The sequence below is a fragment of the Thalia democratica genome, unplaced genomic scaffold (genome assembly GCF_965202585.1).
Source record: "Thalia democratica unplaced genomic scaffold, ktThaDemo2.hap1.1 HAP1_SCAFFOLD_64, whole genome shotgun sequence".
Taxonomy (NCBI): Eukaryota; Metazoa; Chordata; class Thaliacea; order Salpida; family Salpidae; genus Thalia; species Thalia democratica.
The window spans coordinates 1-116,373 of NW_028139250.1; the positions used below are offsets into that span (position 1 = coordinate 1).

General features: G+C 26.4%; 3 protein-coding genes across 5 annotated transcripts; 1 reads left to right on the forward strand and 2 right to left on the reverse strand.

The window, feature by feature from the left end:
• The first annotated feature begins 18,953 nt into the window (after positions 1–18,953).
• LOC145845457 (eEF1A lysine and N-terminal methyltransferase-like) lies at positions 18,954–64,560 on the forward strand. Of its 2 annotated transcripts, XM_082952720.1 has the most exons (13): positions 18,954–19,114; positions 25,488–25,597; positions 26,041–26,142; positions 31,119–31,304; positions 37,443–37,583; positions 38,330–38,441; positions 41,841–41,963; positions 42,448–42,617; positions 43,686–43,899; positions 47,343–47,466; positions 57,707–57,933; positions 63,465–63,563; positions 64,069–64,560. In XM_082952720.1, the coding sequence occupies exons 1-13, from the start codon at positions 18,970–18,972 to the stop codon at positions 64,323–64,325; spliced, it is 2,010 nt and encodes a 669-aa protein (XP_082808846.1). In that variant the 5' UTR covers positions 18,954–18,969; the 3' UTR covers positions 64,326–64,560. The 2 variants fall into 2 exon arrangements, with proteins under 2 accessions (XP_082808846.1, XP_082808847.1); XM_082952721.1 differs by lacking the exons at positions 47,343–47,466; positions 57,707–57,933.
• A 7,938-nt stretch (positions 64,561–72,498) lies between these two features.
• On the reverse strand, positions 72,499–87,938 carry LOC145845455 (cilia- and flagella-associated protein 157-like). Its single transcript, XM_082952719.1, has 8 exons — positions 87,811–87,938; positions 86,656–86,777; positions 80,941–81,103; positions 80,778–80,882; positions 77,966–78,111; positions 74,797–74,923; positions 74,276–74,419; positions 72,499–72,923 (listed from the first exon to the last, which is right to left on the reverse strand). Exons 1-8 carry the CDS (start codon positions 87,877–87,879, stop codon positions 72,636–72,638), a joined length of 1,164 nt encoding a protein of 387 aa, XP_082808845.1. The 5' UTR covers positions 87,880–87,938; the 3' UTR covers positions 72,499–72,635.
• Positions 87,939–104,577: 16,639 nt separating this feature from the next.
• On the reverse strand, positions 104,578–115,774 carry LOC145845458 (rab-like protein 3). Of its 2 annotated transcripts, none has more exons than XM_082952722.1 (6): positions 115,681–115,774; positions 113,399–114,083; positions 112,141–112,311; positions 107,633–107,789; positions 107,410–107,481; positions 104,578–105,086 (listed from the first exon to the last, which is right to left on the reverse strand). In XM_082952722.1, the coding sequence occupies exons 2-6, from the start codon at positions 113,416–113,418 to the stop codon at positions 104,943–104,945; spliced, it is 564 nt and encodes a 187-aa protein (XP_082808848.1). In that variant the 5' UTR covers positions 113,419–114,083; positions 115,681–115,774; the 3' UTR covers positions 104,578–104,942. The 2 variants fall into 2 exon arrangements, with proteins under 2 accessions (XP_082808848.1, XP_082808849.1); XM_082952723.1 differs by having other exon boundaries at positions 113,399–113,532; positions 115,681–115,725.
• Between the last annotated feature and the right edge of the window lie 599 nt (positions 115,775–116,373).

A 116,373-nucleotide genomic window follows, 5' to 3' on the forward strand; every position in this document is an offset into this window, starting at 1 on the left:
TCTTAAACAGCCTATTATAACGTCAATAGTATTTTTTATATGTTTAAAATATTATTCCAAAGTTAAAAAATTATTAGATAAACTGTTAAAAACTTAGAAGAATACCATTTAAATAAAAAAAAATTAGTAGTTTTTGATAAACAATGTTTATAACAAGTATTTCCTCTTCAACAAGCAGTTTTGACGTCAATAGTAGTTTTTATATGTTTAAAGTTATATATCAAATTTAAGAAGTTTATTAGATTAACTGTACGAAATATTAGAAGAATAATGTAACAAAAAATCAAAATAGTTTTGATGTTTCAGATAAACAATGTTTATTACAAGTATTTCGTCTTAAACAGCCGATTTTGACGTCAATAGTAGTTGTTATACTCTAAAACTTGTATTTCAAAATGAAAAGGTTTATTAAATTATTTGTACGAAGTACAACAAGACTATCATCACGAAAAATCGTAATAATTTAAGTAGCGTACGATAAAAAATACGCCATGCAAATTCTGATGAAATTCCGGATACCAGGCACCAAATAAATTATAATAACCATTACGATAATAGGCTTTACAGAGTTCCTGTTGGAAAGAAAGGTATTTGCCCGAAAATATTTGTAACAACAACATGATGTACAACCCAAGTCAAAAAGACATAAGGGGATGTAAAAGTGAAATAATTTTTGTATTGTAGTTTAAAAGTTCTTCTACTATTGTTTCTAAAAATTTAAATTAAAATTATTAATTTTAAATTAAAATTACAGCGTGTTAAAAGTAATGAAATGAAAGTTTCTAAAGTTAAAGAAATCTTAAAAGAAAAAAAACTAGCTTGTTGAGGTAGCTCATGAGTGCATTTTTTTTGAAAAGTTAGAAAAAGACGCAACTAAAACTTATGAAGTTTTGTTTGACAAGCTTGGTTTGTCTACATGTTACAAAGACAATAAATAATAAAATTGCCCAGTTGAAATTTCGAATGTTTAAAATATAAATTACCAAGGTAAGTTTTTAATTTTTTATATATATGTTCAAAAAAAAATTGTTTTACTAACAGTTTACATTCATTTATTGTTCATTAGGCAGTTGATGAGCCACCTGCTAAAAAAATGTTGTATGCTTTAAAGAGCAGTCTAAAGAAGACGGACAATAAAATAATAAAATAGATGATAAAAACTTATTAAGTAATAAGGTTAAAATTTGCTATTTTATATAAAACTTTCTTGTTTTGAAAGTACTAAGTTTTAAATACTTTTTTTGACTCGTAATTAATTTCAAGGCTAAGCACAACTTGTCTGGGGAAGTTAGTATTAATGTTAAAGAAAATGATTCTATAAAAAGATCAAAAACTGCTGAAAATATACATAATGATCAGGTAAAATTACTTTTCTTAGGAAATTTTTTTTTTTTTTTTAATACTCAATTTTGTTTATAAGCCTGAGAACAACTTGTCTTGAAAAATTAATGTTGATGCTAAAAAAGTTATTTTATAAAAAAGCAAAATCTTTTGAAAATATGTTCAGTGATCAGGTATAATTACTTTTATTAAGATCCAACTTTGAAATTTTTAGTCATTAATCATAAATTTGTTTCAAAAACTCTTTGGTTTTTAAGCCTGAGAACAACTTGTCCGGAAAAATTTATGTTGATGTTAAAGAAAATGAATTTACTTGAAAAGCAAAAACTGTAAAATTTTGTTTAATAAACAAGTAGAATTACTTTTCTTAAGGAACAATTTTGAAATTTTTAATGTTTATTCATAAAATTATTTTAAAAACTAAATTTTATTTTTTATTCTAAGAACAAATTGTCCAGAAAAATTCATTATGAAGAAAATTATTTTATTGAAAATGCAAAAGCTGTTGAAAATGTATTTGGTAAAGAGGTAGAATATAATATTTTTTTAAAGTATAGTTTAGTATAAAAATTTTTACATGGACACCCTAGTTATGGCTATAACAAAGAAAAAAAAAATCTGAAAAATTTAAAAATTCGGAAGAATTGAAGACAGAAATTATTTTTTGTTTATTTTTTTATGTAAAACTTTTATTCAGTATAGGAATTAGTGATAATTTAATTCAACTCTATTGTTTTACAGGAATCATAGTAACTGAACTTACTTTTTTTAGGTAAGAAACTAGCATAAGTAGTAGATCAAAAAGATTTGGAATATATACATAATGTTCAAAGGAAAACTTTAGTTTAATGTAAGGTTTAGTGTAACCCGTAAAGAATAAGCTTAAATCTATTTAAGTGTACATCTGTATCAATACTACAGTCGGGACACACATGCTTAACTGTAATCAAAGCAGACAATATATACACCTATTTGCGCACGACTGTATATTATAACTCTTTTTTATTTTAATGTTATAAGAAAAGTTTTTGCGTACATTTTGCTTACAATTTTCTAAGTAAATATACTATTCAGAATTATCGTTTTACCTTGTTTCTTTTTTCGTTGTTTTATTTGTTGAAGATAAATTATATTACAGATCGTAATAGGTTGTAAAAGCATGTTGTGTACGACTCGATAACCGAAAGGTTTTTCTTTCACAAGGTCTTTAGACCAAATTTGTTGAGCATTTCATACCGTTTGATAAACAATAATATAAAGCATAAGCTTTAGAATTTTTTTTAAGTCTGATAGTATTAAAATAAAAAAAACTAACAACATTCTTAAAAAACCCACTCTTTAGTTTACTTTAAAAAAAACATTTATTTGTATTAAACACTTAGCATTAATTATACTTTAACTTCTCCTTTTTTTTGTTTAAATACAGGTTCTACCTATATCTCATACTTGTTTTAGAAACTAAAGATTATTCTTTAAGCGTAACTACTACATTATATGACTAACTTAATTTTAGTAAATCATAATTACCAATCTAATGTAGTTAATAAATGCTATAAAACACAAATTATTGCATAAATTGTTATAGAGAAATCTAATTTTTCATAGCTAAAACAAAAATAAGTTATAAGGCTTATTATGCTGTTTTTGTATTAACGCTTTATATTATTTACGGAAAAACATTTCAATACCATTTAAAAATTAATTATAAAGAAATACCTAAAAATTAACAATAACTTTTCTTTAAATACTTTTAACTAATTATTTTAATAAACTATTTAAAAAACCCTTCTGTTCGTTTAGGAAAGGCCTCCCGCATTCAACTAGCAATTTTACTAAAGAACGAATTATAAACGAAAACCTTTTTAGTACTATAAACATATTACTTTTAGTTAGCTGAAAAATTAGTCTTCTTATTCTTTGTACGGGTATGACTTTTTGGACTCAATCGTCAAATTTATAAAATAAAACTTGTTTTTTTGTGCATTTAAAAAAATAAATATCTCAACATATTTTGTTCGATTTTCATCCCTTTGCCACAACCACTTATGTGGTCCTTCCGGTCTGCCCAAAGCCTTTCTACCGTTTTAGCATGAACCCAACGGTTAAAAGGATTGAAAAAACTGATACTATGATTAACAGTATAACGGCAATAATCCATTAACGCCCCGTTGGCGTCGACAAGATTACTAAACATTGTTGTAGGTGGGCTAGCAGTAGCTAATTATAATTGATCCTTTTGTTATGTATTTTTTAATTGAGACACACAAGACCTTCGGCCCGTGTGTCTCTCAATACCACCGAGTTCCCACATGTGCTCTCTAGATACGTCCCTTCCAACGTAGTATTTAGCCTTAGAGGTAAGGTGGGTTTCGTCTATTTCAACGTTCACACCTACCCCTCCAATAATTTGTTGGTCTTAGATGGCGTTTTTACAAACCTTAAATTAAGGAATCAAGTTTAATTTATTAGTGTTAGTATTGCAAAACATTGTAGCAGGGACGTAAGCTAGCTCAAAAAAGTTACGAATCTGCAAAAAAAAATCAAGAACAACGTGTGATGACGTCATAGCGGGAATATCATAGTTTTAACTACCTTTAATTTTATATGAAAATGTGCAGTTTGTTTAAAAATTTAAAAATAAATTGAATGTTGAAGTAGAATGAATAACTGAATACAAGGCAATTTGTACTGCTCTTGACCCCCTATAATTCTTTATGTGTTGCAACTTTTATGAACTTATAAAACCTTTCATTTACAGTAAAAATATTAATTAAGAATTTAATCTTAATAGTATTACTAGTAGGCCTAAAATATATAACTTTGAAAACAGTTTCCCCAATTCAGAAAACATTTGCAAAAATTGTTGCTTTTATTAATAAAAATCATAAACTTTAGGAGTTGAATAAAAAACTAAAGAGATATAAGATAAAAAAGTTCACAACATTAGATAAAATTTAGATGTACAATTACTTTATTGTTGTCAACAATAATTCATAAAGAAATGAAGAGTACACGTCTTTGTAAATGTTTCTAGCTTTGGTAGCATAAAGATTTAAGCTGTTAAAAGAATGAAACATTTTCTTACTAAAAAAAAAATTGTTAAAAAAAAGCTTTAAAAAAGAATCAAACTTTTTTTTTACAAAACAAACTTGTTAAATAAAATAACTTAGTTAAATAATCACAAACTTTGAACTTTAAACATCATTTTTTTTCAGATACAATGTAAAACATATAAATAAATTCAAACATAAAGATTTTTAACCATAATAAATAATCTTTTTTTTTTTATAATTGTTATGAATTAATAGTACAACTATACACTTGTTTAAATAAATAGTATTAACTTAACCTTTTTAATCTTAGATTGAAATACTTATATAAAACTCATTTTAAAACCTTTACTTTGAGTGTTTGGCAACAGTGTACAATTTAATTCCTTCAACTTTTCTAAAAATTGCAATAAAAAATTTAACTGAGGTAAGCATTTATAAAATCTTTGAAACAATTTTTAATTAAAAAATAACGTTCTAAAATACAATAAAAAACTATAATTTGTTTATATAAATCTTGAAAAAATAAAAACTTTAACTAACCTAAGCATTTATAAAATCTTTAAAACAAGTTTTAATTTAAAGAATAAAGTTCTAAAATAAAAAATAAAACAATAATTTGTTTATATTATTCTTGAAAAAATGTTATATTATTGAGTTTTTTAGTTTGTCTTCTTGTTGAAACCTATTTGTTTTATTGTGTTATTTTTTCTGATTTAATAGATACTAACCTTCTTGATAAAACTTCAGGAAATGATATTGTCATCAATGTTTAAAAAGTTTTTCATTTCTGTATATTTGTCAACCACAGAAATTTAATCTTAAAAACTTCAACCCAGAGAGTCAATTTGATTTAAGACAAAACTTATTTCTTCATGTTTACTTTGAAGTTCATCTACTTTAAAACTCATCTAAGTTCTATTTGACTAACCACAAACATCAAACATTTCAATAGTACAAGATCCTTTCTCATACTTACTTTTTTTATTCTCTCGCATCATTTAAACCAAATCTACAGCTTTTAAATGGATTATTTTACAATAATTTGCTATTTAATAACAGAAAGCTACACCAAGCTATTTGTATACAATTTAGATGTATTCATTTTGTTCAATATTGACGACACTCAAAGTGCTAAAGAGTACAGTTAATGTAAAAATTATCTCTCAGGAGTGCATAACTAAGTATAAACGATTACTGAAAGGTAATGAAACTAGGCCTTAAAAGCTGAATAATCGAAACAAAAGCGAGTTTTTTTGCACAAATGTTTACGCTTCTGTAGATTTTCAGAAACGTACCAAACTACGTGCCTGCATTGTAGTATTAAAGAAAAATTGACAAAACAAATCAAAAACTACTCAGACAAGAAACTGTTTCAAAAATTTTTTTTAAACTTTAATAATGTAAGAAAAATGTATACAAAACTGTGTATTTTTAATAACATTTTCAGCAAATAAAACAAACGAAAAAATAAACAAAGTAAAACGAAAATACTGAGTAATATATCTGCAATAAAAATATAGAATATATACTATAGTTAATTAATTTTAAAAGTTACTTAAGTTGTTTATTTATTTATTAAAATCAAAAAGGTCTGTCGTTTAAACTTAAAACAATATTTTATATAATTTAAGTTTGATAAACTTTCATTGCTTTAAAATGGAAAGTAAATTAGAAGTGCAATTAGTTTCAGATTAGGTAAAATTCCCTGATTATATTGTTTAAATAATTTTGGTTTTGATATCCAATTTTACAAACTTATATTCAAATTGTTTTGTTACCAGGGCCTAAATCTAAAGTAAAAATTTACAACAATATAGTATCATACGATTAACCTTTTGGTTATTGATTTATACACCACGGATACCTAAAATAATGTATAACTATAATTATTATAACTGTTCAAAATATAGTTTTAATTATTTGCTAACAAAAGATCCTAGTAAAGTAACTTCACTGGAATATAAATAAAAACAAATTATACAGTAATCTTCCTTTATTCTACCAACATATGTTTCTGTGTGTCAACGAATCAACACACTTCAACTGGGTTCTGTAAAAAATAATTACTGTAATGAGAGAATAGAAGCATAGAATAAAGTAGGTGTATACATGTTTTCATTAAAATAAGATATATTCTACAGGTAATAGTTATTAATAGGTGAAATACTTAATATGAAATCCGACTGTTATAAAACTATATGATATTTATAATTATTAAGTCTAAAATAAATAAGTAAGCTAAATTACACAACAAAACATAATATAAACAAACAACTTACGTTAATAGGAAAGATAACTAAATCAAAATTTACTGTTGTTAACTAACGAAAAAAATACATTCGTTACAACTAATAATTACGTCACAATGTAAATGAGGTTATTTAAACTATTTAATTTGTATTGTAAGAACATTAATTTTGTTTTTATGTAATCTATTTTGAACAAAAATAAAACATTAACCATTAGTTAGTAAATCAATAAAATTTAATAAAACTTAACGACGCTGAAGGCAATAAAAGTCACAGAAACTCGGTGTAACATGTATATTATATATTGAATGTTAGTAATGATTGAATCAAAGTTATATAGAATTAGGAAGCAGATTTAGTTCAAATGTAAAAATCAAAAAGTGAAAAAATTAAAAAATTAAACTTTGAGGAAAAAAAATAAACTTTAAGGAAAAACAAAACACAAAAAATAAAATTATTACTAGGCTTACAATGTACTGACCGATAATTAAATTACAGCGACATACATAAAATCATAATGACCTGAATTAAATATATATTGTATTTTATAATTATTAAAATAATTAATTGGTAAAGTAGGAGTCGGCTGTTTAATTTAAATATCCCATACAGATATTTTATATATTTAATAAGTAAATTGTGTTATATGTGAAAGTTAAAATGTAAAACAACAAGGTAGTCATATGCTAAGCTAAGTATAAACCTGCAGTAAAAAACCTACTAGCTCTCTTGGGCGTAGTAGGTAAAAAAGCACGGTTTATCTGTTATTTTTAGTAGTTTTTTACTGCAGGTTTAGTAGTAGGTTTTTACTGCAGGTTTATACTTAGCAACTTTGATAATAAATGTAAATTTTAGCAGGGCGTAGCCTTGCTAATATAAAAAAATGAATAAAATGTCAAAAAGTACCTCGCAAAAAGATGAACTTACTAAGTAAAATACGCGCCCTTAAAACCGACCATAACCAAAAATTGTAGTAGTGTAGCAGTATTGCATGCTTCACTGAATTATATAAAAGAAGAGATTGCAAAAAAAAAAAAACTTTCAATGCTTAAATATGATAACTCAAAATAAGTTGCTTTTGGTAAAATTGTGAGCCAAAGCCACCTGTTAACTCTTTTTAAGCTTAGTATTATTTAATCAACTATTATGTTTTTGTATTCTTTATAGTGTGTGTTTACTTTGTATATAATAAATTGTGTAATAAATTGTAAAACTCCAGGGTTCGTGCGCGTCAGGCTAAGTCAGGCTAAATCAGGCTAAATCAGTTTTTTTGAAAAAAGTTGAAAAACGTCAGGCTAAATCAGTTTTTGTGTTTAAAAATTTGAGAATCTCAGTTTTTGTCAGTTCAAATGCATGAAATTTTTTTAATTAAGATCAAATTGAGATGTGAATTAATTTCTAAATAAAGATTTAGTTATTAAAGACAAAATCAGTCAGTATTTGTAAAAATAAGTGCATAAAACCTTTTGTTGAATCTCTAAAATAATTTTAAGAATCTTCATTATTTTGTTTATAGTAGATTATATACGTCATAATTATAAAAATTCATAAAAAAGTACAGTTTAAACATTACAGTTTAGTTCAACAACTTAGCTGTTTGTCTGAATTTGTTTACATGAGCTTTGTTTTTCAGAGCTTAGTTGGAACTGTTTTAATTTCTCATATAAAGGCTTTATACCAAATACTTTTTAGATTAATACTCTTAGCAGTTTGTTAAGTCACATTTCTGTTTTAATAAAAGCTTCTGGTCCAGTCATATAACTTATAATTGACGAATTCAAGTACTAATTGACACGAACCCTGTATATGGGTTATAAGTGGTGGATGTAACTAAGCCCCAAAATTTAATAAAGGTATGAATTCATTGAAGCAGAAATTATAATGACCAGTTAAAAATATTCAAGTTGCTGGGTAAGCGATTGATAGATGTTGAAAAATAATTCATTTAAATTTTTATTTTCTTTAAAAGTAGTTTTGTAAATACTTTTATTGCGTTAATTTGCTAATTAAGACCCCCGATACCCAAAATGCCTTCTGAAGGTGATTTTTTCTACTTTGAAAAAATGTCAGGCTAAATAGGTCTCTGTCAGGCTAAATGAAAAGGAATTTCGCGCACGAACCCTGAAACTCATTGAACAGTACTTAGGTAAATATCACAAAGAGATACTATTTTGAATTCATTAACAAGGTTGGACTTTTATAGTAATACTTAGTTTATATAATAAGTCCTCAGGTCCTCTATCTCCACAGTAGATAGATTTTTAGTAGAAAAGTGTTTTTTTAGCAATTTTAGATTGCACCTCCCATAAGAAACCTATTGTTGCCTCTGACTTTGACCAGCTATTTCTCTTAAATTATTTTAAATTTTTTAAATCTCAGGTTTCTCACTTTTCCTGGAAACCTGGAATTTGAGAAATTTTGAAAAAAAAAAATGGAAAAACCTGGAAATTTTAATAATTTTGACACATTAAGTATTAAAATTTAAATCTGACACAAAAAATCTATCATATAGATAAAAATATATTGTCATTGTCAAACATTTTTTATTACAAAATACTTTTAAACTAGTTAAATAGTATTTTTTCAATGTTTCTATACCATTTCATTCTATACCATACTATTACAATGTATTCTATACCATACACAGTTTCTTACCTTAAACTTAACTTAAAACTAAAATAGACCAAAAAATGTCTACTTATAAAAACCTGGATGAAATTTGAAAAACCTAGAAAACTTTTTGATAAATTAAGTGGCAACCCTGAAATCTGTAAAAAGCATCTTGTATCTTGGTTAAAATTCTATAAAACAAGAAAAAAATGTGAAAAAAGTGATTCATTCCCCTATGCCCTTAACTCATCATTAATTTGATTCACAGCTAGTTCAGTTGTACTATTTTCATAAACCCATAATGTTTCTCATGCAGCACATCATTCAACAACAACAAATTTTTTAACCTCTCACACAAAAGTTGAAAAAATAAGTTATCAAATAAAAGAGAAACTGTTTAATAGTTATTATTGTCATTTATTACTAGGTTTATAAATTAGGATTACAAAAGCATATCAACTCAAGAAACACACCATACTCAACACATTTATTACACAAGTTAAAAAGATAAGGAGAAATTTATTTCCCACTAAGTTTACAAAACAACTACTAGGGATATCAGAGTGCACTTTTATTTGGTTTCACAGTTTTAATATATTTCTGAACTTAGCTCTCTAAAATTTCATAAAAACAAAATCGTTTTTTACTGAACCACAACTATACTCACCATTTTTTACACTAATAACATACTTTCTCTTTTAAAAAATTATCAGCAATATTTACAAAAATTTTGTTCATTAGATTGCCAACCTTTTTTTGAACCATCCACAAATTTATCTTTTTCACTGAGCACATCTTAATTCTACATTTTGAGGTAGATTTAGTGAAGACAATACTATTCACATTTTTCCATAATTGCTTTCTTTTTTCTAAGTTTTTTTAACTAATTGTTTAAATAAAGTTTCTTTGAGCAAACTTATAATATATTTTTATACTTTTTATAAGAAACAAAAAAACTTTTATTTTTGGTGCTTAATGGCAAATTTAAACAAGATTTTAAGTTAGTAATACCTTTGTATATCTATGGTTTAGCTTTTAGTTTTTCTTATTGTTTGCTTAAACTTTTTATAGGAACATGAAGAAATACTGTTTTAGTAAAAATATCTCAAGTACATCCCATCATTTTCACAATTTTCTTTGCAATTTCATACTTAAATTATTAAGGCTATTGTCAACAAAGTTGAGATGCCACACGACCATCAACAACAGTATCCGAGACAACCTACAACCAGTTTCTTCTTGATTAACACTTGTCAAGCAGGCATAGTTGTAAAAGAACTGCTGTTGAGATCTTACAAAGCAAAATATTCTGAAAAATCCCTATAAGTCCCTAGAAAAAGTTGGATAATATGTGAAAATCCCTAGAATCATGTTTTTTTGCTTAGTGATTGAAGTTTTTGTCCAGATAACCAAAATTCCAGATAAGTACAAAAAATCAATTTTTTCATATAATAGTATGAATTTGAACAATGCTTGCTAAAAATGACCTAGAATGTTCATTGTAAATTAAAAGGTGTAATTCAGAGGCATTTTCTAAGAGTACTTGACCAGTTATTTGACTGCCCTTCTCACGTTATTGACAAAACCAGATATAAAGGGTGCTGTCCAGCTTTTCAAACCAGCCTTCTCTACTTTTATTTGTTTTGGTGGCTTTAATTAATCCAAGCTGCTCCTTTTCTGCTTTAAACTTTTAAAATTTTTCTTCATTTTTTAAAATGTACAAAGTTGACCAGCCTATACTGAACTGCTTGATTATAGAATTTGGCACATTGGTTTTTACCATTTTACAAATTTCTGATTTGTTTTTAATGGTTAGTGCAACTCGTTTTCTTTTTTAGAACTCTTGTCTATTTCTAAACCTAGTATGTTAAGTGTGTTAAACTTTTATAACTTTAAAAAAATATATATAGTCATGCATCTTATCTTAAACAAAAAGTGTTTGAATTAACAATTTTTGTACTATTGTTTGAATTAAAAATCAAACATAATATAAGGGTTATGCACTCATTTTCTAAAAAATCATAATTTAATTACCTATAAAAAAAAACTTTGAAAGTTTGAAAAAAAAATTAAAGGTTATGCTTTAAATAACATTGCTTTAAAAATAAATAAACTGACTTACTTTACATGCAAAGGTTTTTGATAACTAAATTAGTTTTGAACAAAGACAAAATGTAGTCTTTTTTAGTCTAGTTTTATTACGACATAATAATGAACAAAGTTGAAAAACTTAAATATCACTTGAAATTTTCTAACAGCATGAAAGCTGAAATTTTTGTATCACACAAAAATGTTAGTGTTCAATATTTAAATTTTTTTGAATTTTCTTCCTACAGAAACTGTCCAGATAAGTGAATAAGCACTGTATTACAATCAAAATATTTTTTGGTTTTATAAATTTTATTATATTTTAGAGTTACATACACTTTTTTTCAGAATGCAAAACATGAAGTACATTTTATAAATATTTTAGTATCACTTTTTGTATGATTTCATGAGTGTAAAAGTATTAAGGATAACAAAATAGATTTTTTTTTGTTATATTCTCTGATTTGATCAGATAAATAATTTATTTAATATATTTCTACATTTTTACATAAAAATTGTTTAGTGACATAACATGCTTGTTTCACCTATAAAAAATTACACTATTTAGTGTACTTATATATTATATTAAGGGCATAGGGGGGTAGGTCTGACATTTTTTTTACTAAAAATAACATTGGATCTTATATGAAAGCTTAAAGTACAAACTACAAGCCAGTTTTTATAGAATAAAAACATATTATTTAACTTTTGAGATGTTGTAGATGTTATAATAGTTTCCAAAACAAATGAATGAATTGCTAATTTTTCACGGTCAATTTTCTCAGAAATTAAAAAAATCACTAAAAATCTATCTTCACCTTCATTTTTTGAGCTAGAGACCTCAAACTTTCGGGAAATATTCCTTTTATAATTTAAAAGACTTTGAATGTTGTAATTTTAAACATATTAAAAATAAAAGTTTTAGATAAAAAAAAAAAAAAAGTAGATTTTTTAATAATAATTTTATTTTTTAAAATTAAAAAAATTCCTGCATTCAATCTTTTATAAATTTAATATTACACTTTCTGTAAAATTTGAAGAAGATTGCTTAAAAAATGAAGGAGAAGATAGATTTTTAGTGAATTGTTCTTTTTTGCGTTTTTAGCGCCTTCCATTAGGAACCTATTGAGGTCACCGACTTTGATCGCTCATATCTCAAATTTTTTTTTGAATTTTTTCAAGCGGTTAAAAATGTCTGATAGCTCAGATAAAACACTATAAAATAAGATCAACTTGTAAAAATCAAGGTGGACCCCCCTATGCCCTTATTATTCAGAATTAAAAAACTCAAGTGTTTATTGGACAATAATAACTGAAGTGTTTTTTTTTTTTTATTACTTAATAAAATAAGTTAGACCTTCTAAAAACTATTTGAATGCCTCTTATATCTTAACTATTATAATAATTTCAGGGTTGCCACAAGGTCAGGAAAAATCAGTAAAAACTAAAAACAATGACAAAAGTCAGGAAAAGTTAAGAAAAAATGGGGGTTTTTGAAAAAAAGTCAGAAAATTTGACAAAATTAATAAATAAGTCAGATTTTGTCAGTTTAAATTTACAAAACATCTTGTTTTCCAAAGCCTTCAAATGGTAAATAGTTGATAAAAAAACCTTTAAATTCAGAAAAGTTGCAAAATTTTCCAAGAAATTTACAAAATTATTGAATTTCCTATGCATTCATCTGGTATAAATTAATAACAAATCCTTAATAAAACTTCAAGTTTTTTTTATTTACATAATAAACAAGTACCTTACTTGAACTAGCAGTTTTTGTAAGCTTTTTAGTATTGATGATCTGTAGCAAGGATACTTCCATAGTGAAACTGATATATAAACAAAAGTTTATCTAGCGTAATTTTAGAATCAAAGTGTTTTTTGTTTAAGTAATTAATTGAGTGATTTATAAATAAGCAGTTAGTGTAGTATTTTATGTAACAAGTTGATGTGTATACTTTACCTCTTTATAATTTTTCAAAATTGTTTAAATTTGTAAAATAAGTTTTAAGAAAGGTGTATGCCATGATTAAGTTTACTTATTTGTATTTTTATAGAATAACTTAAGTTTTTAAAATAAATAAGAGTAGATTTATTTGTTGCAAATTTTATACTACATGATAAGAGGAAATATTTTGTACAACAGATATATAGTTTACAGGGTTGCCACTTGGTCAGGAAATCAGGAAAAGTCAGGAAAATTTTTTTTAAATGACAAAAGTCAGGAAAAAATGGGAGGTTTTGATAAAAAGTCAGTAAATTTGATAAAATTAAAAAAAAGTCAAATTTTGTCAGTTTTAATTTACAAAATTCCTTGTTTTCCAAAGCCTTCAAATGGTAAAAATTAATTAAAAGTCCTTAAAGTCAGAAAAAAATTCAAAAATTTTCCTAAAAATTTACAAAAAAAATGAATTTTATTTCCAATGCCTTCACCAGGTATAAAATAGTAAAATATCGTTTATAAAACTGCATAAATTTTCTATTAACATATTGAACAAGTACCCTACTTGAACAAGCAGATTTTGTAAGCTTTTTATTATTGATGATCTGTAGCAAGGACACTTCCATATTGAAACTGTGATATATACACAAAAGTTTATCTTGCATAATTTTAGAATCAAAGTGTTTTTTGTTTTAGTAAATGATTGAGTTTTTTATAACTAAGCAGTTAGTTTAGTATTTTATGTAACAAGTTAATGTGTATACTTTAACTCTTTATAATTTTTTCAAAGTTGTTTAAATTTATAAATTAAGTTATGAGAGAGGTATCTGCCAAGATTAAGTTTACTTATTGTTTTTACTTTTTGTAGAGTAACCTAAATTTTTAAAGTAAATAACAGTATATTTATTTGTTACAAATTTTATACTAAATGATAAGAGGAAATATTTTTACATCAGATATTTAGTTTACTTTTTTATGTCTTTTCTTTACAGTTACTTAAGTATATTCTTTCTTAATTGATTTTTGATTTAAGAACTCTATATTAAATAGAGTGGGTAGTGTTTTATTTAACTAAGTGAACAGTTTATAATAGTAATACATGTTTTAGATAAATATTTTTTTATTATTAGATATTTTTACCTTCTAGGTTGTATTACAACTTTTATGCTCATTCTTACTAAAGTTAAATTTTCTAGTTAGATAAATAGCTTATTACTGGTAGAGAGTAAATTTAGTTTTGGTATTAAGTAATTAGATTAGATTAATTTGAACAGAAAACTAATACTTTATGTATTGGGTGTTCAAACTCAAACTAATCATTGTTATTTTTCTTTTCAGATTGTCTTTTTTAAGGTTTGAATTGTTAAAGTTACTTATATTTCGTTTCGTGATGCTAAAAAGTTGTGTCTTTTTTCAGACTAGCTGTGTTTATAAAGTAATTATACAAGTAATTTGCTAATAGAGCTGTATATTGCAAATACATCAATCATACACAGATGGTTCAAGTGATGTAATGGAAGTTTGATGATTTAATTCAGGAAATTTTATTTTTGTAAGCTATATTAAAATTTAAAATTTTAATGTGATGAAGGTATTCTGCCTCTTTTGTCTCTAAATACCAGACAGAATTGAAAATTTGACTTAACAAAAATAAAAAAATGGTATAGCCTTAAAATCAGTCTCAGTCTTATACACACACTTATAAGAGATCTTTCTGTTTATCTTCTTAGTTTTAGTTTTATTTTAAATTTTTAACTAATAGTATCTAATTTATGATATTAAATTTCTCTATTTGCTAGTAAAATATTTTGTTTTCTACAGAATTGAAAATGTTTGTTTTTTAATAAGGGAAATATCTCTTCGAAGTGTGTGTATAAGACTGAGACTGATTTTTTTTGATGGTTCTAACCATTTTTTTATTTTTGTGTATTAATATTACAGGGTTGCCACACACTCAGGGAACTCAGGGAATTTTCAAACTGTAGAAAATCTCAGGGAAACTCAGGGAATTTTGGCATTTTTCTTTTAACTCAGGGAAACTCAGGAGAGTTTTGATTTTTTCTCTAAATTTCAGGGAAGTTTTTGAAAATCTCAGGGAAATTTTTTTCTAGATCTAGAATGAGGTTTAGTTAATCCAGTTTCAATATTTTGTTCAAAAGTAGTAATTTTTATTATTTAAGTGGTTATTTAGAACTTTTTTAGCCTTGCGGCTAGTTCTTCAATATTCTTAGTATTAACATTGTAGTTTTTTAAGTTTTAAATTTATATTTACTCAAGTAAAATCAAACAGTTTAGAATTTTAGTTTTGTTAGTAATCAGAATTAACTAAGTTCTGAATTATTAAAATTTGTAAAATCTTCTAAATAAGTAAGTAATAAGGAAGTAATATCAACTAATATGGGAGAGATGACAATAAGGTCCCGAAGAATGATCAAAGATCATCTATATGCAAACAGTCTAGAACCAAGCACAGTTGAACTAAGTTCTGAATTGTTATAATTAATAAAATCTTCTAGGGCCCAATATTTGGCATATCTTGAGCAACAGCGCTTTGCTAAAAATGTTCCAAATAAAGGTGATGCTTTGAGCAAGTTAGGAGAACAAAAAAGTAAACTTACAAAGCAACTCAAATGTTTGAATGAAGACTATGATAAATATACTGCAGATGCCAACAAACAGTCTGATTTAGAAGCAATGAAAGAATTATTAGCAAGAGGAATAGCTGCTAAGGACAACGCAAATAAACTTGAAAATAAAATTAAAACTATTGATTTAGAAATTGCATACTTAAAAAAACAGTATTAAGATTTTTTTATTAGGTAATGTGAAATTGTTTTAAAATCAAAATTATGTTTTCAGTTATTAAAATAGATTGTGTATGAACATCTAAAAGACATAAAAAAAAATTTAATTTTAGATTATTTTGTATCAGTTGTTAGGTATTAAGTTGTACTTTGATATGAGATATTTCTTTAGCTATTTCTTTAAACTTTCTTTTTGCAGGTTTTTTTACAATAATGTTAAGCTTTTAAGTTTTATTTACTGCATCCAGAACAGTTGCTAGGAAAGACATACAAGTCATAATGAAGTTATTATGTATGCATTTAAGTGAGTTCTTCATGTGAACTTATTATTATAGTATAATTAAATTTTGTCAATTAAAATGTCAAACAAAATAAACTTTATTCTTTTATGTAGAAAGTTAACTAACAAGTTTACACAAAGTTGTGCAAAAATTTAGTTTTTAATTTTTAATTGGTTTAAACCTTTTAAGATTGAGTTTTTGAAAACAGTTTTTTTCATAAATTTAATGCAGAAGCATACACATACAACCTTCCTTTTATTTTTAAAGAAGAAAAATGAGAATGAGGTGTTAATAATTTGTGTTAGAAGAGACAATTTTTTTTTTAAGATTTGAAAAATACTCAGGGAAATTTAAGGTTACTCAGGGAAATTTTTGGTCACTCAGGAAGATTTTTTGGCTCAAAGAGTGGCAACCCTGATATTAGATTCAATACTTTATATAGTTTCAAGTGTTAGAATATATATTTTAGAATAAGTTTAAATTAAGAGTTTGATTTAAAAAAGTCAGGAAAATTTTTATAAAAAATCATGAAAAGTCTAGAGATTTTTCTTAGCTTGATTTGTGGCAACCCTGTAATTTACTAGAATACTACTTTTGCATGTAATTTAATACTGTCCATAGCATAAAATTTTCATTATATGCTACAAGTAGGGTTTCTCACTTCCCTATAAATTTCTATAAATTTGCAATATTCTGAAAAATTCCTATAAATCCCTAATAAAAACTGAAAAATATGTGAAAATCTCTAGAAAGTATGTTTTTTTTTGCTTGTTGATTGAAATTTGAAAGCCAAAACAGCTAGATAGCGTGGTGAAAAACACATAATAAATAATTATTTTTTTTAATGCAAAATCATTGCAATCTAAGAGCAAAACTATGGCTCATTTGCGCCACACAGAGGATCAAAATTTTCTAACTTATATTAAATACAATTTATTTAAAGTTTTCTAATTTTACTTAAATTAGAGTTCAAAAATCCTCAAACTTTTGTAAATGACTGTTCTTATAAATGGTTAATGACATATTTTACTACATGTACCTTTTAAATATGTTTGTAGTGTTTAAAATTCCTTGTTTTTTTTTTGATAATTGACCTATAAATTTGATATTATTTATTGATTTCCCATTAATTTTTTTTTGAAACACTAAAGCTCCCTTTATAACCTATATAAAATAGACATAAAGACTTTCATACATCAAACTCTATCCTATAATAAGTGTAAACTTAATAACTTTGATGATAAAAAAAAATTAATATTAACATATTAATTTATGTAAAATTTAAGTTAAAGAAGTTATGAATAGTAGCTTTATAGAGTTGTTATCCTACACTATCTATCAAGCAATTTTTTTAAAATTATTTCCCTATTGTTTTTCTTTAAATTTTATGGGTTTTGCTATATATTTTTTTGAAATTTAGTTGTAACCCTGTAAATGACAGGTAGATAAACTACAACTTAGATTGTATTTACCTGCATCATGCTTTTATTAAGTTGAGGTAAATAAGAACCATGAAGTAGTAGCAAGTTTAACCTTTTTCGTACTAAATTTTTAAAACTTGTATTTTTCATAATTAATATTATAATCAACAATAATGCTATTTTTATGTGAAAGCAGAGTTGCCAAAAAACTTTGAATCCTGGAAAAACCTGGAACATGACAACTGGCAAAAAAAAACACCTGGAATTTTAAACAAAAGTAACTAAAATACTTGGAAAAACTTTGAATTTTAAACTAATTCTACACATTAAGTGATGAAGTTTTTAGAAGATGCGTAATATTTGTTATTTAAACAAAAACACTTTTGTAACATATAGTTGTTTCAAATTTAAAAACTCATTCAAAGTAGCTTTGCAGTATCTTATTAATGTTATTATACTATTAGTAGTTTTAAACTTTGAATTTAACTTTTTACTAAAAATTAATCAAAAAAATTGTTTTTTAAAATAGGAAAAAAATGAAAACCTTTAGCAACCTTGTATTAGTAAAATGCTGCTTACTTATTTTTTTTTAAATCTGTCCTATATATACTATGAATTTTATGTAATTTTAATATAAATATTGTGGTACACATTTTTTTTTACAGTTAATTTTGTGCATCCTTTACAAAAGGCTGTGGACCTTTTATGTGTATAAATAAGGATTGCTACACACTCAGGACACTTAAGATATTTTGAAGCCTTTGAAAGTCTCAGGATATTATAAAGTTGTTTTTTAAACTCAGGCTGAATCAGGACATTTTTGTTTGTTATAGAAAACTCAAGATAGTTTTAAGATTTTAAAAAATCTCAGGACAGATTTAGTTGGTTTTATTGCAATATTTCTGCTTTTACATAACCAATTTTGTTCAAGAACTTGATTTTTAGTAAATTTCTAAATACTTAATTAACTTATCTTAGCCTTGCAGCTAGCTCTTCACTACTCTTAGAAATAATATTGTGTTTGTGCCAGAAGCTAAAAATTATAAAAAAGCTCAGGATAGTTTAAGATCACTCAGGATAGTTTTTTTGACTCAAAGAGTGGTAACCATGATAAATAAGTATAAATTTAGTAAAAATGATAATGTTATTTATTTTACTACAGCAATAAAAAACAAAACCTATCGAAATGGATTTATTACCTAATGTAACAAAAGATTTTAGCTCCAAAGATTACTGGAATAAATTTTTTACTAAAAGGACAGCTGCTTTTGAGTGGTATGGAGACTATTTGGAACTATGCAGTGTTTTGCATCGCTACATTAACTTCAAAGGTTTTTTTAAAGTAATATTTTTATATTTAGGTCTTTTGAAACTTTTTTATTATTAGAAAGACTAAAAAACTTTTTTTTTGTAAATATTGTTCAAAATAACACTTTTGAGTCCAGTTTTCTCAACATCTTTATCAAAAAGTATTAAAATTCCAAGCAATCTTCACTATTCTCTTCCACTAGCTTTGACCTGATTTCCTGGCTATCTTATACTGATTGTAACTGTTTAAGGGCAAATGAGGTGTCCAACTTTACAGATAAATTTTTATTAAGGGCATAGGGAGTCCTGCATTTTTTTACAATATTAACATTAGCCTTTATTTAAAGCTTCAAGTGTATACTACAAGATACTTTTTATCAAAAAATAAAATCAATCAGCTTTTGAGATATAAGAAATTTTGTAAAAAAATGCTAATACATCCATATGGAATCAAAAAATTTCAAGGCCAGTATTCTTGAAATTTTAAAAATCTATCTCCTTCATTTTTAAAGCAATGTAATTCAAATTTTTAGGAAAGGAATTTTTCAGTATTATAAACAGCTTGCAGGAAGAGGAATTTGAAAAATAACCCATAGAAATCAAAATATTAATTTGCTATTTTATAATCATATTTGCATACTTAATTTAGGTCGTTCTTCCTCAATTAATATTGATTTCATGCTGTAGAGTTTGCTTTGTTTACATTGTTCAAATCTTATTTTTGAACTGAGTCAGAGTTTTGACAGCGTTTGCAATAAAAAGATGGTCAAATATTGTGCTGTTTTTATCTGTTCCGCAGTGGTCTGTAATTTGTTGGAAGACTTGTGATATTTCTCCAATATAGGAGATGCTCTGATCTGCAGAGCATTTGTATTCATAAATAATATTTGCGTGAAATACTCAACTTCTTCTGGGGTTATAAATTTATTGTTAACACTTGACATTACTAAAAGAAAAACAAATGAAGAGTACATTATTTTTAAAATGTTATTAAGTTTTTGAAAAGTAAGGTAATTTGTTTTAAAACTAAAATGTTTTAATTGGGGACAATTATGTACAAAGGGTCAATTTTGCACAAGTAACAATTTCCAGAAGAATAAATTAATGATAGAAAACAAAATGAATAAATAACAATAACCAACTAAGGATAAGGGGTAACAGTGTTATAAAAAAAACTATTAAGAAAAAAACAAACTTACAAAGGGTAAGGACTAGGGGTAACATTGATAGAAAAAAAATAAAAATTTAAATCTGTGTGAAGTAAGTGACCCTTAGTTCAAAAGTGACACTTCATGCAAAAGTGTCCCTTTGTGAATTTTTGACACCTACAGGTTTCAATTTTTTTATTTTTATGAGTAAATTGTGCTTTTTTGGCTATTTAAGGGTACACATTACATGGTTATTAAATTCATAAAAATCAATCAATAAACTATAGTGGACATGTAACATTTTTGATATTTTCTTTATTTAAATCTAAGATTTAAAGTCAAAGTAGCCAAAAAACCTAGACTTTGACAATTTAACCTAAAAAAACCTAAATAAATCTAAGTTTTAAATAAGTATTGTGTGTAAAATAATGAAATTTTAATTAGCACAAAAATTTGTCATATAGATTATAGATTATTTATTGTTATTATTGGCTTTTTTCAATAAAAAAAACTTATTTAAGGTAGCTTTACAATATAATATTTTGATGTATTTATACTAGTTTAGACAGTAGTTTACCTTAAACATGATTTTATACTGAAGTTAGACCCAAAAACTTGTACTTTCAAAATTTTGGAAGAAATTTCTGAAAAAAAATGTGGTAATCCTGTATATAGTGTATTTAGAGCTTCAAACCAAAAAAAAATTCGTCTAAATTATGCCAGTTGGCATGAAGCAATTTGAAGTGCTTTTACTAAATATTTAAAAATGTTTGAAATACTTTTGTGTGTAAGTAGTTTTTAAACTCGTATTTTCTTTGACGGTTGTCTAACAATTTTTAAGGATACCAAAGTTTTATCCGTTTTTAATAGTTAAATTAAAACTTTTTCAAAACTTTTTGTATTAAGTTAGATTAGTAGTTTTATCATTAAAAATTTTCTTTTAGCACAAAACGAATAGAAATATTTTTTTTATTTATTTGTTGCATTTTTATTGTGAGCCCAGTAAATATTTGAAGATGGTATGTTGTGGACAAGAAAAAATATATATCAGGGTGCCCACTAAACCGGGAATCCTGGAAAAACTTGAATTTGAGAAATAAACAAAAAAAAAAAAACTTTAATTTTAACAATTTTCTATACCAATAAAATTTTGATTCGAAACAAAAAATATATCATAAAGATATATTTTTTTCATTATGAAAATTGTTTTATTAAAAAACACATTTAAATTAGCTTTACAGTATTTTTCAATGTTTTTAACCTATTTAATAGTTTTCTATCTAAACTTAATTTTAAACTGGAAATAGACAAGGGTTGCCAAAAAATATCCTGGAAAAACCTGGAATTTGAGAAATTAAAAAGAAAAAAACTTGGAATTTTGAACAAAAATCATCAAAAACCTGGAACTTTAAACAATTTTTACACTTTAAGTTGTAAAGTTTTGACATGACACAAAATATTTATCATGTACATAGCAAATCTTTGTCATCATCAAAAATTTTTTTTTTTCAAACACACTTGAAGTAGCCTACAGTATCTTTTCAATTTTTTAATACTACTTAGCACATTTTTTAACCTTAAATTTAGCATAAATGTAAAAATAGACCAAGAAGGATTACTTTTAAAAACCTGGAAGAAATTTGTAAAACCTGGAGAAATTTCTCAAAGTTCTGTGGCCACCCTAATATATGAAAGTTTAAGGTTTAAATGAAAAAGAATTATGCAAATATTAAAATCTGAGTTTTCTATATCTCATTAATTGTTTTATAAGACATATTCTTCAAAAACGCCTTTAAGTGTAGTAATACTATATACCAAAAGTCAGTGTCTCTCAATTTACATTGAGCTAAAAATATACCTTATAAAAACTAAACATTATTTTGTAGTACAAAAACCCTAAGTCACGCTCTTAGTTTAATTATTAAATTAATAATAATTCCCAACCAGGGGTGCTCGCACTCCTTGGGGGTGCGAGGCAGCATTCCAAAGAAGATTTTCACTCTCTGATAAAGTTTATAAAGTTAAAAAGTACATTTTGTTATAAAAAGAAGTTGGCCCTAATTTTCTGAATATTAATTTTATTACCACGTCATATAGCAAGAGCGCTTTTCTAGAAGTAAATTCATTTTACTAATTTCATTTAATAGCTGTTAGTTTAGAATTAACGTTTCAGCAAAGCTTTCTTAGAGTTTTACACCTGTGAATTTTAATCTTCCATTCTTTAAATATTTTAATTTCTTAACTGGCCATTAATTGTTTAAAGCAGTTTATGAGCTAGCATCTATTTTAATTGAAATAGTTAAATAAAAATTAGTATCTTCAGCAGGTTTTTTATTAGCTGTTAAGAACAGGTTCTGTTAAGTCTATTACATTTATAATGTTATCTTTTATTAAGCTTAGTTGTGCAGGAAGTGGTGCTTAATTACTGTATGTTATACCATTTAAGATAACTTGTTTTTAGCTTTAATGAAACCAATTTTATAGATCAGCAAAAGTATTCAATGTATTAACTTTATTTCTATTCATTCCTTTTTTGAACTTAAACTGTTTACCTTTTTCAATCTACTTTTTTCTATTTATGTTGTGAGCCAGGGGCGTGTCTAGACTTTTTTCAAAGGAGGTTCACAATTTTTTTGTTCTTAATTTCCCGCTTAAGTACGCATTTCTTAGGTATGCACTGCCAGTTAAGTACGCAATGTTTGGCCGAAAAAATGATTTTTTCTGCTTAGAAATAAAAAAAAACATACAAATATTATATATTTTTATTTATTATACTGTATTAAATTTAGATAAATTAAAACTAAAAGAGCCGGAAAAATTTATATTTATAATCAAATTTTTTTTTTCATGCAATTTAATCTATAAAAATTGAAATTTCACTCAAAAAATGGGTAATTACCTCGGATGATGTTGCACCAATATCAAGCTGAAATTATATTAAATTCAATGTTGTTTTCTACCATAATTATAGGCTTTAAAAATATATTTTATAAATACATAAATAAAACTTATGTATCATACACCAATAAAACTTATATATTTAATTGCTTTTTTTTGAAAAATAAAGCAAATGACACAATAACTTATATACATTCCTATACTGTAAAATAAAATCAATTAAGTGTTTTAGTTTATAACAAATGAATTTAATTCTAATTATGTATTTATATAGCTTGTTTAAAACAAAGAATAATTTTAGATCAATCATATAAGGCTTAAGATATTGATTTTAAGCCTAAAATTATGGTTCAAAAAGATATATATAAAATTTAATTTCAGCTTGATATTGGTGCGACATCCTCCTAAGTAGTTAACAAAAAATGTCTAGTCTTTTACAAAAAAATTAAAATATCTTTAAATTTTAATTAAATGTTTGCCTGATGGTGCAGGAATTCTAATAATGATTTTGAAATCTCTCTGAGTTAGAAATTTCAAAAAATCCAGAACCAACTTTGTTGCCAACAGACGTACAAAAATAAAATAACTTAGATAAAAAAATATCAAAATACCATTAAATGATAAAATAATAAATTTCTAGGTGGTGTAGTGGTCTAAAGATAGTTTTGAAAACTATCTAAACTGAACTTTTTAAGGTTTAAACCCAGTTGGTTGACACATAAACAAAGAGTATAAATTTTAAAATACAAAAGCTTCACACAAGATAATTATATACAACCAACTTGGTAAAATAAAACTTTAGTGATTATATTTGACATTTTTTAAGTAAAATTGAACTTACTAGTTCAAAAACAATACTGTATCAAAAGTTATTTACACTAAGTAACAATTTATAGTGGGAACTAAGAGCATCTTAGTAAAAAGTTTTCTAGAAAAAATTGCTATTTTAAAACTTTTACCTATTATGATGTCACGATTGAAATTTTATTTAAAATCTATTTCAGCTGGGCAAAAACGAGCATTTTTTGTTAAGGAAACTTTTTAATCTTTCAGTATTATAAATTCAACATTTAATATTCAAAGTTTATCAAATAACCAAAACAAAGTTAATAATCAACGCTTTTAGTGATATTATAAGAATCTTTTTTCAGGGGGTTCACAGGAAACAGGAAACCAGTCAAAACACGCCCCTGTTGTAAGCATACAAACTTTTTTTGTATTTGCTTTTACACATATCTTTTGACAATTTAAGACTAAATATCTTTTTAACTTTTTAAAATCTTAACTCAAACCTTTATTATTTTGAAACCTCCTAGCTGCTAATAGTTTTGAAAATAAAACATTTCATAAGCTTAACTTAGAACAGCTGATTTTTATTTCTTAAGTACATATACTCATAACAAAATGTATAAAAAGTTTAGTTTTAAGTTTAAGCCTAATATTTATTAGTTTTCTAGTGCTTTTTCCTCACTTCTAATATTTTTTCAAATCTTAAAAAAATAAATGACAAAGTCATAGGCTGAAGCATTGTTTTTGTATAAATTTTTTGTTAATTTGATTTTTAATTGATTTTTTTTATAAAGATGGATTTGTTTTTTTCGTTTAATTGAAAAGTAATTAATTTTTTTAGTTAGTTTAAAATGAGCAGGTAGAATTACAAGTGATGAGCTCCAAACTCACTTGCTTGACTTTCAGAAAACGTTTATCGTTGCAGAGGGAAGAGTGAGTTCTGATGTTTTCTACCTTATAAAAAATAGATAAAACTTGTTCGAATATAGTTTATTATGTTTTTAAATTTCTAAGTATTTTATTTTAGTTAACATAGAACACTATCATAAAAATTAAAATGCAAATTATTGATTAATGAAATCAATGATTTTATAATCAAATTATTAATAAATAACTATAGCATATACTGTTAGGGGTGTGATATCAAATTAAGAGACTTTAGGGGTGCGGAGCATTAAAAAGGTTGGGTGGATTAGTTGGGAACCACTATTTATTAAACTTTAATAGTAGTTGGTTATTATTGCTAAGTTTATCAATTTTTAGTTTAAAACAGTGTTTTATTATTGATTACTACAACTATTTTAAATAATTGTAAATTGCGGAAGACTTTTCACACATTGCAGCTTGTGAGCAACTTTTTGGTCTTTTACGTATAAAAGGCTGCTAGCTCTTGCTATAGGCGATAAATTAAATATTAAATTCTAATATGAAAAAGTTTCAAAAAGTATAACAAGCATGAAAAAAAGGAGCTATAATTGAATGAATACTTTAAAATGTTTATTAAGTTCATTTTTAAAAGTTTTTTGACTAAATTAATTTGAAAAATCTTATATTGCTTTAGACCAAGTGCTAATGTCTGGATGTGGCAACTCACAACTTAGTGAGCAACTTTACGACGCTGGTTTTAAAAACATCACTAACATTGACATAAGTGAAAAAGTTATTAACCAGGTTATTTTACTTTAAATAAAAAGTTATAAAAATGAATTTTTAATAGAATTTATTGATTTAAAATTTTTAGCAACTAACTATGCATATATTTTAGCATTAAGGTATTCATAATTGTACTTGAAGTTTGCTTATTTTGATACTAATTTTAAAAGAATGCCTGTCCATAGTGTTAAAAATGATGTATATATATTTTATTAGCTTGTTAGAATAAGAAACAAGAAAGGCGTTATTTAAAGTTGTTATTTTAATATTAAAATTATTTTTATTGTTGTTAAATTTGTTACAAATTTTAACTTGGATTTCTTTTAATGCAAGTTAAGATTTAAAAAATAATTTTGGACAGAAAAAATCCTGGAAATAATTAGGTTTGCAAATAATTTTTTTTTATTACATAAAATTATAGAAAATGAGTTAAAAAAAAATTATATTTTTGTTCTCTACAGATGAGAATTTCTAATACGAATCGACCTGAAATGAATTGGATGGTAATGGATGTTAATAATATGAGAATGGAAGACAATATGTTTAATGTTGTGTTAGATAAGGTAACAAAAAAAACTTTATTTTAATTAAGCCATTTATATTAGTTCAATATATTAAAATTAAATAAATTTAGTTTTATATAAAGAATTTAGTTTGTTTACATCAGCATTTACTATCAGCACACAGTGACTTTGGAAAAAAAAATCAATTTTGTAATTCTTCTTTAGAATTACTGATCGGAAGTTCTTTTGAAAACTTGAAAATTAAAATTCCATCTATAACTGAAACCATGCTAGCTGGTGCAAAGTTTAAAGAATTTATTGCTATATATTCAATAACACTAAAATAAGAAAACCAACGCTAAAAGAAAAGACAAACAAAAAAAAACCTTAATTTTACAATTATTTTGTTTATTTTTTATTGTTTTAAAAATTTTTATAATAAATTTATTATACATATAGTAAACAAAAAAGTTTTTTTTATATGTAATGCTCTTTAATAATGTTATTTATTGTTGAATAAGAATTTGAGTTTAACATTTATACAAAAAATAATAATATATGACATAACAATTTATCAATCTATTAGCCAAACTTAAAAACCATTGGACATTAGAAACCATGTTTTTTACAAGTTGATCTTATTTTATAGAGTTATTTCTAACAGGGTTGCCACTTTACCTGGAATCCTGGAAAAACCTGGAATTTGATAATTTAGGCAAAAATAACCAGGAATTAAAGAAATTTTGAAAAAAACCTGGAATTCTGAACAAAAAACCTGAAATTTTTAAGAATTTTTAAATGTTCAGTAATAAAATTTTGGTTTGACTCAAGAAATTTATGATATAGATGAAAAATTTGTTATCACCAACAATTTTTTTATTAAAAAACACATTTTAAGTAGCTTTACAGTATCTTTTCAATCTTTTTATACTGTTTAACACTGTTTCTTACCTTAAATTTAACTTTAAACTGATATAAACCCAAAAAATTTGTACTTTTAAAAACCTGGAAGAAATTTAAAAAACCTGGAAAAAATTTTGAAAAAACGAGTGGCAACCCTGTTCTAAGCTTGAAGATGCTTTTTATCGTTTTAAAAAGTTTGAATTATTTTTTGAGATATAACTAGTCAAAGTCGGGCCGCGTAATAAGTTTCCTATGGAAAGGAAAAACTAAAACAGCGAAAAAAGACTATTTTATTTAAAATCTATCTTCCCTACATTTTACAAGCAATCTTCTTCAAACTTTCACAGTCTAATTTTTATACAATAACAAAAAAATGTTACTTAAGAATTAAAAAAAATTGTAAAAATCTTAAAAAAAAACACTTTTTTTTTTTAGATTTTGTAATAAAATTTAAATTTTTCTACATTATTAAAATTCTAAGGTAATGTTTTTTTTCTTTTAATATAAGGAACATTTCCTGAAAATTTGAAGAAGGTTGCTTGAAAAATGAAGGAGGAGATAGATTTTTAGTGAATTTTTAAATTTTCGAGAAAATTGACCCGAAAAATTTGCGGTCCATACGTTTGTATCGGAAACTTTGTATTAAAGTTACAATATCTCAAAAGTTAAATGATATTTTTGAATTCTATAAAAAACAGACTTGTAGTTTGTATTTAAAGCTTTCTTATAAAAGCCAAAGTTAATTTTAATAAAAAAAATGTCGGAACCCCTCCTATGGCCTTCAAATAGAAACTTTTTTGATTTTTTTGAAGCGTAATAGTTTTTTATTTACAATGTTAACAAATACTTATCAGAGTATACTTCAAAATTCTGTTTACAGTACAAAGATCTCTATATTTTTAGAAATATAATCAGTTTTTTGAAATAAGTGTCCTATAAAAATATATGAAAGAGAAATTTGTCGTGACTAATTTTAAAGTATTTAAAAAAGTTAAGTAGAAATCTACCTCCTACATTTTTAAAGCAATTAATTTTAAGTTTTAAAAAGAACTGCAAATAAATTTTGGTAGCGGGTTTTTGAAGAGGAAATTAAAAAACAATTATCCCTTACAGAATAAATATTAATTGTTTTGCTCATTAAAAAAATAAGTTGAAATTGAAAATTTTTCCACCAGGTGTTTGTTATTTGTTAGAATGGAAAAAAAATAAATAAAAACGATTGCCCAAAAACTGGAGGAAAAGATAGATTTTTATTGAGATAGTCTTTTTTTTCTTTTTAATTGTTGCATTTTATAAAAAACTTGTTGAACACTCTAACTTTGATCACTTATAACTAGTGATGTACCGGACCCGGATCCGGACTTTTTTTTCAAGTTAGAATCCGGCCGGAACCGGATCCGGACTTTATTTTCAAATTAGAATCCGGCCGGATCCGGATATCAGACAAAAAATGGCAATATCTGGCCGGACCCGGATAGTGAGTCCGGTACATCACTAGTATAAATTAGCCTGAGTCAGAATGAGGTTTTTAAAAACTGAAAAAAAAAACTTTAATCTAATAATAAGTAGAACAGCTAGCAACAAGGTTTACAAATTTAGGTGTTATTTACAATTAAAAATCTGAAATTAAGTTCTTGAACAAAATACACTAGAAAATTACCAAATATTGAAAACTGGATCAGCTCAAACTCATTCAAAATTTAAAAGAAAACTAGCCTGAATCAGTCCAAAATTTTCTAAAATTCCCAAAAACTTTCAAACTAGCAGGATTTCCACTGTTTAAGTCAATAAAACTAGCTAGAGTGAGTATAAACAAGCCTGAGTCAGAATGAGGTTTTTGAAAAATGAAAAAAAATACTTTAATCTAATAATCTATAGAACAGCTAGAAAAGGTTGACAATTTGGTAGTAAAGTTGTGGACTGATTGTGGTACACTTAACTTATAGTACTACCCATCATAATTAAATCCTACCTTATTTAATTAATATCTAGCAAATACTAAATTCTAACTGAGACTACTTTCTATAATCAGATACGATAGTTTTGAGTGATGAATCTTTTATATAAAACACAACAAGAAATACTAGCATATACAAAATTATTAATTACTTTGGTAACACTTTAAAAATTGGAAGCTATTTAAATCTATATCAAAAGACTTAAAACAAAAAACTAAAAATTAGTAAAACTTTTAGTAAAGAAGAAACTGTAAATTTTTTAATAAACTATTAAACTATAAGCCTGGCTTAAGTATTTAAACAATTAAACACCAGTTGAAATATTCACTTTTAAAACAAAACACTACTTACAATAAGCATTCACAAAAAAGTTCAAGATATTTTGTTGCTTCAAGCTGCACACCAAACTAACTAACTGCTTACATATAAACTGCCTGTCATGTTCTGATGTTTTGTTGCATCAGTATTTAGTTTAAAACATTTCGTCATATGATTCTCATTGGCTCGTACATTCAACCGTATTAACTCTAAATATTCTCTGAGCTCAACTTTAAATATTAATTAATGCAAGTATTCATTCTAAACTTTTCAATTTTACAACATATGTAAAGAGTTGCATTTCTGAAATGTTTATTTCATAGTTTAAATGTAAACAAGTGTAAATTAGTCACGTGTACAAAATGAGCCAATCACGGTAGGTGTTTAATTTCAACTGATTTCAACAGTATGCTAATTTTTACTAACTAGATCCGGGTCCGGCCGGATCTCTGTTAGGATCCGGCCGGACCCGGATTCGGATATCAGACAAAAATGGCAATATCCGGCCGGACCCGGATAGTGAGTCCGGTACATCATTACTTATAACTTTTTCTCAATTTTAGTTTTGAAAACAGGGTAGTTAAATAATTGGTAGCTCTGTAGGATATGGGTGTTGTTACCGTAATACCTACTTTATAAAATTATAACTTTAATAATTGGTAAATTGTGTTTTAGTCTACTTAATATAAGTCAGATAAGAAAGTTTCAACAGTGTAAAATTATATAAAGAACCACAAAACACTGTGATAAAAACGCTACTTCAGAAGTATAATTTACTTTTATAAACGTATAAAATAAAATAAAAACTAAAGAACAATTTAAGTTTAAGTGAACAACACTTTTTAAACTTTAACTAATATAAACTTAAAATGTTTAAAGAACTCTAAAAAAACTAAATATTGTTTATTAAATAATACTTCTTATACATTAACCACAAAAATACACTAATAAATTTGCATACAGTTTTTCTAAATAATAAAGGTCTAAGTTTCAGTCTCTAGGTCTTATACAACAACTCTATATAATAATAATAATGATAACATTGCCTGAGATACTTGCGTTCTAGTTGACTTATTTTGTGACACTCAGCATTCAAATACTCAACATTGAAACAATCGAAGACCATATGAAATATGCATTATAGCTTTATTCAGGGATGCCACAAAACCTGGAATTCTGGAAAAACCTGAATTTTATACAAAAATCACTAAAAATAGTCCTGGAATTTAAACAATTTCGATAATTTAAGTATTAAAATTTAGATTGGAAACGAAAAATATATCATATGGTTAAAATTTTTTTGTCATCATCAAATTTTTTTTATTAAAAAATTTTTTTAAGAAGCTTTACAGTATCTTTTGAATATTGTTATATTATTTACCACAAATTTCTACTTTAATCATAAGTTTAAACTATGAATAGACCAAAAAGCGTGGACTTTCAAAACCTAAAAGAACTTCACAAAGCCTGGAAGAATTTTCTCAAAAATCAGTGGCCACCCTGTTAATTACAAGTGCAAAAAATAAGATTAAAAAAAAAAGTAAATACGCCCCTATGTACTTATACAATTTCTTATCATTTAATTCCGTAAATTACTCTCTTGATTTTAGCAATAAAATCAATCAATAATCTAATAAATCATAATCAAAAGACAGAACTTTTAAATTAAATATTTCAACTGAATGTAGTAGTTTTTTTAAGAATTTTTTAAAACATTTTTACCATATAGAACAAGTCCTAAACTTACAAACAGGGTACTAAAAATTGAATTAAAATGATTAGAAATTAAATGTATTTAAAAGTGACGATATTATTTTGTAATATTTTTACTTAATTTGCATTTATTGATGTAATTAGGGAACGTTGGATGCAATGATGAGTTCAGAAGAAAGTGATAAAACTGTTGAAAAGGCATTTAAAGAAATAACCAGAGTCTTGAAAGTAGGAGGAAGATATCTGGTGCTTTCACTTGCACAAGATAATGTTTTACAGCTAATGCTTGACTTTTTTTCATCTCACAACTGGTTGATTAGAATTCATAAGGTTTGTTTTTGTCTCACAAAATGTATAGCCTTAGTTATGAATTAAATAAAATAAAAAATATTTTATGGTATATACTCTAAGCTTTCAAACTATAGCTAGTGTATTACTTTCAAAAAAAGTACCTCATTTGTTACGAAAAATCACAGAATTAGTAATGATTACTATTTACCATTTTTATTTTGCCATAGAGGGCTTTTTTTTAAACACTTTAAGAAGTATTATAAACCAGTGAGCCTATAAAAGCTCTAGATACTGTGGTACTAATACACATAAGAGGGGGATATCAAAAATTATAAGTAAAGTAATGCATTTTTTACTAGTTAAAAAAGAGAGTAATTTATATTTTATCTTGTATTAAAGTTTTTAATTAAATAGAGGTAGGGAGTACAGCATTTTTTGTTGTCATATTGTAAAATTGACATTTAAACATTTTATTCAGATGTATTTAGGCGCCATTAAGAAGAACTTCAAAACAAAAAAAAAGTTACAAAAAATCTTGCACCCCAAAATCACTTTTTTTTTTTGGTTTTTCGAATTAAATAGTAATAAAAACACTTATGTTATTATACATGTCCTAGACTTATAATTTTTATCATAAATGAAATTTTGTATTTAAAGACAATTCAACTACTTTTGATGTGTTATAAAGTCATAATCACACAAAATATGCATATTTGTCTGTAAAATAGTGCTTTTGAAAATATTAAAAAGCATAGCTGGTGTTTAATCTTATTAAAGTATTTAATTGTAAAATGAAACTTTGTAGGTATACTTACTTTAAAGGTAAGTTAGGATATGTGGTATATGTATTAGCAGGATATCTGATGTCCTAATTTATTTATCTATGAAGGTTTTAAAAAAACCTTAAACAATTATTCAATCTGCATTACAACAAAGTAACGAAATATTAAAAAGTTATGATTTATTAAAGGCAAGTTAATGTTGTATGGCATTACACAATGATAGCAAAATAAAGAACGTTGCAAAATAAAACTAACATTGTACTGGATCATTTAGTATTAACACTTATTATTATTGCAAAATGACTTATACTTACAAAAAATTTTAGTATAAAAAAACTGTCACATGATTGATAAAATCTAATGGACTACCTGTTTGAAATAATTAGGTAAACATAATACTTTAAAGACTTTAAAAACTATCATTTAACTTTCTGTAAAAGACATCTGTCCTACTAAAAAAATATTTAGATATGGTTTCTCAGTGAAAAAGATCTTTCATTAGAAACTTTCCATTCTCCTTCAATTTTACAATATTATATATAGAATATATGAATAGAATCTATATGCAAGTTCAGCAAATCACGTTTAGGTGGGTGTTTCCACTTCAAATTATTTCCATCTCGAACTCTCATATGGTGGTCCATCTTGTAAGTCCCTTCATCATTTTACCTACCTTCACAAGTAGCAATATACCAGGTGTCTAATGATCCTTCACTAATTAATGTGGCATCTATAATGCCCTACCAAAACATCTTTATTGTTTTCTTTCTGTATATAGGGGGAAGAAGCCCCTACAGTTAATGCTGCATCAGCGTTTGTTGGTAATGAACACAGAGACTAAGAGCCTTCATCATCTTCTGCAACAAGAGCATATAAATTTAGGAGTTTTTCCTCGTGGGTATTATTATTTACTATGAAAAGTTCTGGATTACCCATTTTAGATCAGAATAAGCTTGCTAAAAGCTGATAGGAATATGAAGTAAATTTAGTTATATATAATGGTTTTTAAATTTCTAGCTAAAAATAGTTACGTCATAAAGAAGTAAGTATAAAAATCTGTTTAAAAGGTTAAAATTAGAGTTAAGTTTTACTTTACTAATTTGAAAATATTTTTAAGACAAAACTTAAGATATTTAGTGATTAAAGATAAAATCAGTCAGTAAATGTAAAAATAAATGCTTGAAACCTTTTGTTGAATCTCTAAAAAAAATTTAAGAATCTTCATTATATTGTTTTGAGTAGATTATATACGTCATGATTATGAATATTCATAAAAGTTTAAACATAACAGTTTAGTTCAACTACTTAGCTTTTTGTTTGAGTTTGTTTACATCAGCTATGTTTTCAGAGCTTAGTTGTTGAAGTGTTTTAATTTCTAATTTAAAGGCTTTATACCAAAAACTTTTTAAATTAAAACTATTAGCAGTTTATTTTTATATTTTACTGTTTGTTTAAAGTTATTAGAGATATTCACAACATTAGAACTTAGCTTTTAGATATAAGTACCAAGTTTTGTGGGAGTACAAATTTTAAGTAAAACTCATTTTTCTTTACAAGAACAAATATTAAAGTTTTTTTTATTTAAATGTAAGCTTTTTAAATCTGATATGATATCAGCAATCACTGAATTTATTTAGAGTTAAGGATTTATAATTATGTATCAATTTTAAGTATTAGTCAAAATACTATAATAAACATTTTTTACTTATTTTAATACTAATGTTAGCGTTTCATTTTAAATTTAACAAACTACGACAATGCACGTCGTTATATTATAAATCTTCTGTTTATATTGTTTATACTTATTGCTTAATTAAATTGAACAATTGTGTTTAGTAATATTAAATTTTTACACTAGTAATAGATTAGATATAACAATTTTTTAAATTTATCGCTGAATTTTTTTGTTAAGGGCATAGGGAGTCAATCACCTTTTTCTCAATTTAGTCTTATTTTATCGAGTTGTAACTAAGCTTTGAGTTGCTTTTTGCAGATTTTTATAGCTCAAAATATTTTTGAGATAAAGCTGGTTGAAGTTAGTAACTCTATAAAAGTACTAATCAAACACCCAATACCTTAATTGACTTTTAAAGGGGATTTTCCTTACTTTGAAAAAATGTCAGGCTAAATTAGTCTCAGTCAGGCTAAATGAAAAAAAATTTGCGCACGAACCCTGATTATTAAGTGTCTTGAAATTTTTTGAGATATTAAATCTATTACCATTTGATACTTCTGACAATTTTACTAACAAGTGAATATATTTAAAACAAAATATAACACACTATAAGAGACTTGACGAAAACTTTCTGAACATTGTAATAGCATTTAATACTGAAACAAAAAACTTTAAAACTTTGCTAACACTTAAATATTTAAACATTTTTTATCATGTAAATCTTAAAGAATTATTTCAATTTCTATTAAAATTTCAAAGGCCTAACCACAACTATTTAAAATTGTAGTAGCATTTATTAAGTAAAAAATAAGCTTGTATACATATGAAATTTTAAATTAAGCTAATAGACATCATTTTTAACTTTTTTATTAAGTACAATAAACCATAAATAAGTTTCTAATAAATATTTCTATTTATATTTACTGTGAAAACCTTTAGAATTTGTTTTGATTGCTTCTACATTTTTTGCTTTAGTTAGATAATAAAAACTTATCCCAGTATTATGATGACGTCATTAAAAATAAAAATTGAACAATTTTGCAAAAATAAACTGCTTCAACTAGGACATCCATAAAATTACCTACCGAAAATCATTATATTTAACTAATTTTACACCGTATTCTTAGAAACATGTCGAACAATTACCCTATTTGAACAAAAGTTGTTGTATGTAATCTTTATAGTATTGATTACCTGTGGCAAGGACACATATAGTGAAACTTTGGTATATACACAAAAGTTTATTTTATATCTGGACACTTAGAGATTATTAGCAAAGAGGTAAGCAGTGAGAAAATAGTATACAGTAACCTCTCGCATCTTTACGCACTCTCGTTTAGTTACGCATTTTAGAATTTTAAAAAATTCAAGATATAAAGTTTTAATTTTTTTTAATGTTGCACAAACTAGGTTTATTGTATATTTTCAAAATACTTTTCAAAAATTTGAAGTGAATAACTTGAAAAACACAAGGGATGATTTTTGACTAAATAAATATTTATGCAATTTTAGTTTGTGCCTTCCATAAAAAGCCTATTGTACTCTATAGCTTTGACCCTTATAGCATAGGTGTCTTAACACCCCTTCTTTTATACCTTTAAATAAATAAATTCAATTCATCAAATTCTTATGGCATGAAATTTTATTCCTACTCAAAAAATTTATTAATATAACTTAAGTACAATGCAAGACAATTTTATCCTAATGTGAGCAAACTTCAAATTAAAAAAGTTGTAGTAACATAAACAATTTTTATTAAATTTTTTTTTTATATTTTATATATTTTTGTACAAAAGAAGAAGTCCATTACAGCACCAAATGCACAATTTTGTAAAAGGCTATAGAAACAAATTTTGATACAGACACCACACTATTTCTTAATTGTAAACAATTGACTAATTATAAATTGAATTCGCTAAGTAGTAGAATATAAATGTTAAGTATCAAATAAGTCACATGTAAATAAAGATAAAGATGAAATCTACTTATTATTAAAGTTAATAAAAACTTTCTACATAACTATTATTTTATATAATTTTTTATTTTTTCATGCATACATGTATAGTTTTATCTTTTGTTTTCATATTTATAAATAAAGTAATTAAATTTTTAAAAGTGGAAAAGTCCACAGCCTGCATTTAACTAGAAGCAATATCAAAAAACAGCCATTATAGTAAGTATATTTGATACCTCTCGTATCTTAACGCATTTTTTCAGTGGACACAATGTGCGTAAATAAGCGAGAGGTGCAAAATCTTAATAATTAAGTTTATATTGATTGTATATTCGTTCAAGTAACTTATTATTACAGTTATCTTTCGCTGAAGTACACAGTCTGAACACAGCAGCTACTCAATAGAAAGTTTCTAGCTAAGAGTTACTAGTTTTCATAAAATAGAAACCAGAAAGAAAGTTTTTATTTTGGTTCAACAATGTGTACTGAATCAGAAATGCTTACTAAAACTTGTACTAAAACTTTCCGTACTTGTCAAAATATGTGTACTAAAAATACGTACTTATTAAAAAATGCGTACTCATAATGCGTTTTTAACTGGAAGTGCGTACTTGAAATGCATAGCTAAAATAAGGGTAAAAGTCAGGCTAAATTGGTCAAAATCTTGTAAATTGGTCAAAATAAAACCGTGAATATGTTAGTACTTGTCAGTACAAATTAAAGTTCTTGAATTAAAGAAAAACTTCTTTAGTATGTATCATAACGTTCATACCAAAAACATAATTTTCCATGTACGCATTCAAGGATTTCTTGCAATGAGAATATTTATCAGTGAGAGTGAAAAATCATAAAGTGAGTGAATCAGTGTTGCTGTTATTAGAATTGTTTGAAAACTAAAGAACATATGAGTTAGCACTCTGAAAGTAAAATGTTAAATATTGCTGTAGCACTTGAAAAACTTAAGTTCAAAAATATAAATACTTTATGGTGGTTATGAATATTATCTTAGTAAGAGGATATTTTAAAATTGAAAAAATAAAAATAAACGAAAAAGTTCTACTTTAAAAAAGCTACGCAGTTAGAACTCTTTTAGTAGGTTACGTCGTTTTATTAGGTTATAAGCCAACCAACAAAGGTTAGAAACAATGTCAATCTAAAGTTGTTAAATTTTGCGTACAAACCTTGTTTAGACCGATTTTAAAAATATTTTCTTATTTTAGATATAGAAGAGTTTGCTTCACATAAATATATTTTTTACAAGTAACTATTTTTAGTTTGACATTAGTAACTAGAATTGAACATTCTAGAAGTAAATTTGAGTTAAAAAGCTAAAAATAGTGTAATTTATTAACTTATCTACATTAAAGAGCATTTTAAATCTAAAACTTTATGTGAATTATTAAAAAAATAATTTTTAAGTAAGTTCTTATAGTTATAATTTATACTAAAGTCACAATAAATTATTGATTTAAAATGTTACAGCTTATTGCAAGTTTCTCACATCATTGAAAAAGAACTAGTGATATCTAATGCTTACATCTTGTAAATTCATCACTATACATTTATGAATTTGTAAAAAGAAAACTATGAAAACATATGTATTATTTCTTATTATACAACGTTTTCGGTGAAAAATCTGTGATTTTTTTTAGGGGAAGTACAGGCTTCAGCATACCCTCTTTAGCCGCTTTATACACAAAAAGCTAAATGTTTTCCGAAGTTTATTTCTGTTTATAAATCTCTTATAAATATTTTTTGATTAATAGGTTAGCTTAGACGAATGTAATTCGGCTGGTGAGTGGAGGATGCCATTATATCTTTTTGTGTTTACTAAAGTTAGTCAAAAGTTCAAACTAATAGAAATATGCTTTGATGACGACGAAAAGCCAAAAAGATTAAAAGACGAAGTAAGACTTGTTTTATTTTTAGTATAACACTTAAAATTAAAACTAACCATCGTTGACAAGATTATAAAGAGAGATACTATTATGTTTAACAACTTAACGTTTAAGCTACCTACCTTAATTGAACAAAAGTGAAGTAATAATACTCTTTATAACAAAAATTCGTCAAAATATATTTCTATTGAAAATTGATGTCTAGAAAAAAAGTAGATATTTTCAGCTACATATTCTGGAAGCCTTATGCATTAAACTTTAAGGCCCAGTTTATGTAAGCAGAAAAATTTCGTATTTCAAAGTAGAGTTTTGAAATCCTAGTAGTAGGTAATTTTAAAGTAATTAGTTCCTTAAATTAAAAAAAATATTGTTTTATTTTTAATTCTTAGTTTTTATCGCTGGATTGTTCTAGTTTGATCTAGTCTAACAAGTTTAATTAGTACAGCAAAGTTCTTAAAAGTTAGCATTTGTTACTTTTTACACTTGATTATTACGTCATTTTATATTTTTAAACTTCATCGTTATAACTGCATAATAATTTTATTTCAGTTTCAATTCAGTCTAATTAAGTGAGATACTATTTTTGACAAAACTTACTTGAAAGTACTCAAATAAACTTAATAAAAAATGAAATGTGTTTTGTTATATTTTTTGAAAAAAAAAGTATATATAACATAAAAATTTTTTGATATGCATAAGTAGTATATAAATTATAAAAGCTGCAAGCTTTGAGAATAAAAAACTACTTAATTCAGGCAGAAGCAAAAAAGGTAATAAAAGAACAGCAGTATTATGCAATGATTCGAAATAATCTTGCTAGTAAAGGACTAGCTAAAGATTTGCCTCAAATAGAACTGTTTTCTTCTGGTTAGTTGAAACTTTATTTATATATGTTTATTTTGTATAGTACTGAGTAATTTAAAAAGTCCTTTTGATCATTTGAAAAAAAAAACAGTTAAGAGCATGGGGTCACTGCGGTTTTTTTTACATCTTGATCTCATTATAGAGATTTTAGGTAACAATCACTTTATCAGATGTTAAAAATTCAAAAAGTTTTTGAGATTTAAGCTTACAAAGTCAATAAGTCCAATTTTTTTATGAAAGCTGCAACTTAAAAGGACGAAAAAAGACTTTTTAATAAAAACCTATCTTCTTCAACTTTTAAGCAATCTACGCCTAAGACCTTTTTTGCCATTCATCAAGCGGTCCGGAATATCTAGTGCAAGTTTCAAATTTTAGGATTATTATTCATGCACACTAAATCAGATTTCGTGCGCATTAAAATAATTTCCGTGCACACTTTGACGATCACTGCACTAGGGTGCATCTGTTGCCCCGACCCCTGAGTTTCCACATGATTTTTTTGGTTTTCTGTGCTTTTTTATCATTTTCTCGTTATTTTTAGGGTTTTATTTTGAGAAAATCAAGAAGTACCTCCGTGAGACTTTCTTCAAGTTATTTTAAAACGCGAAGAAGGTGTTTTTGTGATGATTGCTACATGTACAAAAATTTGCAGCTAAAAGCTTGAAAGTTTAATTTTCAAGTTCCTATACAATTTACTATTGTTGTTGTATGGGTTGTTTTAGAAAAATTTAAAGTGCGCCACGGTGGTATAATCTAGGAAGCTAATACTTTTTGTGTTTTTTTTTATGTGATTCTCCACGCTGAAAAAAATTATCACTATGTTACTCAAATATTTTCATTTTATAGGGGCAACAGATGCACCCTAAAGTACACATTAAAAATCTGTACAAATAAATACATATCATAACTACATATTACTACATATTTTATACTCAAGACTTATTAGTAAATGTATGAACTTTCAACAAATATGTTTTGTATATATGGTGGAAGTTTTTGTTTTATGGAGTTTTTTAGTAATGTGTAAGCTATAGTGGCTCTAAAAATGTTTTATTAAGCTTAATAAATTAATAAAGTAATTAAAGTCAAAATGTTATAGGTACGCAATGTCGGTTCGGTAAGCATTTTTGCGCTGTGTTTAAAGTGCGTACCTTATTGGAATGTTACTGTATTTGTATAAATCCTATATCCTTATGTCATAATTTTAAGTGTTTTAAAACAGTTTACCTACTAAATATTTTTTAATTCATTTAACATTTATCAATTGAAAAAGAAATTCTGTAGTTTTGAAAAAGTTCGTGTAGTAAAAAAAAAGAAGAAAATAAGTAACCTGAATACATACATACTTAGTTACAAATGGTACATAAAAGTTTATTTAGTTTGTATTAATCTTCCAGATGTATTTTGGTAGTTCTGTTTCATTTTCCGTATATATTTTGAAGTCACTGTAATGGTTGAACTTTTTTTGAATGTGCTGCCTGTTGATCCCAAATAGTTTTTTTTTCGTTTGCTGACTTGATTGTTGCTTTATATATGAAATTTTCGACCAAGCATTTGTTATTAAGGTTGAATTTATTTGGCGGGTAGCTGTCTAATTTGCACGAGGGATTAGCACGAAGATACTTTTGCACGAGCAGAACATTTTGCACGGGTTAAATTTTTTTATAATTTCTGTGCTAATTTAAATTTTTTTATGTAGTTTTTTTTTACTATCACTGTTACCTCTAACCCTCGGTCGGTAAGTTATTACTGTTTTATTTATTTATTTTGAAATATTATTTTATTTTTTTCTATTACTGTAATTTCTATTATTAGCTTTTTTTTTAATTATAATTTTCATTAGTTATTTTATTTTTATTATTACTATCACTGTTACCCCTAACCCTTACCCTCAGTCAGTAACTTATTTTTATATTATTTATTGTTTTTTTTAAGTTTTTTTTTTGTTTATTTTACGCTCGTGCAAAAATGTAACTCGTGCAAAATTGACCCTTGGTGCAAAATCGTCTACGTGCAATTTTGTGCCCACGTGCAAATTTGTCTTCGTGCAATTTAGACCTGTTCCCTTATTTGGCAGCTGGAAGGTGTTGTGTTTTTAATCGTTTATATTTTTTTAAGTATTTTTAGTTGTGTATTTTTATAATTTTTTTAACTTTTTTATGCAACTAATAATATTTTGAAATCGCTCCTATTTATTATTTTGTTTAGTTTGTGTTCATTAAAATGTACACTTTACTTGAAATATTTGTCTAGTAGTTGTAAAAAAGCTTTTTAGATGTTAGTTTTTACTGCTTAGCAGTAGAACGGATTGAAGTAATTAGTTTTATTGATCATGCTTATTTCTTTTTTGTCTGTCTTGATCATTTACGTATTAAAGTTTGTGTTTAAAGTTATTACACAAACTAAAAAAAGTATAGATCAATTTTTGGTTACATGTTAATGGGTCGGCTGAATTAGTAAGGTTTTTGAAGTTGTTTCACTCAAAATATGCCAATGAAATAAAGTGATAATATAGCAGTGCATTATTAACATATAAACCCCTAACCCACCATATCAAAACAAATAAAATAAAAAGCTTTATAATTAAAAATTTAAAGAAACTGAAGAAAAATTTTAGCCAATCAGAAGCGCCTAGAAATTGCAGCTGATAGATTATTAATTCAAAATATTTAAGAAACCGTAACTCAAAAGTTAAATATTTTAAGAAATAAAATTGTATCAGAGAAGTTTAAATTAATAAATATTATGATGGTAAAAAATTGTTATAATAATAACTCAAACTGCTTTAAATAGGCATTTTTTCAAACTTTGTAATTTATTTATTTTGACTATATCTCAAACAAAATTTTAAAATAGGAAAATTAAAATTTTCTATAAGGTTCAACTAAAAAGATTATATTGATACAAAATATTAAAAAAGATAATACAACGTTACTCAGAGTTACTCGAGTTTTGAATATTGAAAGTTGAAAAATAATTTCAAATATTTAAAGTTTAATTGTCTGATTTTGAAATGTCTTTCGCCCGCCATTATTAATTGTTTTATATTTGGCATACATAAATAAAATACTTGTAGTGTTTTTTAAAACGTTTTATCTAAAACATTTCTTTCAAAAGTAAACAAAATGAAGATCTAGTATAAAAAAAAAACAATAACGTTTAAATATTCCGTACCATGTTTCACCATTAATAAGGTTTTTCAAAGCAAGTGTATGTATGTGAAATAGTTAATTAGGTTATATATGTAAAGAAATAAAACAAATTAGTTTAGCACTGTTGAATGCTTTAGCTATTAGTCTTCTTATTCATCAATGAAAAAATAATTCCTAAACAAGAAAAAAGGATTTATTAAAAGTTTAAGTAAATTATTTAAGTAATGATACCTATTGCATGAACTTAAAGATGATGTGGTGAATGCAAGGTACAGGATTCAGGTGATTGATTGCAAAAAACAAAAAAAATCTTTTGGAATCTTCATTGTTCCACAAGGACAAGAGCACACATGGATAATGGGATCTAAAGCAGGTAAAATTATTATGCACTTATTTTTATTGTATATCCTTATGTAACGCATATATATGATTATATTCGATGTTTAGTATAAGTCATGATTAAACAATTTACTAAATAAAAGATTTATTGTTATTAATAACTAAATTTTGTTATTTCTAATTGTCAGTTTAAAATTAAACGTAAAACAAAAAAGTATTATTTTAAAATGTTTTTAAAACCCATTTAAACCTTAGTTACCTAAAATAGCACTTTGTGTATGTTTATTATATTTTATAAACTATTTTTATTTACTTAAAATGTTATAATTTATAGCATACAAAAACTCTTACGTTTAAAACAGTTGATAGTTATACTTAATTTGAATTTATGTATTTTAATTTTGTTTTGCATTTAAAAAAGTATTCTAAAAATGTTGTATGTAATTTTTGATAAGTTTATGATTATTATCGTAATTTGTGTCACAAAACTAGTTATTATATTATACTGTATACTATAGGTCGGCAATGTCTTGCCGAGAGTGCAGGTTTCGGCAGATTGGCCGTGGTTTATCTCGACAGGAATCACACGTATGAAAATGAAGATAAAAGAGGTATGGATTTGATACAAGCCGAACTTTCATCGAAAATAATGCAGCTTGCACCTCAAAACCTACCAAAGCATTATAAGGTATATATATGTATGTATATATATGTTAAACCAAATTTTCCTAATAAATTATTTAAAAGCCCTTCAAGTGGGCTCAGTACAAAGTGATTTAGTTTAAGTAATCACCTTATTCTCTATATATATGTAAACACTCAAAAAAGCTCTAGAATAGGCCTACACTTAGAGCTTTTTTGAGACTCCGTAGATCTGTTCTTAAATTTATTTGAGAGCAGTGAAACGCCGTTAGTCGGAATAAAGTTTGAACACAAAAACATGTGTGGTATATATTCCGATAAGCTTAGTTTATCAGGATCTCTAGGATTTAACGCTAATGTTACATCTTATATATATAAAAGTATTTGTATGAAATTTTTATAATGTTTACCTTTTTTTTTTTTCATAAGTAAAAGTTTCATAAAGCATTATTGACTTAAAATATTAAAAAAACTTTTAATCGCATACCAATCTGCCCAATATATCTAAATTTAAATACCTATTAATATAGTAAAATTTAATAATATAAATTTTATATTCCTAATTTAATAAAAAATACAAGTTGATTTTTAACTAGTTAGGTTTAATAAAAATACGTTATGCATTTATTTTAGAAAAACTGTCAAAAAAAAGTTAGAACTGTTTATATTAGTAAGCTAGTAATTAAAAGCTTAAAAACTTATAATGTAAACACCTCAAGGATTGTACTTGTCAGATTAAGTCATGCTGAATCAGTTTTTCAGGCAATATTGGTAAAATATCATGTTTTGTCAGCTCAAATGATTGAATGTTTGTGAATTTCTAAAATGAATATGGGAATTAATTTCTTTTTAGTTTTGATTAAAATTGTAATTACTTTGTAAATAAATTTTTGTTTTTGTAGTTTTTATAATTTATAATTTTGCTAAAACTTTTGACAAAAGTCAGAATTTATCTGTACAAACGATTAAAATAGTTTGCATTATTTATAAATCTTTAAATAAGGGTTTATACCAAATAAACACATACAATATAAATTATTTAATACTTGATTTACATAATACTTGATTTACATCTAAAACATGATTGAAGTTGTTTAATTTTTTAACCAAACAGACGCCGTTTGTATCTTCAGGGGGGACACTCGGCCAGAGATATGTAAGAGCTGAATTTGAAATTAATCAAAAAAGTATTGCAGTTGAAGATTACAAGGCTGTAGCTTCTAACTCAAGTACTTACTGGTGCCGAAGAATTGTTTACCAAGAAAGTTTTATTTCTTTACCTGCCTCTGTGATAACAGAAATTGGTTTAAAATCTTCTAATTTAAACAGTTAGTTATTTATTACATATATTTGTGCTTTATTTTTTTAATTTATGAGTAATATTTCAAAGTATATACTATCAGCTTTAAACATTCATGGCTGCTTGCTAAGTTAAGGGAAAAGAGGTGTAAATATTGTGTTTTACAATTTGATCATATTTTTTAGATTCTTTTCTTAGCTACAGGGCTCGTGCGCGTCAGGCTAAATCAGTTTTTTTGAAAAAATTAGAAAAACGTCGGGCTAAATTTTTTATTTATTTAAAAATTTTAGAAACTCAGTTTTTCTCAGTTCAAATGCTTAAAATTTTTGATTAAAAAAATTCAGAAATCTTTTCAAGATCAAATTGAGATGTGAATATACTTCAAAATAAAGATTTAGTTATTAAAGACAAAATCAGTCAGTATTTGTAAAAGTAAATGCTTAAAACCTTTTGTTGAATCTCTATAAAAAAATTAAGAATCTTCCTTATTTTGTTTTGAGTAGGTTGTATACGTCATAATTATGAAAATTCATTAAAAAATACAGTTTAGTTCAACAACTTAGCTGTTTGTTTAAATTTGTTAACATCAGCTATGTTTTTCAGAGCTTAGTTGTTTGAACTGTTTTTATTTCTAATTCTCTTAACGGTTTATCATATATTTTACTGTTTGTTTAAAGTTATTAGGGAATTGACAACACTAAAACTTAGCTTTAAGATATAAGTACCAAGTTTTGTGGGAGTACAAATTTTAGGAACAATTTATTTTTCTTTACAAGAACAAAATAATAAAGTTTTTTTTTTTTTAATTTAAGTGTAAGCTTTTTAAATTTGATATGACATCAACAATCGCTGTATTTATTTCGAGTTTAGGAGTTATAATTATGTATCAATTTTAAGTATTAGTCAAAATACTATAATAAACATTTTTTCTTATTTTAATACTCGTGTAAGCGTTTCATTTCAAGTGTTAATAAAACACGACAATGTGCACGTCGTTTTATTATAAATTTTCTGGTTATAATGTTTTTACTTTAAGCTTAATAAAATTGAAGAATTGTGTTTAGTAATATATATTAAATTTTTGTACTAGTAATAAATAAGATATAGCACTTATTTTAAAACTTATCACTGTGTTTGTTATGTTAAGGGCATAGGGGAGGGAGGGTCAATCACCTTTTTCACAACTTAGTCTTATTTTATTGAGTTGTAACCAAGCTATGAGTTGCTTTTTGCAGATTTTTAAAGCTCAAAATGTTTTTGAGATAAAGCTAGTTGAAGTCGGAGACTACAATAGTACTAATCAAGTACCCCCAAATACCTAAAATGACTTCTAAAGGGGATTTTCCTTACTTTGGAAAATGTCAGGCTAAATGAAAAAAAATCGCGCATGAACCCTGTAGCTATCATATACTTATAAGCGCCCAAATAAGTTCAAGTTGATATAAAAAGGTCAAAGTCGGTAAGTTCTATAGGTTCCTTATAACTTTGAAGACTTATAAGACGAAAAAATAACTATTTAACTACAATATATTTTCTCCTTTTTTTTCTAAGTAATATTTTTTATATTCTTACCGTTACTCTATTACTAATATTTGAAAATCTTTCCGATAAAACATTTTTAATAGTTTTGAAAAACAAATTGAAATGACAATATTTATGTTCTTTTATAAAAAACTTTAATTTTAGTGTTAAAAAATCTACCAACAGAATTCAAAACGAAATGTATTTAATAAACTAATTTTTCTATTATGAACCATCAAATGAAAACAATTATTTAGAATATAAAACCAAAAATATTTAAATTTTATTAGGTAGAGGGTTGCAAAAAAAAAAAACTATAGTCCTAGAAAACCTGAAATTTCACAAAATTTTTACATGTTAAGTAATAAAATTTTGATTAGATACGAAAAATCTATGATATAGAAAAAATAATTTTTATTTTATTGTTATCATTAATTAAAAAATACATTTAAAATAGTTACGACTTATTTAGTATGTTTTCGATGATGTTATACTTCTAAAGGCAGTTGTTTACCTTGAATTAAGTTTTATACTAAAAATGAACCAAAACACTTGTCATTTGAAATAACCTTGAAGAAATTTAGAAAACCTGGTAAGTTAAAAAAAAAAACTTTTGGCAAACCTGTAGCAAATAGTTTTAGATACAGATCCTAATGAAGAAAGTTCGATGGATTGTATAACAATGATAAGGAGAATTTGCACAATACGTTCCTTTATCAAACTAACATATTTTTCTCTGTATAAATCAAGAAATTTTTCTCTGTATAAATCATTAAATACGTTAATTTTTTGGAGTCTTAAGAACTCCCTGATACTTTATTAACTTGTTAAGCAAAAAGAAACATGTTAACTGAAAAGAAAAGTGCTGTGCAAAATGTCGTTATTATAAATTAGAACATATAAAGTTGCTGATGTATTTGTATTAGACAGTTCAAATTCTGACAATTTAAATAAAAATACTTTTGACTTATTTTTTTTTAATATATTTTAATAAACTCTTTTATAATTTTTTATTGTTGTAATCCTACATACTATTTTTATTTTATTAATAATTTAAATAATTTTTGAGATATGATTAAAGAGTTTAAAAACTTACTAAACTTTTTTTTTCGTAAATAACTTTTTGAAGTATGATATTACCACCATAGTCTAATTAATAAGACTTACATGAGAGTTTTTTTTCAAGTTTCAATATTATTACCATGATAGGTTAATAAAATTTTTATAAGAATTTGAACCAGAATTCAGAAACAAATGCAGGTTGTGATCGAATTAAAAGCAGGGTTGCCACTTTACCTAGAAACCTGGAAAAAACTGGAACTTGACAATTTAGGCAAAATACCTGGAATTTGAGAAATTTTGAAAAAAATCTGAAAAAACCTGGAATTTTAAACAATAAATAAAATTAAGTAGAAAATTTTCGATATGGCACAAAGATTTTTTCATATAGATAACTTTTTTTTGGTCATCATCAATTTTTTTTGTATTCCATAACACAAATAAAGTAGCTTTACAGTATCTTTTCAATGTTTTTATACTATTTAACACAGTTTTTAACCTTAAACTTAATACTAAAAATACACCCAAATGTGTACTTATAAAAACCTGGATGAAATTTTGAAAATACGAGTTGCAACTCTGTAAAAGGCTTAATTAGCAATACAATATGTTTAAAGTTTGTTAAAGCTACGAAAATCTTTTTTTACTTAAGATTAATTTTATACTTGTCACTTAAAAACTTATATTTTAGTTATCATTGAACAATGTAGAAATCTTTCAAAAACCGTCGGGCCACCCTTACTAATTAAAAGTCGTATTTAAAAGACTTGATAAAGTATTTTTGAATTGAAAATTTATATTTGTTCGACTTTAAAATTATCACACTGAATTATACTAATGATTTAAGTTAAGTTTTTATGTCGAAGTCCTCGTACTTAAACTTTTTTTTAGGTAAAATAAAACAAAACCACAAGAAATCATCACAAAGTTGTATAGCTAATGTAAAAGAAGTAAATCCGAGTAAAATTAACTACCAACCAAACCAAATTGTATTAGGTTTACTTGCAAGAAAGAAGTTAGTTTTACTTTAACCAACTTTGTTTGTTTAAACTTTAAAGTACAAAAAGAACTTATTATCAGAATAAACGTACCAAATTATTACTATTTGTCTACTTTTAAATGAGTAACTTGAAAGTATTATTAATCATGCAATGCGTTTTAAAACAGTATTTCTTTTTTTGAAATCAAAAGTATATTATGTTATATATTTCAAGGTTAGCAACTATTTGTGACAAAAAGCTAATCTGAGTCACCAAATCTAGCCTGGTTTATATTCTGTTGGTCTTAATCAGCTTGAGTTTATGATTAAATTGAAAATATAACTTATATAAGTCTAAAACTGGAAAAAAATAGTACGAAGAAGATTTAATATTGTAGAAAGCTAGCTTGAATTTTAGGAAAAATATCACAACTAGCCTGAGTTATGCTGAGTAGCCTGAGTGTGTGGCAACCCTGGTAGTTATTCAATACGTCTTTCAAATATATGTTTTATAACCATACCTTATTAACTGGTGTCACATGTGCTCTATGCAGGGTTGCCACTCGGTCAGGAAAAGTCAGGAAATCAGGAAAAGTCAGGAAAAATTGAAAAAAATGACAAAAGTCAGGAAAAGTCAGGAAAAAATGGGGGGTTTTGAAAAAAAGTCAGGGAAAGTCAGGAAATTTGGTAAAATTTAAAAAAAAAAGTCAGATTTTGTCAGTTTAAATTTACAAAATTCATTGTTTCCCAAAGCCTTCAAATGGTAAAAATTAATTAAAAGTCCTTAAAAGTCAGAAAAAGATTCCAAATTTTCCTAGAAATTTACAAAAGTATTTAATTTTATTTCCAATGGTTGACCTGGTATAAATTAGTAAAATATCTTTATTATAAAACTGCAAAAATTTTCTATTAACATATTGAACAAGTACCCTACTTGAACAAGCAGACTTTGTAAGCTTTTTAGTATTGATGATCTGTAGCAAGGACACTTCCATAGTGAAACTGATATATACACAAACGTTTATCTAGCATAATTTTAGAATCAAAGTGTTTTTTGTTTAAATAGTTGAGTTCTTTATAACAAAGCAGTTAGTTTAGTGTTTTATGTAACAAGTTAATGTGTATACTTTACCTCTTTATAATTTTTTCAAAGTTGTTTCAATTTATAAATTAAGTTATAAGAGAGGTAATGCCAAGATTAAATTTACTTATTGTTTGTATTTTTTGTAGAGCAACTTAAGTTTTTAAAGTAAATAAGAGTATATTTATTTGTTACAAATTTTTTACTAAATGATAAGAGGAAATATACTATACAACAGATATATAGTTTACTTTTTATGTCTTTTTTTTACAGTTACTTAAGTATATTATTTTTTAATTGATTTTAAATTTAAAGATTTATATTAAATAGTTTGGGTAGTATTTTATTAAATTAAGTGAACAATTTATAAAGTAAAACTGATTTAGAAAAGTCAGGAAAATATTGGTAAAAAGTCAGGAAATTTTTCTCAGCTTGATCAGTGGCAACCATGTCTATGTATTCTTAAAGGTCTAGGATATTTTAGTACTTACTCATTTTTAAACAACATAAACTAAATTTGGTTTAATTAAAGTTACTTTACTTAAAAGAGTACAGTATGTGAATTGTGGCTCAAGATATTTTTAGCCATTGAGTTATTAAAATTATAAATAGCTACATACGTTGCTTTTATAAAGGATTAAAATAAAAGTAATTCATGCAGGGTTGTCAAAAAAACTGGAATCATGGAAACATCTGGAATTCGTCAATTTAGGCTAAAAAACTGGAAAACCTGGATTTTGGGAAATTTAAAAAAAACCTGAAATTTTGAACAAAAATCACTTAAAACCTGAAACTTAAACAAATTTTACCTGTTAAGTAGTAAAATTTAATTTGACGCGAGAAATCTACCATGTAGATTTTTTTTTGTCTTCATCTCGAGTTTTTTATTAAAAAACACATTTAAAATAGCTTTATAGTATCTTTTCAATGTTGTTATACTACTTAGAACAGTTTTTAATCTTAAACTAGAAGTATATCCAAATACGTCTACTTTAAAAAACCTGGAAAAAATTCAGATAACCTGGAAGAAATTTCTTAAAAAATTTTGGCAACCTTGCTCATTATAAAATCTTATTTTTTTAAATGGTTCAAATTTTGCAGACATGTTTTAAACTTACAGTCATGAACCCATTTAGTTTTATTGTTCTAACTAATGTATTAATATTTAACAATCGTCTGAACTTTATCTTAAAATAGCACCTATACTTGCATATTCAAATTGTAGACCATTACCTAAAGGGGAACATGTCAGAATAGTAAGGCGTGACTTTAGCACGGTGCGTTACTTTTGCACAGTGGGTCACTTTAGCACAATGCGTCACTTTTGCATAACGTCTATTTAGCACGGTGGGTAACTTTAGCTTTGAGTCATTTTTGCATGGTGTATTACTTGCACGGAGCATCATTTTTGCATCGAGGGTCACTTTTGCACGGCGTCAGTTTATCATCGAGCGTCATTTTTGCACAATTTCTTTCTCTTCTATTTTTGCTCGAAGCGTTTTTTTTAACAGTTTACTTTTGAACTAAGCGTTATAAAATTTAAAACAAATAAAAAAAAAGTTTTAGGTAAAGCTTAAAATTTCTACAAATTTCGTGTATTAACATTTATATTTTATCAATTGAAAGTTTCATAATTCCTCTTTTTGAAGAGCTTTAGCTTGTGCAAAAAAAGGCTTTGTGCAAAATTGACCCGACGTGCAAAAGTGATCCACTGTGCTAAAGTGACGCACCGTGATAAAATGACGCAGTATTAAAAGTAACCCTCCGTGCAAAATTGATCCACGGTGCACAATTGACGCATCGTGCTGAATTGACCACCTGTGCTAAAATGTCGATGTGCCATTATGACACCCATCCTACCTAAAGCACTCTAACACAAACAATTCCTTTTAAAAACAGTTTAATTTTTGCAGGTATGTTCTTAAATGTATAGTTATAAACAGGGTTGCCACTCGGTCAGGAAATCAGGAAAAGTCAGGAGAAATTTAAAAAAATGACAAAAGTCAGGAAAAATCAGTTAAAAAAGGGGGGTTTTGAAAAAAAGTCAGGAAATTTTATAAAATTAAAAAAAAATCAGATTTTGTCAGTTTTAATTTACAAAATTCCTTGTTTTCCAAAGCCTTCAAATGGTAAAAATTGATTAAAAGTCCTTTAAAGTCAGAAAAAAAATCCAAAATTTTCCTAGAAATTTGCAAAAATATTTGTAAAAATATTTATTTCCAATGCCTTCACCTGGTATAAATTAGTAAAATATCCTTTATAAAACTGCAAAAATTTTCTATTAACATATTGAACAAGTACCCTACTTGAACGAGCAGATTTTGTAAGCTTTTTAGTATTGATGATCTGTAGCAAGGACACTTCCATAGTAAAACTGTGATATATACACAAAAGTTTTAAAAGTTCCTTATATGTCATTTGTTTATCTAGATACATTTATGCTAGGAAATGCTAAAAAATTGTGTCTTTTTTCAGACAAGCTGTGTTTATAAGGTGATAATACAAGTATTTTGCTGATAGAGCTGTTTATTACAAACATGAATCATACACAGATGGTTTAAGTGATGTACTGGAATTTTGATAGAATTCAGCAAAAAACTGTTGATTTTTACCCTGTATTAAAATAAGATTGAAAGCTTTATATAGTTTCAAGTGTTAGATTATTTATTTTAGAAGAAGTTTAATTTAAGAGTATGATTTAGAAAAGTCAGGAAAATTTTGGTAAAAAGTCAGGAAATGTCAGGAAATTTTTCTCAGCTTGATCAGTGGCAACCATGTATAAAAGTATTTGTTTTATATGGCGATAAAAACATATATTTAAAATTGCACAGTTTTCTGAATTTTACCTTTAATAGTACCTATATTTAATTTTTTAAAGTACTTGCCATTACACTAGTATTGGCACTATAACACAAACAATTGTTTATAAAAACAGTCAAGTTTTGCAGACATGTTGTTAAATGTACAGTTAAGAACCTGTTTGTTTTTTACTGTTCTAACGAATGTATTAAATTTTTCATGAGCATCTGTACTTTTACCTTAAAAATCACCTTTTGTCTAGTCTGATTTTGTCCAGTGAAAAACAACTATCCCATAACATGTATAAATAATTCAAACTGATTTTGTTTAGTATTTACTGTGAATATTAGTTTTATAACTTTGACTGCTTGTTTAGTTTTAATCTAATTTTTGTGCGTATTAACCAATAGATTGGTAATATTAATTATTTTATATTTAAGAAAATATCTTTCTATACTTGACCAAATATTATTCAAAGTTAATCAAATTCAAAATATATTTCGAAGAAATTATTTATTTCATTTAATTATTAGCTAAAAAAAGTGATAAGAAAAAAAATCGGAGTGTAATTTTGCTTCAACCATTAACATTTTTTTAAATTGTACGGATCCTAATTTTTGAATCCGGTTGATCACTAGATTATAGTAACTAGTAGTTATTTCGGCTATCTACAGCAAAGCGAAGATATTTTTACGCCACCATTTAATACCTACTAGACTGCACTGCACATCCATTAACAACAGCTCATATGAAAATGTTGTTGGTGATTGTGCGGTATAATCTAGTGCGTATTGAATAATGGGGTAAAATACCTCAGTTTTGCTGAAAATAGCCAAAATAACTACTAGTTAACTGATCAAAACCAGAGTAAAATATAATCTCACATTTAAACTGACAATGTCTTAGACGTTTAGTTGTGAACGATTTAAAGAACATTTTTTCCTGTACCCACAACAAACAATTCACTAGTAATGTTTGATTCATACAACGGTTCATTGTAACCAAAGTTGCCATGGGTCAGGCTAAGTTATTTTTTTAGAAAAATCGGAAAAAGTCAGGCATGTTAGTTTTTTGGGGTCAAAATGACCAAAAGTCAGTTTTTTTAGGTGAAGATTCATGAAAGTCAGTATTTTTCAGTTCTAATTTACAAAATTCCTTAATTTTCAAAGCCTTAAAATCATTAAAAAATTAACAAAAAATTCTTTCAAGTCAGACTAAAATTGCAAAATTTCTTAGAAAATTACTTACAATTACATTAAATTCCAAAGCCTTCATATGGTAAAGTTCAATAAAAAAGTCCTTTATAAAGTCAGACTAAAATTGCAAAATTTTCCTGAAAATATGTTGAACTATTACCCTATTTGTACAAGTAGTTGCTGTATGTAATCTTTTTAGTGCTGATTATTTGTGGCAAGGACACTTCCATATTAAAACTTTGATATATGCATAAACTTCTATATTGCAAAATTTTAGAATCAGACTGTTTTTTGTTTTAATAAGTTATTAAGACCTTTAAAATTAAGCACTTAGTTTAGTATTTTATGTAACAAGTTTATGTGTATTGTTTACTTCTCTATATAACTTTTTCAAAATTATTTAGAATTTAGAAATAAGTTAAAGCAGATTATGTTATTTAGTTTTGTGTTTTTTGAAGTACACATTCTGAACACAGCAGCTACTCAACAGAAAGTTTGTAGCTAAGAATTACTAGTCTAAATAAAAAAAAACGTGACAGAAAGTTTTTATTTGGGTTCAAAATCTGTACTGAGAATAATAAGAGCGTACTAAAATGCGTACTTATCAAAATATGTGTACTCATAATGCGTATTTAAATGGAAGTAGGTACTTTAAAGCGTACCTAAGAGAAAGGTAAAAGTCAGGCTAAATCAGTCAAAATTTTGTAAAGTCAGACTAAATTTTAAATTTTTGCGTGGCAACCCTTTGTGACAATGTATGCCTGGTGAGTCTTTAATAAGGACTAAAATAGGTTGCCGATTGTTACAAAAGCTGTTGTTTATGGATGTACGGTGCTGTCAATTGCTTATAGTATATAGCAGTTAGTTTTCATTTAGACTTTATACAAAACTAAATGTATCGTAAATAAAAAGAACTAGTAAATTATTTAGTTAACTAAATAAATCTAAAAGTATTATAAAATTCTTTCTACAATTAACCAAAGAAAAGTTTCTGCAACTTTTCTATAAAAAAAGGTTTTTAGCCAAATTTTTAATAGTTGGTTTCAATTTGGGTAGATGTCAGAAAAGCACAGCGTCACTTTAGCACGGGGTGACACTTTAGCACGGGATGACACTTTAGCACGGTGTGACACTTAAGCACGGGGTGACACTTTAGCACGGAGTGACACTTTAGCACGGGGTGACACTTTAGCACGGCGTCACTTTAGCACGGAGTGTCACTTTAGCACGGGATGACACTTTTGCACGGATATCACTTTAGCAAACACTTTTGAAACAATCGGTTTAAAATAATCAAATAAAAATTTTACTGATCAAACTTCAAATTCTGCTATTTATTAAAATTTAAAAGAATAGAAAACCTAAACAGACAGGGAAAATTGTAAAACAGTTTTATTCACTTTTGTTGCAGTCTATATATAAATCTTACACATTTACTTATTTATTTAACGTATTTACTAATATACTAGTATTTATTAATATTTATACTTTACCCACTGAAGTTAAATTAAGCTATAATCTTATTAAATAACGTTATAAAAACCTTAAGCTCGTATACGTTGCTAGGTTTAAACAAGTAGTTCTACGTTTAAAATATGATAGTAAATATTTAAATACGTTAGTTAAAATATCTTACTAAAATGATTTTATAGAATTTTTAAAATTACTTTTATATTGTTATTATTAAGTTGAGGTTTGCCATAGAGTAACTAGTGTAATTTTATATTAAATACGAAGTTTTAGTTAAAGCTTTAACTTGAAACATATTAAAAGCTTGTAGTATTATGTTGCATAGTTTATTTTTATATTTTTCAACATAACATATAAGCATAAACATATGTGTAATTCCATGCTAAAATGACGCCGTGCAAAAGTGTCACTTCGTGCTAAAGTGAAGCCGTGCTAAAGTGTCACCCCGTGCTTAAGTGACGCAGTGCTAAAATGTCACCCCGTGCTAAAGTGTCATCCCGTGCTAAAGTGACTCCGTGCTAAATTGTCAACCGTGCTAAAATGTCACCCGTGCTAAAGTGTCACCCCGTGCTAAAGTGTCACCCGTGCTTTTCTGACCCGTTCCCTTTAATTTAACATTTTATTAAAAAACTAGTTGCCACTACTCACAGAAAAACTTAAAAATTTAAATTCAAAAGAACAAGAGTCTTTTTTTAAGTTTTTGTAACTTAAGAAGTTAGCATTTTTAGAGAGTGTTACATACACGGTATAAATTAGCTTATCTAAGGTACTTAGATCGTTTCTTAAACTTATGTTTAATTTATTTTAATGAAGTGCTTGTCATAGTGAATTTGTTGTAGTTTTTAATTTTTTGTTAAATTTTTTGGTTATAAAAAATATATAACAGTAATTACCACAGATGTTCTTGTGCTAAAACTTTATTTCAACTAACGGCGTTTCACTGCTCTCAAATAAATTTAAGAACAGATCTACGGAGTCTATAAAATGTTAACACACATTAGAAAAATAGCAGAAAAAAGCATGTATAATTATGTATAGTATTTATCTAGGTAGTAACTATAAATGGACTTTATGGTTTAAAAACAAAGTTTGGGATAAAAGCATAAAATTATAAAATTGTCCACAAAAAAAACAAATTTAATAAAAGTAGGCACTAACCTCAAAAAGCTCTAAGAATAGGCAAGTTTTAAAAATGAAAATTAAATTGAGTTGTGCAGAAATGTTACGTCATAATAATTTTAACAAATTGTTCAATAATTTATACAGCTTAAAAACATGAAGTATTAAACTTGCAAGTATATGTGAGTTTTGTGAAATAAATTAGTACATAAATAGACAGAGTTATTTAAAGTAGAATCGTCGGTTATGGGGACAGATATTCGATAAATCTTGCCGCTTATTCAGAAGTAGGTCTTTATCTTCTGCTGCAATTACTGCTCTTTCTGTATTACAAGTTGGGCAAATTCAACTTACTCCGTTGGATGCATGTTTGATCTTTGAAACAATACTCCACTCCATGTTTGGCCTTTTACCGTACCTGTGAAAAAAGCTCCAGACATAATCCGATAAACGCGTGCTTTGTTTTTTATTTATATTTTTAAAAGTATGTTTATGATTAGCATATCTATCCTTGAAACTACCTGCTGTACTTCCGATATAAATTTTATCTGGGCCCTTACTTTCAACTTTAACTTTATAAATTACATTTTTAATTAAACAATTACCTTTTAATGGGCAGTTATCTTTGTTTAGTTTACGGCAATTACATGTTTTAGGCATATTACTTAACTTATTACTATTAGGGTTAGTTGGTTTTGAATATTTATTTATAGTTTTATTGTTATGCATTTTACTTATACTTTTAGCGCTATTATCACTTACTTGTTCTAAGTTTTCTTTTATCATTTTAGAAATACTTCTAGTTATACGTTGATTATTATAATCTACACTATTGTTAGTACTATTGATATGGATATTTTCATTATCATTAATATTAAAGTTATCATTATAGCTTATATCTTTGATGTTAAAGTTTTAATATGTTTTACATTATTGTTACCATAATTAAAATTTTTACTATTAGGATTATCATTATTATTAATGTTATTAAAATTATTATTATTACTGTTATTATTAATTTGATTAGTATAATTAGAAATATTGTTCATATCTACGTTATTACTAACTTTATTACTAGAGTTATTATTTGTGTTAGCTTTAATATGTCTATTTTTAAAATTTGAAATTACTGTTTTGTTGTGCGATTGTATTAAAGTTTTAACATTACTCATGCAACTATAAGAAATTTTAACTGTCTTTCTATTAAAAATTTTGTTATAAAAGTGGCTATCGGGGAAGTGTTTATCGACTAGCTTTAAAAATTCTTTACCTAAGTTTATATTAACTGAAGAGCAATATGGAGGATTATACCACATTATATGTCGGTTACGCGGTTTTTTGCGTTTTTTATCTACATCTAATTTTTCATACTTTAATTTACATTTAAAACCTCGATTTTTTAATTCATTTTCGTACGGTGCTTTTATTTCGTTAAATATCTTTTCATTCGAAGAGAGAGTACTTAGACGTTTTTGTGTCATTACCGGGAGGCATTTTTTTACATGATAAGGGTGGTCAGAATTAATATTGATAAAGTTTAATAAAGAATTCAGTTTACGGTACGGACGGTAAGTATTATTAGATAAATTTAAAGTAACATCTAAAAAATTCGTTATTTGCGCTCCTATTTCTAAAGTTATTTTAAAACCGATATCAGACATCAATCTAAACGTTGACTTTTTAATTTTTTCGTAAACAAGAGGTTTTGAAAGATCAATAACACCGAGTCCATCATCTCTATACAACCCACAATTATCAAAAATACTTTTGAGTTTATCTAGGATGTATAAGCCTACAAGATCGCATACCTCCGCTCCATGAAAACTACCCATTGGTATATCAAAAAAACTATCGGTATCATTTTTCTTCCATACATCATCACCCGAAAAAAGCAAAGAGTCGCACGAATGGAATATAATGTCTGTATCTGATTTATTAAAATCAGAAAATTGGGATGCATAATCTAGTGCGTTAATTAAGTGCGCTTTTGTAATAGACGGATAAAATTCGACGATATCAAAGCTAATAAAACGCTTACTACTTTTATTGTTAATATTATTAAACCATTGTAATAGTTCACCAGTGTTTTTCCATTGGATTAGACTAGTGGCTGTTCTTACGTCTTTAATTATACTAGTTAAAATTTGTTTAGATATTTTACCAATATGCGTTTTACTTTTACTTATTAGTCTGCACTTGACTGTTGCAGGAAAATTATCTTTATGATCCTTTACTGTTATATATGCTTGCGATCTTTCTAACTTAGGTATACGTTTACCAGTAATATTATTTTCATTTAAAAGTTCTTGTGCACGGGAGTCTATCGTATCAGCCGGATTATTGGTACATTTTTTATAGTTTTTTGTGATATTATCTAAAAGTAACTTATCATAATTTTTTGGACTGATTTTATACAAATTATTAGTTTTGTCTGCAAAAATAACAAGTTTATTAGACTTTTTTATAGAATTAATCTTGTTACGTAAATTATATTGAAAGTTATTAGTTTTACCGGGTTTAAGTTCAATTTTATTAATTAAATCAATTAATTCAGATTCAAATAATAGTAATTAAAAACATTTATTTCTTTTAAATGCGTTTTTTAATGCAGGTCTGCACTCAAAACAAATATGAAGGTTTGCTATCTTGATTTAGAAAGTGGTTTAGGGTTGGTGAACAGTGTAGTTAATTTTTTTCAAAATACACACAGCACAATTTTAGAAAACGATGAAAGTTTTTCGAAAATTGCTTGTAAGTGGTTTGGCATTAATGATAAGAGCAAGTTTATTGACATTGTTTCATCTAGTTCCAACAAGTTTCTTGCTCAAAACAATACTGGTTTGTTATTTTTAATTTAATAAACTTTATGTAGAAAACTAGTCAAAGATTCAAAAAGTTATCGTTTTATACCAACACATAGTTTATGTAATTTAAGGTTTGTATAAAAGTATATTATTGTATATACGTATATAGTTTGTAGCAGGGTTTCTTAAATTGGGCGATATCGTCCATTTAGGCAGATGTTGGCTATATGCAGGCAATAGCTAGTAAAACAGCAAAATAAAATTGGCTGTTAATTAGTAAAGGAGCGGTTGTTATTTAAATTTTTGCCAAGTGGGCGATTATGAGAATGAGTTGTAGAAACCCTAAATAAGAGTACATCATGTAATCTAATAGTTAAAAATGTTGTTATGTTGGTATTTATACGATTACTTGTGTTGACTTTAAAAAGTACTATAAATGTATCTAGAAAACTATTCTCAACGGTATAGCGTGCTAATAGCCTATTTTTAATAGTGGCAAACATAATACCAGTTTATTTAAACTTTGAGTTTTTATGATTGCTTATGCTTAAAATCTAAAAAGTTAACTGATGGTTAAACCAATTTTGAGAAATTGATTAACTTATTTTTTAATTTATTTTAATGGATTTTAGTATCTAATTAATTTGACAAATGAAAATGCTCCTCTTAAATTTCATTAAATTTTAAAGTATTTAATATAATAAATAGTCACTTATTTGTAGTTTTTTAAGTTTTGTTTGTTTGTTTAGAATTTAGATGGAAGATTAGTTTTTGAACTGAAAATTTGTACTCTAAAAAATTATGTAATTAAGTCACAGTGTTTGTTTTTTTTATAACTTTTGTATTAATGTTTATCAAAGTGCAATTCATTTCGAACCTAAAACATCTGATGATTATTTATTATTATTATTACTATTATTAATTTTATTGTTTTTATGAAACATATTTCCTGTTCTTTTTATGTTCGAGTTTTTGCAATGAATTATTAAATAGCCCTTTAAGTGGGCTCTATTTTAGGTGATTTAGTGGGAGCGTGTCAGAATAGCACAGCTTCACTTTGGCACAGTGCGTTTATTTAGCACGGTGGGTCACTTTAGCACGGTGCGTCACTCTTGCACAGCGTAAGTTTATCCAGCGTCATTTTTGCATTATTTATTTCTTTTTTATTTTTAATTGAAGCGTGCTAATTTTTATTGACTGAGCGTTAGACAAACTAAACCTTTTTAAACCTTCATTTGAAAATTTTATAATACCTATTTAATTATAAACATTTAGCACTGTGATATATAAAACACGTGTTTAAAAACTAAATTAAAAGTAAAAACGCATTAGACTCGTAAAAAATTTAAACTTAATTTACAACTTTATTTTGTAAGTGTTTTAATAATTTTTAAATCAGGGTTCGTGCGCGTCAGGCTAAGTCAGGCTAAATCAGTTTTTATGAAAAAAGCTGAAAAACGTCAGGCTAAATTAGTTTTTTATTTAAAAGTTTGAGAATATCAGTTTTTCTAAGTTCAAATGCTTGAACATTTTTGATTAAAAAAATTGAGAAATCTTTTTAAGATCAAATTGAGGTGTGAATTTATTTCCAAATACAGATTTAGTAATTAAAGCAAAATCAGTCAGTATTTGTAAAAATAAATGCTTAAAACCGTTTGTTGAATATCTAAAAAAAAAATAAAAATCTTTATTATTTTGTTTTGAGTAGATTATACACATCATAGTTATGAAAATTCATTAAAAAAATACAGTTTAAACATTACAGTTAAGTTCAACAACTTAGCTGTTTGTTTGAATTTTAATACTCGTGTAAGCGTTTCATTTTTAATTTTAATAAAACACGTCAATGCACGTCGTTTTAATATAAATCTTCTGGTTATAATGTTTTTACTTAAATTAAATTCTTAAATGTTCTTAATTAAATTGAACAATTGTGTTTAGTAATATATATTAATTTTTTACACTAGTAAAACATTAGATATAAACTTATTTTAAAACTTTTTACTGAATTTGTTATGTTAAGGACATAGGGGCGTCAATCACCTTTTTCACAATTTAGTCTTGTTTTATAGAGTTATAACTAAGCTATGACTTGCTTTTTGCAGATTTTTAAAGCTCAAAATGTTTTTGAGATAAAGCTGATTTAAGTCAGAGACTATAAAGTACTAATCAAGACCCCCCAATACCTAAAATTACTTCTAAAGGGGATTTTCCTTACTTTGAAAAAATGTCAGGCTAAATTGGTCTCAGTCAGGCTAAGCGAAAAAAAATTCGCGCACGAACCCTGTTAAATGTAGTTTAAAGTTAAATTTAATCTAAAACAAGTTTATGTTGTATGAAACTAAATTCAGACTTGAAAAAATATAGTTATATCAAAAAATATAGTAAAAATTTTTAAGTTTTTTAGTCAATTTTCCTTAATAGGGTTAATACTTTAAGGCTTTTCTTAGTTTTACTAAATTTTTAGTCTAAAAAAATGAAAACTTTAGAATGTTAAAACTATATTATACAGGGTTCGTGCGCGTCAGGCTAAGTGAGGCTAAATTAGTTTTTTTATTTTAAAGTTTGAGAATCTCAGTTTTTCTCAGTTCAAATGCTTGAAAATTTTTGATTAGAAAAAATTGACAAATCTTTTTAAGATCAAATTGAAATGTGAATATATTTCTAAACAAAGATTTAGTTATTATTCAGTCAATATTTGTAAATATAAATGCTTAAGACCTTTTGTTGAATATCTAAAAAGTTTTTAAGAATCTTCATTATTTTGTTTTGAGTAGATTATATACGTCATAATTATGAAACTTCATAAAAAAATACAGTTTAACATTACAATTTAGTTCAACAACTTAGCTGTTTGTTTGAATTTGTTTATGTCAGCTATATTTTTCAGAGCTTAGTTAGTTGCACTGTTTTAATTTCTAATTTAAAGGCACTATACCAAATACTTTTTCGATTAAAACTCTTAGCAGATTATTCATTTGTTTTACTGTTTGTTTAAAGTTAAAAGAGATATTCACAACACTAAAACTTAGCTTTAAGATATAAGTACTAAGTTTTGTGGGATTACAAATTTTAGGTATAATTAATTTTTCTTTACAAGAACAAAACATTAAGGGTTTTTTTTATTTAAGTGTAAGCTTTTTAAATCCGATACGACGTCAACAATCACTGTAATTATTTAGATTTTAGGATCTATAATTATGTATCACTTTAAGTATTAGTCAAAATACTATAATAAACATTTTTGCTTATTTTAATACTTAATACTCGTGTAAGCGTTTCATTTTAAATTTTAATAAAACACGACAATGCACGGGGTATAAGGGGGTCAAATCACCTTTTTTACAATTTAGTCTTATTTTATTGAGTTGTAATTAAGCTATGAGTTGCTTTTTGCAGATTTTTAATGCTCAAAATATTTTTGAGATAAAGCTAGTTGAAGTCAGAGACTACAATAGTAGTAATCATCTAGTTACCAATACCTAAATTGACTTCTAAAGGGGATTTTCCTTACTTTGAAAAAATGTCAGGCTAAATTGTTCTCAGTCAGGCTAAATGAAAAAAAATTCGCGCATGAACCCTGTTTCATTTTAGATTTTAATAAAACACAACAATGCACGTCGTTTTAAAATAAATCTTCTGGTTTTAATGTTTTTACTTAATGCTTAATTAAATTGAACAATTGTGTTTAGTAATATATATTAAAATTTTACACCAGTAATAGATTAGGTATAACACTTATATCAAAACTTATCACTGAATTTGTTATGTTAAGGGCATAGGGGTGGTCAATCACATTTTTCACAATTTAGTCTTATTTTATTCAGTTGTAACTAAGCTATGACTTGCTTTTTGCAGATTTTAAAGCTCAAAATATTTTTGAGATAAAGCTGGTTGAAGTCGGAGACTACAATAGTACTAATCAAGACCCCCCAATACCTAAAATGACTTCTAAAGGGGATTTTCCTTACTTTGAAAAAATGTCAGGCTAAATTGGTCTCAGTCAGGCTAAATTTAAAAAAAATTGCGCACGAACCCTGATTATATTACCAAAAAATTACAAAAGTAAGTAATTAGTACACTAAAGTTCTCTAAAAACAGGCCTAATTTTGTTTTTAAACAATTTTGCAACTTTGTATACTTGAGTTTTTTACGAAGTTTAAAAAAATATCAGCTTTCTTTTAATTTTTAAATAATAAATTATTTTATTGATTAGTTATTATCTTTAGTATGTTATCGTATAATTTATTTAGTTTAAGGTGTATATGGTTATTATAAACAAACTTTAGCATTTTTAGGCTAGATAATAAAGAGTTTTGAAATATTTAATACTATAACATCTACAAATACTAAAAAATATAAAATTAAGTTTTCCTTAAAAAACTAATAGACAAATTTAAAAAAAAAGTTTTAATTCAAGCTTAAATTTCCACAAATTTTGGGTATTAACATTTTTTTGTAATCAAATTAATAAAATTTGTCATAAATTCTCTTTTTGAAAAGATTTAGTTCTTGCAAAAATAAGGCTCCGTGCAAAGTTGACACACCATGCAAAAGTGACCCACTGTGCTAAAGTGACGCACCGTGCTAGAATGACGCCGTGCTAAAAAAACCCACCTTGCTAAAGTGTCGCTGTGTCATTCTTACACCGACCCGTTTTAGTTTATATAATCACATTATTTTGTATATAAATATAATTTAATTTTTAAACACAACACTATGTTTTACAAATACAATTATTTCACTGTTTTGTTAAACAGACTTAACTTTGTTTATTATAATATTGTCTTAATACATAGTTTTAGGACATGTTTTAAAATTGTAGATCATTATCATATACAGTCTGTTTTTGTATCAATTAGAATTTTATTTGTCATAAAACACATTTAAACACCAATAACAGTATCATTTTAATATATTTATACTGTTTAACACAGTTTTTACTTTGAGTAGCGTTGCTAAAAATCCTTGAATTTTACAATTTAAGCTAAAGAATTCTGAACAAAAATCAATGAAAAACCCGTATTTTTAAACAATTTTAGATGTTAAAAAGTGAAATTTCGATACGAAACAGAAAGTCTGTCATATGAATAAAATAATTTTTAATAAAAAACTGATTTAAATTAGCTTTACAGTAGTTTTTCAATATTATTATACTTTTAACACAGTTTTTTATCTTAAACTTAAATTTTAAATTAAAATAGACCCAAAAACAAGTACTTTTTAAATCTTAAAAAAAAATTGAAAATCTGGAGTAAATTGGCCAAAAATTAGTGGCTATCCTGCCTTGTTAAAATTTAAACTAAAAATGGACAAAAAACTTCCATTTTCAAAAAACTGAAAGGTATACAGAAAGCCTGGAAAAAGTTTGAAAAAACCATTGGCAACCCTGAATTATTTAGTTTTATTTTTCTTAGAAATAAATGTGTTCACCTTGTTTACATATTTTTTCATTCTAAGTTTACATTTTGTAGGTAATTATTAAAAAATTTCAATGTTTTAAAATATTAAGTTTTTCTGCTAACTTTTTTAATTGTTTTTTAGTTATTAGTTATTTTTTCACAGAAAAGTTCAATGTAATAGTTGCTACTTGTCGGTTGGACTCTGAAAATCAGTTCTGCAACATGGATTACAACCTGATTACATCTAACCTCCAACCTGACGGTAAGACATGCTTATTTTAAAAATAAAATTTTAATTATTTTGCCAATTCAAAGACCACCTTAAGATTTTCTGTTTTTTAATTGAAAATATGTTTAAAAGGGTAAAGTAATAAGATGGATCATATATTAAGATTAATGATTGTATTCTTTCTATACAATAGTAAAACATTTTTTCACAAAATACTTGCAATTGTCTAAGAAAGCTTCAAAATGTTATATAATTTGTAATCAACGCCGATATCGAGTTTAATTTTATTCAAATTATTTTATTTTCCAGTGTAATGTGTAGAGAATATATATTTTTTTTTAAATATTATAACATTGAATTTATACAAAAGTATTCATTTACGTTTATAGGAAATAAGTTTTACGCCACAAATTAAAATTTACATATTAAATTTTCGATCAAGTTAAGTTATATTGTAGCTACTAATATTACACTGTATTAAGTACCAAGTATTATACAACAGTTAGTAAGAAAACAAACACCTTTTATACGTTCACAGGACTCTTCATTTTAAACCTAATTTCATCAAACGAGTGTGATTTAAATAAGCATTTCAAAACCGATGACTATCAAACAATCAATGGTCATTTTGCTTCAATTCGCACGTATGACTTGATAAATGCATGTCGGTTGGTTGTGGCGTGCGAGTTAGTTCCAAACGACTATGACGCTAACTTCCTTCAGTTTTTGAACGGCAAAATTGATATTGATTTAAAAGATCTTTACTCTTTTATAGAATCTGGTGTTAAAAGGTAAAAATTTAACAAATTTTAAATAATTATGTTTTAGTTAATTTACGTAGTTTAAATATAACTTTTTCTAGACCAAGTACAAGTTTAAAAGTATATTTAGATTTAAACACTTTTATTGAATTAGGTATTTTTAAAACACAGCTTAATTACATGATTATTTATTTTGTTACAAGTTGTATAAACTACAAAAAAGTGTTAACCATAATAAAATTATCACCAAGTTTTAGACGATTAATAAACTTTAATTCAAAGTGAAATTGTTTTTTTTCTGTTCGAGTTGTATTTTATTAACTAAAGTTAGTTAAAATAAACTTAAGTTTTTTTAAAGTTAGGTAGTAAATATTTGTACTTGTTTTAAAAGGGAACGCTGTATGTTGTCTTTAAAGCTTAAATAAACACTTAGTTTGTAACAGATGTTTTAGAATTTTACTTGTTTTCAGTTGCTTAGTTCTTTATCTAAGACAAAAAAAACTAAAACGTTTAAGCCTTAGCTATGCATGTATATCAAAAATTAATTTTAAAGTATTTAGCAGCAAAATTATATTTTAGTTATCAATAATTACATTTTTTATATTCTACTAAATTAGTCACCAAGACATTAAAATAATAGTTATGTTTTATTTACATACCAGTATTTAAAAAAGTCTTTAATTAGATAACCAATTTTAGTAAAAACCATTTTCTATGACTTTTAATCATATTATCAGGCTTTTCAGTTTTACAGCACTGATAAGCTAAACACTGTTTGCTGAATAAATTTAAAAAAAATAGTATAAAAAGTAGGAATCACTAATCTTTTCTTCAAAATAACTAAAAGTATTTAAACATTATAACTTCATAGTTATATTTAAAATACTGGATTTTATATAGTAGTCTTATTTGGCTAATTCTGGAAAAAAATTAATTAATTAAGCACTTAAAATTTTAAGTGTGTACTTAAAGTTTTCATATAAGAGTCAATGTTAAATTTAAAAAAAGTCATGTGGAAGGGCTTTAAATTTTTATCAAACTCAATACAGAAGTCAATGCTAAATGTTTTGTTTAAATGATCTAGTTTATAGAGATCACCAAACTACACCCACGGTTGCCGAAAATCCTGGTGTTTGAGAAATTTTAAACAGTATTCACTTATAAAACTGGAATTAAAAAAGAAATTTCTTGAAAATACCGAAACTTAGACTAGATACAACAAATATGTCATATACAACAATTTTTATTATAGAACACAATTAAATTAGCATCAAGGTGTCTTTTCAATACTTTTATACCACTTAAGACCTTAAATTTGTACTAAAAATAAACTGTAAAACTTGTATATATTGAGGGTTTTATAACTCAAAATGCACCTTGAGAATTCAATTTTAATTTTTCTTATGCTAGAGCACACCTAAAAGATAATGTTTTTTTTAGAAGCTCTGCACTCTTGGTATAGTTCATGATTTAAATGTTTTTTTAATTAAAAAAAAAATTATATTAGAATACAATAACTGTAGAAAAAATAGTTAAATCCGAGTCCTTCTGTTTTTTCATTTTTGTAGCACTTGCAAGCTATTTTTTGACAAAATTTCTAAAGAATTTTGAAATAAAAACAGCAAACCGAACTTCTTTTAATTTAAACAAATTCTAAAATATTAAAGCAGAAAATAAGCAAGATTATGTTCAAATAAAATAAGTATAGCTCTACACAACTTTTTATAAAATTCATTCAATGTTATACTTTTATTTTAATTTCAGAAGACCTCTGTTTAGCCCACTTTGTTACATGACTGTGATTAAATTACTAGCCAACTGCTTGAGCTAATAAAAAAATAGGTAGATTAAAACTTATATGAAAGTATAATCATATTTTTAAACTTATTTATTTCGTATATACTGCTCAGGGTTGCCGAAAAACCTGGAATTTTGGAGAAAAAAAACCTGGGATTTTAAACATTATTAATTTTTACATGTTAAATAGTAAAATTTCGATTTGACACAAAAATCTATCGGTTAGATAAAAATGTTATGTCATCATCAATTTTTTTTAAATTATTATGCACATTTATAGAAGTTTTAAGATATATTTTTAATGTCGTTATACTATTCACAGTTTTTTACCTTAGATTTATTTCAAACTAAAAATATACCCAAAACGTGGATTTTTTAAAAACCTGGAGAAAATTTGCCAAAAACATTAGGCAGCCCTGATACTGCTTTAACAATGGAATATATATAAAATCATTTAATAGCTAGAGTGATCTGAAATTAAAAAAGTCAAGTATATTTTACTTATCATTTTATAAGTTTGTTGATATAATCCTCTGTTATTACTGTAATGTCTGATAACATAATGTTGGTCAGGGACTGTGTTAGTAGCATACTTTTATGAGTATGCCTAACGTCATTTTAGCTAACTGGGCACGTGTAGAGTGCTTAGAAACTAGTTTTGCGAGGCTATAGGCCGAAAGTGTCTTAATTTTTTACTAGTAGTACTAATAGCCTACCAAAAACAAAATCTTATTAGTGACTAAATTAGACAGTAGTGCAGGGGTCGGCAGTCAGTTGGTCTTCGCGGGCCAAATTTCAAAGTTTCAAAAACTTTGGGGCCACAGTTTTAGTGATATTTGAATAATATTTCGGCTTTAATTTTGGTCACACCAGATATAGTTTTACTTTTATTCACTTTATTACTTTAAATGACTTTAAGCTACACATAGAATGCCTATTTAATATACAAATATCTATTGGAATACAGTTCACATTATTTAATATACTTAAGTCTTAATAAAGTATGTGCTTTTTTAAACGCTTAATGAGTTAAATTTAATAATTTATTTTTATCATTTTACTTACAACCTAACTCTCTATAAAAACTGAGCTTGAAAAACATTTATGGGTCACTTTTATACATTTTTTTATTTAATGAACCACCTATTCATATTTAAAAAAAAAAAACTTTTAAGGTAATTTTTGCGTCTTAAATAGTTTGCACTCTTTTAAAAATTCAGTGTTTAGTTAATTAAATAAAATTGAAACCTATTAACACTGTAGATAAGCTAAATAATTTTTTAAAACATAATTAATGCTCGAATACTTTAATAAAATATTTTATTAGTAATTAACTAGTCTTTTACACGGTTGCCACTTTAAAAGCAAAAAAGTCTGAAAAGTGAAAGTTAAAATAGCTGAAAACTTTCTACTAATCAAGCTTAAATACATAACTAAAATATTGTTATTATAAAAAAACACAATATTTAAATAAACAAAAAAAAAACAATTAGTAAACTACACTACAGTCATAAAAACTATTCTGAGAATTCAAAGATTTATTCAAGTGTAGTTTCACACTCACCTGAGTTTTTTTTTTAATGTTTTAAACAAGTTTAAGTTAGTCTGAGTTTTAAATTTTTTAAACTAGCCTGTTTGTTTGGCAATCCTGTTTAAAATAAAGTTCACAAAATACATAAATATCGAAGTTTATTAACAGTGAATTAATTATTTAACTAAAAAATTTATTTTAATTCAGCTTGAGTGGAAATTTAAGTTTTTAAACATTTTTAACATATGTATAAAAACTGATTAAGCTATTAATGAACTTGAAAAACCTATTTTTATTGAGCATTGTAACAGTTCTTTATCTGCAATAAAAATATTGTATTTAAAAAGAGCAAATGTGAATTATAAGACGAGCTATAAGAACTATAATACGTTAGTTTGGAGTTATTGCGAGAAACGAAAAATAAAAAACAAATCACTTAAGTCAGTTTCAACAACGCACATGACTATTTTCAGTAACTAAAGACTGATCAAAAAAACTGTTAAGGCAAGTTATAAAGTAGCAAAAGTAATTACTAAAAAAAGATACCGTTTAGAGTTGAAAACTTATTCAAATAATTTTGTTATCGTTAATAAAATATTTTAGTTTATTTCTTCAATGACAACAAGAAGTCGTGTTTAGGAAATGTCTGAAGATTATTTAGTCGCATAAACCAAATTTGGACTTAAATCAATCTGTTAATATGAGAGAACTGATACAACAGATATTGCTCATTTTAGAATTTTTATCACAGGTGGTTTTACTAATTTTGACATTTTAGAATAATTTCTAGGTTTAGTTCCAATACAAAGCACAACAATAGTTAAAGACATTCTAAAAGCAAAGGTGCAATGAACCAATATAAAGGTTTTAAAAGTACAACTTTTTGCTTCTATTTTTAGTATAAAATAAAGTTAAAGGTAAAAAAAAGCTCTCTTAAACAATATAGAAAAATTATAAAGATACTGTTAAGCTACTTTAAAAGTGTTTTTAAACAAAAAATATTTATATGGTAGATTTTTTTTGTCTAATCAAAATTTCATTACTTTACACGTAAAAATTGATTCCAGTTTTTTCGATAATTGTCAAATTCCAAGCTTTTCTGGGATTTTTGAACAACACTAATTGTTTACATTTATGTGTCTAATAATAACTTAAATTATATCAGCTGCAAGACTTAAAATCTAAAATATATTTTAATTCAAACCAATACTGCGAGTTGAACAAAACATACATCATAAGTTTAATTTACCACTCTTTAAAGCAAAATTCAGTCCGAGTGACCAAAACTAGCCTGATATTTTAGCATACAAAAAGCAATTTTAGCCAAAAACTGAAAAATGACTAAATTGGCCTGATTTGAAATCTTCAAATAGTTATAGTCTGAGTGTGTGGCAATTTTTATTTGTTTATTTGATCAATTTTGAACTATTATGATTAAAACTGTACAAACTTAACAAATTACCATTTCTCAATCTAGTTTGTATTAAATAGTTAGTTCCAAAAAACAGCAACTGTTTATATTAGTATGCAGCGAATAAAAATTAAAAATCAAAAAGTATACCTAACAAAAAAGTTTTTAATTTATGTCATATATATTGTTTTAAATGTGTCTGTACACACTTAGATATTACATGTAGAAACAATAATGTTATAAAATAATGCATAAACTAAATTTTATCTTGTTAAGTATTAAATAAAAAGTAGTTTAAAATATGAGCATGTTTAATCATTTGTGTTCATAGGAATTTATTTAAAATGCAAAGAAAACTTCTTAAAAAATTAAAGGTGGCAAAAGCAAAATAAAATTAACCTTATGTCTTATTATTATGTTATTTTAAATGCTTTTTTGCACCTTAAAATATAACATTTAGTAATAAAACATCTGTAATAGAAACTTAAGTATAAAAAACGTGTAAAAAAAAACAAAACTGTAAAGAAATGACATTTTTGTTAATTACAGTAACCTCTCGCTTATTTACTCACATTGTGTCCACAGAAAAATTCGTAAAGATATGAGAGATCGTAAAGATACGAGAGGTACCAAATATACTTACTGTAATGGCTGTTTTTCGATATTGCTTCTAGTTAGAAGCAGACTGGGGACTTTCCCACTTTTAACAATTTGTTTACTTTATTTATAAATATGAAAAAAATATAAAACTATGCATACATTAAAAAAAAGGTTTTAAATTTATGTAAAATAATAATACTTGTAGAAAATTTTTACTAATTTTAATAATAAGTGGATTTTTGCTTTATCTTTATTTATATGTGACTTTTTTGATACCTAACATTTATATTCTATTTTAATTAGCAAATTCAATTTATAATTAAGCATTCGTTTACAATTAAGAAATGGTTTGGTGTCTATATAATAACTTGTTTCTAAAGTCTTTTACAAAAATATGCATTTGGTGCTGAACTGGATTTTTTCTTTTGAACAAAAATGTATAAAATATATAAAAAATAGTTAATTAAAATTGTTTATGTAACTAAAACTTTTTTTAATTTGACTTTTGCCCACATAAGAATAAACTTGTCTTGCATTGTTTTAAAGATGTAATAACTTAATGTTTATCAATAAGTCAAGGAACATAAGTTTACAAAGTCTAAAGATATAGAGAGGTGAGTTAGCATTTAAAAGCATATTTTAAATTAAAAATATACAATAAACCTTTTTTTTGAAATATTGAAAAAAATATTATTTTAATTTTTTAAATTTTTTTAGAATTCTAAAATGCGTAACTAAACGAGAAGGCGTAACGTCACGAGTGTGTAAAAATGCGAGAGGCTACTGCACTGTGCATTACTTTTTTACAAATCGGAAAACATTTGCATTTAGTTTATTTACGAAATAGGTATTATATAACTATCTATCTATTTTATAAGTTAATTCAAAACATATTTTACACTCTTTTTTAAGAAAATAATTTCCTGTTGTGAGAAGAAAATTATTATGAAATTGAGAAAAAAAAACCCGGTGGAATGCTAACCTGTTTTTTTTCACATTTTAAGCTAAATCAGTTAAATTCTTTTAAAATGTTATACAGGGACTTAAAACGAAATTAATCAAACAAATTTAACTTAAAATATTTTGGTCAGCGGGCCACATATACATGCTTGGGGGCCGCAAAGTTTTCTTTCGCGGGCCGCATTCCATTCAAAAAAATAACGTGCTCGCGGGCCGCAGATTTACCCTTTGCGGGCCGCATTTGGCCCGCGGGCCGCAGTTTGCCGACCCTGCAGTAGTGACTTAAACTAGTGGTCTTAGGATATAGTTAATGTACTCTTAGATTTAGCCTAGATATTTTTTGGCTTCGTCTGTAGTGATTTAAATATACAACTTGATTTATAATAATAATAGATACTAGAAAGTAAATATTTAACTTAGCCTAAGTGATCTTAATGTGTAATTTACTAAACAAATTTAACAAAGAAAAAAATACGATACACTAGCACTAATAATATAAAATTTACTTATCTACGTTCTGCCGATTGAACTAAAATAATGATATTTAGCACTCAAAATTTATTTCACATTTAACAATAAAGCGATCACACACGTGCAAGTCAGAGCTCTACGATTTGCTTGCACGGTACTTTTCACTCGATGTATTAGCGTTTGTTTTTTAGTGATTCTTACTAAAGTGAGAGTAAGGCTAGGACTTAAGGGTCTAAAAGTCCGCTTTGGTTGAGCTAGAAAAGAAATTTGTATTTGAGAAACAGTAGTCAACGTATGTTGGTAAACATATAGTAATCAATATCTACTTGCTTTAGTTTTTTTAGCGGTTCTTACAGATGTCAAATGACCCACCGTAGAAGTACAACACTCGAAAAAACGGTTGAAAACGACCAACGAAATCCAAAAAGTGTATAGCAGGGTTTCCCAAACTGGGCAAAGTGGCCCCCTTGGGAGCAATTACAGAAACTTAGGGGCCATGAATACCAAAGGGACCGCAGCGTACCACGAGGTCATAAATTGAAACTTACATTAAATATTCTGGAGTTGATGATGAAGAGCAAAAAAAGTTTTAAGCAGTTTTAATGGTAGCTATTGAAAAATCTTGTTGGGGGGCCATACCTTTTTTAAATTTATTTAAAGGGGTCCATTTGAAAAAAAAAAATAGTAAACCCTGGTGTACAGAAATACTCTTGCTTTAGCGGTTTCTACTGAAGTCAGTTGACTACAATATAAGTACAATGCTTTGAGAAACAGTCGCCAAAAATAATGAAAGCTGAAAGCGTATAAAAGCTAAAATACAATTTAGGAACGTTCACAACTAGTCTGAGCACGTTAAGGTAAACTTTTTTCTAGGTCTCGTTTATTATCAAGTCATAAAATAAACGATTCTAAAAAAGTTAAATCTTGTTCACAAAAAAACAAAAAGTTTCTGCTAAAACAAAAGAGCGTTTGTTTAAATTTTAGCTACTTGTAACTATTCTTGCCAACAATTATAGTCAGCCAGAACGAAAAATAAATGAATTTGCAAATTCAAAGCGCACCCGCTTTAAAAAAAAGCTGCGACGCTTAACTATACTACGACGGAACTTTTAACATCCTACACAAGAATATTCAAAAACTGCAAAATTCATGTTTTGCTCGGCTTTATATAGTATCCAACAGTAAATCCCTTATTTTTCGAAGTCTCTCAGTGAACAAGCAGATAATACTTACATTGGTTTATTTAAAAACTACATATAGAATAAAAAAGAATAGGTTTTTTTTTTAAATAACATTTATCATAAACAAAACTGTTTTTAAAACAAAATAATAATATTTTTATTTAAATTTAAATTTAAATGAGAATAATTTTTTATGTTTATCAATAAATAAAGTTAAAAAGATATAATACCACCAAAATTTTTAAGCAATTTTATTTATATTTAGTAAAATATAGTCGTTTATATTATAAAACAACTTTGTATTTCACGTAGACTGGACTAAAAATCAAAAAATATCATGAACAATATCAAAAAAGCTGCCTGTTAATTTATATTGTTTTAAATGTCTAAACATTAGGTTGCAGTAGTTTCACAACTGATTGGTGGTAGAACTCCACTGTTTTTTGTGTTCGTGCTTGGCAAATCGTTTAGCCGAATTTTATTTTTTTGATTTACTCTGGCAAGGTCATAAACCTTTGTCAAATTTGGAGATTTAACAACACTGTTCAAATCAAGCTGTGGTCGTGGCACAAGTCCGAGATCGCCAAGCTGGTAGTGTGAATTCTTTTTAATATCCGATTCTAATTTGCTTGTATTCGATTCTTCAGTTTTTGATTTAGTAGTAAGAACAGCCATCAAAGTCTGCAAAGAATTTAGGCACTATGTAGTTATATAAAAAAAAAATAAAGTTTAATAATTAAAAAAAAATTACTGCAGACCAACTGTAGCAGGCTCAAAAATGCTACAAAGCTGCAAAAAAAAGTACATCTATCAAAATTTACACTCAAAAAGAGATATTTATAAATTAGGTTTGACTTAAAACTTCGTAATAAATATATAATTGCTTGTTTTTAACTTAAGTTAACAATACAAGTCCTATAAAGTACAAAGAATTATTTGGTTTGTTTTTTATTTAAGATTAATAATAGCTTCAGAGCTCTTGGTTTCTAACTTATGAATAAAAAAGTTGAATTTGAATTTGAATAAAAAATTTGACTTTACTGTTCGCAAAAAGTGCAAAACTATTGATTGTTTTAAACTTAAAGTTAACAACTCTAGATCTACAAGGCATAAAAAATCGTTTAATATTTTTATATCTGAAATTAATTATAGATTTAAAAAAATTTTTAACGAGCCTACTTCAGTTTTTTGTTAAATCAACCGGTAAGTAAAACTTTTATAGTTTTCTTAGTTTTTTATATATGTGATTTTTGAACAGTTAAATTATTGAATTACACGGATAGGAGAATCAAAATTTAATCTATAATAAATACATATCACTTATCATTTCTTAATTCGCTGTTCATAAGAACTCGCGACCCAAACACTTAAAAACAACGAGATGTGTACAACTGAAAACTATATAAGTAGATCTTTTTATTGTTGTGTATTTGTAAGCATTTTACTGTTCAATTCAAATTTGAATTATTTTCCAATAACTAAAAATATTGTTTTAAACTCAAACTTAACCAAGTTCAATATTATCAGTCATAAAACAGATTTGTTTTACACTTGTATTTTTTAAGGTGTAACTAATCTTTAAAAAAACTAAAGTTTATTTTACTATACTTTGAATCAATTTCAGCAATAACTATCTGATTAGAAACTAAACTAAAATATTTTAGTCTTTAAAACTTATAAAAAGGTGATTTATAAAGATTGAAATATTTACAAATTATCTGTTTTATGTTTGTATCGTTTTCTAATGGTTAATTAACAAAGTTTTGTTTTAATTTATTAAGAAAATTTTAAGTAAGAAAAGCCCATAACAAAAATCTTAAACATTTCTAAAAACACACTACAATTAATGAAAAAACATTTTAGGTTTGAGCTAAACAAGCTAAAACTAAATACTTTTTTTTAAATACTTAAATACTTAAAAAAAGTTTGAATTTATAGTTTATACATAAGGTTTTCGTAGAAAAACAGTGGATGTATAAAAAAATAAAAAGGCTTTAAATGCCGTTTTAAAAAAACTAAATTAGTTGTATTACTTTTTGTTTTTCTGTCAAAAAATCAGATGGAATAGGACCAATCTCAGCAATGGCAGCATTTTGTAAAATTTGCAGCATTCTTTCAACCATTGTCGTTCGATTACTTAACAGCTCACTCTCTTCAGACGGTTGACAAGAAATAGTCTAAAGATAAAATTTGTTGAATAAAATTTAATTTGATAATAAAAATATTTAAAATAACTTTTCCAATTTATATAGCTAGGTTCTAAGTAAATAGTCTAATTAGTTGGATATTAGAAATAGCTTAATGTGTCATCAAAAAAAAATTAAGCTATAAGTAAAAGTTAACGTATTTTTAAAATACCTAGTTAAGAAACAATAGTTTACACATTTGTTTTTGTTGAAATCCCAGAAAACAGTAATAAATACTAAAGTGATAACTAAATTTTAACGAAAAAGTTTCTTAAAAAATATTTGTCAGAAAAATGTAATACGTAAACACTTTAAAGCTTAAGCTTCCGGTATGCAGCTATAAAAAACTGAAAATGCATTTAAAAAACTTTTTTTAATGTATAGGCAGTAGCACCAAGAATTTTTCTTATGCTTTCCTCATTTTTAATAGCGACATCTTTTTGAATTTTTACATCGTTCAACTTTTCTTCCATGCTTTTTAATTCTAACAATTTTCTAAAAAAAAAATCATGTTTAAATGTCTAATATTCTACTTAGACTAATGAGTGTATAATGTGTACTACTATTTGTTTTATCAAGTATGTTTAAATAAACATTTTAACACAAAATAAAACAGAAGTAATAACAAAAAGTTCCAAGTAACTTTATATCTCATTAGTATTACCTGTAATTAAATACACCAATTTTAAGCTTTTAAATACCATTTGAAACTTAATATACATGGACAGAAAATACTCATTTTATTATTTTTATACGAAGCAATTCGACAGACTTTGTGTGCTTATCAAATTTAAAAACATAAATTGAAAACTTAAAAAAAAGTGAAGATATTATGACGTATACAGGGTTAAAGTAAACTAAAGTTAAGTATAAAAAGACTAATAAGTAAATATTTAATAGTTTTACTTTACCATTCCGTAAGATTCCAGGCTTTTAAGTTTACTGTTAGTGCATCATTTTTCAAATCTAAAATTTTGTACAAGGTCTGAGGACAGACAGTGTTAGTAATTTAACAGATGATCAAATATTGCGCTGTAATAATCTGTTTTCAAGTTGCCTGTAATCCTTCAAAAAACTGGTTTAAATGTCTCTCATATGAAGAAGATGCTCTGATCTGCAGAGCAAGTGTATTTATATATGACATTCGCTGTATACGTCACAATATCTTACTAAATTTTAAAAGTTTTCAACCTATGTTTTACAAACTATAACGAGCGTTTGCTTTCGTTGCTGAAGTAGTCAGATACTTTTTTGCTGGTCTATGCCGATTTGCTTACGGTATTGTTTTTGAAAATAGATGACAAACGTTTTTACAATTGTAATGAGCATTTACGAACGTAAATTGCTGTAAAAAAAGTTAACTGTTCAACGTCCGACTTATTTTGTGTGTTTATGTCAATCTCTTGGTTTTGTTTAAATGTTTAATTATTGATAGTATGAATTAATTTCCTTGACTTTTTTAGTTAAAGATTCTATAAATTTTTGTGAATATTTAATTTGTAATGATATGTTTTTTTTTCATTTTGAAAGCCATTTTTTTAATCAATAAACTAGGGCATATATTTAGCGCTCTGTTTAGATAAAAGTTTAATAAACTAAGCTTTTAATATTTTAGACAGGTATTAGTTTATTGAACAATTATTATTAAAAAAAAAGATGAGTAGTTTACAAATATGTAGTTGCTATAGGTATCTTAAACTAATAAAAACTTTCTTACAAAAGTAAATACTTACTTTGCATATTGTTAGTTTTACGAAACTATAATAACGACTATTCAAATTGTTATAAAAATTTTAAGATGCCACATCTATAAAAAAAAATTAAAAAAAGGCTAATTTACGTCTATCTAATAAAACTATGATGGTAATGAAAACTGAAAAATAGTTTCTAAGTAGAAAATTCATAATTAATGAAAATAGTCATATTTTATCAAGATCTCAAAAAAAAATTTCATAAAAAAAGCATATGTTAATTAATAATAATTAACAAGATTACGATGAAAAAAATAATTATTGAGAATATTAACAATAACTTGATTTTTTTTAATTTGAATTGGTTTTACATCGCTATAAATATAAAAGCTAGAATTAAGGTGAAATAAATTTTTAAACAAAAATTTGAAACTAACGTTTATTGGTAGAAGCTATAAAACTTATGCTTTACAAAGTCTAGCTTTTTATAATACTAAACAAAAAAAAGAAAACTAATGTTTTTCAACCGATAATGCTGTAGAAGTAAACTGTTGTAAAAAGAGAAATTAAACAATTGGAAATTGTTTGATAACTGTATTATATACATTTTAATTTTACGTTATTCATTTATTTTTGGTGATACTACACTAGGTGAACTTAACTAGGTGAACTTAATTTGATTGTACAAAAGCATTTTTTAAATGACACAAACAAATACTTGCTAGCGGAATAATTTAAAAAACTATTTTCTTTAGAGGTATGTATAAAAAAGTTGTTTGTTACGCTCACATTTTAGTTTCTCACCATTTTTAGTTACTAGAGTTCTTTTTTTTGAACTTAGTTGTTGTATATGTTGATAAAAACATTCTAAATTAACTAAAATAACCTGAACTATTTGCAATAAAGTAACTTAGCAATAATTGATTACAATTTAATTTAAATTCAGTAGCAATAAAATATAAAAGAAAAATTTAAATCAGTTACCTAAAATTGGTATCTAAACAATCAACTGAAAATGATTTTAATAAACAAAACATCAGCGAAAGTCTACAGAGCCAAAGCCTAAACTTTCTTATGCCCTGAGACAGACTCAAATCATAATAAGATTTTATCATACCGATTATATCATAAGACCACAAGATTTCGAAAAAATGAGACCCGGGTTTCTTTCTTATTGTAATCCGTCAGTCTGCCACAAACGAAAAATCAGTAGACGTCAATTAACAAACAGTTTATAATTTTTTACCTTTGTCTTTTGCCGTGGAACGTTTAATACATTTTCTACTAGGCAAGACCTTCATGGTAAATATGATGAACCATTTGTAGAATGAGAACAACAAGTTTTTCAGTTATGGCTGACTGAGTAGTTTCAATAAGAACGAAACCCGGGTCTTAGTCTACCGAAAGCTTACGGTCTGATGATCAAACTTTATTATAACTTGATCTTATCTCACATCATAAGAAAGTCCAGGTTAAGACTCTGTAGACTTTTGCCGATGTTTTCTTTAACTGTATTTAAAACGAGTGTACCAGATGTCTAACCTGGTGGAAAACTTATTAAACGTTGCACGGCAAAATACAAAACTGATGTCACTGATCAATACCAGCAAACGGTACTTTAGTTGTAAAACATAATAAACCGTTTGTAGATTGACTGCTACCTGGTTTCGTTTGCGGCTGACTGAAGAGTCTCAAAAGGACGAAACCAAGATCACAGTGTACTGATGATCGAATTGGTACGATCAAACCATATGTAAATAACTTCATTAAGAATTACAAAGATAAAACCACATTGACTCATCGAATACCAAAAACTACTGCTAAGTGCTACATATAAAACAGCAACTTTTCAAATTTGTTTTGAAGTTGATGAAATTCGTGTATTTTTTTCTCATGCTCTTCTTTAAGTTGAGCTAAATTACCTTCTCTAGCTTCTAATTCATCAATAATAATTTCTTGTTCTCTTGCTTTAGATGTTATCATTTTCAAAACCTTGTATTTAAATTTTTAGTGAACTTTTTATAGAAATAATTAAAACTTATTTTAAAAGAAAATCTTGCTTACTTGTTATCAATAATAAAATACTCTAAACCTACTAGATTATAAGTTACAGAAAACAAGCAATAGTAGACTCACAACTGGAAATATATAAAAATAAAATTTTTGAATATTTGTTTTAAAATTAGTAATTAGAAATCTGAGACTTGAATAAGTTTACTGTATCAAAAAATTAAAAACTCTATTTACAACTGAAATTTTGCCAGTTGGAGCAAGTAAATTTAAAGGCTTGATTTTTGCTTAAAACAAACTTGGATAAATTAAAAAATATACCTCAACCGGGAAAAAGATCACTAAAAGTTACCTTATATTATAATAAAAATAAGTTAGTTTATTTACTAACTGAGTTTTTTTTTTTTTGAAAGAACAAATAAAGTTTATGTAGTACTATTTTATTAGTCGTTTAGTAAACCTACAAAAATTGTGAAAAAGTACGGCACATGTGGATGATGTAAAAAAAAAACTTAAATCAGGGTTGCAACGGGTCAGGCTAAGTCAGTTTTTGGAAAAGGTCAGGCTAGTTCATAATGGCCAAAAGTCAGTTTTTTAGGTCAAAATTGCAAAAAAAAACATTTTTTTTTGCAATTTTTAGTATTGATGATTTGTGGCAAGGACACTTCCATAGTGAAACTGAGGTACAACTATTGAGTTAAAAACAAATTTGACAGAGAAATCTATCCTTAAAGAAGATTGAAATAAATAGAAAATATTTTAAGAAACACAATTGCACTGTTTCACCGCAAAGCGAATTTTCAAATTGTATCTCTGTAATAAAATAATAAAGGTAAATATGACAAATAATATAAAATTTATGTGTTATATGTTGAGAACATTAAATATAAAAATAAACAAATATATATATTAAGAAAAATGTTAATTCTATAAAACCTTTACTATATATAGTTTAGTTGTTATTTATATTTTACAGTTACTTCATCTTGTAAAAATAATCTTTGTAGATTATTTTCTAATTAATTTTTAATTTAAAGACTTTATATCTAATGGTATTGGGTAGTATTAAATTTTATATAACAGATATGAACCTAAATTTAATTCTTTAATATTTTTCTGATTATATAAGTTTGTACAATCAGTAAGAGGATATTTTCTGTTAATAGTTTTTTTTTTCAAAAAGATTTCATAGTAAGTAATTAAAGGAATTATTTTATATAGCAGATGTATGATAATAGATGTTTGATAATAAGTGAGTATTTAATAAAAGTGCGTAATATAAATGTGTACTTATCAAAATATACGTACTCAGAAAACGTACTTAACTAAAAGTGCATACCTAAAATGCGTTCCTGAGAAGAAGGTAAAAGTCAGGCTAAATAGGTCAAAATCTTAAAAAGTCAAACTAACAAAATTTTGAGTGGCAACCCCTGTTAAGTTTAGTAGATTATAATAAAATTAAGATATACTCTTTATTCATGCTATACTTTTTTTGACTAAGCTTTTTACACTTCAAATACAGTATTCATCGTAAATGGGTAGCTTTCAAATTTGCACAAGCGTACAAAATTGCACAAGGGGGCAAAATTGCTTGAAGGCACAAAATTACAGGAAAATACTTTTGCACGAGGACACTTATGCACGAGGGGGTAAAATTGCACGAAGGATCACTTTTGCACGGGATAAGTTTTTTTTTTTTGTTATTATTTTTTTTTACTATCACTGTTACCCCTAACCCTTGGTCGGTAATATTTTTTCAATTAATTTTTATTTATTATTTTTTTTTTTTCTATCACTGTTACCCCTAACCCTCGGTCCTTAGCTATTTTTTTCTTTTTATATAATAATTTTTATTAGCTATTTTTTATACTTACTATCACTGTTACTCCTAACCCTCGGTCAGTAACTTTTTTTTATTCTTTTTCTTCTCGTGAAAAATTGTAACTCGTGCAAAATTGACCCTTGGTGCAAATTTGTCTTCGTGTAACTTTATCCCCTCGAGCAATTTTGTCTTCGTGCAATTTAGACCCGTTCCCATCGAAAATATTCTGAATAGTTTTTCCAATTTGTTATAATTTAACAAGTAATTTATTAGCTATTCAAGCGATAAATAAAATGCTTCAAATAACCACATTGTAGCTCGATCAATAAGCACCTAATATATTTAGTTAATTTAAACTATCTTACCAGGGACAAAGTTTAGTTTAGTTAGGACTAGATAAGTTATTAAAGGTAAAAAATAACATAATGAATAGAAAACCAAGAGTGTTAACATCATATAATAACATTTGATCATCTTTTATAAAATCTATTTATTTGAGAATCTTATGCATCTTTTTACCTATAAGATGTTTACTAAAATTTGCCATATTTGCCGAAATTAACTATATTTTATTTTTGCCATATTTGACTAATATTAATATTAATTATTTTTACAAACATTATTACAATAAATAATATTTATAACATCTACATTTTAAGCTTGTATCCCTTATATTATAGTCTAACTTTACGGGTTATATTTTAGAAGTTTTTGTTTTTGACAAAGTACTTTAAAATTACTAGTTATATCAGGGGCTTTAAAAGTTGGTTTTGATAGGACCCGCTTCAAATCACTTAAAATAATCTTTTTAATAAACAAAACTTACTTTAAGATTTCCGTTATTCTTTTTAGCAATATCTTTTTGAGTAGCTTCTAGTATTTGAATTTGAATTTTTAATTCTTTTTCAGTTTCTTTTAAAGTATCATTTTCCTTAAATGAAAAATATTTTTTACAAATATAACTATTGTTATAAATTAATCTAATTAACTTGAATTAAATCTCTGGTTTTTTCAGACATCTTTCCTAGCTGCATATTAAGTGACAAATTTTCTCTTATATTTCTTTTAGTCGTTTCAGACATTTGTTTATTTGACACTTTACGAAATTCTGCTGCTACTTCATTAACTCTTAAGATCATTTCTTTTTTCAGCCTGTTTATAACTTTAAGTTCAATAAAATTAATTTAGATACTTAAGTTTTTTTTTTTTGAGAACTTAAAACTATAACATAAATATAAAGAATTATCATTGTAAAAAACTTCACTAGAATTTAGAAGCCTTACAATAAATAATAAACACAAATTTTGTAAATAAAATTATCAATTTACATAAAATATGTATATTATAAACAGTATTTTAGTATATATACAAAACAGTAAATACTAAGTTTATAAGGAAATTATAGCAAGTTTTCATTGTACCACCTAAATTATCAGACAAAAAGCTTTTAGTAGATTGTGCTAAACACAACTATTACTAGGATAAATATAAAAACAGGTGATTTCTAAAAATTAAAAATTTATTTACATATATTTTTTCAATATCCTTTGCTTACTATACTTATTTTTAGTATGCACTATTCCATAACTGTAGTGCTCACCAGCAAAAAAAGAAATTCACACATAGTTGAAGGCAAAATTGAACATAAGAAGTTTCATCAGTATACATTGCTCAAAAACTCTCTTACATAGGCCTTCTAATACATAAACTTTAAATATCGAGGTTAAAACCTTTTTATTTTACAATTTATTCATAATTAGTTGTTTTAAACATTAAGCATATTTACTATAGAATATTGTAGATTAATGGGTATTGTCTACAATAATCTATAGTGGTTATTATTATTATTAATAACACACATATACACCTACTTTAGCTTCTATTCTTTACTTACAATATTTATTTTTTACAGAGCTCCGTTGATCTGTGTTTATACCTGTTAACAAACAAAAACATGTGTTAGTTTAATAAAGAAACAGTACTGTGTAAATTTGTTATTATATGTAAATCTATACGAAAATTTAATTTTAATGTAGTCTAAGATTGTATCTATTGAGTTTTCCAAACTAAGTATTAAAAAAATTCTTATAGAACGCAAGTTATCAGACGTTATCAGAAGTAGTAGCTCTTTATAAAATGTTTTTACTCCACGCTTTTTTTAATATTAAAATATTTTTGTATAATTTAAAATGAGTCAGATTAAACTCGTATTTTAAATAATTTCGTTTCGTAACAGCTTGTAGATATTTAATAGATAATTAGTGCATAGGGGAGTAGTAACTTTTATTACAACTTGACCTTATTTTATCTAAGCTACTAGTTTCTTTTTACAGATATTCAAAATTCAAATTAATTTTTGAGGTTTAGCCGGTTAAAGTCAGGGAGTACAGAAGGGAGGCGCAAACTAAAACGGCAAAAAGGACAATTTTAACTAAAGTATCTCCCCCTACGTTTTTTTAGATAACTATCTCAAAATTTTCCTTACAATATTTAGAAAAAATTGTTGTAAATGACAAAAAACAGTTTGTTTTATTTATTTTGTCATAAAAACTTCATGCTTACTTTTTTTTAATTTTCGTTACTACAGACTTTAATAAGTATTGCAAGGAGGATTTGCTTAAAGTTAGAGGTAGTTATCTCAAAAAACGTAGAAGATAGATTTTAGTGGTTTCTATTTATTCGCCGTTTTAGTTTTCTCCTTCCATAAAGAACCTGTTGTACTCTCCGACTTTAACCAGTTATACCTCAAAAATTATTAGCTTATAGCAAAGTTGGAACTCTACAAATTTAGATGAAGTTGTAAAAAAAATGATTAACTCCCCCCTTGTCCCTTAATAATTAGTTTAAATAATAAAAAACCACTCATTCTACTAAAATTATTTAATGAAACTTTATAAGATAGGTTTTATAGGGTGTTTTCGAAGAACACGTCGGCTAAAACTGAATAAAAACTATATGTCATATAAAAACGGCAAACGACCTTAATGTTTGATTAATTGTTTTAAAATATAATAAGTCTGATGGTTTTTTTAATGTATACATATGTACAGGCGACGCGTGCAAAAAGTAACTTAATTTTAAATAGTTTACAAGAGTGTCGCTAAAAAACATTTAATATTTTAAAAAACTCTTTGTTAAATCTATTTAAATGATAAAGCTTTAGAATATCTTTTTATAAAATACGGTAAATGTAATAAATACTTTTATGTTACTAGAGTATTCTAATAGTTTTTTTATTTGACCGTTGATTTTAGATTTTTAAAGACATCAAAATTTCGACTAACAAAAACTCTTTAAATTGCCTTGCACTAAATGGCATAACTTTTGTTTCAGATAGAATATCTTTAAAATCTTGGTTTCCTAAACACAAATTTTCAATTTTTTTCTATTTCTTGTTGTGGGCCTACTGTGTTTAATGTACCACAGCATTTAAAAAAAAATTACTTAACCATATTGTTTTCGATAACGAAAAGATTTTTTTCGTACACAAGGTCCTTAGACCAAAATTTTGAGCGCTTTTTTATCGTTCAATAAACAATATATACATATTACTTTCTGTTTAACACAACGTTCGTTTTTAGAATTTAAAATTTTGTTTTTCAGAAATTATTAACCAAAATATTTATGTCATTCAGCAAATAAATTTGGAAGCCAAAAGCTGATATTAACAAACAACATATCTTTGGCAAACGTGCGTAACTTTTTTTATTTTTTGCTTTTAAATATTTAATAAAGCGCTGGCGAGGGAAGAGCTTAATCTAGTAAATCAAGCGAGCAAATTGAATATAATGTTTAACTGAATGCATATTTTCTATGACCTATATATGTGTTGATTGGAGGAAAAGCCTCAACAAGAAAACACAAAGGTACTCAAGTAACTAGAGGTGTCAAAAAGCATCGTCGTTATTGCCTAAGTACGTTTGCTCTTTGTGAGATCCGTCGTTTTCAAAAATCCAAAGAGCTTTTGAATTTAAATTTTTCATTTCAACGTCTTGCACACAAAACAGCTTAAGTTCAAGACTGATCTGAGTTTTGAAAGCAGTGCATTTATAGAACTTAAAGAGGCCGTTGAAGCTTAATTAATCGGAGATTTCTTTAAGACATTAACTTGACTCCATTCATTCAAACAGAACAAGAGAGAGACGAGGTACATGTCAAAGCTAAAGTCTCGAAGAAATTTAAAAAAAACGAGGGATAGAAAAATCTAAAGCCTCTAAAGAAAGAAAGTTGGAACTTAAGAACAATTTTTAAACCCTTTACTTACGATTTCTTTCAGTATAAAAATTTAGTAGAATTACTCACCGTAAAATAGCTTTAACACTAAGGTGCATTAGCTTCAAAATTTAAATGTTTTTGTCAAACATTTAAAGGCCTTATCGTTAAATATATGTTGTATTTTTTTTTGCATTTTTAGTGTACAAACACTTTTTATAACGTTTTTGTTTTACTTTAAACTACTACATGACGTTTTTTTTTTGTGTTAAATTGCTAATAAAGAATTACTGTTTTGTTTGCCTAATGATAATATCAAATTAACATTACAATACGGTAAAATGAAAATAGCAATTTGTTTAAACTGTAATGCCATTGGTATTTTTTGCAGTCGAAAGTGGCTTTCTTTCCTTCTTTTCTCTCAAAATTAGCTTAAGAGATCGAGCTACGCTCGAAAATAAGGATTGTTTTTAGTTTTTGGTCGATTACATTTCAATTTCTTGTAAAAGTATTGTATTTCCGATCGTTACTGGTGTAACGATGGCGAATATTTTTTATATGATTTTTAGAGTCAAAGTAGTGTATTTGGTGTTATTTTTTAGCAGTTTGTATTTTGTTTTGTCGTACTTTATTCACTTGTAAATACATATTTTGTTTGTGAGACTCGATTTCATATGTAGTTTAGGCATTCTAACAATCTTACTACTTATGTAGGCTAAGTTTAAATGATAGTATAAGTTTAATTTGCGTTTGATAAATCGACTTAGCTAAGTTATTTAGCTAAGTCAATTCTAAACATTAGCTTAAGTAACCGTCACCGATATCGTTATATGACGTAAGTCAGTTAATTTCCAGGTCCGCGTAAACTTAAGTAACAACGTGTGACTGGTTCAAAATCAATAAAATATATAAGTATCCATAAAAAAGTCTTCTTTTACTCAGAAAATATAGTTTATACATACAGTGATATAAATGGTAAATATAGTGAAAACATAGTTAACATACACCCAATTCCAAACGTTCAGAAAGTTTGGCAAAAATAAACAAATTTTCGAGAATTCTAAAAAAGCTACATATAGAGCTTCCGTACCAAAATCTATTAGCACACAACTTGATTTTAACATTTGAAACTTACGGTTTTTTATTGACTATCAGACTTTTTTTATCGCTTTACAAAACTCAAAGTAACTTATGAGATATAAAAACCAAATTAAGTAAGTCTAATAGATCAGTTTCTTATTGAAGACGAAAACGACTGTTGTCTTCTCCTCAAACTTTAAATTTTTTTATTTTGTTTAAAAGGCAAGTCAATAATAAGGTATAAATTATTTTACTTCAGGAAACACTTATCTTCGAAAAACTTACGTTTATTTTTTTAATTTTAACTCTATAAACAGGGTTTTAAAAGCAGTTTTAGATTATATGCCTCTATTTAGACCAATATTCTCTAAATTCATTTTATAATCGGCCTCTTTGCCAGAAATTTAAAATAAATCTCCCCACCTGTTATTAAAAATCAAATTGTCAAACTTCGTTATACAATGGCGTTTTGGAACTTTTGAAAATTCCATAAATTACATATTTAAACATCTGGGTATGAGTTTACAATGTTTAAGTGTTAGTGTACAAGTGATAATTCTGAATGTACTTTTTAACATATCCTTTTCTGATCAAAAACAAAACATCAGCAAAAGTTTCCAGAGCCAAAGCTTAATCTTTGAAGTACTTGAGTCAAGCTCAAAATTGGTTTACAACTGAGCGACGAGTTTCAATATAAATAATGCACATATTTTTGAGACGGCCGGACGTCACTACTCATGTGAGCGAATGGTTGTTCCGTAGTTAAACATGATATATGTTTGTAGGTTGACGACTATAACTTTATATAGTTACGACTGAGTGATGAGTTTTAATAAGAACAAAACTTGGCTCTCGTTTAACCTAGAGCTTTAGTCTGATGATGAAAGTGATATGATCAAAATTTGTTTATTTCATTTATAATAATCTCTTTGTATTAAATTTAAAATTTAAGTTCTTAATTTAAAAAAAATAAACAAAACTAGTTTTATTTATTTTTTATTTTAATAAACCAAGCTTCGTATACTTAATACGATTTTTTTAGACTTTAAAAATAGACTTCGTTATTTTGTCCTTTTTTAATGGACAAAGAAAAGCGTCAATAGTGTACTGCAAAAGTGGCAAAAAAACAAAAACTCAAGTAATACTAGTAGCCGTGAAAAGAAAACATAATCTGATAACTTAACTTTCAAAATAAAAACTAACTACAAATTGAACAGTATAGAACTTTTTTTTACCGTCAAAAATAAAATTAACTCAGACTCATTTATATTAAGATCAAAAACTAACTTGAAATTTCCTAAAAAATATTTTTTTAACTAACTCGAGTTAACTCTGTGGACTTGAAACCCTGCTATAAATGATAAAGTATATGGTTTTTAAATAACAAATAGTTATTAGCAAAACAAAAAAACCTGTCTTTGTCTACAACAGCTTTTCTTTCAAGGTCATACAAAATTTGTTTGTGTTTTTTTTCTTGTTCTAAAAGTTGGTTTTCTAAATCTTCTAGGTGTTTTTCCATTTCTTCTTTTTTAGTCTAAAAAAGTACTCAGTTAGCATTAACTAGGACTGAAGAACTATAAATATTAAGAGTTAAAGCCATAGGGGAGTCTAAATTTTTTTTTACAAAAATCAACATAGGCTGAAAGCTAAAATTATGTATAAACAAGATACTTTCATAGAACATAATAAACTAATTTACTTTCAAGATATAGTCAGTGGTGTAAAAGTTTCCGATTCAAACTAAATAAAGGGACATCTTTCATTGCCCATTTTCACGGAATTTTTAAAAATTCACTAAAAATATATCTTTTTTTTTCATTTTTTAAGCAATCCTCTAACATTTAGGAAATTTCCCTTGCATTAAAAGAAAATTTATAATGTAAAAATATAAAAACTTAAGATTTCTGAGACAAAAACAAAACAAAAAAATATTTTTCTCATTAAATAAACATGTATATATTTTTACTCAAAACTAAGAAAATCTTATAACAGGGTTGATTATTACTAGATTAAAATTAAACTGAGAAAATTTGAAAGCAACTTTTTAAAAACTGTAGGATAAAATAGATTTATAACGCAGTAGTTTTTTTTTCAACTCATTACATCGGTCCTTCCATAATGAATCTATAAAACTCTTCGACTTTTTACCCTTATATCTAAACACTAACTTGAATTTTACGGAGTGGTAAAACGCAAGCGCTATTTAAGTTAAGGATCTTTAAAATAAGATCAACAATCAAAAACGTATCCAACAAGATAAAGGTATAAAATTTGAAGTGAGCTCCTTAAAAAATTTAGGGGAAAATAAGCTTTTTAAATAAAAGAAGTATTTATCACTGTATTCCTTTTTACCTTTAAGTACGCATTGAACTCCTAAACTTTGATTCACCTTTCCTTTAAAATTTGATCATTGAAAAAAAAAGGTAAAAGGCAATTGGTAGCTTGTTTAAAAATCTTCAAATTGCGTTAAAGTTGTAAAAAACTGATGTACCCTCTAGGGTCTTAAACAAGTTTTGGTCTAGTTTTACAGTATTTTAAAATCGATAAACAAAAAGAAAAGTTCAAACTTTAAATTCTTCCAATGCAGCTAACTTTCCACTCAAAAAAATATTTTCACCCGTCAATTGGTCTCGCATTTCTTGGAATTCTCGTTTAAGTTGTGTAATCTGGGTTTCAAACGTTTCTTTCTCTTGGTCTTTCGCCTAAAGTTAACTTTCAACATATATCTATAACATTTTAAAAGTTAAGTATACACAATAAATACTTGTAACAAACAAGAGTAACATGCAAGTATAACAAGCAACAAGTATTTTTGCAACAAGATTTGCAGTCTAACAAAAAATAGATGCATGTAGAAAATATACACCTTTATCTGATAGTTTATACTTTTATGTTAATATAACTGAACAGAATATAAATTAAATGACAAACAGCTGAACGTAGGAAATGTGCTTTATGTGGAAAATTTGGGAGTTATAAAAAAAGTATGATAAATAAAAATAAAACAATACTTAAATTGCAAAAATTATGAAATACATGCTAAAAAGTGTAATATATGCAAAGAACTAATTATAGGTCAAACAATAAATATTTTTACTAAACAATGGAACATACACAGAAACACTTGGAAACATAATCAAATCATGAATAGAAGGACCAACTTGCTTTATTTAACATTATAAAAAGTTTCATTAATAATACATACCAGGGACGTAGCTAGCTCAAAAAAGTTACGAATCTGCAAAAATCAAAACATCTGAAATGACGTTGTGACTTTAAAAATGGAATGTTTAAGTATGGGTGATAACTGTATACAAGACAATTTATTTTGCTCCACACCCCCTATGACTTTTATTTTGCTTTATGTGTTGCCACTTGTGTAAATCCATAAAACTTTCATTGAAAATAAGTATAAAAAAATCACAATTTAACTCAAAAGTATTTTTATCGTTTTCAAAATCAAACATTTAAGGTAGTTAATAGAAACAAGATTAAATTATGCAAATTTTTGTAACTAAAACTGCATGATTTTGATTATTGAAGTAAAAGCTACAGCTTCCATTAGAATCAATTTTGCAATGCAGCATTTTGACAAATTAAATCTTTAACGCGCTAAATGTATACAATTTAGATGTATATTTGTTTAATTTTTACAACACTAAAAATGCTAAAGAGTACATATATGTCAAAATTATCTCTCAGGAGTGCATATGTAAGTATAGATCAATACTAAAAGCTAAGAAAATGGAATCTTTTCAAGCTGAAATAAAAGCATGTTTTTTCGCACATAGGTATACGTTTCTGCAGAAACGTACCAAGCTACGTGCCTGATACATACTATAAAAGAATAAGCATATAGATATAGTAAAATTATTAGAGGGACCATTTAGAAATAGTTTAGATTTTGTAAAATAATGGTGGATCAAAAAAAACTAAATCAAGGAATTAATTTAAACAATTTGTTCAAACAATAACTCAAAAAATTATAAATCAACATACAAAGTTTTCACTATTTAGAAGGTTTTTTTTTCTATTTTTTTCAACAAGTGTTATCTATGGTTACCGTAGTTACAGTAACCATAGATTTACATTACAAAACTTTGATAAGTACAAAACTTTAATGAGAGTTTGTCTACTCAAATTCAAATAAATTTTGTTATATTCTTTTTTCAGTTATACTTGAATATATATTAATAAGCCTTAAATTTAAGTGAATTATTATTTCTTTTACATATTTAAGTAATATTTTAATAGATTTGAATTTTATTCCTTATCTAAATGTATCTAAACTAAAAAATATCTTTATTATATTTCTCTATAAACAAATAATTTTCTACATAATTTAAAATGTTTTAATAAATGAAATATCTTTGAATCTGTTGTTTTTATTTTTAAAGAGTTTAGACAGATTTTTTCAATTGGTTTTTTTGAACCAATTGTAACGCTATCTGCCCTGCGTTGTGATAATAGTTAATAAATTTACAAAATAACTAGTTGTAAACACTGACAAGTTTAAATTTATTAAAGCACTATGACGTTTGCTTAACGACGAATTTTTAGTACAAAATGCTATTCTTGTTGTAGCAACGGTCAGTTTTATTTATAAACTCTTGTTGATGACATTGAATTGGAACTTTTAGTGGATTGCAGTTGAGTGTTTAAACTTTTGTAAATTTGTTACTTTAAAAGAAGTACCAAATTATAGATTAAACTTTGTTGCTTATTGAAGAAATTATTAAATTATTCTTCAGCTTTATCAACTTTTTGTATAATTTTTACTTGAGTTAATACGTATTTTTTAAATCACATTTGTTATTAAATATTGTTGATTAAACTGTGCTGTATAAATTATAACCGGTTGTTTTTAGTTTAAGCTACTATTTAAGTGATTACTATACCATTAGAATGATTAAGACTAAGAAGGGCTTAAGACATAAAAATAAGTTAACGGGTCATGCGGATACTGAGCCATCAGTATCCGCTGACTTCAATGGCGACTCTGACTTGATATCGAACTCACAATCTCCCAGCAATATTCAAGCGACAATAAACAGCGCTCATGAAACAGAAGTAAGCGCGCAGACTAGGGACAATAATGAAATTGTAGATTTTAATGCTATAGATGAAGTTGACTTAGACGTTGAGGATTTAGCTCACTTACTAGAGCAAGCTAAGGTTTTAGAGAAAAAAAATAAACTAAAAAATGAACTAAAAGCTATTTATAGAAGATTAGATACCAATAAGACCATAAATGACAGCGGCCTCACCCTTAACAATCACACCTCGCACGCTTTAGGTGAAATGTCAACACAAATAAGTTTCAAGAAAAAAACTCTTGAAAATTGTAAGCTTTTTCAAAAAATTGATGCCGTACGCGATCCGGCTGTGGAGTTACGTTTTTTTGAAGACCGGTGTACGGCTTATGGTATAACATCTGAAATGGAGAAGTTTGAAATTCTCCAGAGAATTTGGCCCCGTTCAGATATAATTGACTTCGTTGAAACACACGACGAAGACAGAACTTATAGCAGTCTTGTTAACTTTTTACAAGGGAAAGGAAGCAAATTGCCTCGCATATTAGGTGCAAGCCCATCATGGCCAGAGCCAGTTCAATTCCAGGACTTGTTTTTGGCAGCTAAGCAATGGGCAAAGTCTAAAGAGGAAGACAGAATTAAATACTTTATGCACAGACATGCCCCTAATAATTTAAAAAACAAAATAAAGGAATGTTTTGGGCTTGAATATAATGAGTTTATTAGGCGCACGGAATTTATATGCGACATTGAAGAACAGAGGGTCTTTGAAAATGCTAAAAACTTTTCATACGAACCTCAGCGATTTAAGCACAATAAGAGATATTACAAACAAAAATGGCATGAGAACATTCCACAAAAAAGGGAACATTTCCGCAGCTATGAACACAGTCGTAGTCAGGGGTATTTCGGGGAAGGGTATAACAAGCGCACGAATTACGAACAAAACGCGCTTTGTCACAAACATGCAAAGTTTGGAGATAGGGCAGACTATTGTGCTGCAGTTTCAACTTGCCCTATGTCCCCGTTACGGCAACAACACGATCAAAAAAACGATTTCCCATCTTCAAAACAATGAGAGGACATGAGGATGGGAACAGAGTTCCTCTTAATAAGCCTGTAGAATCCGTACCAATTCGTCCCTCTGCCAAACCATGGCAGCCTAAAAAGCCATCACCTGAAACAAACTCTCACTCTCAATTGCGTAATGATATCACGACAAAACCAATTGTAAAAACTAATTGGTCGTTTGCTATTTCAAATAAATCGTCTATAAATCCAAAAACCTTGCCTCAAAGTCTATTATTTGCAAAGGACAATGTTACAAACGTTCTTTTCTTAATTGACTCTGGATGTGAAGTTTCTATATTGCCTAAGAATCTAACAAATGGCATAAACCACTACTTTAAGCCGTTCAGTAGAACTATAAAGGGTATTGGCGACAATGAAATCCACCCCATAGGGAGTGCTTGCGTTGACCTTAAGCTAGGTAATTTAAAAACCATTAAACATAATTTTTGGGTTACTCAAGAGTATAGGAGTTATGGCATTTTAGGTATGGACATTTTAATGTCAAACAAACTGTTAATATGCCCTTTCACGTTAGAATTGACGCATCAATTGTCTAACAAAACGACTAAACTGTTTAGGGCCGCTGACTTGCCTGCGTCGGTAGTTGTGTCAATTAATACGGGGGAAGTTAAGGATAGTAATAACATAGCTACGTTAGAGACCAAGTGTCAAGCACTACTGTTGAATTACCCTGAGCTTACAAAAACTCCTGATTATACTGCTCCTAGAAAACACAACCACTTTCTAGAAATTATAGTTGACAATTATAAACCGCGAATGATTAAGGCGCGAAGATGTAATTTAACTTGTCAACAAAAGGTAGATAAAAATTATTCAGACCTAATTGCGAGAGGTGCTGTTGTAAAGGGGGATGCCGACATGTGTGCATCACCAATCACGGTAGTGCCCAAAAAAGATGGTGATTTGCGTATTTGTGTTGATTATACAGTTTTGAATGCCCACACACGCCCATTTTCATACCCGCTACCGCGCATAGATACGCTCTCGGAAAGAATTCCGGGAGGTACCCGTTTTTTCAGCACGTTAGATCTTAAAGAAGCTTACTATAGCTTACCTCTTCATCCAAACTCACGAAAATATGCTGCTATCATAACTAATTCCGGGGTATTCGTCCCTAAGGTGACTTCTTTCGGGTTGCGGAATGCGCCAACACGTTTTCAGCAGTTTATGGACAGTATCTTGTCCTCTTGTGGGGCTTTCACTTTTGTATATTTAGATGATATTCTTGTGTTTTCAGATTCCGCGGACAGTCACATATCACATTTAAAACAGGTTTTAGAAACATTATCGACAAACGGTTTATTTTTAAATCAAGCAAAATGTTCTTTTGCTAGAACCAAGGTAGATTTTTTAGGTCATACAGTAGGTGTTGACGGGGTTGATGTTATGGAATCTAAGGTAGAAGCTATAAAAAAATTACCCTTACCAAACACGCGCAAAGAGTTAAAAAGGGTAATTGGTATGATTAATTACTATCATCGATTCATACCAAACTTGGCCGAAGTAATGGCACCGTTTAATGAAATTTCGGGGGGATCTAAGGCAAGCAATAGGGCAATTATTAAACTTACTGATGGCCAAATCAAAGCTTATCATGACACAATAGCTCTGTTAGTTAAAGCAGCAACAATAAGCTATGAAGACCACACAAAACCCCTAGTTCTCTTCACGGACGCTTCCGACAGCCACGTTGGCGCAGTTCTGGAACAAGAAGGGAGAAATGGGGGAATGCAACCGCTTGCGTTTTTTTCAAAAAAGCTCCCTCCATTTAAGCAAGTACGTTCTACTTTTTATAAGGAACTTCGCGGGGTGTATTTGTCTCTTAAGCACTTTCAAAGCAGAATATTGGGGAGATCCTTAATAATACGTACTGATAGTAAATCAGTAGAAAGGGCCATTAAAAACGAAATGGGTAATCATTCTCCAGCGGAACAACGTTGGATATGCGCAATCAAGGAATTTAATCCAATAGTAAGGCATATAGATGGCCATGATAATGTAGTAGCAGATAGTTTAAGCCGACCCCCACAGTCGGCAATGCATGTTCGTGCGTATAACCAGGATTCTGATTTTGTTTATACGTCTGAGTCAGAGGCTGAAGACAGCGAGTCTGATTACGGTGATTTAGACGGTGAAGAGGAAATTTTAGGTAGTCCGTTAAATGAAGTGATCGGGGAAAATACGACTAGCTTAAATATGATAAATAGGGAAGTTATTGCGGTCTTGCAATGTAATGAACCGGGGCTAGTAGATACCGCACGTAATATGAAGAAAACGGTCGAATATTTACAACCAGATAATTTAGCGGTAGTGGTAGACGAAAATAATAAGCGAATCATTCTGCCCGAATCTATGCGCCTAACAGCATTTAATGTGGCCCATGATAGGTTGCACCTGGGAATTGATAAAACAATCGAGTCTATTGCAAAAGACTATTACTGGCCTACATTAATAAAAGATGTGACTCATTGGGTCAAAAGCTGTGTGGTATGTCAAGCGACCAAAGTAACAAGATATAATCGTCCAAAAATTGGTTTTTTTCCAGACAATACGGAACGATTCCAGTTCGTTCACATAGATCTTGTCGGTCCTTTAAATGAGTCATTTTGTAATAATAAGTATATTTTAACTGCCAAAGACCGAGCCACAGGGTTTCTTGTAACTATGCCGATCACAGATAAGAAAGCTTTGACTGTCAGAAATGCTTTTTTTCAATGCTGGGTGGGTCCATTCGGGGTCCCTCAAGTTGTTGTTTCTGATAACGGTCGTGAATTTGTTAACACCGTGTTAACCGAAGCGTTCGAGCAGTTAGGAATAGATCATCGTTTGGTATCCCCATACAGCCCTCAATCTAACGGTTTCATCGAGAGGCAACATAAGACTATCAATGTTGCACTTCGCGCGTTATCTGATAAGACAAACTGGGCTTTGCATTTGCCTCTGATAACGACAGCTTTAAACAATACCTTCGTTGAAGGTTCACCTTATACCCCAGCTCAATATGCTCTAGGGACGGCCCAGAATCTCTCGGGGAGAGTAATGTTCGACAAAATTGAGGGTACTGACATTATCACCACACCCAACACTCTAGAAACTAAAGTATTTTTGAATATGATGGCTAAAATTGGTAGGCAATTTAAGCGCCACAATAATAAATCATACTATGAACCAGGGATTTTCGAATGCGAATGGGTTTGGCTTAGGAGACAAAACAAGCGAAAACTTAGCACACTCTACCATGGTCCATATAAAGTGCTTTCTTGTTCAGAGCAAAGTATGATTATTCAAAAGAATTCTGGGTTGGTAAAGGTTTCTATAAGGAACGTGAAAGCGTATGTTCCCAGAGTTACAACTTGTGAGGAAACTAAAACATACAATTTAAGGGAACGAGAAGTCCCCATAAGTTATGCCGAAGCATCTAGCTCAGATGAATTCTAAGCGTTCATTCGGCGTAAGTATCTTTTTTTTTTTACTGCTTTTAAACGTTTATGTATATTTAGGGGTAGTGAATGGAAAACAACTGGTTATAATTTTATTTTCTTTCTATTTATTTCTTTGGTAACTAGTTTATTTAATGATTTATTAGTAGTTGATTTTTTTTTTTTTAGTTGTTGCAATTAAAATATTATTTTTTGGTTAAAATACCTGTACAAATTTAATAAAGTTTTTCTCTTCTTTTTAATTAATTTTTCTTTTTTTTATATCTTCAAAAGTGGTTAATTTTTAATTTGGTACTAAAAAAAAAAAAAAAAAAAAAAACTGACAAGTCATGGATTCGTGACATTTTTGAAATCACCAGCAGTGTCTAGAGAAGTGTGACGAGTTGCAGGCGGGCAACCTGTTTCAGCTGCAAGAGAAAAGAAGCAGTTTCATGAGTTACGTCAGTAGTTGTTTAGCAAACCAGTATGTTCGATTTTTCTTTCCTGTCTACTCATGACCTTGATGCTTATCATTGGAGCCTGGCCAAGAATGCCAAAAAAGGATAAAAAGAAAGGAAAATGTAACGCTATCTGCCCTGCGTTGTGATAATAGTTAATAAATTTACAAAATAACTAGTTGTAAACACTGACATTTAAATTTATTAAAGCACTATGACGTTTGCTTAACGACGAATTTTTAGTACAAAATGCTATTCTTGTTGTAGCAACGGTCAGTTTTATTTATAAACTCTTGTTGATGACATTGAATTGGAACTTTTAGTGGATTGCAGTTGAGTGTTTAAACTTTTGTAAATTTGTTACTTTAAAAGAAGTACCAAATTATAGATTAAACTTTGTTGCTTATTGAAGAAATTATTAAATTATTCTTCAGCTTTATCAACTTTTTGTATAATTTTTACTTGAGTTAATACGTATTTTTTAAATCACATTTGTTATTAAATATTGTTGATTAAACTGTGCTGTATAAATTATAACCGGTTGTTTTTAGTTTAAGCTACTATTTAAGTGATTACTATACCATTAGAATGATTAAGACTAAGAAGGGCTTAAGACATAAAAATAAGTTAACGGGTCATGCGGATACTGAGCCATCAGTATCCGCTGACTTCAGAGAACTCTTTTCAATTGCATATTCTGGAAGCCTTATATCTTTAAGGCCCAGTTTATGTAAGCAGAAAAAGTTCGTTTACCAAACTAGACTTTTTAAATCCTTATATTAGTAATTTTAAAGTAATTAGTTTCTTGTTAAACTTTATTTTTAAGCATAGTTTTAATTTAAAATTTTTATCGCTTCTTTATTTAGGTTGTTTTAATTCTACCGAGTTTTATTAGTATACCAAATTTGTTTAGCATTAGAACTTATTTAATTTTAAACTTTTGATTATTACGTCATTTTATATCTTAAAACTTTAACTGCAGTATAATTTTATTTCAATTTGTATTCATTGCAATCCAGTAGGAAACAATTTCTGACGAGTCCTATTTGAAAGTACTTAAATAAATTTAAACAAAATGAAATGCACTCTGTTATATATTTTTAGTAAATTATGCACCGGAAAAAAGCTGTTCAAATAAGATTTACAAACAAGCAGGCATGTTTAAAAATTTGAAAAACTCAGAATAGGCTAAATCTGTTTAAGACATTTTTTTAAAACTCAGGTTTGTGTCATACTTTTATTTTAAACACTTTGAATAAGTCTTCGAATTATCAGAATAGTTTTTATGACTGTAATGTAAGATACTAGTTATAATTTTTTTTTTGTCGTCTTAAATATTGTGTACTTTATTATAATGATGATAATTTAATTAGGTATTTAAGCTTGATTAACTGCAAGTTTTAGCTTTTTGATCTTTTAATATAACTTAAATATTTTTGCTTTTAAAGTGACAACCATATAACATACTAGCTTATTACTAACAAGATGTTTTATTAAAGTATTCGAGAATTAGTTATGTTAATATACTTGTTTTAGCTTTCTACAATACAAATAGGTATTATTTTTTTTAGTTGGCTAATAAATGAGTTTTTTAAAGAGCGTAAGCTATTTAAGACCAAAAGTATACTTAAAAAAAAATTTTTAGAAATATGAAAGAAGGGTTAAAAATATAAAAATTGTATAAAAGTACCCATAAATGTTTTTCAAGCTGGCTTTCTATAGAGAGCTAGGTTGTAAGTTAAATTACAAAAATATTAAGCTTAACTTAATAAGTCCTTAAAAAAGTACATAGTTTATTAAGACTTAGGGATATCAGTCAACGTGAGTTTTATTCTAATAATTTATAATAATTTAAATAGGCATTATATGTATAGCAAAAAGTTATTTAGAATAATAAAGTGATTTAAAGTAAAACTTTCTCTAGTTTTACTAAAACCAAAGTATTATTCAAATGTCACTAAAACTAAAACTGCGGCCCGCAAAGACTTTGGAAATTTGAAATTTGGCCCGCGAGTACCAGCTACCTGCCGACCCCTGCACTAACTAATGGTTAATGTTTTATTTTGTTCTAAATAGCTTACAAACATAAAAACTAAATTAACATACTTTGCAATACTATTCAAATAGTAGAAATAACCTCATTTATATTGTGACGTAATTATTAGATGTAATGAATGTATTTTGTTCATTTATTAATTTGAATCAGTTTTCTTTCCATTAACGTGAGTTGTTTGTTAATATTATTATTTGTTGTTTTGTTGTCTATTTTAGTTTACTTTACTTTGTTTTAGACTTAATAATCACAAATATTATATAGTATTATAACAGTCGGATTTAATATTAAGTATTTTACCTATTATCTGTAGAAAATATTTTGTTTTAATGAAAACATGTATACACCTACTTTATTCTATGCTTCTCTTCTTTCATTACAGTAATTATTTTTTTACAGAACCCAGTTGAAGTGTGTTGATTCGTTAACACACAGAAACATATGTTGGTACAATAAAGGAAGATTACTGTACAATTTGTTTTTATTTATATTCCAGTGAAGTTACTTCACTAGGATCTTTTGTAAGCAAATAATTAAACCTATAATTTTGAACAGTTATGTATTAGATATAATCGTTTTTCAATTTAAAATAAAAACTAAAATTCAAACATTTTTTACATTTATTAACGTTTTTAATTTAGTAGCTTATTTATTTTTTGTTTACATGATGCATACCTTTTTTAGTTAGTTAGAAAATTAACGATCTTTTGATATTCACTTTCTTTTTTTTTGTTGCTTAATTGACTTATTAGCTTACATATTGTCTTTAATTAGTTTGAGTTGAACTTTGAAAAATACTACTTATTTGCATATTTTGTGCTTTGTGAATCAGTAAAAACTGGTATATTTTTAAAGGAAAAAAGTTCACGTTTGGCAAGACACCCAAAAAACGTTGTGTTCAAATTTATTTTTTTTAGTTAAAAAAAAAGAATTACCTGAAAGTATTAACAAAAAAAATTGAGTTTTGTAAAGACGAAGAAAGAAACTTAAAAAATAAATTCTAATACATCGAAAATTAAAGGAATAAGAAAAAACGTTATGAAATAACAAACTATATAACAAGTCCAACATTAAAAATATACGTCTTATAGTTTATTTAATTAAGATAATAATTAACATTGCAAATAATATTTGCAAGCCCCATTATTAAAACATAGGAACAAAGAGTGTTAAAAAAAATATATTAAAGTTTATTTAGTTAACGAAAATAATAAACAATGCAATAAAATTTATTTAGAACCGGTTAATCTTTAAAACATGTTTTTTAGTTTAGCTTGTCGTTTAGGTCTAGCAAATAGATTTTGTTGTTCGCAAGTTATTTTTCAAAAAAAAAACTAAAGATTTTTAAAGTTTATTGTAGCTTTCCGTAGTTTTTACCAGTATTTATATGCATTTCTGCTCAAGACAGCTCTCCTTCTAGAACAGGGGTCGGCAAACTGCGGCCCGCGGGCCAAATGCGGTCCTTTAACTCAAAATCTGCGGCCCGCGAGCTACTTTTCAGCAAAAAATATACATTTCAAAAATAATAAAAATTATATTTTTTGTGATAAAAACTTACGTCAGGCTCTTAATTCAATAAATACTTTTTATTAGTGGTCTAATTCGACTTAATTTGTTATATTTTTGATGTTAAAAAATATTTTTTTACTGATTACTAGAATATTTTTTAAATAAGTGCGGCCCTCAAAGGTTTTTTTTTCTAAGAAAATTGGCTCGCGAGTCACATAAGGCTGTAGACCCCTGTTCTAGAATGACAGACTTTGTGTAAATATTACTTAGAAATTCTGTAGCTTGTTTAATAGTCATTTGTAAACATTAGTGGCTTTTAAAATGTTTTAATTAGGTTTACTATAGGTAAGTAAAGAATATTGCCGGTAGGATACGCACTTTGGCACAGTTTTAAAAGTGTGTTCTCAAGCGGAAATTTACTTAGTAGAATTTGCCACTAGAAGTGTTATAAATTCGACTTACAATTTAATTTAAAGCCTCCCTAAAATTTGGAAAATTTTAACAACTTATACGAGCGTCATTCTATTTACCGATTAATTTTTACGGTTTTTACTAAAGTTCTTCAGTTTCCACGCGCACTAGTATCCTTATTATTGATTCTACAAAAATATATTATATAAATCTTTTTCGAGTGTAATGTATCTAGCTTCTTAACTATTTACTTTTATAATATTGGTTATTATGAACACAAATAAAGCCTATAGAAAACTTGGTACATAGTTGCTTTTTTCATTATTTTTAGAATCTGACAATAAGCAAACAGTTTTTACTTAATATTTTTATACATATAAAATAGCTTACTACGCATTCCTTCAGCTCGATTACTTATAGAATAATTTATTTATGAAAAACCTTCAGTTTACTGTTTTAAGTACATTATGGTAAATATCAATAGATATCAAACAAAAAATAGTTAGTCTTAAAACTACTATAAAACTAAATTATCTGCATTATGCCAACGCACAGTTTTTTTTTTAACTAAGTACTTTTTGAAATATTGAATTTCTTAGCTTTTAATAACTGTAAGCTACTATGTCCGAATCACAAAACAACTGTCAAACTTAGTTTGTAAAACTTTTCTTAGGTCGCGCTAATAAAACATAAAATCAATTTAATAAATCTTAAGATGATATATTTTATTAGCATAAGAGCTAAATGTAATCCAAATTAAGGAGAACGAAAAGCTTATATTTTACAAACAAAACCATTTTAGTAAAATTACTACTTAGTTTTAAAATTTGTACTATTTTCTTTTCTAATAAACTAAAAATTTAAAACACGATTTTTACAGTTTGTATTATAGTTCTTTAGTTTTAACACGCACTAGCATGATTATTTTTACTTCTACAATAATGTTTTATACATCATCTTTATTTAAGTTTAAGGCATTTAGTTTCATAACTATTCTTTTTTTCAATTCGGGTTAGTATGAATGGTGCAGTACCCCATAGAAAAGTTGTACATTTTGTCTATTTTTCTGTAAATGTTGCAAGTCTGACAAGAAACAAATAGTTTTAATTTGATTTTTTTATATATACAAAGTAGCAAAGTTTAACTAACAATAGTTTTTGCTTTTTCCATATTATTCCTTTAAATTTACGACTGTGTTGTTTGATAGAGAGACAATTTTTTTCTGTATTTCCTTGCAGATGTTGGACCTTGATTTTAAATTACTAACTAACGGCAACTAGTTTTTGTCGAGTTATCTCCAGGTTTAGTGAATTTCTTCTAGGTTTTTGAAAGTACTTGTTTTTGGGTCTATTTTTAGTTTAAAATCAAGTTTAAGGTAAAAAAAACTGTGTTAAATGGTAAAACAACATTAAAAAACAATACAAATCTGTTTATTACCAAAAAAAACTATTGATGACAAAACATTTCTATCTATATGATAGATACTTTAGTATCAGAATTTTAGTACATAACTTATAAAATTCCGGTTTTCTCTGTGATTTTTGTTCAAAATTCCAAGTTATTTTCAAAATTTCTCAAACTCAACGTTTTTTTATCCTAAATTGTCAAATTCCAGGTTTAGTGGCCACCCTAATACATTTTTACAAGTATTGTAAGTTTTTATTTTAATTAGTTTATTTTTGCTTGATTCTTAATCTTAAGACTATTTATTCAACTCCTTATTGTTCTCTAAGAAATCACCTTAAACAGTTGTTCCTTATAAAAAGCACCAATTCTCTAAGGCAGCCTATTATTTACATTGTTTCTTTTAATTGTGCTACTTTTTATAGGCTTAAATAGAGTTTTTAAATTTAGTTATTTAATAAAATAGTTTTCTGTAATTATAAAGTTAACATAAATGGTTTTTTATAACTTCTTGTAAGAAATGAATTCTTTTTAATTATACGTGAATATAATTAATAATAAATATAATTAAGTGATTCTTTTTCTATGCATAAAAGTTTTATTATTTATCTAATTATATAAAAACTATAATTTAATCAGCTGTTTCACACATTGAAATGTAAAATTTCATGTGATCATCAGTAAGTTACAGTTTATTATAATAGTGAACAGAAATTTCAATTTTAAAATTTTATAATAATTGTGACGTAGTAATGGTACAGTTTATTGTACGATTAGCTGAATTTGAAATACGCTGTGAATGTTATTTTATGCTTTTTAGGAAAGTTTAAAAAGGTTATTTTGGAAAAATGTTTTAAGCTATTAGAAAATTTTTTTTACACTGTTGGGAAAAATGTTATAAAATACTCGTGTTTGCCGCTTCGATTTTATTTTGTTTTAATATTTAGTTGTTTTTAATTTTGTTAAAAAAGTATTTTTGATAATGGATGCATATATTTTGTCTTTCGCTTTTCTTGTTTAGTGTTACGTTCTTATCTGATTTTTCGATTTCTATTTTTTCTAAGTTACAAAGTTTGCAGCCAAATTTAGTATTGAATTTTAATTTTGTCCTTTTTAATATTTCCCATTTAATTTTGTAGTCTGTATTGTTATCTTTTAAGTTCCATATGTAATTCCAACAGAACTAGCGAATTACATATGGAACTTAAAAGATAACAATACAGAATACAAAATTAAATGGGAAATATTAAACAGGATAAAATTAAAATTCAATACTAAATTTGGCTGCAAACTTTGTAACTTAGAAAAAATAGAAATCGAAAAATCAGATAAGAACGTAACACTAAACAAGAAAAGCGAAAAACAAAACATATGCATCCATTATCAAAAATACTTTTTGAACAAAATTAAAACCAACTAAATATTAAAACAAAATAAAATCGAAGCGGCAAACACGAGTATTTTATAACATTTTTCCCAACAGTCTAAAAAAAAATTTCTAATAGCTTAAAACATTTTTCCAAAATAACCTTTTTAAACTTTCCTAAAAAGTATAAAATAACATTCACAGCGTATTTCAAATTCAGCTAATCGTACAATAAACTGTACCATTACTACGTCACGATTATTATAAAAATTTTAAAATCAAAATTTCTGTTCACTATTATTATAAACTGTAACTTACTGATGATCACATGAAATTTTACATTTCAATGTGTGAAACAGCTGTTTAAATTATAGTTTTTATATAATTAGATAAATATTATTATGATATTAATATCATAATATTATTATGATGTTAATATCATAATATTATTATGATGTTAATATCATTATGATATTAATATCATAATATTATTATGACTTTAATGATATTATGCTAATATTATTAATTATCAATCTCCCTTGTGGATAGATTACTGTATCTTATTTATTTGTTCTGAGCTATACAGTTAAATATTAGTTTTGCTTGCTTGTCAATTTTGAACTTAAATATCTATAAAAAAGCTCTAAACCAGCATATTTGATATAAAAAACTAACGTGTAGTTAGTTTAAAACATTTTTACTCTAAAACGACACTTTCGTTTTAATTTGCCATTCTTAGTTTATAAAAATAAAATATACGGATGCCTTACTTTTATAAAAACTAGAAAAAAGCAAACGATAGTTTGAAAAATCTACAAATTTATTGCATAATAGTTTAGTACAAAACGCTTTCAGACAAAAGTCCGTCTTTAGTGAACTTATGATATCATAAACTAATAGAACTGAAACACATTTATGCAACTAAGTAAATATAGTGAAAAAAATCATTAGGACGTAGTAATTCAAAACTGTGTATAAAGTTATTTTTTTAACTTAGGTTTTATTTCAAAAAAGTTATTTTTATTCATTTATAATACTATTTCTTTAAGATAAAGTTTGTAAGATAAAGTTTCTTATAAATATAGATTTTTATAATTACTCTAAATAATGTTAGGGAAAAGTTTTTTATCTTTACTTCATCGATAACAGTAACTATTTATTAACAATAACTTACACCAAACAGTTCCTTATTAAGATAGTTTTAAATTAGGGTTAATATCGGAAAAAGGTTTGTTTTTATATTAACTTAATTTGGACTAACTTTTACCTTCAAAATTATCATTATAATGTAAAAAATCTTCTAGCCTTAACAAATTTGGTTTTCTACTTAGTTTTGAATTACTACGTCAAAATATTTTTTTTACTATTATTCATTTAGTTGCATAAATGTGTTTCAGTTCTATTAGTTTATCATAAGTTCACTGAAGACGGACTTTTTCCTGAAAACGTTCTAAATTAAGTAATATGCAATAAATTTGTAGATTTTTCAAACTATCGTTTGATTTTTTCTAATTATTGATGCAAAAGAAAAATCACAATTAAAAATTGACTGCGTCCTAGACTGATTTGAGAATTTTATATAAATCTTGTCTTTTATAGAAACTGTAATAGCTTATATAAAGGAACAGTTTTATAATTCTTCAATTTATTAAGTATTTCAATCAGCCTAGTTTAAAATCTATTTACTGACTCTTTATAATCTACATAATGCAACAAAATTTTCTTTAGATGTATGACAATAATTTTAGTAGTATTTCATTATGATTTATATTAATAGTTAAAATGGTGCATTGTTGCTTTACTGGGAACAAAAACAAATGGAGCAATGTTTTGAAATGGTTTAAAAGCTATCTGTACACACACAACATACTATATAAGACTAAATTGCAAAATTACTACCACCTCAAAAAATAATGATAGCCGAAATAAATTCTGGTTAAAACTGATTAAACGAGCGTAGACTTAACTCTAATAAGCTGACAATGTCTTAGACGTTGGGCTGTAAACGATTAGGCTGCGTCAATTTTTTGGACTTTACCCACAAACGGTAGCTTCACTGCATATGCATTTAAGCCTGCTTGGTTTTAATCGCAACAGCAGTTTCTTGCGACTATACCTGCATGATGAGTCCTAGTATAAACGAAAACGGTCATGGGTTGTCTCGGATGCTGTTGTTGATGTTCGTTTGGTGGAGTTCATTGTTTATTAAACCATAAAAAGTAAGTATACCAAACTAATTAGTTTTTATCTATAAGTCAAAATAAAACAGATAATTTTGAGCTGAGAATTAATAATCAAAAATTTAATGCGATTAATAAGAAAATAAAGTAACTTTTTAAAATGTATTCAATTTGAAATGTATTTCTTAACTTTCGTAAAAAACATAAGATTCAATCTTTGTTTGAATCATAATTAACATATTTTTATTTGAAAACTAACAAATGTATTTGGAATCGGTTTAAAAATAGTTATAACAAATATAGTTAAAAAAACATTAAATAGTATAAATTTACTTCACCGCTAACGTTAAGCGCTAACATTACAACAAATACAACATTTTTTATTATGTTTCAAAATTTGTTTACCCTATGAAGAAACAAGAACAAAAAAGTCACTAAGTAAACGTAATTAAGTAAGAAAATACTAAAACAAGTTAATCAAAAATTATTAACACAATTCTTTTAAATACTATAAATAAAATTACAAAAACTATCAAACTATTCGTTTCTAATAAAATGTTTTATGAAAGATATTACCTAAACTTACTAGTAATCACACTAGGTTCTAGTAAGATATTTAAGCAGAGGTTACTAATTTTACCAAAGTTGTATTCTAAAAACTATTTATTAAAATTTAGACAACAAGTAAAATTTACATACTAGATTTATTACAAATAGACCATACAGTTGTTATATTTCAATAAGTAGATATTGATAAACTTTATATTTTTAACTTTAATCTGTCTTTATTCCGGAATTATTAGAATGTAATGCAGTTAAACTTCTTTTTCTTTCATTAATAGAAAAAAATCTGTTTGTTGAAGGCCCTTCTTGTTTTGTGTTCACTCTTTGCAAAATCATTGTTGCATGCTCTATTGTCTATTTGCAAATAAAGTATTAAAATATAATACATAATAATTATTTATGGTTTAAATTAAATAATTAAATGATCAATTTTTTGATACAGTAAAATGCTTTTATTCTGTCATTTTCAAAACATTTTATACAACCAAGTTGTAAACTATTGTTAAATAAAAATTAAACAATGTTTAAATAATGTTTAAGTGATAAATGGTTTTTTATGCTGAACTATTCATAAAGTTGCTCTTATTTTGACCAAATTTAACTCGAATAGTATTAGTCAAATCAAATATAACATGAATAACTATATCTTTATATTATATCTAAAATTAAAACTATACATAGAATATTTTAAAAAGCAAATTAATAATTCATATTTTCAAACTTCTGCTTTTTATTAAACTCTAGTGGATTTAATCAAAAGAACTAAACCATGAGGTAAAAAGATTAATTTTTACAACAACTTTGATTAAAAATAAATTATTTGTTTTCTGTAAATCTAGCAATTAAAAATCTCAAAGTAAATTTTCAAACAAAAAACAGCAAACTATTTTATCAAGAGTTTCCATTAAAAAAATTATGTGTCGGAAAAATATACTCCGTTTTGTTTTTAAAGCCAAATTTCAAAAGTTTTGTTAGCTATCCCATAAAAGACGCTGTTATGCGCTGGTGTTTAAATCAGAAAACCGGCATTTTAATTTGTTCAGTCAGTAGTCGTTTGTTCTAGTGTTCCACAAAATGTTCACAGAATTCTTGATAAGCAGTGATAAAAGTTTTATTATTATTTTTGTATGAGGTATAAACCGAGCATTTTTTAACAAATAATAATAAAAAAATTTTCTAATAGAACTTTTGACTTAACTGAGTTGCAAATATCAAGCTTATCGCATACTTTAAAGTTATTTAATCTCAAATAGATTGAAATAAATAAAAAAAAACAATTTTGTTCATTTTAATTATGGTTTAAACCAAAATTCTAAAAAAACATACAGAACTTTTTTTAGGATTATTAATCTTTTAGCTATAAATTTAGCATCAGTCATCTTGAATTTATACGTTGAAATGTAAAAACTTAATACTAATCAAAGTATCAACAATTGAAATGAAAAAATAACTTTTGTAAATTAAGCTAAGTAGTATAAGGAAAAAAAAAGCTAACAATACAGTATAAAAACAAAAATCATAAACTAGTTAAAAAAGTAAAGTAACTAAAATGTCCTAACTTTGGGTTTATCAATTTTTCATTTATCTTTAATTACTTTTGAACTGGTTCGAATTAACGCTTTTCTGACATTCTATCTCTAATTGGGCTTTTTGCGTGTTTTTAGTTTAATACTCTATATTTAATAAGTTTTATAGGGTTTTAATATTTGGTTTAAGGGCATAGGGAGTTAACACTTACTTTTAAATTTAGCCAAGTTTCTCAAATTTACATAATTAGGTAGGCTATTTGTTACTTTTTACCTCCTATTAAGATTCAAACTATTTTTTTGAGATATGAGCGATCAAGGTTAGAGCGTTAAATATGTTCTTTATGAAAGGCGGAAACTAAAAGGGCAAAAATAGACTGTTTCACGAAAAATCTATTTCGAGAATAATCTATTTTAAATAAAGTTTATTTTTTTGGTCTTTAATAATTTTTATGGTTTTTTTCTTTCAAAAATCCGATTCCTACAAGTTGTTTGTAATATTTAAAAGTACATTTCTTGAAAATTTGAGTTAAATTGCTTTAAATATGTGAAAATTTATTTTTTAGTAAAGTTTTCAAAATTCAAATAAAATTAGCCTTACAAAGTTTTGCTTCCATATGATTTTTTTTTACAAAACTTTTTATAGCTCAAAGGTAGTTTAAATTGTTTTGCTCTATAAAAAATGCCGTATAGAATACACTTAAACTTTAATATAACAGAGTCAATGATAACTTTTGTAAAAAAATGTTGAACCCCCATTGCTCTTAATTTGAATGCATTTTTAGCTCATCTTTAATATAAGTAGTTAGATAATTTGAGCTGACTTAACAATTAATAATTTGTGTCTTTAATTATTGCTATTTCCATAATTAATAATAACTGATTAGACATATTTATTAATCAATTATATTTTGTCTTAAATTCTAGTTCTTTAATACTGCTTAATATTTGTTTGTGAGCTCTGAAGAATCTGTTTAAGTGAAACATTTTCAGATAAACAACAATTTAGTCCAAAAGACCACAACTATTCTTGAATATAGCCTTTGTTCTTACTTTAATGATATCAACTAAGTTCCAAAAATTTAATTATACGTAATATACTTAATATATATTTTAATTGTTATTTATTTTATCATTACACAAAATCTAACCTTATCAAAAAATCTACTTAACTTGACACAGTTACCAGAGCCAGCTACAACGTATTTTTTGTTTGATGTATCCTGTTGAGGTAAAAAAAAGTTACCAAAACAGTTCATGTTTATAAAAACATAGAGTTTAGTAATATTTAATAAATAAAAATTTATTATATTGTTTCAAGGAGACTTTCTGAAATTTATTTTACTAGTTGTATAGCTTAGAACAACAACTCACTAGTAAAACTTCAGAACACTGAAAATATGTAGAAAGATTTTTTCCAGCAAGCATTTTACTGGCCCTAGAACTTTCATGTACATGTTCCAATTTAGTCCCCACCATCAATAGAGGCAGATCATACACGTTTTCTTTTATTAATTGTTCCGATGATTTTCTATTATAGAAAAGAAATTGAAGTTTTAACTCTTGATAACTTTAAATTATGTAAACTATAAAAAACTATATTTATTAGTTCACTTTACAAGGTGTTATAACTTAAAGCTAGCTTACATGCTTGTATTAAACAACATAATAATTATAATATTAAAAGTTGCTACTGTTCAAAGCAAAACATCAGCCTGAATCATCAAAAAACTACCTTAGTAATTAACCGTTAATAAATTAATAAAACTGTAAACTGAGTAAAACGTAAACGACATAACTATATTTTCAACTAAAACGTCAATGTAATGCTTGCTCTTATAAATATTGAGCGATAGGCAAATAATGATAAACCAGGTTGCAAATAATATTATAACCCAAGTACGTGAAGCTAAAAGTATTTTTGAAGAAAAGCAGGGAAAGGCGAAAACAAGTATTTTGGTTAAAGCTAGCGCTAGTATTTAAGCTGCTGCTGACAGAAGCTACACCAAATTAGTTTATGAAGGAATCAAAAAAGCAGCTTGAACAAAAAACTTAACAACGTCTTTGCAATTTAAAACTGAAAAAAAATATTACATATAGGAATTAAGATTAAAGTATATTGTGAGTTCAACTGTAATTGATCTAATGTGCAAGATAAAGTGACACAAGCAATTCGTGATGCTAAGACCTCTATAATAGCTTTTAAAAATCAAGAGTTTTAGGTCAGATTGCAAAAAAAAAAAAAAAAGATCTAGTATCTTTTTTACACGTTTGGTTCTTCCTCGACGGGGGTATGTCCCAAGTCACAACGTAGATTTCGGTCTAAACGTTCTACCACTGATATGACTTTCTCTGTACGACAGCTGCAAGGAAAATACAATTAACAAAAAGTATCCTTGTATATCGCTTTCATTGACCTTTCTTAAGCTTTCAATTAAAAAGTAGGGAAAGACTTGTTTGCGATATTGTGGTAAATTGGATGCCTTCCGAGTCTCCTTAACATTGTTAAGTCTTTTCACATAAACACAACCTTTTAAAATGATGTAACCGTTTATAGACTAGCATGATACGTTTATCATTCACCTCTTTCGGAGTTTTTTTCAGTACTGTTAAAGCGCGCTTACGGATTTTCAACTTTTTTAGTTAATACCAGTACAAAATTCATGATCACTTTTAAATTTTTGCACATCTAAGAGCAAAGCGAAAAATGAAAAATCAGTACGGTAATATCTGTTAATTATGCTACACTTGAAGCTCACTTTGCCCAAGATCTTGAGACACCCTTGATTTAGTTTTCGTCATCATGCTTAAATTTTAGTCTTACTATTAGCCTTAAAAACTAAAGTTCAAGCCAAGGTACAGATATTCTACCATTAAGGGCATAGGGGTTTAAACTTATTGTTTTACATGTTGCTCTTATTTCAAAGATCTTCCTTCGACTTAGCTTACGGTTGCTTTTAATTTTTTTTTTGTAATGATAAATAGTTTTTGAAATATGAGGAACAAAATCGGAAATTTTAACAGGATACTTATGGAAGGGCTAAGTTAAAAAAGCAAAAAATAAAATCATAAAAAATATATCTTGTTCTATAGTTTTTAAGCTTTCTTTCTCAAACTTAAAGAGTATAATCTTAACTTTATAATAAACAATAAGATACAACTGTTGTAAAAATTTTCAAAAGTCTAAGTAAAATCTAAAAAAAATATACCTTGGCTCATCTATCAAGAAAATACTGAAATAGAGAGAAAAACAACACTTTAAGAAACCGAAGCAGACGAAGATAATAGAATAAGTTTTTTCTTTTACGTTTTATTTTCAAGTGTGTTGCATTGCTGTTATGTCTTTTTTTTAAGTTGTGTAGTTTGCAAATAATTAATTTTTTGATCAGAACACAAATAGCTCACTTAATAGCTGTTATAGTCCTATTGTGCTACAGTTTATTACTTTTACTTACAACTAAGCCTTTAAAGGACAAAACCAGGTTGCAAAATTTCTAATGTGCTTTTGTTGATGGTCATGCAGTGCAATCTAGTGCTTATTGAAATAATGACTTAAAAAACATCTTATCTTTACTGGATGGGAACGGGTCTAAATTGCACAAAGATAAAATTGCACGAGGTTACTAAATTTGCACGAAGCTAAATTTGCACGAAGCCAAATTTGCACGAGGGCACAAAATTGCACGAGGGAACATAATTCAACGAAGACGATTTTACACCAAGGGTCAATTTTGCACGATTTTTATTTTGCACGAGAGTAAAAAAATACAGAAAAAAATAAAAAGTAAACAGAAAAAAAAACTAAAAAAAAATTAATAAAGAAAAAGTTACTGACCGAGGGTAAGGGTTAGGGGTAACAGTAATAGTAAAAAATAAAATAATAACTTAAAAAAATTAAAAAAAACAAAGTATTAAAAAAAAAGCTACCGACCGAGGGTAAGGGTTAGGGGTAACACTGATAGGAAAAAAAGTTAATAAAAAAAAATAGTAAAATTAATAAAAAAATTATAAAAAATAAATTTAAACTATGCAAAATTGCCTGCTCGTGCAAAAGTGTCTTCGTGCAAAAGTGACCCTTCGTGTAAAAGTATCTTGGTGCAATTTTATCCCCTCGTGCAAAAGTATCTTTGTGCAATTTTGTGCAATTTTGTACGCTCGTGCAATTTAGACAGCTACCCTTACTGGATATAGCCAAAATAATTACTAATCACTTAAAACTAATATAACATAATTTTCAAGAGAGCATAGACTATAAGTCATAAAAAATGATAACTAAAAAATATTTACAACTAGTTGAGTTTTAAAAAAATTCCGGCTTGCATGAGTATACTAATTGAGTGTGTAATAAATCAAAACAAGTCCTCTGTACATAGATTTAAATTATTTAAAAAAACATAAGTTAGGAAAAACGCCCAAATCTAAATCAATCTGAGCGACGTAAAAAGTATTAACAAACTTCATAAAATATATAATATTGCTTGTTATTTCTGATTAGTTTTTAACAGACTTATTGGGTGTTTTTCCAACGAGTGAAATTAATATTAAGACTAAATCATTGACTGCCAAAATTTTAACATAAAAAATTCAAGATGAAATTTGATCCAAAGCAAAGCAAATCCATTCATTTTCAGCACCACTGTGTTGGCATTGCATGCTTTAACATAAACCCCTATAAATAAAAGCTAAAATATGATAAAAGCTAAACGGCTTACTAAATACGAAATCACTAGCAAAAATAACTGATCTTCAAAAAATTACTATCTAACAATTTTTAGACTATATGACTTATACTCAAAAGGTTTTAATTTCCAATGATTTTCAATGTCATAGTCTAATTAAAAAGAAACATAAATTTTATTGCTTTCTGTTGGGGCTAGATAGTTTTAATAATTCAAACTTTAAGCCAGGATAAATACCAATGTTCAAGTTTTTCGCTCTATTTTTTTATTAATACCTTGTAGATTAAAATTTCTAATTTAATCAAGTATTTAATATTTCATTAGTATTGCCATTTCTAAAAATCTTATGATTAGCAGTGAATATGTATTATGTGTTAGCTAATAAAACTAAATATGTGAAAAAAAAGGCTAAACTTTATTATAGAAACAAGTCATTGGACGTAAAGCTGACAACTTATTTTAATTTAAATATCAGTATGACTAGATGTCATTTAGACTAAACTTAGAAATCAGCCTGAAGTAGTAAGTTCTGTAAGAGTAATTTACAACTTATGATTTGCTAAATTTTGATATATAATTTTGTTTTAAATTAAACTAATATTATATCTAAAAATTATACTTATTACATTTCTACTGTGCGTAAATTCAATCTTATTTTAAACAGGGTTGCCACTTTTTTTTTTCAAAAAAATTTCCAGGTTTTCTAAATTTCTTCCAGGTTTTTAAAAGTACGCATTTTCGGGTCTGTTTTTAGTTTTAAGTTGAGTTTAATGTAAGAAACTGTGTTAAATAGTATAAAAACATTGAAAACATACTGAAAGTTACTTTAAGTGTGTTTATTAATTGAAAAATTTTTTGATGATGACAAAAAAATTTATTAATATGATAGAATTTTTGTATCAAACTAAAATTTTACTACTGAAATTGTTAAAAATTCCAGGTTTTTCCAGATTATTTTAGCCTAAATTGTCAAATTCCAGGTTTTTCTAGGTTTCCAGGTAAGGTGGCAACCCTGTTTAAAGATTTTAAAACATAATGAATTTAGATAGCTTAGAAAGATAAGTAAAATTCAGAAAAGCAAATAATGGTTTTCTTTTAGTCTTAAAAATCTTATTTATACATATTTTCAACACAAATTCAAATAACTAAAATAAATTAAATCAAACAGGTTTTATAAGCATACAAACAACAATTTAAAACTACTTTTTATTTGTAGAACTATTACAAGAAGGAGCAACTTTAACTGAGTTTAGTCCCACCACTGATTCGTGATTGAGAACTTCATGAAGCCATTTATTTAAATTTTGTAGTGATTTGTTGTTTGTTAGATCATGAACTAATATTATCCCATTTACATTATTAAAGAATATAGACCTGTATAAAAAATTTATGAGATAAATAAATTTTATTAAGTTTCATAGAACTAAACTAACTGGAATTTTTTTAACTTTTAAGTTTATAATATAAAAAACAGTTTACATTAAATTATATAAAAACAGTTAACGTTATTGTTAAAATTTTACATTCAACAAGCTTAACATATTATTTTTAATTATTTTTTTATTTAGAACTTAATTCGTAAAATTATAAATAGAACTCAAATATTTTTTTTTTATCTAGTGGAAACAAAATAAGATTGCTTTTTAAATATAAAATACTAACATCTAACTGAGGTCTGTTTTAACAGTTTTTATTTTAATAAAGATGACTTAAAATGATAACTTTCAAGGAACTATTGAAATACACTACACATAAAGATGTTTATGAAGTAATTTGTAAAGTACTTAAACGCTTGTTTGTTTCGTATTAAAACTTTTTTTGCTGCAGATTAAAAATATCGTCATAAATATAAGAGAAACGAAAATAATAAACAGTATTAATAAAACAAACAGTTTGAATTTTTTGAATTTATCAACTTAAAGCTGCTTGGAAATTTTCGGTTTAAAAACGTTTGTTTAAGTATAGTATAAAAATATAAAAAAATCACGTAGCTAAGACGATTTTTTAGGGCATGTATTTAAAATAAAATAAAAATTCTAATAAAATTAAATTTAATTGAAATTTCAAAACTTAATTCGAAAACTTAACTTAATCATTTAAAGTTAAAATTTTTTTATTTATTATCCTTAAGCTCATCAGAATAAAGTTGCTAAAAACTAACATTAATTATGTAAAAATTTAGTATAGTATAAAACTTTTGAAATTTCATTAAATTAACTAATTCACAAAAAGTCTAATGTAAAATAAGTCTGTGTAAAGATTTAAATTTTTGATCAAGTGATTTTTTACGGTTTAAACTTAGTTTAATAAATAGTTAATGAAAGAAAAGCATTAATATTATAGAAAATTCTTTAAAATTTAGTTAAACGAAAAGATTAAGAAAATTTACAGCAATATAAAAACACTATAAATATAGTTTTTAATTATACTTATCTCGATGTTAAAAGCTTGTCTAACCAACCTAATGGAGTTTTCACCCATCTAAGGAAGGCGGAGGTAAACTAGACAGAGATGTGGAGTGGACCCAAAAAGGGTAAACTAACCATCCTGTTATGATTTGCCTAATTACCTTCATAACAACTGGTGCGTGGTAACCTTATAAAGATTTTTTTTGTAAATATTATCCATTCTTTATCCAAACAATTAGCTGTGCAGATCCTAATGGCTAAATTTGTAATGGATTAGATAATTTTCAATCTTTGGTTGGACAACAAAAATTTCAAGAAATGTAGCTTTGAGTGATTTTTTTTATACACAAAAGTAGAAAGGCAGTTTTTAAATTCACTTGCTGTCAAACACTTAAGTTTGACATTTCATACGTGTTATGTATAACACCAACCTTCCGCTTAATGGGATAGTTAAAGGGGCTAAACCTACCAACGAATTAACCAGCGTAGTATACGTTTTTAGTTGTCATTGCGGAAATAACTACGTAGGTCATACATATCAACGTTTCTATGTCAGACGAAAGCAGCATGTAACAAAAAAGCTAAAAAGTTCAATTTTAATGGCAACGATAAGTCGAAAGGTGAAATCATCCAGACCACCTCCTCAACAATCCTAGTTGTGCTGAGAACTATATCGGTAGTAAATTCGAAATTTTATCTAGAGCAAGAAACAGAAACCTTCTTTCAGTTCTAGAATTGCTGTTAAAAAAACTTGCAATCCGAAAGTTTGTTAACAACGAGATAAGTTTAATATATTTTAAAGTTATATGAATAGTGTATTTTCTTATTGTTGAGGTTTTTGTAAGCTTTTACTTTTAGTTTTAGATTTTTTAGAAATTTAGAACACTTTTTATTGTCTTTTATGTTGTATTCTATTAGTTATATGTTAAACTTGACTTAAAATCTGTAAAAAACTACTAAACATAAAATTAAAAATCTTTATCCACACTTTTTCTATATTATATTTGACTACTCGTGAAGTAACTATTTTTAACATATCTTTAAAAATTTTATAAACTAATATTAGTATTTAGCAACAATTTTCTAATGAAAGCTAAACAAAAACATTAAATAAGCCTTACACTAGTTATTTACGAATAAATTTTATAATAAAAATCAGTACTAAGACTAAACTTTCAAATAATTTAAACTTCAATACTTGTCATACTATTTTTTTTTATCTGAACAATTAAAATAAATAATTTGGTTACATATGCTCCCATTGAAAAAATATGTTACAGAGTGGCCACTGGTTTTGGGCAAATTTACTCCAGGTATTCGAAACTTCTTCCAGGTTTTTGAAAACACATATTTTTTCAACCATTTATAGTGGTAAATTAATCTTAAGCTAAAAAAGGTGTTTTTTTGATAGATTTAAACTATATAAACGATACATTTCACTATAATCCAACTTTTGCTTTGTTCTATTGCAACCTATACTATTATTTTGAATCAATATGTTCTTCTTATATGATTTGTCAAAAGCCTTAAAGTTCATAAACAAAATAGATAGTCATATGATGTAGCTAAAACTTGTTAGTTTTAATTTGTTAACTTTTTATCATTATTTATTAACCTATCTAATTAAACAATATTTGAAACAACTAATATAAAGTTAAATAAAAATGAAAATTAAAACAAGAAATAAAAAGAAAAGAATAAAGTATGAATTATTAAAGTTTAAATATAATTTACGATTCGTTTTGTATCTCTACTTGTTTCATTTCGCACTAGTCTTTTACAACTGTTTTTTAATTCAATTAAAAAATTATCATTAAAAAACTTTACTTATCTCAGGGTTGCCACTTGTTTTTTCAAAAAAAATTTCCAGGTTTTCCAAATTTCTTCTAGGTTTTTAAAAGTACACATTTTTGGGTTTTTTTTTATTTATAGTTAAGTCTAAGGTAAGAAACTGTGTTAAAAAGTTTAAAAATAATTGTTTGAGTTAAAAAAAATAATAATAAAACTTAAACTCATAAAATAAAATAAAATTATAAAAAAACCCAATTTTTTTTAAGGGCCCCACTCAAAAAACGAAACCCCAATAGATTTTTTTTTAGTTTTTAGACAAAAGATCGTTCTCTAGAATAAAAAACAAAGTTTTCAATTAGCTATTAAGATAAGGAAAATAATTAGATCCAAAGTTTGGACATTTTTTGAAAATTTATTCAAGCTAACTTCACACTTGTTGTTAAAATATACTGTTTTCAAAAGTTTATACTTTTTGAATTTTAAGAACTAAGTATTAACTCAAAAATTGTTTAAGCGGTGGCAATTCTGATAATATGACACATACCTACTGTTAGTATGGCTCTTAGAGGCTCCTATATCCCATAGCTCAATGCAGTAAACCTTCTCATCTAATGTACCTTGTTTGAAATCGTGTAGCTGTTGGCGATTAATATATAGTAAATTGTTATATCTAATTATAGAAAAAACTTAATCCTTACATAGTTAAAACTCTTGCTTTTTGATATTTAATAAGTTTTTTCACAAAATGATACTGTGGGTATTGAGAAAAATATTTAAACAAAACAACATTGAAAAAAGATTTTGTAGTAAAAACTTACAGTTAAGCTCTTAATTTAACAAACAGTAACAACTAGTTTTTTTTATTACATATTTATGATTTTAGATAGTATTTTTAATAGAAAACTACAAGCACTGTAAATAACTGCGAACTGCGGAAGATTTTATTTTATAGCGTGTGCCCCGCTAGCTAATTTTTTCAAAAAATTGGCCTGTGACTTATATAAGGCTGTCGACCCCTTATTTAATATATTCGATATTGGACAATCTTTATCATATTTAGTAGCAGAGTGCTAGAAGAAAAATCGTATCAGTTTAAGTCAAAACACTACATAAGATCTACAGTACCCTTTTATGGAAGGCCTGACAAAAGATTACCTTTTTATAGTGTCTTAACTACAATTTAAAACTACTTGTTCAGTATACAGAATACATTTCTACTTGACAATACATACACACC

What these genes read in the sequence shown, in the direction of transcription:
- LOC145845458 (XM_082952722.1), bottom strand. Translation starts at nt 113,418, where the DNA reads ATGGGTGAAAACTCCATTAG. An exon ending in ATGGGTGAAAACTCCATTAG is followed by an intron (nt 112,312 to 113,398) that starts GTTGGTTAGACA and finishes TTTTTTATACAG; the next exon opens with GTCTATATTCTTTAATAATG. An exon ending in AATAGTTCTACAAATAAAAA is followed by an intron (nt 107,790 to 112,140) that starts GTAGTTTTAAAT and finishes TTTCTATAATAG; the next exon opens with AAAATCATCGGAACAATTAA.
- LOC145845457 (XM_082952720.1), top strand. Translation starts at nt 18,970, where the DNA reads ATGGATTTATTACCTAATGTAACAAAAGATTTTAGCTCCAAAGATTAC. An exon ending in AATAGAACTGTTTTCTTCTG is followed by an intron (nt 38,442 to 41,840) that starts GTTAGTTGAAAC and finishes ATGAACTTAAAG; the next exon opens with ATGATGTGGTGAATGCAAGG. An exon ending in GGTTTACTTGCAAGAAAGAA is followed by an intron (nt 47,467 to 57,706) that starts GTTAGTTTTACT and finishes TTTTTAATGCAG; the next exon opens with GTCTGCACTCAAAACAAATA.
- LOC145845455 (XM_082952719.1), bottom strand. Translation starts at nt 87,879, where the DNA reads ATGCGAGACCAATTGACGGGTGAAAATATTTTTTTGAGTGGAAAGTTA. An exon ending in AGAATAACGGAAATCTTAAA is followed by an intron (nt 78,112 to 80,777) that starts GTAAGTTTTGTT and finishes TTTAAATACAAG; the next exon opens with GTTTTGAAAATGATAACATC. An exon ending in CTGCCTATACATTAAAAAAA is followed by an intron (nt 74,420 to 74,796) that starts GTTTTTTAAATG and finishes TTTTATCTTTAG; the next exon opens with ACTATTTCTTGTCAACCGTC.